Genomic DNA, 121896 nt, shown 5'->3' with positions numbered 1-121896 from the left:
ATTAAGTTGTATATTGATTGCAACTAAGTTTATGGTTATTTGTGGTAGCCATTTGAATAAAAACAAATGAAGTTGACGTCTTACACAATTACTTTCTGCGACTCATTAGCTGCAGTTTTCACTTTCCGTGACTTTCCCTGACCACTAAACATTTGACAAACTCCTTTAGCGCCAGACTGCTAATTATGATGACTTCGAACATTTGGGAAGCCTCCTCCGATTGTGGAAGCCATTAATAAAATACATTGTTTGATTTTCGCATAGTAATAATATGTTTCTTTTATTAGTATTGGTTTGTTTCTCAGCTTACCGCTTACATTCATTTTTATACATTAAAATTTATGCTAAAAGTTGTAAATAAAATCATTTTGAAATGTAATCTTTCGTATATTCTGATTCTGATTGGTATCATTTTGCGGTAGCTTCTATTAACAATTACACAGATTTATTGATTTATTGAAATATTCATGTCACATTCAACGTCGCATTGAGATTGCGTTTCCTATATGCGTATGCTTATTTAAAGTGGGGTGCGAATTTCAATAAATATTTTACCTTGAGCAAATAGATTGCCCGATAATTATGGCGAGCATGGTGAAATTACGCAGGATAAATAGAAATGAGGCACAGGTTATTAAACGGCAATTTGGTGTCTGGCTGAATGGTAAATAAATTCACAATAATTAAAGCCCCAAATTCCGCTTGAAATTAATAATTGAGCTCATCGATTGCCGTCCAGCAAATGTCATTAATATGCAAATGCGTTATGCAATGTGGGAATTATTTCTCTCCCACTCTGAAACAATTTGCGCCATAATTCGTGCCAAACGGATTCACTTTGGGTGCCGCTTAAATGTAGGTTTCTAAAATATATGTACAGTGCTCGGTGTCAGAATTATTTGAGTAACTTAAACTAAAGCTCGTGCTTGTGGGTCAAATGAAAATGTGAAGTGTGAAGTGTGAAATTGTGTCTAAAATCGGGCTTTCCCATGATGCACTTATGCGATACTGAAGATATCCTATGTGTTTAGTTTAGTTGTCACAATCAAATGCAGGAAAAAGCAAGAGAGTTGTGGGCTAGTTTACGTTCATATGGTTTATACATTTATATCGCTATATTTACGGTTAGATTACTGTTTTGTATTTTCCGCTTTAAATGCCGTTTGATTTGCTGAGTTCAATGGCGGAATTTCCATTCGATTAAACATTTGTGGCCGTGGAAAAACAAAATTAAAATTTGACTAGAAATTGAATATGAAAATTTAATTTTGTTTTTGTTGCGACTTATCCCGGATTGGTTTTGTTTGAATTCTGTTAAAACTTAGCTTAAATAACATGAACAATACAATATTTGCTCGTATCTAGGTAATTTATATATTTAGATTGTAATATTAGTGATTTGTTTTCGTTTGAATTTATTATAATTAAATAACTAATTAAATAACATAACATTAGTCGACTAAAACTAAAAACGCAGTCAATTTATATATTTGGAATTTCATTTAGCATACGCATAAAACACACATAATTATTCTGGTTTATTTGTGGATGTTTTACGTTTTATATTGAAACACTTAAGAACAATGCTACAAATACATATGGTTGCATGTGGATTTCTTTCTGTTTAGTAAAACATGCGCAAAAAAGTCTTGTTTCCTTTTGCTAAGATACAGATTTTGTTGCACCTACTTTAAATGGCTCATCGGATGGTATTCCTAATAAATCTACTACACAATCAGCTGATTTACTTAGGCTGGGTCGATTTTTAAAGTAGAAATAATCTGTTTTATGCACTTCTTAGTAAAAATGTGTCCAACTTTATTATTGATTTAGATCTGTAGAAAATACTACTCTTTTCTGCTTGCTGTCGAATGCCTATTTCGTATGTATATAACAACTATTTTGTTGTTATAGACATTACAGATTTGAAGTGCTTTCGGTATTTTAGTACGTTTGCTTCTTGCTAATCGACCCATCGTTTTACTTTCGTATTGTTTTGTATAGGATATGCAACTAAATTCACGTCTCTCGTTTTGCCTTTGCTCTTGTCGGAAGAGAGGATTTTCCCCCTTGTCTGGATTTGAGCTGAGTTTTCCTCAGACCGCATAATACTTTTCCTGGCTTCACGTGCGAAATCCCCCGCTTATGACATGGCATTGTACGATGGTTGTTCGTGTTGCTTGGGACAGCGACCGTGTTTGTCCATGTAGAGTCCAAACTCGCAGGTGGGCGGCTTGCAGCGTCCTTGCTGTATGCACCTGTTTTTTTGTTTTTTTTTTTGGGGGGAAAAGCAGAATGTCAGGATGGGGATGTGGGTAAAAGTGTGGGCTAGCACTCACTTGCGATCGTTCATGGCAAAGTGCTCGTTGCCCCGCTTCAGCCAGTCGCAGTCGTAGTTGCCGGAGCTGCAGTCGCACCTGCACTGCCCGTCGTCCTGCAGGATCTTCTCGAAGCTCTTCGGACAGGTGCAACTCAGTATGGTGGCCCGCACCACCGACTGCCCGTAGTGGGCCATGGCCGTCTCCTCGTTGTAGGTCGATCGCTCGATGCAGTGGCACTCCGTGTGGTTCACAAAGGTCCGCTTCTCGATTACGCTCCGATGCTTGCTGCTCTTCACCTGCGGGAAATCGGAGAACAGATAAATCCTTAATAAGGCGCCACAAGCAACCATCCCATGCCACCACCCCGTTACCACCCCCACATCCGCTTAATTATACCGACCAGCTATTTGCATACGAAGCTTGCATAATTGACCCCCGAAACCCCATACGTACTGCCATGTGGAAAACATATACATATAGCATATACTCGTATATCTTCTTAACTGGCAGCAGGGAGTTGACAGTCTCCTAAGCTGACTGCTCATCAAACTTGTTGTCATTGTTGCCCCGTCTAGTTGTCGGTCGGTTATTGCTATAGCTCTTGTAATTCTTAAATGAGTTGTCAGTTGTTTGCGCAGGGGCTTATGTGATTGTGAATCGTTGTAAGGGGGATTTTTCGGCTTCATATTCAATGCATCTCTGTAGTACAGAACTTAGTAGTAGCTGTGTACAGATGTTTTCTAAGGATAATGCTTTCATTCGATTAGGACTGGGACCAAAAATCACTATATATTCATACAACCTATGAGCATTTATTTATATTATCAGTAATATTAGATCATTACAATTACAGCTGCAATATTATACTACAAATTTAAGTAGTTAGCTAATTTAAATGGTAATTTTGATAGCCCCCCTCCAATTTGGCTGCACGCCACTGACCGAGAGCCATTAACAGACCACAAAACTTCTACAGCTGCTGGAGCTCGAAATTGGATTGGTCTCGTGTCGTCACTTTGGAGGCTGCCCTGTGGTCCACTTTCCACTCCACTCCCCTCCCCACCACTCCCCTCCACCCCTCTCCACTGCTCCCGAACCCGGTGGAAATTGTGGGTCTTGTTGCATGACAAGTGCAAAATGATGAAATGCGTATGAATTGCATAAATTAAGTTGGATTTGTTTAATTAAAATAACAAGTTGGCCATTAATCAAGCCCTGGCCACTCAACTAGCGCATAGATCTTGGTTCGCAAGGAGCAGCATGTGGAAAAGGGGGGAAACAGCAGGGAAAATGTCAGGAAAATGTGCCAAAAAAAAAAACAACAAAGAGTCTGGAGAAATTGGGGAGTGCTGTGAAGCATTTGAATTTTGATTGGACGCATCAGGGCAGAAACAACTAACAATCCCAATAAGTTGACAAAGCATAAAAAGGGAAAATTCACTGGTTCGTTTTAGGTATTTATGAAAATGCTTTAAATTGAGTTTTTAGTTGGGTTCGCTCGCTGCGGTTCGTGTTGTGTGGTTTTTACGGTTTGTGGTGTGGTTTTTGGCTAATAGAAATGCAACTCAACCTGCATCGAATTGAAAAACTTTTCCGCCCCCCTTTTAGCCCCAAAAAGTTTTTTCTCTCGTTTTTGTAGTCAGAGAGGCACAAAATTGCTTGAGAAGTGGGCGCTTTCCCTCACAAAAAGCAACAATAATTGCCGGAAACGGAAGTGCCAAGTGCTGGTGTTGTTACTTTACTTGCCCCAAACCACAATTGTGCAAAAATTGCACTAAAGTGCTGCTGCTGTTTCTTCTGTTTAGTAAATATGCAAATCTCAGCCTATGCATACATGACTAGCAACGGAAGAGTCCCTAGTTTCCCTGTTATTTTTTTTTTCTCTTACCAAAAATGTTATATCTAAAATATTTTCTAACTTGAATTGGAACAATATAGCTTCTAAAATATTTTAGGATTTTTTTTGATAATAGTTAAATAATGTAAAGTGCATTGGGATGCATAACTATATTGTTTAGGAGTGCATGCGGAAGGGTAGTGTTCTTTTCAAGATGGCCTCTGTAATTGAGGTTGGGTCTTTATGCATGAAAATGCATTTGAAGCCCCTTTTTCACTACCCCCCCGCCCCCCATTTCCCAGGGGAGTGTGCGTGTGTGTCCCCTGGTGTGCGTGTGTGTGACCCGAGCAATTAGTCAGTTATGGCTCGGTTTGCCAGGGATTTTCCGAGTAGTGGGCGGTTTGGGCGAGTGGTGGGCTGCGATTAAGTCAGCTCAGTGTCGTGTAAGCATAAAATGTTTTTCCTAAATTCATGCATTTTCTAGAGGCTTCCTGCGCTGGGCCTTCGACTCGATACAATGGCAAAGGACGAGAACTTAATTGAGGCGTAAAGGAGGCCAGGCTGAGTATTTACTGCTACTTGTTGTTTGCCTACTTTTGGGGAGGAATTCGAAATCATTGCCTTGTATATTGACCTGCATTACTTGTTTCTAAGTGTACTGGAATTTATGATATCCAATTAGAGCCCAAGGCTGAAAAATAAAGTTTCGTACTAATTTAATATTAAATCCCTTTTATAGTTTGTTTTTTGCAAATGGCCGTACGCATGCTACCTCAAGAAAATACATTTATTTTTCTAGCTAACTGCAAACTTTGGCAGCCAAATCCATGACTATAAACTTCAGAAAATTAGTAAATAGTTCGTGTAGCTTCACCAAGCCATGGCATTCCCTAATTCAGCTTCACTTCCTCCCAACATGTTGGTTCTACACAAATCCAAGGAATGCACAACTTGCCACTGTCATCAACTGCTGGTAAAGTTTCAGCAACCAAGAAGACATCGGAAGGGGATTTCGATGGTAAACAGAAGGGTATTTCGGAAGAATAATGGATTTAGAGATTGCACGGAGACTAAAGTGTATTCGCTCTGAGTAAAGTTCAAAGTTCAGCAATTTGATTAACTTGTTTAGTGCAAGCACAAAGCCCAACTAATTGAAATATCTTGGGTAATTAGTTATTTGTGTAATATATCGATCATATTAAAATCCACCTGAAGTGGGTATCTGCGTTCGAACCATTTCTCATCCATTTCGTGGCGCCCACATCAGCGTGGCATTAGAGGAGCTTTTCCGAGCTGCAGTGCGGGATGCTGCCGCTTACCTCTTGCACCTGTTTCTGTTTCCACCTGTTTACGTGCTCGCAATTTGCATTTTCCACCGCCTTTTACCCCTTTCCCCCTTTTCCAAAATCTCCCTATGTGCACACGTGGATGTCTCGTGGTGGGGCAAGGGCATTTTAGCGTGGCAAAATTGCATTACGCAGTTCGAAAACTGGCAGAGGCAGTGTCACGAAAAGCGTCCTTTCTCTTTCTCCTCCCCTCTCCCCGCTCCCCGCTCCTCCTCGTGGCTTTCATACCTTTCGGAAATCCGCCTTTTTCGCCCGTTACCAGTTACCAGGCTTTCAACTCATCCCAAGCTTATTATGCACACGCCTTGAGCTGGCCACATTTTGTGGCAAATTAATTAAATCACCGAAGTTCACTTCGACTTCATATATCCATGCAGATGCCTGTGCACAGCGAGAAAACAATGCCATTTACATGAAATGCGGACGTAATAAGTATTATATTAAGTGGATGGCATATATTAATACCTCTATAGTAAAACACTTCTATTATTATGATGAAAACCTTTAAATTTCATGGACACTTTGATAAATGGCCACTTACTTCATTGACCTGTGAATTCGAGGCGCCTCCATTGTGTTGACATATGAATAGAATAGTAGTGAAATTGTCAATGTAGGTGGGAATTTCTCCGAATGGAGCACCTAGATGACGGCTGCATGTGGATGAGGAGTTGGCCATTTGCCTGACAGCCAATTGACTTTTACTTCGGCTTCGGTTTGCTAAACAAGCAAAAGTTTTGCCGGGTGTGTGCGCTGGATTTTATTATTGCTGCTCGTGGGCGTTGGCTTTCACGTTTAGCAGGCCTTTGATTTCTGCCTTGGATTTTCTAGCCCCATCTACCCACCTACCCCCGCTCCCCTTTTCCCCTGCTCTTCTGCCACCCCCTCGCCACCCCGCGCGCCCCTTGCGGACTCGGGTGAAAGTGGAGGGCATTGAACCCGAAAAAGAGAATCCAGGAGGCGAAGAAAGGAGAGGAGACTGCCTCATAAATCTCACAGCGCTTACAACATGTGCCGGAGTTTGTTATGGTGTGTTCGGTTGGCAGTGGGGACAGAGGGGGAAGAGGGGGCAGCGGGGGCAGCGGGGGCGGAGGGGTAGGCCAATGCCCTTTGAAGACTGCCCCAGCATCCTGCACACTCCCCCCACTGCCACCCGGAAACCTGCCACGAAATGCAAAAATTTGCGCAACATAAATTATGTTTTGTTAAAATGTTTACGCTTTTTATCGTGCTGCTGTTGTTGGTTGCATCCTCAGCCTGGTTATCGCTCCTTGGCGCGCTTACCCTCCCACCCACTCGACGCTCTTGCTACACAGAGCGAAATGAGTGGTAGCTACATAGAAAGAGGATGCTCTATAGGTATCCTCAATAATATACATCTGCAGCTTAGGATATCGTTATAAAAATATAACTATTAGTAATAGGATATCCTTATAAAAATATAACTAGTAGTAATAGGATATCCTTATAAAAATATAACTAGTAGTAATAGGATATCCTTATAAAAATATAACATAGTACTGCTACAACTTAATGGAAATGTTATTTCCAAAGGGAAAACAATCATTTATTTTTGACTCCCAATACTGGCACATTTTCTGCCAGTGCAGCACCTCCTTTTTTAGCACTCCAGCTGTGTGAGTCTGCGTGTGTTTGCCTGCCACTTGACACCTCTCAATGACAAACCGCTGAGTTGCTCCCTCCTGGCCAAGTTCTCCTCAGTTCTCCTGCAGCTTCCTCCACTGCAGACTGTCCTGCTTCTTCATCCTGTTGGGCTTCTTTGCTTCTTTAGTGCCTCATATTTTTGTTGTACCATATATGTGTTTTTAAGCTTTAGTGCTGCCAACAGCTTGGGAAGCATAGCTTCAGCTTCAGTTTCCTGGCTAGAAATATTCTTTTTTCTTGTGTCCCCTATGAAGGATGGTCTATGAAGAAAGGAACGGAAAATGGTCTGAAAATGGCATGAGAGAAGGGGGAAGAGGAAAGAAGCCCACAATGATGGCCACTAGAGTTCCCTGGGGCCATACACTTTGCTGCCGCCTGATTCCATCGGGCTTGTCATGGAGTTTGCTCATGCCCAAAAGGAACAAGTTTATTTTGGGGATTTCCCTGAAACTATTTGCATATTTAAACTGACCTTAAAGCTGGCTTACTGCATCCGCAGTTTAGGCAAACATAAAAGCCGTTCTGTTTTTCTAAAACGATTTGTTGAAGAATCTTTATGTCTGCCACATCTTAAGATTACGCATAACTTTAATCTGTTGAATGCATATTTGTAAGTCTTATCTCGACCCTCGTAACTCTTCCATTCATTTAAAATACCTCTCTTTCTGCAGCTATCTATCAGGCGAATCCCAGGGGTTTTTGCTCGAGTGTCGAAAATGTTAAATTGCCCTGCGATAATTTGTGTGGCCTTGCTCGCAAGTTTTATTGGATAATTAAGTGGGGCGAGTTAACTTGACTCCTTGTTCCGCCCCCTGTTTCTATATGATGTGTGGGCGTGTTTGTCTTGTTCTTAAGCATTTTGCGGTCATAGTTGCCCCAGACTTTGGTCTCTCCTCTCAGCGGAGGGTGTGTGAGTATAAATCTTGCAAGTGGCAACTTTTTGCGGCAAGCGCAGCATAAATATTTGAAAATTAAAAGCCATGCTCGCAGGACGGAGTTACTGCCTCGAAGGCCCCTAATAAAAAAGTTGCCACCGCAAGAGTGAAATTTATGAAATTTATGTAAGGAAGGCAAAAATCAGCCAACTACCAAGTCGCATATAATGGAAAACTAAGCAAATGCCGAGGAAACTTACAGGAAATAGATTTTGTTTACTGCCAAAATCCGTGGAAAAACATTGTTTGGAATATGAAAAGTTTTCGGAATGATAACGATGGAAACTGTACTACTCATAATATATTTGATTAATGTAATGCTATAAGATGATTAAATTGTACGTGTGTTTTGTATTTTGATGAGTTTAAGCTTCTTAAATGTAGTTAACCCATTTAAATCAAACGAATGCACAACTCGTTTCCGTTAATTAGCAACCATCCATCACATGGCCAACAATCCAATCTGTAGCATATTAAAATGAAGCAAAAATGGGTTTCCTCACCCAGAGCAAAGCACAAATGCTTAATTACATTCTCGATTTCAACATGTATTGAAAGCTCGTTACGTAACAAAAATACAGCAAGAACAATGAGGGCAGCATCGAGCAACAATAATCATATCATGAGGCATAAATCACCAAACAAATTGAATTATCATTGCGTCATTAAAAAGTCATTTCAGCCGAAAGACCGCGCTGGAAAAAGACGTACTTACTGCGATCAAAAATAAAATGAAAATAATGAAAATAAAGGTGGAACGATATGGTTATGTTGCAACATGGCGCCCTCAAGCATGACCTACGCCCACAACAATAACAATAAAAAGAACAACGGCAACGTCGACGGCCGCCGCTGGTATTTTCACCAGAAAGAGACGCCACCATGTGGCAGGAAAGAGACAGCGCATCGGTACTTAAAGTCGCAAAACGCGAGCAAAGCGCACACGTTTGCTTTCGAAAACCTGAAGCCCAAGTACAATGAATGCGTTCGCGTCAGAATGAAAATCGCTTTTCATTTATTACTGTTGTTGCTTTTGCTTTTACTGCACCCAAGCGCAACGTTTGAATGAAAATGATTTTCAAGGGCGTGGCTCTATAAAGGGAGTCAGTAGAAACTAATTTAATAACACAAATCGGAAACTAATAAACTACTGCTCAAATATTCTCTACGCAGTACTGCAGCTTAGATATACGATTTTCCGATTTTAACTACTGTCTCTTTTTACCTAATATAAATAGTATATCTTAATATTCCATTTAATCTGTACTCACGAAGAAATGCAGCTCAACGTTGTGGGTGCTCTTGGCGGCGCAGATCTGGCTCCTGCTGGGGCAGCAACCACTGTCCTCGCTGCAGCGGTGCAGAATGGTGCAGTGGGGCGTGTAGATCTTGGAAGGATCCTGCTGCACCAGCTGGCAGCGTTTCTGGGGCACGCGGCACGTGGCCTCCTTCAGCACCTGGTTCATGTGGGCGTGGGCTAGGGCTGTCAAAAGGTTGCAAGTGTTAGGTTAAATAGTTCAAATAAATAAGTTAATTTACCTCGCTCACTCTTCTGCTTCTGGGCATGGAGGCGTCTCGCTTTGATCACCGCCTCGGGGGTTCCCAAGTGCTCCTCCTTCTTCTGGCCGACCTTCCCCGCCACATAGTTGCGTGCGTAACTGTTCTCCACATCCTGGAAAGGAAAACAGGGTTGGGCTCATTTTAGTTATGCTAATTGATGGTTTGGTTTTGTGTGTTCGTTTTCATATCTCCCTTGCCATTCCCCTCTCTGTCTGGCCACCATATGATCATCCACATTACGCATACGCCACCGGTGCCGCTGCCGCTGCCATAAAAGTCACTCACATTAATAAAGCCCCCATTTGTGCCGTGTGATGACAATTTGTCACCATTTTTATTGTCCATGGGAGGCAGAAAAAAGGAAAGGGAAGGGAAGGGAAGGCAAACACAGATTGAGGTAACATGCCGGTGTAACATTAACGAGAAGTTGGTGCCCAACAATATGTTGGCTCACCTGAAGTTCATAAACTAAGAATTCATGTGCACGCAGACGGCACAGAAAGCAACAGTAGTTACATGAATGAAGCGGAGGGCAAACGGACTCAAAGAGGACAGATGAATACCCTTACCTAAGCGTAGTCAGTATAAAACTAAAATTTATGAGAAAAAATAGGTCATTAACCAAAAAAATGAGTAACTAATCCCCTTTATTACACGACCGAAATAATAATTCTTACGTGTCCAAGTAATTAAGTTGGCCTAACCGAAAATGTAAGATACAAACTGAGCTACCAAGTCGCTCTACCTTGACCGATAAGTGCAGAACAATGGGCACATGAAACAAATTGGCATTCGAGGCAATAAATACGACTGCGAGAACAATAGAGAAGAAATTGTCGGACATGGACGTATAGCAATGTTGGGGAAAAAGGAAATCAACCTGGTCCATGGCCAAAAGCAGAACCAGCTTCAAAAAACCAGGCCCAGTCGACCAGGAATTGGAAGCGAGACCGAATGAAGTAAAAATGTTGACCAATGCGCACAATTGGCAATTTGTGAAGTTAAGCGAAATTAATGAGCTGACTGCGGCCATAGCTCTTGCACACACACAAAAAAAATATATATAAATGTACAAAGATATATAGGCAGTGCCGGTAGGAGCGAAAAATCGTAAATTGTGCAAATGTGGGTGGGCCGAATGGCTAAATAAAAGGCCAGCGTTCTGGAGTTGGAGCCCCTGTTCATTAGTCACACATTGAGCATACATACATGAATACTCGAATATCCATATATATAAGTAAGTACTATATATGCTTGGTACAAGGTGCTCAAGAGCAATTGGCATAAATCTTCGTCTTTGGCATTTGTGCGTTGTATTGTGTCCAGGCCCATTCTCAGCTTCATTTGTGGGCTTAGCATTTCTGGTCCATTTGCTTTTGGCCGAAAACAATGGCTCTTTGATGTTGGTCAATGATATTTAGCGCTTTAACCTTGAGGCTTATGAATGGTTCCCCCATTGTTGTTGCTGTTTTCCGATGGCTCAAGATGGGCCACAGGGTCACGAGGGGGGGGCAAATCCGCTCAAGAATGTGGCGATAATGCCCATGTCTATGACCACTTGGCCTTTGCTTTACCGCCAAGAAAATTGGCATTCGCATCTGGCCATTGGGCAGCATTAAACGGTAATGCAGCTTGATTGAAATGCCGTGGAGAAATTCCTTTAGATAAGGCTTGGATCAGCCCCTTATGGGAATTGCACCATCTACAAATGTTACTTCTTTTCACAAAGCTATACTGAAGTATTTTATCTTTTCCCTATGTATTTGGTTTAATTCCTTATTAGAATATTTTATTAAAATACATATACAATCGTGTATATAATTTAAGACAACGAAAATGTTTAGAAACAGAATCCAAAGTGCGCTCGCAGAAGCACGAAACACCCGAGCAGCGTCTGAAATGTTATCTCATTTGGCAAATTGCACTTGCCAAAATGATTTCGCTTGACCCGCTTGCTTCCGTTCGCTGCTCCTTCAAAGCCCGGCTCATTGCAATTAAATTTGTGTTTTTCCAGCTTCCATTTTGGACAGATTCTCCCCGTTTTTTCATCCAACTGCTAACGACACTTCAGTCTGCGACGCTGGCTGAGAATTTATCACCTTTCGGGTCGCTTCTCGTTTGTCAACTTTATTCAATTTTGAAAACTGCACTGGCAGCGAGAAGAGATATGGCGAAAGGGGAGACCCGTCAAGCTGCCTTCGCTTTCATCAAACTTCTGGCATTTGACGCCGCACTGGCTGCTTATTAAAAACTCAAACGCCCCTCGAGGAGAGCTCCTACACTTCCTTTTGGCCCGCTCCTCGTTTTTCCCGCCGGCAGACACTTGGCTGTCGAGTCGAGTGCTGAAATATTGCAGCCTCTGTGGGGCTGGGAATCCCCCGATTCCCAGGCCATTCCTGTCTGGATCGCCCCGTCTGCTCCTGTTTGTCATATTCCATTCCATTCCACAGTCGAGTGGCATTTTGACGGAGAGCGTGCAGGCGAAATGGGTGCACGGGAAAAGTCCTGGGAAAAGGAAGCGATAGGAGGGAAACTGCCGATGCGCCCACTTAGCACATTATATAGACTACTATATTCAAGTGATACCTATTGAAAACTAATGGTACGGACTTGACCTTACTCAAAACAACGTTTTTTAATGCTATCTAGTTAGAGTAGTTAATACAAGTTTATAAAAGTTTGGTTTTTAAATACTCAAAAGGAATAAAACTAGTTTTTCAAGTTACATTCTTACATTAAATAACTTTATATTGTGGATCTTTTAAAAAATTATTAAGTTCACAATAAACTTGCTATGCTCGTTGTGTTTTCTTCCAAACCCTAAAAACGGGTCATGCTTTAAATTTTCCTAACACATATACAAATTCTTCTCAGTGCAATATCGTAAATTGGAGCAGAAGGAGCACACTTGATATCATATCAAAGTCGAATGCTTTTATTTATTAGCTGCATGCGAAATCGACTCGGCGAATACTAGAAATACAGGCAAAAAATCTGCCGGTGATATGGAAATTCCAGTTTGAAGAGATTTGAAAATTCGATATGAATTTTCTTCCGCATTCTGCGCTGCATACTTTCGGGCGTGTTCATGTCAAATTGCGCATACGCCTCGTGTGACGAGCGGAATTATTTTGAAATGTATTTGCATAGAAAAGGCAAATAAAAGTTGGCCAGATAAAACGCGATTGGAACTCCAAAGCGGAAAGAAAAGTTTTGCATTGAAAAGTTTTTATGGTGAAAAATGCACATACTCGTACAGTACGCATTCGCATAAGTGTTTTTGGGTTCACTTCGGTAATTGTTGTTTACTCATTGTATGCATCATGCCGTCTCTTACTTTCGCGTAGCAGCCGTCTCTCTCTGCGGATTGTTACCTGCCTTTGGCCTGATGCGTTTTGTTGCATATAAATTGTATTTGTTGAACTTTATAATGGTTATGAAGTTTATGTTTTTACGAAGCAATTTGCAACAACTTCTGTCTGCCTGCGTCTCTCTCTTTCTTTCCTGTCTTGCCTCTCTCTCTATTGTTGTTTCTTGCAGCCAAACTCTTCGCGTACAACTTTTGCCAAGTTTTCTTTTGGGACTGGTCTCATAAATTTTTATTATGAATGCACATATATTTTTCCCGGGTTCAGTGCAATCTCCCATTGTTCTTGTCTCTTTCGCGCCGACTATAGACGTCTCTTTCGCGGTGTGGCATCTGTGGTGCGAATATGTGGCTCAGTTGGTGGCCGAGTTTGGTGCGGTTAATATGCATTTGGCAGCTATTATGGCATTCGACCATAAATATTGCCCCGAACATGATAACTTGTGTGGCATAGTTTAAATGGCCATATAGCAATGACTTCAACTTAATTACATAGATACAGAATTTGTTTAACAATCGAGCATTTATAATTTAATTAAATCATTTCCGCACCTTGTATGCACATACACATCCACGATTAATTTCCTTTACACATGATTTCCACCTTATTTATGTTGTGTGCCTGGCTCAGCATTTACGCAAATTTCCCAGGTGCCTTATTTTTCATTCAACAGCAACAGCAAAAGCAACAGCAACAGCCATACTCGTAAAATCGTAAAACCAAACAAGCCGAGCGTGCCTCGAAAAAGGCAGATTAAAGTCCTTTAAGGCCAACGGCAAATGAATTATAAATGATAAACCGACTGAACGTTCGTTCGGTGGCAACCTTTAACAGTTTCACCTCAGATCTTCGGGGGGCCCTGAATCGCTTGCCTGGCATATGACCCTTGAGGGGGATATATACTTTACTTTACATATGTACATTTAACCGGCTGCATATTCATTCACTCCTTTGGTCACTTCCACTATACCTTTTCCCACAAGCAGAGGGGGATCATCGAAAGCTTTCCATATAGGATTTGCTGAGAGAAAGGTACTTTTTTTAAATTCTTGAAAGAGCCGTAAAGTTCAAAGTAGTTAAAGGAGTTCCCCAAATTACAATATTATTGAATCCAAAAAAAAAATATATGTAAACCTTAAATGGAAACATTTAATTTAATTGTATTATTGCGAATTTCCTTCCTTTCTTTCCCATATGTGACGGCTACCTTTCGGCCATTAAGCATGTTAATGCGGACCACGCCCACCCACATGAGCCGGGGCGGAAGGTCACTGGGCAGTGAGGGGGGAGGGTGCAAGGGGAGGGATCGGGGTGGCCCTACTCGATGCGTCTCTCCGTCAGTTTGCTTGTCAGCTGCAGTATCAGGGAACAACGACGAGGTGGCCCTTTTGTGGAACATCGAAACCTGCATTACAATCGACCTGCTGGGCACCCTGCCTCTACCCCTGCACCTGCCCCTGTGCACTCCCCCTGCCACGCCCCTCATTAGCACCGCCCTCATTTCGGGCCTTGTTCAAATGAAGTTTGGCGCACCTTGCTGCCACTTGGCTGAAACCGAGCTACGGACAGGGATGCACATGCTGACCTCACCTCGTGCAACAATGGGCACGCCCACAATTTAATGCGGCCTTGTGGGCGGCAAAGGGCGATGGGATGAGGGGATGGAGGCCTTCGGTTTGGAATGGGTTCATTTGTGCACTTTCACTTACTGCGAATGTCTATCTGTATCTGTCCGTTTGACGGACAGGATTGTTTGTTTTCGGGGTGGGCACATTGGTGGGCACATTGGGGGGTCCAAGGAAAATCGTGGCAGGATATCTGAACTGAGAATCTGCACAGAAAAGGGCTAAATTACAGGCTTCTGACAGCTGTCAGTCGATGGATTCGTCGGAATTGAACGAAAGATATGTCAGAAACGCAAACGCATGTCGCTTCATTAGCATTTATATGGAAATTCCAACAAAGTTAATTAAAATTAAACAAAAACCAGGTTTTTAAGGTAAAGCGTTAGTACAAAATAGCAAAATTTGCTCAAATATTAAAAAAGCTTCAAATATGGAAGCTAAAGAAAATATGAATAGTAAAAAGACCCCATTAGTAAGTTAGTTTTTAATGTAAAGTATAACTTTGGGAAGCCTACTTGAGCAGATAGCACTTGAAACTCTCATTAATTAGCCGGCTTTTCTGTTGGCCAAAGAAAGCCCCCACAATCCGGGACAACATTAATGCTCCAGGGGGCCACGGAGCACCTTAATACCCCTTTCCCCCCTCCACACAACTATTTTGCAATTCAAAGTTGCGAAAAACCACAGCGGGCGCCAAAAGTTTACTTTGCATGGAGATAAAACCACAGAAATACTTGCCAACAACTGCCTGCGATCTGCACATACCCCCCACCCCCTCCCCCTCGTCCGCTTCTCGGAAAATTTCGACCTGGACGTGTCCATAAGGGCTTGGGGCATGAGCGGAGTCGAGGGGGAAACTCACATGCAGCCAAAAAGTGTCAAATTTATGAACGGCTTGCTAAACAAATTTGAAACTGCAACGCCAAGGATGTCCACCGGTGGGGGTCCTACCAGGATACCAGAAGGGGGTAAAATTGGGGCCAAAGTTTAGAGCCTGCTACTGGGCGGAAAAAATAGGAGAAACCGCAAAAAGTTTCGGCCTGGTCAGCAGTGCCCGGAAAAACCGCAAACTGCGAGCGAAAGGAGTGCAGCCAAAAACCGAAAATGAATTTTCAGTGTTGCCAACTTTCTGCGGGGATGGATGGTGTTTTGGGCGGTGGATGGCGAGTGGGCGTGGCCGAGTTACGCATATTATTTGAGCAACGCAACTCTGGAAACCGTAAACTGAACGCCGGCGCTAAACGCCAGCCATAAATTCATTTAGTAAGGCAACACTGGTCATAAATTTCCAGGCTATCGATTGCATCGTCGACGTCCGATGGCGAGGGGGGTGTAAAAGTGGGTGGGGTCAGGAAAAGCTGCAGCAGGAAAATAAAAAAAAAAGAAAACAAAAGCAGACAAAGCCAAATGCCAGAGGCGATAAAATAGTTTATGCTCGCTGCTTATGTTTCTCGTAGGGATATCTGTGCAAAGGAAAATTCAGTTGTTGGTAGGGAAAAACATAGCAGAGTAAAGTGGAAACTCCATCATACATTTACCTTTAAACGATATCGTTACACGTCCTTGAATGTGTAATAATGCCATAAAAGCTAGCCAGTTACATTTGTTATAAATATATATTTATATAAAGAGCATATTTGCAATATATAAGTTCTGTGTTACATTTTGCTTTGTTTCTGTTATCTAAACCTGCTTTCGTTAATAAATCACAGATATGTTTTTGCTGCCAATTGAGCAAAGCCAAATTGAGTTTTTCAGACTAGGCCAAAAACACAATGCGAAAAATCATAAACAAAACCAGCTGCACAAAAAACAGCGATTTAAGCGGAAACGGAAGTTTCGCAAACATTAAAAAAGCAATAGCTGGTGAAGAGGTGGTGCTGAAACTCATTGAAAATTCCGCGCTTATAATAAATGTGGCAGCAATTAAATGCCAGCGAAATGAAAAAAGAAAAATCATTCAATGTGCGACAGTTGTCTACAATTTAAATTGCGACTTCAGGTCCCAGACTCATTATGACCTTTTTTGGGTTGCTGGCAAAACTTAATATTAATGACTTGCTGCGAAATTAATTTCTTCACTTGACTTTCACTCGTCGTCGTCGGCGGGGAAAAGAGAGATGGTTTCGATGTTGCTCTGGTCTGGCGTCTTCAGTTTCCCGATCCCATTTCCAAGTCCGTCTTTTTTTTTCCTGCACCCCAAGTGGGTCAACATTGATTTCCGTCAGTTGATGGCCAAAGAAGAAGCTGTCCTGGCGATGGACGCAGCTCATAAATATTCCAAGCGGCACGCGCTGCCTGTCGAGCCACCTTCCCGCCCCCTTGTCCAAGCCCCCATTGCTCCAACGCCTCTGCCCCCCTAAGACCCCCTTAAGCCCCCCTTAAAAAGTGGCAAAACGAGGCGACAAAGTTGCTCAGCATCGATATGTTCGATTGAAAAGGCGGGAGGGAAATGGAGCGGCTGCACAACTGCAGAATATGCTGCGCTGATTGAAAATAAATAAATTTCTTCAGTTGATGGTCAAGATGGACAGGGAAAAAAAACAAAAATCGTGAATAAGTTTACGAGGGACCTAGAAAAGGAAATGCAACGCAATCGTTCTCAAGAAATCATCTCAATAAGTTGCTGGTACTTACTACAGAAGTATCTGTATCAATGGAGTAATCTGTATGAAAAAGTAGGAGATCCTTGGGATTTATAAGGGGGATTCAGAGATGTAAGCGACTAGAACTGATTTAACATGATATTTAATTTGCTAAATGCTATACAGTGTCCAGAAAATAGTAAATATGGGTGCTCGTTAAATGAAAAATTATGATGACATTGATTACTTTGTGAGATTCTTAAAAAACATCTTTAGTGAAGTTATGTAGTTACTAATGACTCTTAAAAACGCAAACCAACTGCTTCTTTTGTGTGTGTTCAGTAAGTAACATTTAATTTTGTGTAATTCCTCGAAAATGATGTCCTTTTACGTGGGAACCTTTGCCACCGCGACGTAATTTGGATTCTCTCCTCAGTTTTTCACATCTTACGCATTTTCTCTGAATTTCCCGTTTATGTCCATGCATTTTCCCTAATTTGGAGTTTTTTAGAGCACTTGCGGTTTGTCGCCCGGAATAAATGGCATAAACATTACTCACACTTCGACACTCTCGAAAGATACTCAATCGCAAGTGTTTGCCATGCATATTTAATGCCACATTTGGGAAGTTATCAACTTGGCTTTAAGACGTTGCAATTTATTGATTTCGTTCGTGTTTTATTTAATTTCTTACATTTTCGTTTTCATCATTTTATCGGGCCATGACAGCCTTTTGGCTTGAATAAATGATGATGCTGTCGATGTTAAAGGGCTTAAAATTCACGACTGAGGGAGCATTAACATTTTGAAAGTTTCCCAAGAATTTTGCGGGCTCTTTGGGAATTTCAAATGGAAGGGGTAAGCTACAGTCAAAGTCGATTGTGTTTGATTTTGTATTTTGGGTTCATTGGCTTTGCCTTCCTCGCTCATCCGCTGAACTTTAAATGAAACAATTTTCTCCATTCTTGACTTTCGTCTTGCTTAAGTTTTCGATAATTTTCGGTTAAGTAATTTCATTAACAACGAAAAACTTTCAATTGACAGCTGATAAGAGAATATTTATTGACAAGCTGCCATATTCCCTCTGTTCCTGGTTTTTGCTCCCCCAAATATTGTCCACAGTTTCTCATGACCAAGCTTCTCCAGCAGCTTCTTATCAGAGGGACGCTGTGCTGAGAGGGGGATTTGTTTCATACTCGTATATCCACGGTTTATCGTGCATTAAACCCTGTGAACAAGTGCTATGTATGTTTTTCCTATCTCTTTCCCAGCACCAGCACTTTGAACTCTGTCTGCGGTTTGCGCCGTGAATTTTCTTTGAGTTTTCCCGGCTGGATTACCGCTGATGCTGTTACCCTTTCTTCCTGCTATTCACAGACTCACAATTACATGCTCCTCGTTGAATGCAACTTGCATTCCCCCATCCTCTCACCTCTCCCCACCCCGCTCGCTTTTCCCTTGTAGTTGCCGCTTTTCCCACTCTAATGGGGGCTAATGAACTGTGGTTGCGGATTGGGTGGGGAAACTGTAGCTGGGGGCGGAGCCCAGAACAGGTAGATTTGTGGGTACACTAATGTAATTAGTGAAGTGATGCGGGAGGTGCAGCAATAACAATATTGAATGATTAATATCAAGGGAAAAGGAAAAGGGCGTTTAATAAGTAACACGGAAGATCAGTTTTCGAAACAACATTTCCAAAGCCCTTACAAACACAATATTTATTATACGAACAAATTTATAAATCAAAAATCCTCTTTTATTTATGTTTTGCACTCTTTAACATATGCTCACCTCAGCTAAGTAAGAACTTAGAAAGGCCGTAATGGAAATGGAAATAAAGCAATTAAAATTCCATGCTGGCAGCAATAAAATCTGCCATACCTCCATAAGCATTTAATTATTAATCTTTGTTGCGCAAATGTTTGCATTAAATTAAATTGGCATGCGAATGCATAAAATTTATAGAGGAAAATCTGGAAAATTGAATGCCGTTACGAGCTTTTTGCGGATCGCAAATTCAATTTGATGTTTGGATGGTTTGGATGTTCTGATGTTCGGCCGACATTTAAATATTTGTTTCGAATATTTTCGCTGACATTTAATTATTTTTTTTGGTGCGCATTTATTGCCGGACATATTTTAAGCGCATTTTAGAATACAACCAACAAAATCCGATTGTTTCGCGGGACTTTGGTTTCCTTTTTTTTTGCGGGTCAACCCGAGTGGCATTTACTGCTATCTATGCGTATTTAGGTTCACTGTGGTTTGTTGACGGGTCATTTGGGTCACTCTCTTTGGGAAAAACAAAGCCGCAGCAACACAAACATTGACCCACATTTCAATTTATTTTATTTGCTGCGGGTGTCGTGGTGGCACACTCGTGATTTGTGCGAGAAAAACACAAATGAAAGTCATAAATTTCGGCACAACATGCCAGGGGCTGGTCCCTTTTTCCTTTTGCCCTTTTCCCCCGCCTACCATTTCTACAATTTCCCATTTTCCAACTATTTCCGCCAAATGGATGTGGGTCACAGGGTAAGTAATGTTAGCAGTCGTAGGATATGGCCCAGACCCATAGACATTCGCCAGTCAAATCAGCGTCAAGTTCGCGAGCCAACGTTTCAATTAAACTAAGTTCGCAAATGGCAAATGATTCAGTCCATAAGACGGCATAAGTCGGCAGACGGGAGCCAGACAAGTCACGTTTTCTTTTTCCAGCGCCAAGAGCTATATATGGAAATGAGTTGGTCGGGGACACACGTATACCCTACATGGCGGCGGATTGATCGTGAATTTGCCACTGGCTTTGACTCGGTGTTCAAGAGCGGAAGTTATGTAAAACATCTGACGAACAAAGATGCTAGTAAAGAACGAAATGAGGTATAAAGTCACTTAGATATTACTTTTATATCAAATAACCTTTGCTCAATAAAATGAACTCAATGGTTTTTAGCTTTTACAATAATCAAGCTTCTTTAAATATGATAAGTCCCTGTTTCTTTTTTAAAGACTTTTTAAACCTCTCTTCCATATAGATAATCTAGCTTTCTTAATCTATAAAACTAGACTAAGTTATCCCTAGAGCATACACATTTTAAGCCATTTTGCGATGATTTTGCATGGCAGGCGGCGGCAGTCGACGCCAGTTTTTAATTGAATATTCAATGCACAGACTTTGCATCGGCATGGCGCACATCGAATTGATGGACAGGCCTCCGGTGGGTGCGCTCCACTCGATGACAGCCGGCGATTGGAGCGGTCGAGTGGGTACCGGGGAGCAAATAGAGATCCGTTCTCTATTCAGTGTGTAAATATTTGCGAAACGATTGCAGATGAAGCTGGAGATGGGGATTGGGGATTGGGGATTGTGAGCTGGAGACTGGGAACTGAGGGGACTGGGAATCTTGTTGTTGATCGTTGCTGTTGTTGGTTGACCAACAAATTGGTCACGATCGTTAAGCAAGCCGCCTATTGTAATTGTTCAGAATCGGAATCGTTTGCAGGTCATCCACCCGGGGCTCACCAGATGCATTTACGACTCTGTTCACACAGACGATCGCCGCGATGATGGGGGCGTATGTGGTATATGGCAAGTTCAATGCAACGGAAGTGCCGGCAATTGTCAGGAGTGGTTGCACTGTGGTTTCGCCGTGGTTAGTATTTCAGTTCAATTTGCGTGTCTATATTTTACATGACACACAAGGACAGATCGACATGCTAAGCACTTGTATATGAACGATAGACGCTTTTCATGTAACACACTATACTTAAAATATACAATGCCTTTGTGTTTTAATAACTATTTAAAAATGGTTCAGAAAATCTCTGAACAATAGAAAATGCTTTACAGACTCCAGATGAATCAGTCGTATACCAAATGCTCCGGTATATATGCATGTAAATTGCAGTCAGTTATTGACACCATTAGGAGAAATGTTTACATAAACTAACCATCTCTATATTTAAAGATAGCTGGTGCATCCGCTATTATTTTGACCACAACTGTTTGCCGCGGAAACCGACATGTGGGTGGGTTTCATGTTCGTGGCGGTACTTACATGCCCATCGTTGTCTTCTAATGTCTTTGCAGCACTTACCTGCAACGAAAAGAGGGGGAAATTATTGCAGTTGCACTCGAGTTGGGTTCAGAAGTTTCGCCCGTGGGCGGATCGAAACAAAGTTGCAATTGTCTAAGTCAGAGTTCTGTAGCATTTCTGCCACTTGCTAATGTAAGGCAGCCATTCAACCATTCAGACATTCAGCCATTCAGCCATTCGGGGCTGGCCAAAGTTTCCGCTCTTTTATAGGAGGGTATAAAAATAGTTACTGCCAGTAGTTAAGTCCGCAGACAAAACACTGTTGCTCAACAAGCATTGGGGAATGTTTTGCTAACTTGATGTTTGAATTGGTGGCAGATGGCGTACGGAAATACTTGAAGAACTGCACTCGAGACTGGGCATATTGTCAAGTTCATGTGAGAAGCACTCAAAACGAAGTGGAATCGATTGCAATTTAGTGAAGTGATGAAGGTAGCGAAATAAACTAGGTAGTATATAAGCTTTAAACCAAATTAAATAATATACATTATTGATGCTTTGGGGAAAACATTTAACACTTTCTGCATATAGTAATCATTCTGTCATGAAATTGATTTTCATTACATATCAAATTCCGCACAATAAGCGGATAATCTTTTTTTTACAAAACATTACACTTGCTGAAGGGCTGAATGCAATTATTTTCTCCTTTTGTTGTGCCTTTCCAAACTACCCACAGACATAATCATCTCATATGCAAACATTGCAGAAACCAAACTATAAATCGTGTGTGGGAGTGCCCTGCTAGCCGTCTCTTTCTGCTCCCTGCTAGCCATCTCTTTCTGTTGGTGCGTGTGCGTCGCTTCTGCAACCTGCAACTTGTTGAGTCACTTGGGTGTTTAGTATTCAAGTGCCGGCCTCCAATGGATAACGAGCCATCAATCATGGGTCGAACTACCAGCCAAAGCAGACCATCTAACCAAATCAAATCAAGCGGGACTTGATTGGAGATGATGAATTGCAGGACACTTCAAAATTCGGCTCTGCTCTTGCTTAAATAGTGTACAATTTACTTAGCCATCGAACCAAGCAGCTACATTGTATTTAAAAATGATTTTGAAATGGATATACATCAAATTTAATACCATAGATTATGATTGTCTTCAATCGATTGAGTCTCAGCCGAGCTGTCATCTATGGAGTTCAGTCTTATGACAAGTGAAACGGCTGAACTCGATGTAATGTATAACATTAAATTGGCAAAAATCCCATGGCTATTGGGTGAAATGTATATATTTTCCGAGTTGCATGTTGCTGTGGTGCAACTTTCACGCAAACAATTCGTCGACAAGCACTTAAACTCCTTTTTGCAGGCAAAAAGAGTCAAGTTTTCTGTGGGTGGTCCGCAGCCTTGCCTTAATTTAATTAGTGCAAAGAAAAGATTGCCACAGCGCACAATTGAAATAGTTTTCAATCAACAAAAGTCAATTAATACGCTATAAACGCCACCAACACATGTCGCTCCAATTTTCGCTTGGTTTTTCCGCTAAATGATTTTTAATTGCTCAGACAATCGCGAAGCAGCTGGCAAAAAAATCCTAGACAATTGGCCAACAGCGAAATGAACAAAAAGAGCTGCGTTGGCTAATTGCTCGCTGGATGTGTACCAACTTGATTTATTTTAGTTCAGATAGAACTGCTTTAGACTTCAACAGAAGTTAGTGATTCATGAAAAATAAAATACTAGTATTTTCTGAGCTTATTTTTTATTAGGCGGCCAGATCTTGTCTCGATTATTGACTCAATAGCTGACAATTTTAAACAATTTGTGTCAATTGCTTCTCTTATTCGTTGAATATTTTAGCTGCTGCTTTGGGATTTTCCAGCACGTTGTCCAAATAAATTTAAATTGAATGACTCCATCGTGTTTTCCCAGCTTTGGCAAATTACTCCTTCAATTGAGGAGTCATTGGTGTCAACTGCAGTTGAATAATGCTCGCATAAATTATTCAAAATTCGTTTAGAAAGTGCGTGCCTGGTAACGCCTCCAATTTGGTTTAACTGGCTGCCAAGCCCCAAAAATCACCTTAAATAATTCCCTTCACACCAAGCGAATTATGCAAAAGCGACAGAGCTATTACAACCACTCAACCGAACACCTAATTCTCTATGCTCTGTCCCGCTTTTCTCTAGAGAAACTGTGGCAGGATTCAAATCCCAGGCAGAAAAATGCCCCCTTTCCTCTTTTTTTTCCAAGAGAGATGTGGGCACGCGACAATTAGCACTCCATTGACACATGTGCGACAAATGCGGAGAATTGGGGAATGGGGGGAGAGAAAGAGAGGGGTAGAGAGCCAGCGAAAGAGACGGGGAGATAATCCCACCCTGTTTGCGTGCTGCTCACTGAGAAATGGAGCATTTTACGCTCCAATAAAAATAATTAAGTGGCGTAATTGATAATGACTTTTTTCCTCGGTTTTCTGTTGTTTTCCGTTTTCTGTTTGGTGTGCCTTTTATTTTCCATGTCATAATTTTGTGAATTTATGGCATCATTTTCAAAAGCGTCACCAGTGCGCTTTTTGTTCATTTCTTTATTATTTTTGTGCGGCGTCAGAAGCGTGTCAATTTTATAATCGATTTCGATAAGCGAGTGGCAAGTGAGTTTCGGGTGGAAGTGGATGCAAATGAGCTCTCAGCTAATTACGAATGTTTGTCGCTGGTGTCGAATGAAAGTGCAAGTGATAGGGCAATTCCCAAAGTGCCAACAAAGATCAGAGTGATGCAACTGCATTTTCGAGCGACGAAGTGAGTTTTTATTCAATTCAAATGTGGTTTGGAATGCGTGAATTCAATTGAACCACCTATTTGGCATGCAAATGGTTTATTTTAAAAGGCTACTTAATAATATTCCTAATATTATTAATATCCAAACCAGCTAGAAACGTAATAGCTGCGCGGATTTTATAGGCAAATGTTTGGTCGCTAACTTTTAATGCGAGAATGCAACTCAAGTTTGTTGGCCGTGGAAATCTGTTGCAACGCACTGTGTGCCTTTAATTTATGTTGTGTTGGCCAGAAATCTTTATTTACGCTCTCAATATTGGCAACTTCAACAAGCCCATAGATCACTATAATGGCATTCGGCTGTGCCGTCACGCCGTCTCTTTCTGTGCACCACTCTCCGTCTCTCTCTCTATGGTTCTTGCTTAAAGTGCCCCGTCTCACTCGCTCTTCCTCCCTACCTCCCCGGTTTTAGCCATCTATGAAGGCCGCCTTTTTTTACTTTGGTAGGCAGTCGTGCGGGGGCGGGGGTCGGTGGGCGGTAGGCGTGGCAAAAGTTCAACGGTTCGACGGAGCACTTGATACTTTTTATGTTCCCGTTGTCATTGCACGTTGCACTCTCCGCTTGTCAATGGCAGTGCTTGAACAAGTTTTTTCTTTGCCCAGCATTTTTTATCCATTATTCGATTTTTTCGAACTTGACTAGTCGTTGTGTGCACAACTGTACAACAAACAGGAATCGCGCTGGGAATTGTTGATGCACTCGAGATACTCGAACTTGCAAAAGGAAAAGTGAATCAGGATGCCAGCCGGGCGGAAATCCAACTAAATCAACGTTGAAGTCCGATGATGAAGTCGAGCAGAATTGAGGTAAAAACTACAAGAGGAGCTGAGCTCGAATTGAGAGCAAATTTGGTAGTGAAGAGTTTGTAAATAAATCTGATAGCAAGCAGAAACTAATTCATTTAATTTGTTAAAATTAAATTATAACTGCAAATTGTTCTGCTTCATAACTCAGTGGTAATAAGAGCAAAAATACGTATTTTAAGGGACAGTATTTCAATGTGTATTTATCAAATTAAAATGAATTATTAGATATTTCGTTTGATATTATTTCAACGACAAGAAAAAGAGCCTAAAATTAATTAAAAACCCCATCCTAAATTCGTGAATCTCACTAATCGAATCGATTTAAATACCTATTAACAAAAAAAAGGGGAAACTGCAGCGAAGCCCACAACAAGTATCTTTTGGCTTTGAGCACCGCCGCTTAATTTATTGAATGTTTCCAGTGACTGACAATAAATCTCGCTTCATTTCCCTCCCAAAACGGCAGGTCAAACGGACAAACACTAATTAGCAATGCCCACTTTCGGTTTCGATTGGATCAATGATTTCAAAATGTATCTGGCGAGTGCATAACTTTTCCAGTGCCCACTCACCGTTCGATTTCAGTTTCGTTTCCACTTTTCATTGGTTGTAAATACTTGTGCTCAACTCGGATTTATGACAAGTGCTGCATGTCACACTTTGTTTATTTTATGTATCTTATTGATGCTTTAAGAGCAAATCCCCTTCAATGCCGTGAAATCCACCAGTGTTACAATATAACAAACAAATCATTTAAGGTGGTTTAGGTTTTTAAATGACCTTTGTTTGGGGCTCACAGCTTTAAAAATGTAATAATATCTAAAGAGCGAGAGTACAACCTAATGGAACTACAGCAAATAAACTTCACGATGCCAATAGTAATAGTATTTTCATATTTGATATTCGTTAACCTTTAGAAAAGATCACATCAATGACAGTTGCACGCTATAAGCCCTGATCTCGTTCTTGTTTCATTGCCCATCCTATTATTATCATATCAAAAGTCAATGATATTCCACTCGAAAGAGGTGCATGTCCCACAGCTACTTAGACCACGAGTTCCCATCATCGGAGTTGCTGACCTCCACATATAGACACTCATCTCATCACCATGAGCCGAATCACGAACTCTGAACTCTGTACCCTGTCCCCTCCATTCCACTCCTTTGATCAATTAGAGGGCTTGAGACCTGCACTTGGCTCATGTCATATGCACTCTGCGCACTGCGAGAAATTCTCTTCTACAGTTTATCAAAAAATATCTAAATTTTATATTAATCGGCTGCACACTGCCAAATTAATGAAAAGTATATTTAATAAATCCCAATATTTAATCACAAATTTTAATGACGTTTTACGTTGGATATTTTTTCCAAGTGTGAACCAGAGTGGCGCCTTGAAATCAGAGGGGAAACAGCTAGAGAGCGATAGAAAGGGAATTTCCATTAGAGACACGCAACGGGGAAAAGCGGAAAACTCTTTGCCGGCGCTGAAAGGGAGGAGCGTTTCGAGCGGCGTCTATAATTTGTTTGAAGACACTGTGTGTGACACACTTCAAGTTGTCAGCATTTGATGGCTCACGGTGGCCACTCCCATGCCCCCTCGGATTTCCCCCCTCTCGGACCCAATTAAGCAATTTGTGGTCGACCATCACATGAAACACGCACACTGGCCATTGGCATTCAGCAGACGAAAACCTCTAATCTTGGCCAGCTTTTTATTTGCCTTTAATGGCCAGGAAAAATTATATTCCAATTTAACTGGCGATAATAAACACAATTTTCACTTTGGGTCACAACACTGGTTGACATTTCCCATTATTTGGCATTTTTTTATGCGATCGTTTGACTTCTGTGGCTAAGCATGAAAGTGGGGGTTTTTACTGCCGTTTATTAGATAAGTAATAGTTTTTGGATATAAATGCCTTTTTATGGGTTTGGTTATGGGGTGGGGAAATGGGTCAAAGATCTCGAAAGATATGAAATTTGATAGAGCTGTAAACCGAATTTTAGCTGGATGGATAATTGATTGAATAGGATTATTAAATTGGGTTGGACTTTAAGAGAGAAAGTGGTAGGAAATTAAATATTTATAATTATGAGCTCATAAAATATATTTCTGGCACAAACAAAATAAGTTAAAATTGGTATAGCTTTATCTATGATATTTTTATATATGTCTTAGGTTTACAGTCCATTGAATTTGCACCAATGAATATGATGCAAAACTTTATGCGATTTCCCTGACATTTATGGGTTCTTACTTAACAAAATCCACTCAGGCACTTTGGCGATTCGAGCTGAGAGCTCCAACTTCAACTCAACCTGCTAGTGGCACTCAGAAGTCTGCTCGCAATTTATGGTTGGTTCTACTTAGCACAAGTCTGAAACGAAGCTGTCATAAATTTGGTCGAAATATGACCCACAAATTGCCGCGGGGCGGATAATAATTTATTAGAGAGGACGGTGCGGGGCGGGGAGGGGCGGCTTGGCCAGATGATTTAATTAGGCTGAGAATTAAAAACACGACCTAGGCGCCAAGAGCAAATGTAGAGAAAAATGCACGAGGCATGATAACAAGTTTATCCGACAGAAACGAGACAAGAAGTCAACATGTGGTGCAGAGTTCAGAGCAGGCCACCCATCAACGGCCTGTCAGCCAGTCATCTTGTGGATCATCATCACTATCTGGGTCTGGTTCTGTTTCTGTGTCTTTGCAGCAGACATAAATTCAGTTAGCTGAGCTGCATGCGAAAGTATCTGGCAGATAGTATCTTTCTTGCCCGATTCGTTAGAGGGCAACATTGTGCGGTTGACTAAACGCCCGACAGTCGGCATGAGTGTTGGAATGCCTGAATGAATGACTCAATGCGTGTGCACTTGGCGATTGCCACTTCAGTGCAACTCCAGCTCCCCAGCTATCCGAGTATCCGTGTTTCTGTGTATCTGTGTATCTATCGGATGCAATCTGTGAATCGCCGTTGGCAACTCAAACATTGTCTCCCACTCTCTCCCTTTCTCTTTCTCAATCTCTATCTCTATCTGTATCTCTTCGACCGCCCGCATATTCAATCAGTTTATGTCAGTTGAAAGATTTGACGAGGGCTTCGTGTTTCATTTTTCGTTTTGGTCGCTTTTCGGTAGTCAATTAAATTTTCCCAGAAATTCAATAACCAAATCCGACGGTATTACGAGAGGGGCAACTTGTCACCGAGCAGTTTCGTTAGTCGGGAAACCCAGTGGACAAGAGTTATTCCCAGGCGGGGTGGTGAAAATTAAACTTATATCTTGGGGAATTCCAGGAAATCGATTTTAATTTAATTAATTTTCATTAAACAATTTAGTTTTTCTAAGGAGAACACTAATTGTAATTGGTACAATATTCTTAGTATTACCAGTTGCCAGACAAACTTTATATTCAGTCTAACTTCAGTATTAATACCTTAAATGTAATGAGCTTATTTCGGTTTTCAATTAAATGGTTTCCATTTATTTATCAACCATTATTTACCATTCGAACTTCCTAAGTGTTTGGTCAATAAACACCAAGAAGATGAATTGTTTTCTCCTCTTCCTTTAGAGCATCCCATAATCGGCAACTTTTGCCTCCTTAGCTCATTAATAATATTACTTTCCAGCTCAGCTACCTTTTCTCAAATTTGCATGGGCTGGCTTGGGAAATTGTTTGATTTTTCTCCGGGCTGTGTCTCCTCAACCAGAAGAATTGGAGAACCCTCGTCGATGAGTGATGTCTCGATTCTCGATTGGCTTCATTTGGTTGCTCGACATGCACATTGTTGGGCTTCATTAACTTTTGCTGGGCGATTGAGACATTTGCACTGGATTGGAACAATCGAAGAGCACTCGTCAGCTAGGCATATTTAATGGCTTGCCAAAAGATTTTTCATAGATTTTCTGGGCGAAGTTTTTCCTTTCATTCTTGCTCGACCTTTCGGGTTTTTCACTTTTGGGGTGGGAAAAATTTGATTCTCTTTGCTCTGGGCTTTTCGATTACTGGCTCGGATTTCTGGTAGCTATTGCCCACTCGGTCGAAATTCTTTGTTTACTATTTCCAGAGCCGTACAATTGCTTTTCACCTCGAGTGTTTATTGCAAGTAAAAAGTGGCACTTGCACTTGGAAATAGTTGCTGCAGTAACGTAAATGTGTGGGAATGGAAAAAAGTAAGTTCAGGTGGACAATGGGGCGTTGAACTCAAGTCAATGCAAATGGAACTTTCCTGATTTCAAGGTGGAATTTACACACTAAGATAAACAAGAAAGAATAACAACACAGTTCGAATACTCATATTTATTCCTGTATGTATAAACAAATCCTGATGAAAATTTATTGACGATGCAATAAGCTTAAAGAAGTTTTTGGGATTCCATGTAACAATATAAATAGCAATAACGATCTATCTTTCATTAAAGCAGTGGAAACATTAACATAAAAATGTGTATAATAATATGGGCAAATCACCATGCCCACTGTAAACAACTTTTGATTAATGGTTTGCCCTTTATTATACATTTTATTAGTTAATATATTATATATCATTTCCCAATTTACATGTTTTATTTAGCCTTTTCAAGCTGAACATCCCAATGAATCTTCTTCATTTCTCAATCCCTTTATCTGATGTCACCCCATTGGAGGTCGAACAATGACAGTATTTATACAAAAAATTATACAATTATTTCCACCCTATCCCCCGCTATTGAACAGCATTTTGATGATGTCTTAGATGTGTAAACACAAATCAATTGGTGCGGGGACCGTAACAAATTTGTGTGTGTTCGCTGCCAAAGAAAGCAAAGAAAGGCCTACAAAGCGAGTTGCAAACGTCAAGACCACCAACATTCGAGGCGACTCCAACGTGATTAATGGCCCAGTCCCGCACAGGAGAGTAAAGAAAAGCGAGTATTATTATATCTTTTTGGGGGGAAATTGAAAAGCCAATCGCATTGGGGGAATGTTTCGGTGCTCGCATTGAAATTGCCGGCAAAACAAAACAGCACCAAACAAATGATGTGCCAGTGTGCCGCTCAAATTCGACAAGGCAATCAAAATGAAGTTACCTCCAATTCAGTGGAGTCATCAATCACCTAAAGTCCACGAGGAAAGACGAGGACGAGACGGGTCACCCAGTAATTGGAGTGGAAGAGAGCAGTGTAAAAAACCGAGAACAACGAAAGCGATTTAAAATAAATTAATAGTGGCAAGAACCAAAGGGGTATGAATACATTTGGAGCCATGCGGTTGGGCCACTTCCAATGTTTAATTAGTTTGCAGAACAAAGGCCCGAGGGAGAGATATACTATACATATATAAGTATAACTTCCAGTGTCTGTTGTTGTCTTAACAAAGTGTCGGAAAGTTGAGTTCAGTTCAGTTTAATTAAAGCCACAAGCCGACGAGATACTATGTGAGCAATGCTGACCAGCGCCAACGAGGTACAGTAGTCACTCGGCAATAAAGCTTTATTTACATTTGCCATGCAATCGATCTTGAAAATATAACAATTTTCAGTCGGTAATCGCATTATCACAGGATGCACTGTAGTCTCCATCCAATGACTTTGCATTCTAAACAAAAGCAGTGCAAACATTTCTGCCATCATTGGCTTCTGAACGTGGATGTGAAATGAGGAAAACTAAGTGGGGAAATGCAAAGCGGATGGCAGGGGGAAAACTCCTTCAGGCCAGACTGTTTGAAGCCCTTGCACAATAAATACAAGCAACTCAACTGAACAGGACTTCCCCTTCTCGACTGGCAAATAATTAAAATTGTGAGCAAACCTAAAAAATACACAGAAGCGTGCCGGAAAATAAACCAACAGAATATGGCACAGAAATTGTGAGGAAAACATAAACACAAATTTAATGCAAGGCGGGCGCGGTGCGAGAAATGGTAAAAATAAAAAACGGGGACGCCAAATAAAATAGCGAAAAACAAAAATTTTATTCTGCTCATGCCAAGCACGAAACAAGAAAAATGCAAAATGAAAAATGGAAAATCAAAAAGGAAAAAGGAAGAAGGAAACGCGGAGTCGGAGTCGGAGGCACGTTGGTAAGCTGCTGGGGCCGCGGGCAAATTTTTGTGGCAAAGCGACGGGGCGGAGGGCGTGGCCGTCGCACAAATTTTTAGTTAATTAAAACTAAAAGTGAAAATGCGCAAATTGCGGGTAATAAAAGCGCTTAAAGCGACACAAGGGACACCAGGGGGTAAAAGGAAAATTCAGTGGGGCCAAAAAGAAGCGGGCAATGATGACCAAATACAAATAACGATATACATCCCTAAAGAAATTAGAACCGTGGGAGAAACAAGTAAAATAGGGAATGAAAATCTCAAATGATCTTGATTTAATAGGTTTGTTTAAGCACTACTTAAATTTCCGTAGCCTTTTATTTTCACAGTGCACAGAGAACCGACGTCTACTAAAATAAATAGGGAAATATGCAGGCTGCTGTAGACACAAGATGTAAAAAGCCAAATAATGTAAAATAAAACGGGGACAAAAAACAAATGCAATTTACAATGCTAACACACAAATTGGTTGAGGAACTGTAGGAAAAAATTAAGGAAAGGCGCCTCCGCAAGAGGAAAACAACATTTTTGTACTGAAAAACGGACTGCATAAATGAGAAAGAAGGAGCTGCAGTGGAAAAACCTGTGCGGAACTAATGCCATGCTAGAGGGAAAATGCTGGAAAATGCGTATATATGGTATGGGGGTAGGGAAATGCGGCCTCGCTTTGTTTGGTCGCTGAAAAGCTGGACAGCTGGGCACAACACAATGTTGGGGAAAATGGGGAAAAACAGAGAAAATGTGCGAAATGAGGCGCCGCAAAAAACAAACCGACTATTTAACAAAAGGCAGAATGCAGGCAAAAAACGAAGAGGGTTCTTTGTTGTGCTTAAGGTGACAAAGAATTAGCAGGACTTCAAGGGGATGCTGGTCCACAGAAAGAGGGGAGTAGGCATACTAAAACTTTCCCACTCAAAGGATGATATACGATCTGCTACGATAAACTTGAGAAAGAATGGGGTCTGCTTTATACAGCATTGTATTCTATTCCATAAAGTTATTCCATAAATAAATCTAATGTTACCCATATCAATTTTATGTTGACATAGGATTTCACAAAAGCTTATGAATATTATTTACACTAGACTACATGCACATAAGTTTAATTAGCCCTTCAACATATCCATTTATCATTTTACTAAATCTGCGAGTTGAATGAAAATTTGTTTAGGACCCTCCCGCACATAAATCCTTTCGAGATTTTTCCATCTCGTTACATTACTTTAGAAAATGCAAATACTGTTTCTATCGAAATTCTTTTGGACACTGCGTTTCTCTCTCTCTTTCTTTGTATCTCATACATTTCCATTTCTCTGGGGGAAAATCTTGACACAGGCGTGGAGCCATGCTGAATTTTCATTCATTGCTTTGGCCACGCTTTTCGCTGACCAGCTGAATGAAAATGTGAAAAGCGGGCAATGCCAGACAAAATGCAGATTAAGTCAACAACTTTGGTGTTTAAAAAATTGGTAGGGATTTTGGTGGTTGGATTTTCTTTGGTTTCTGCACAGCAAATGCTATCTTGAAAGGTGTTTTTTTTTTGTAAATTGGTGGCAATTCTCCTGCCGGTGTGGAATTTTATTTTTGTTCTACTTTTCCCAGTTTTCCTTTGCACATTTTTGCTCTCTTTTGCATGACAATTAGGTGCAAATGAGTTAAAACGCATGGCGCTGGGGAATCCATGCCACTTCATCCTAAAAAATTGTTGCAATGGCAAGTGACCTTTTTTATTTTCATCTCCACTCTAAAAATTTCCATCAAACTTCCTAAAAAATAGATCAGATTTTCCCAGCTTTTCGTGTTTTTTTCAACTGCACTTGTCGGCCATAATAAATTTCCTAAAAATAAAATATTACGGAGCGGAAAAATGAAGAGTGGTAGTGGAAATTATGAAAAATGCCAAGTAAAGTGGCTGAACCGAAAAAAATCATCATTAAAAATTAGCTGCACTAATTTGTGTGAAAATTGGGTCACAAAGCGTGGGGGCGGGGACGTGTGGGGGCATGCATTTAGCAAAGGGGGGCGTGGCAGGGGGCGGCCAAGTCAATGAAGCCACAAACGTTTAATTGTTTTAATGCTTTGAATTAATTGAATGTGCAAGAGGCAGTGCCTTCCATTTTCCCCACCGAAGCTGCAGCTGCGTTTGTTTACGCCCGCCAAAATGTTTGAAGTGGCTCCCGAGAAAATCCTCTGGGTGGAGGAGGGCGGGTGGAAAATCCGGGGGGAGGCAGTGGGTCGTGGGTGGGGTGGAGTGTGTGCTGCCAGTGAAGCAGAACGAATTCGAGCTAATAGACTGATTGCAAAAGTTGCAGCACCAACCACACAGGAAAAGCGAGGGGCACAGGGAAAAGTGCCAGGGAAATGGGAGTACGTTGGAGGAGAAGTGAAAGTGTTGGGAATCGATTTGAAAAGCAAATAAAACTGACTGCTGGCTGTTTAAGCCAAAGGCGCCAAATAAAAGTGGGTGGCAAAGCAGGGGGAAGCGAGAAAATATATATGTAGAAGACGAAGGCGGAGTGAAGTATCGACGAGTATATCTAAGCACTTTGGAGAGGCCAAGAAATCGAAAAGTCCGAGATAAAAGAAGTCGCACACTCGCTGTTATAATTAGATGCATTAATTGTTTATGCCCTAAATGTGAGTTAGCACATCGTTAAAACAGCCGAGGAAATCCAGAAAAAGAATCTAATTTAAAGTGGTAAAGCTAAGCGTAGCAACAACCATAAATTATATATAATATGCTGATAATTTCGATTGTAAATCTCTGGGAAAATGTTACTAAATTATGAAAATGCAGTGGTTGTTAATGCAGTTAATAGATTAATCATGAATTTAGTTTCAGATAAGAGAAGTGTATTAGGGGTAAATTTATTAGAACATTAAACCAGCAATTTTTTATAAAACGCTGCATGTATCCTAGAAGCTTAAATTTATGTTTAATTTAGAGTATTGCATAAATCATTTTGCTGTAATAAATGAAAGCGTGGTTGGGTAAACATACGAGTGCTTTGTTTGCTTGGCAGCTTTTTGCTTAAAATAAACTTATTTTGTATGCTGTTTGCTTTTAAGTTAAGTTCTCAAATACTCTAGAATCTTCGCGACTAACAAAGTTATTTCATAAATGTCGCCCTTAAGTCATAAAACATTTCCACTCAATGAACATTTCAACACCTCTTAGATAATCATCATTGAGTCTGTAAGCGAAGGAGAATATGATTTCCAGATCATTGGCATTTTGCAATTAATACGCATTTAATTGGTGAAGCCGCATTGCGTTGCCAGAACATTCGATCGCATAAATCTCAATTGAATCTGAACAATTACCCAGAGCAATTAATAATCACAAAAAAGCTGCCTAATCGGCTCGAAAAGATCTGAAAGGAACGTGCCGAGCACTCGCAATTAAAACAAATTAATTTGTATGCCAAGTGGCAAATTCTGCGGGCACAAGTACAAAGAAAGAAAAGAAAAGAAATGATATGGAATCAAATGAAATGAAATAGAGGGTGAGGAATCCGAAGAGAGGTAATCTAATTGAAATGAAAAGTGCAAACCGCTTGGCAAATTTAAAACTATTCAAAATGCACATATGTAAGTAGAAGTTCTTGTCAGAGCTTTTTAATGTTAATCTGAATCGCCAGCTGTCAGCAAAGCGATTTATTGCATTTATCACTAATCAAATTATACAAAAATAGTTGTTATATTTGCATGGACGTATTGCACAGCGAGGGAAATCAGAGAAGTAATGCCGTAGTTTTGCATTGCCTAATTAGAGTTCTAATTGATTGATCTCGAACGCTGAGTTTGCAAATTAATTTAAATGGAATGTTCGTTGCCAGCAATTAGCTTTAATTTGTTGTTTGTTTGATATTTGTATTATATTTATCCTTTTTACTTTATAGGGAACTTCAATTTGTCTTTCCCTCATTCTAGTTTATGAAGTGGAAGTAAGGGCAGTAAAAGCTTGCTGAGAACTTGAGTTGTGGGGGCAAGAACAAAACATGTTTACGAAAACACAAAAGATTACCGAAATTCCAAGTATGCCAGGCACCCAAGCACACCGAGATTCCCCAGAATCCCACTTTGCTGTCCAAAATACTTCCTGCTCTGCGTCCAACCCATTAAATCGAATCCCCTCGGACTCACTCACATCATTATCCTTCGATTTGGCATCATTGGGTTCCGTTGTTTTCGCTGTTGTTGCCGCTGCCATTGCCATTGCCACTGCCGTTGTCGTTGTCGTTGTCAGCAGTTGTCGCTGCTGTTGTCGCTGCGCCAGCAACTGCAATTGATGTTGCTCCTTCTGCCGCCGATGGGCAATCTCGATTTGCTGCCACTGCCGCGGGGAGAAGGCCCCCTGATCGCCCGTTTCGATGGTGTGCAGCTCGAGATCTTCGTTATCGTACTCGTTGTAGTGTAGTCTGCGCTTCTGCACAGTCTTGGGCTTGTCATCGCCGAAACTTGGTGCCTGTCTAATGGGCTTCTCCTTGGCCAGCTCCTTGGTATGAGATTTATGCTGATGATGACGCACTGGCCGGCTCTGCTGCAACTGCTCCTCCTGCTGCTCCTGCTGCTGGAGCAGATGCTGCTGCAACTGGCGTTGCAACTCCAGCTCCCACGCCATCTGATGTTGCTGCAGGCGCAGATGGTGCTGCTCGTGTCTCAGGCGCAATTCCTCCTGCGGATTCCGGCGCGTTCTGGCTGAACTTTTATCACGTTCTCGTCTGAAGTCATCAGACAACACCTTCTGCCAGCCATTATTCTGCACATTAGCCTGCGCCTCCAGGCGTACGAAGCTCAAGAAAATCAAGGCAAGTTGCAGGGTATTTAAGTGCATTTTGTTCAGACACTGCTCCGTCTCTTTTATTAATTGCCGTAAACTTTTTCAACTATTTTACCCTATTTTATTCCATTCTATTATATTGCACTTTACAAATCGATTTGCTTCTAGTTCAATTTTAATTAATTGCGGGTTCTGTAATTAATTGCCGTACACTTTTTGTAATTTTTCTATGCTTCACTACACAAATCTTTTGAGAAATGTTGAAATATTTCCACGGAATCTCGGAGATTTTCGTGGCTTGTTTAAAACATTTGGCGGTTGTTGTTAATGTGACAAGCGTGGCATAAATCATAAGCTAACCGAAAAGTGTGTCACGCATTTTTTGTGAATGAAAAAAGCCGCTTTGTGAATCATTTGGTTTTAATTGGAGGCCAAGAGAATACTAGCGCACACAGACGCCGAGGAAATCGGCTAGACAAACAATTGATTGCCAAATGCCAAGTAATTTTTTTTGGGAGCAAGTTCAAGAGATTGTTGGGAAAAACTTAGAAACACGCGTGCTGCCTGTTGGCCATTTCACAATCCACAAAGATTCAAAGATACAAAGATTCGGGTACTCGGATACTCGGATAGTCGGATACAGCAGACGCACTCACGGACGTAGATACAGATACATGTGCGGACACACGCAGGCACACAAACGACACTTCAGATGGCGAACGAACCGACGGCCAGAGTGATAGACCGTTGAATGCTGAAAATTTTCGAAAAACGAGAAAATGCTCGCAGCAAATGTTGCGCCGGCAACATTGCCTTTTACATTGGCAACATTTCCCCTCACTGTGCCGTGTGGATTGTAAACAGAGAACAGCTGACCGGCAACACAGTGCGCGTGTGTGCGTGTGTGGTGCAGCAGCACCTGGCAACATGCTGCCGCGGCGTCTGCAACATGCTGCTACGCTCGAAAATTGCACTTTTGATTGTTTGTTCAACTAATTCAGCTGCATCGAACTAGTTCTCTTCGAAAGATTAACATTCTTGAGCAGCGGGATTTAATGGTTTCTGGGGAAATCTTTGATGTGCGTCGGAAAGTCAATTTTACAGCGCTGTAGGTGCAACCATTAAAGTGCAATCAGCCCAACTTGCCACACAAAACACGAAACTAATTATAATTCATTTCTGAAAAGCCCTGCTACAACAATTATGAAGTGTCGATTGATGAGATATTTTATATTAAATATAACAATTTTATGTTACTCCCATGAAAAATGTGATGGAATCGGATTCCACCCACACTTCCTGAAATATTTCGTGGCCCTAAGCACGCTCCATAATTCACAGGAATTAGCTCAGACATGCCATTGTCAGCCAGCACGATGGCTCCTCTCCGGGATCTTGGAACACCCAGAGGACTTGGCTCTGGGCACTTGGCACTCCGGCTCTCGGGGATTTTGGCACCTGCCGCTTTGGCAGATGCCTGGGATTAGGTCTCGGTCACGTTGATGATGACCCACCCATTGTGTGATGCACTTTTCGCAGTTGTTGGTGTCAGCAAGTGGGCCTGCTGGCTGATTGATGGACTCCGCAAGGGCATTCCAGTTGCCGAGCTGCGGGCACGCATTATAATCCTCTGAACTCACCTGCCCAGCTGCCCAACTGTCCACCCTTACCCCTGGAGTATCATGATGATGATGACGACGACGACATGGCCGAGGCAGAGGTGTTGCCCACTTGCACTTAATTGCATGTTTGGTCAGGCGAATCAACGCCCAGGCCAGAAAACCGCCAAAGTCAAAGCCGAAAACGCCCCTGGAATGTGCAGCCCACTATTGCCTCTTCAGATAACTTTCCGCTCATCTGCACTGCACAAAATCCTATTGCATTTGGTCTGGAAACTAAGCAATATTTATTTAACACCATATCCTGATCTTAGGATTATGTCACTTAATTTGTCTTTTGAAACATCAACATATAATTGAATTTCCTCATGGCATCCCAATTTGTTCTCAGTGTGGCGAGGCGCCCCGCTGAGTGGCGTTGGTGGCTGGCGGGGAAATTTATGTGGCCAGTTGGCCACGGCTAGAAGAACTTTGTGTGCACGGGGAAGCGTTTCGGGGGGAAGGGGATGATCAGGGTATTGCTGTTATTGCGCCGCTCCTGCTGTTGCTGCATAATTGATAAATGTTTACAAATTATTATGTTGCACATACAGCAGTGGCAGCAGCAGCACCAGCAGCAGTACCATCGCCATGGAGCCCACCCAGTCGAGGATGCCCCACCCAATCCCCATTTACACAGCGGACCTCGTGTGGTGATTTTCTTGTGCTTGGAACCTGGTGAAAGCCGGCGCATAGTCGTTACACTTTATTAACTTTCAATACCCTAACCAGTTAGCCTGATAATGACTTAAAATTAATGCCAACTTTCCTTAAACATTAATATAAAATATATAAGATTAATCTCTTCCAAATATACTTTAGGCTTGATTAAGATCATATTTCACATTACTCTTTAAATTATTAAAAATATGTGAACTTTGTTCTTTCTTCCTGAAATGTTCAAATTTTATAGAGTATTTCTGACTTCAATGCTGCGCTGTGACTTTCTCCACCTCTGTTCTTTAGCTTTTATTTTGCTCCAGCCCTAGCCGCGTTGCCGTTTTTCTCACGGCGAGGCGCCAACTGCATTTTCATTTAATGTTTGCTGCAGCCGCTAATTAAAATGAATCCACGTAGACAGGCGGGCTGAATATTAAAGCCCATAGGTAAAAGAGGAGTCTGCTCCATTAGCTGCGACGGGCATTGTGTAATGGATCTGGCGCTGTATTTATAGCCAAATCAAATCGCCGGCGAAATCATTTTCCACCGAGGACGGCTCTTCCACATTGCCCTTGGCATTAGCTTTGTTTTACTCCGCCACAATTTTTTTGTATTGCGATTCACATTTACCGCATTCAATTTGCCTAAGTTGCCATTCGGATTGCGAGGGGAATTGCAGGGACAGCAGCTGCCGAAAGAAATGAAATCGAATTCAATACAAAATGCAAATGAGGCATCGGGATGGAGATGGGGATAGGGAAAGGGAACCGCAAACGAGGATTGGCATGAGAAATGAGACGCCATCGAAATCATAAAAATCAAATTTGAAATTGATAGGAAGCCAGCACAGCGGAGGAGAAATAACTCAATTTGAAATCGAAACCAGGTCGAGAACAAAGTCATCCCCTAATTGAGATGAGCTCCTGCGAGGCTGGGTATTGATACGATTGAGATATTCACTATCTGACAGACACTTCCGGGTAATTATTGAAAGCAGTTTGCCCACCAGCAGTGCTGATCTATGACACTTTTCCAGCGTTTTCCGGGGCACAACTTTTCATTGCCCTAAACCGCTTAGCTCGCAAATGATGAGGGGAAAAGCAAATTGACTCGAGATAAAACTGCCACGGCCCAAGGCCAGAAACCCTAACCAAACCCTAACCCCAGTCAGAAAACACAAAAAAGGGTACCTAGCCCCAGTTAAAGAGCAACGCTATTTCCGGTTGCCCCCCGGGGGTCAAAGACAGAGATAGCTGACAACAGAGTGAGACAGATTGCTGGACGGCGAAAGGAAGGGGTCACATCCAGTCAGCATTCAAATATTTGTCATCATCAAATGACATCTGTTTGTCGTTGGCTTTTGTTTTGAAGGCCGTCCAAAAGTTCGTGTAGTCAAAGGTCAGTGCCTGGCATATGGAAACGGTGCGTTTCAGCAGTGTAGGGTGGTTGAACATACACGTTAGAATGTCATGGTATATTTGAGGAACTCATTTGTGACTATGGTGAACTAAGTCTTTACTACACGAATGTTATGCACATTATTTTTAAAAAATTTCTGTTTCGACGTGGTTCCATTACCAACACTACTCATTAGTTTCAATGAAGATGCGTAACCATTACGCAAAAAGAAAAAACAGATACACGCTAATTGTTTTTGTTAAACCATCTTTTTAAATTATAAATAAGTGCTTGATGTTTAAAAATCGCTGTTGCCGATAAGATTTTTGAGCAGTTTAAAATTCAACATGACGAGCAACATTTATGCGAGTTTAAGAGTTCACTCTTGTGTACCAAACGAAGGCAATTCGTTGTCAGCACAACGAAGAATTTGCATAAATCTCACGCTTGATCTGCCACGCCCCTTCCCCTTCTCCTTCTCCTTTTCAGAAGGGGCAAAGTTAGAAAGGTGAAAGGTGAGCGGAGATAAAATGGATATGGGGAGATGCAGACTCTAACGAGTTGCCACGTTCCGCAGAAGCTGCAACAATTTTCAATGGAAAATGCAGCGGCTGAAAATGTAAATAGCTAACAAGAAAATACATTAAAAGCCAACCCGAGCTGAAAGTGCAGCCGCGCACCGAGATTTTCCGATTCCCCAAATAAATACCAGAAGACCCAATGACATAGTTTGCATACTCCACGCAGAAGCAGGAAGCGTTTAAGGAGAAGCCCGATGAGCAGGGGAAATCCCCACAGCGGGGGGAGGCTATTAAAGCGGCATTTGCAGCGTGTTGAAAGGCGTCGAAGCTGCAATTAGCCGAGGAGATTTTCCAGTGGGCGGGGAAAACAAGGCGTTGGGGAGCAGGTTGCGTGTGGATCGCAGAAATAGAAATGCAGCTATCTTTGGGAAAACCGAGAAGGAAAAAGGAAGCTGCTGGAAAAAGTGGGGGGCTTTAGCTTTATTTAAGGCTGTCTGCTGAGTAATAAATCTCGAGGAGAGTGTTGCCATTAATGAAGCGAAATGATGCTTCATAATTATTATTGAAAGGATTGTAATATTGTTTGCTAACCAATTGTAATGAGGTCTCTGCTGTTTCAATAACTTAAGACAATTAAGAAGATTTGAAAATAATCCTTAGTCTAAGCTCAATTTATTATACATCATTGAAATAATGAGTTCCTGCAACCTGCACCAGAATTCGACAGCCTCTTCGCACCAACATAATCCCAAAATGTGTAGTTGATGATCCCTCTGTCTTCACCGGCCAATAATATTATAATAGATGTGGCGCCGAAGGGGGTGAGGCCTTTGTGTTTACGGCTGTAGTGGTCATAAACAATTTGAGCCAATTCCAGTTAATGTCTGCCCTAACGATGCCAACGTGCGCCCTGTTAGTCAAAGCTGAGTTTCAAGAACATTTTCGACATATTCTATAATCAGCCAGCCGACTGCAGACGTGCCAAAGCAGCAGCAATTGACTCCAAAGGGCTCCAAGCCAAAGGCTCCCAGTTGGCCTCAAGTTCCTCATCCTCCGCCCATCTAATTAAGTGCATCAACAAATGGCGGGCGAGATTAGACGTTAGGCTGACGTGGGCGTATTCACAAAATTCGATCCGCACGAGACCCGTGATCCCAATGCCAATACCGAAGACCGTATCCCAAAGGGCATTGTCTAACTAATTGGATTAACGCTGATGCCTGACCTGGTGCGCTGCTGGGTCCGGTTCTCAGGTAGGATTCCAATACCTAGGATTCCTAGCACACAGCACAGGATACAAAGCAACAGGGCAACAAAGGCCACAAATATATGCATTATGTACTGTGGCACTAAAACTCGTTCGTTCTCGCTTTTGTATCTCGGCCAGCAATCAATGTAAACAGCCAAACCCACAAATAACAATGCCATTTCGGCCAAGTCATTTCGGTTTCCACTGGTTTCCGAACCTTTTGGTTACCATTTTGTACTTTTACGATGATTTCACGTCGGCGATAACAGAACACAACGCTCGAGTGCTTGAAGAGAGGTCGAATATATTTTCCTAATCGTTTCGAGTGCATTTAAAATGAAATTAAATGAAACTTAAATGGTGGATCGGTCAATCAGCGTTTGAGTTTTAAAAGTGGCGGAGATTTTACCCCTTGAAATGATTTATAAATATAGTTAGCTGTGTTGTTTTGATTTCTGGGAAGGTTTATGTTCCGCTCTTGCAAGGGGAAACTCAATTGTGATTATTCTTAAACAAAAAGTATTATTCTTTTTTCATATTTTTAAAAATATCACCTTGGAAGTAGGAAATGCATGTTGTAAAAAAAGTTTGTTAACTTTCTGAATGTATGTTAAAAGCACACCTTTAAGCAGCACCTTTAGTGAACTTTACATAAACAATATTAAAACTCACACCACAAACATAAGGACATGAATTTTGGAAAGACAAGTTTTACTTCCATTCTAGTTGATCCCGAACAACGAACGTCAGGAGCAGCTGCTGCAGTAGAATTTTGAGGTCCTTGTGAGGACTTCTTTCAATTTCGGGTTCAGGTCTGCCGCAGCATTTTGCTCAACTTAATTGTGTGAAAAACTTTTCTTCCGCTCAACATGAGCAGACATAAATGGCTGCAAAGTGTTTTCCCTCGGTTGGGGAAAGTGTACGACAGCCGAAAGAAAGTGAAAGTAAAAATTATTTAATACGCTGGCAGTTAAAAGAAGAATAAAAACAAAGTTTGGCTTCAAATAACGCTAACAGGAACAGAAACTTGAGAAATTGGATTTTGGATATAAGTTTTACCAACGAACTGGACAAACCAAATGCAAATACAGTTTGAAAAACGTACAACGCAAAACTAAGTTAGAAATTCATATGTGATTTAGAAGGTTTTGTAACTAAAATACTAACTACTTAAAGGAATTCGTTAGTACACAAAAAAGGGCAATAAGTTCTTAAATCTAAGTGGTAGAATTGCATTTAACATATGCTGAAGACAACTGCAAAGTTTGGCATTCGAATTTTCTTGGTGAAAATAGGGAAATGAAAACAAGACTGGGGTTGAAGAGGAAAATTGTGGGTGACGAAACGTTGCCATGAGACAACGGCTCTTTACGATGACGCTTTCCATTTTGAGCATGCTGATGATGATGAAACCTTGCACAGCAGTCACATGCGAAGAAAAAGCACTAGAAAAAAACACGCACACACTTATACGTGAAAAGAATTGTTCTTGAAAAAGGACTCAATGAGGCGAACGAGTTGAACGAGGAGAAAGGAGGCTAAATTGCAAGGCAAGATAAAAATTGCAAGCTGCATTTCCACAAGAGGCGAAAAAGCGGGAGCTCAAGTGTTTGCTGGGGTATAACAAAATTTGAAAAAATAAAAGATGATCGGGAATGACAGAAAAAAACCCATAACTGAAGTGGCAATAAAGCTTGTTGACGGTTTTCAACGAGACCACGAAGCAATACGGCGAGCGCGGCTGAAATCGCGTGTGCCTTATCTAGCGCGCGTTTTCGTAGCGTTTCCCGAACGTTTTTAATTGGAATCGACCTTAAAGGCTTCCTGCTTCTGACCAGCAGCTGGTTACAGTTTTCCCTAATCACTGACTAAACAATTAATCAACCAAAGACCAAAGTTTCACCAATGGCGGCGAGGCGTTGGTAATTTTCCCGCCCAAGAAAGTGACATTTTCGAGGTGCACGTCAACACGAGCAACTCCCAACGCCAGTTGATTAATGAGCTGTGATGCTAGGAGACCCACCAGTGGGAAAGTTGGGGAAAAGCGGGAGGAAAATGGGGGCGGCGGCGGAGGCGGAGGCAGTGCAACTACACTCCGTAACCGAAGCAGTAAGTTAAGCAGTTTTAAAAGGGGAATGCCAGCTGAAGGATTTGTTACTAGTGACTGGGGAAATGAGCGGCTTGATTACGTGAGTTCAGCTGAGCTGGGAAATGAGGGAAAAAGGAAGGAAAATGCGCATTCATAAGATGTGCCAGAGAGACAGACGAACGAAATGGAGGCGCATCAAGGGATCTGAACTAATTAAAATGGTTTATGAATGGGCTTGGTGGATGTGATTTAAGGAGCAAGCTCTATGAATTCAAATCAACATTTCCCCAAATTTGATAATCTTGCAATAATTGTTTTTAAAAATAACTCTAGGTATGTGGTACATGTTACGCACACGGCTTGTTTGAAATTTCCCGGAATTTCTTCCCGAAAATAGCATCAATCCGAAAGCAAACATTCCCGTCCATGTGGGTGTGGGTATCAATCACACATCAGACATCACCCTTCCCTTCACCAATGGCAACATAATCAAGTCGGGAAATTCAGTTTGCCCCAATGTGGCGTGTGTGTGTGGGATGGGATTTTCTCGCCCAGCATGTCCCTATTTCCGATAAAGCTGCTTCCGACTGAATAACCAATCGAAATGATAACCGGGAATGGCCGAAACCAAAAGCCTGGGAATATTTTTCCACGCTCGGGCAACAAATTGCATAAATCAAGTTACAAATCAACTTGCAATCACAACTGCAGCAACAGTCACTGCATTAAAATCACTTGCGAAATAACAACATTTCAGCTCAATTTTTCGCTCCCTCCGAAAATGTGATTGCGTTTTCAATTGCAATTTAATTTTGATACATATTTCCTAGCTGCGTTTTTCCGCATGCATTTTCCCCCTCGACCCCCAGCGGCCCCCTTGGAAAACGCTTTTCGCACAAATCGGTGCCGTTGCACATACTTTTGAAGAGCGTGTTCTATGTTTTTCATATATCCTGCCACGAGAACCGTGGCTGGATGAGATTGAAATGTAATCAAAAACTGCGAATTCTGCGAAATCCAAACGGCAAAGTGCGACCTGCGGGTTTTTCTTGTGCGCTGTCCTATTTTTTTACGAATGCGTGCATCTGGTAAATTGGTCTGTGGGTTTTTGTGGCCTCCGGATAAATTGCATGTATAAATGTCGGCAGAAGGGCAAGTACCTTAAGTTTCAGAATATTAAAATGGGCACCAAAGCCATTAACAAATCTTAAAAAAATAATTTAAGCACGTTATTCTATTTGGCAGACGTGTATATAATCTAAAATTTCAACGATTATTTCAACTTATTATTGCACAATATTGGCCTCATTAAGTGAATTCCTAAGCTACTAACAATCGAAGATTAACAACGCATGTAAAGGTTAATTTGGAGCACTCTTTGGGGATTTCGCCAGCAAATGGTTTTGGAAATTAATTAAGACAAACTGAATCAAGACACGAACCAGCATTTCCACGCGTGGAAATGCACGAGCACACACACTCGTGCGCAGGGAGGCTGGGAAATCCTCGTACCATTCCTTGGTACTGAAAGGCGAGCACAGCTGCATACTAATAAGCTGCTATGAGGACCATTGTGTGTGGGTGTGTGTACGGCTTCTAGCTCACCTGCTCCCTCCCCCTCCCCTTACCATCTTTACAAGCCTTCTAATGCTTTGGTCAGGCACGTGCCACGCCTACAATTCGGGGCTGGGAAGAGCTGTCAAGCTGACGTCGGTACGAGCATTATGACGGCATTTACACATCAGCTCCGGCTGCCTCGGATGGTCAGCATTCGAGGATTAGATGGTCAGATGGTCGGATGGTCCACCAAGGGCCACCAAGGACCACCAAGGACCGAGGACTGTGAACACGCACTCTCGCAGGACGCAGGAGTCCTGAGCTTATAAGCCGCAGTACACGGCTTACGTTTCAACATTCACGGCTAGAAAATTTCTGCCAAGGATCATGTTTTTAAGTCAGCCAACTAGAAGATAAATGGTCCTCACAATATAGAGTTATGTGGCTATTTCTTATTTACATTGAAAACTAAACAAATAAGACTAAACTAAAATATTTCTGCAAATGTTTGGTGCATTTTCATATGTTTGTTTTATCAAGAAATGTTCACATGTCCCTATTTTCCGCAGTGGCCTGCTCGCAGGACTCACTCAACTGGCGGACTAAACATTCCTGTGGAAGCTTTAAAATGTTTGTGCCTGCTATGCAAATAAATCCAAGTCGTGGCCAAAAACTCAATTTCGGGCATCTAGTGCAGCAGCTGCTACTCGAATGTGGAACTGCAACCCCCCGCAGGAAACCATCCCCCCCCCCTTTGGGGTATGTCAATCCCCCCCAGCAAGCGGAGCATATGGCGACAAACAGCGGGCGCCGCTTTCTATTTGTTTGCCTGCAAACACGCAGAGAAAAGCGAACAGAACTGAACTGAACTGAATGGAACGGAATGGAACAGAGCGGGGTGAAGCCCAACGCCAACGCCAAGGACAAAGGACGAGAAGGACGAAAGCTGCTCAGCATGCACTAGACCCATTTCGTGAATATATGGCAGTTCGCAGTGGCAGTGGTGGCAATGGAGGTGGCTGGTGGCAGTAGAAGTGGAGGCCAGCAGCACGAGAGCTGAATTGCTCTTGGGCAAAAACAAAATCTGAGCCATGAAAATCGCATTTGAGAAAGCATACGAAAATGGGATTCCCTTGAATTGAATGGCATCGAATTTTAGATCTATTAGAAATAAATAAATGTAAAAAGTTCATTGTTAGTTTTTTTGCAAACAGCAATATTAGTAATCTTATTGAGATAAGCAATTTATAAACCGTTTTATTATTTGATATTTAGGATATTTGTATAAGCTGTTTTGGTGACCACATTAGGTATAAAAGAAAGTTGTTATTTCACAAGTATAAATATACATAACTAACAATAAAATATCCCCTAAGAAACATGTAAACAAAAGTTGATGGACACCAGTTCCCACAAGTAAATCACTTCTCTAACTTGAACAGACTTCTCAAACACAAACGATCTGGCGCTGTAGCAAAAAACGCCACATATATACTAGTTTCTTCAGTCCAGTTCCATCAGAACTCAATCCTCTTGATAAAGTCATCATACTCTCGTCCGACAAGGCCACAAAAAATAACGCGCACAGCGCGAGGAAGCTGCGATTCTGAATTTCTAAGAGGTTGAGGGCGAAAAATTCCCCAAAAAATTGGGCAAAACTGCCACCCCACAAGTCTCACCCCCATATCTCTGTTTTTTTTATTTTTTGTTGAGAAGGGGATTCTGGCGGAATATTTGCCTGAAATTCGTTTTTCTGCACTCTGCGCACGCTTTTCTGCATTGGGATAGGTCCAGAAATCGGAAAAAAGGATGGCAGTTCCGGGTTTTCGGTTGGTTTGGCCGGCTGCGTGCCCTAAATGGATTTAGCTTGTTCCGATCCCGAGTTGCGACCGTGGTTTGTTTTTCTGCGACGTCGCAAATGGGAAATGTGCTCGTTTGCATGTGCCACATGTGTCCCGGAGCTGTGTGTGTGTGTGTGTGTGTGTGTGTGTGCATAAGCTGCAATGGAAACGCTCTGCAAAACTGGCGTTAATTCGCAAATTCAATTGTCAAATCAATGGCGAATGGCAATGGCAATGGCTAATAAATTTAATTCCCTTAACGCCCCAGCTGGCAATAAAGAACTAAAGAGTCATCTGATGAATCAGAGGCACATAAAATACGACCTGTCACGTTCCATTACAATATATACGAGTGTATTTGCATCAAGGTGTCGCCACGCAGACGGAATCAACGACGTGGCCCCGGCAGGTGGACACAAAGGTTGGCAGTGCACTGGAAACTAATATTCATTGTTCCTAGAATTCATAAAATAAAACGTTTATCACAGAATATAAATATATATTGTGAACTTCCCTTGTTGTACAGATCTAAAACATAACTTCACCCTAGATTTTTGTTAAGTGTGGACGGACGGACAGAAGGCGAGGAGCCGGAAAACCAGACGGATATTTCTGGTCAAATTTCTGGGCAGTCGCACAGTCGCATAGTGTTGGCAGCATTTGCGGTCACTTGACGGACAGTCTATGCACATTTGGTCTGCTTTTTGCCAACCGCCGCAAAAGTGCCCGAAATGAAGGATGGCGCCGGCAGCAGAGGGTTAAGTGGGTGGGTGGGTGGTTGGTTCGGATAGGGGCGAAAGTGGCCGCAAGTTCGTCAACATGGCCAAATATTTGCAGATATCCAAACGATGTCGCACGTCTGTTGATGTTGCTGCGGCTGCTGTTGCTGCTGCTGCTGTTTCTGCTGCTGTTGCTGCAACTGCTGCTGTGAATGTTGATTGTTGGTCAAGTGACCGAAAGCCAACAATTGGTCACGATCACTTTGCCTTTATTGTTTTCGTTACTACTACTGCCCTGTCCTCCTGTTCTTATTGGTTTTTTCCGGGCGATGTCTCTCCTTTGTTTTCGCACTTGCGGCTGTTCGTGTCGCTGATTTGACGTGACTAATGGGTCGTTAGGCATATGTCCACTCAGCTGAAGGAGCAAACAGGTGGCGGGAGGAAAAGTCATGCTCGAACTGAGTTTTCCCCTTTTTCCACTGCTTAACAAGTTACAAATTGCATAGCTCGCTTCACTGCCACACTAGCAAATGGCAAATGGCAATGGTGCAAGACGCAAGTTGATTACAATGCAAACCTTGAGGGCGGTCAAGGATGTAGGATACACAGGATAGCAAATGGGTATCACATAAGGTGGATACAGGAAGAGCTTATGAGGAGCTCTAATATATTATGACGACAATATTGCATGTAGCAAACCATAAAAGGGGTTTTTAAAATATTTAGCTTTTATACTGTTAAAATAAATATTATTGATGCAAATATTACTAAAACAAAACACTAGAGGTACGAAATTCCCCAGTTTCAACTTGTAAAGGATAGTTTAATATAATTTTTTTTGTGAGGTGGTGAATAATTCACCAAAAATATTTCAATTATATATATCCTCTTTATGGTTAGGTATTTACATTTGCCAATCTCAGCAGCAATCCGTTAATCCGAGATAATCGTTTGTTCACTTGAGCTCACCATATCCACATTCAAATCATTAGACATTCCCAAAAATCAATCCCAAAAGTGTCACTTGGCAGAACTCACCTGCAAAGAGATTCGAAAAGTGCGATAAGAATTAGTCAAATATTTTGCATAAATCGCAGGCAAACACTCGGTGGAGCGGGCAAACAATTCGCAACAACATTCCGATCGCGGGGACATAATCAACAGTCATATCCATCACCATTAGCATCACCTTTGTCATTTCCATGCCCCGGCCGAGATTAGCAACGAAAATTTGGCATCTGTCGGTGGCTTTTCGTTATGGTTTTTTTGCTTTTGTCTTTATTTGCATATGACATCATCAAAGTGGCAACAGCAGCCAACGATTTGTGCAAAGCAAACAAACGCGCCAGCGGAATGCAAAAGCCAACAAAAGCGAAGCCAGAGCGAAAATCTCGTAGCAGCCACCGCCTGTCAAATGATTTGCAACTTTGTGCAAATTCGTTTGCCAGTCGCAGCCCCCCATCGCCCCACCCCCCAGTTACCCCCGGCCTTCGGCAATTATTAGTTGGCAACCGCCGCCTGTCTGCCAACCACGAACCAAACTCGAGCCACGTAGCGCTGAGATTTTAACTAGAAGATGCAGATGCAGATGAAGGCGAACTCGAAGTCGAAGTCGAAGACCACGGTCTTCAGAGCAGACTGGAGTCCACGGAGTGCACACCGGACTGAAGTCTCCAGACTGCCAGGCAGTTGCCACTGCCCCGCGGTGGACACGAAGGCCACGACCAGCGAGTAAAACAGCCAAGAGGAGCTGCTGAGGTATACCGCACTACCCCAATACCCTTTCATGAGAAGCAATCGATATACATAGGAAAATATAATATTTGGAAAATGGAAAGTATGCTACAAAAACTCCAATACCTATGTTTCTATAGAAGAGGCAAATAAAATTCTAATTTAGCTGAAGAACCCAGCGGTTATATTTTTAGTTTTTGGATTCTAAGAATTCGAAAATGCATACACCTACATTTTTTGTATTGCCAAATCATAGACCAGTTCACAGCACCCCCAGTTAGGGTGTATAAAAAATGATTTTGATGACTACGAGATTTGTTTGCCATCGACTCTAGAACCCATTCCCCCGCCTCCCGCTGCACAGCCACCCATTCTGGTTGATTTGCTGGCGATTCGGACGTTGATGAAGTGATTAACCCAGCCAGCAAGCGTTTGGCTTTTTGATAGCGTTTAGTTTATGAGCTGACCTCGAGGGTCTCGGCGCAGTGTTCCATCTATTGGCGATGGCCGATTTGCGGCGGATGAAGCGCTCCACGGTGAGCAGCAGGTGCAGAGCAGCACAGGTGAGTTGCGAAATGGGGGCTGGCAAGTGAGGTAGCTGTGGGATATGCAGTGGGATATGCAGTAGGATGCAGTATGCAAATTGTGCAAATTCGCAAGAGCCAGGCGGGCAGACTTAATGACTGATGAAAGACCCACTGATTTATGGACAGCGGTTCTGGGAACCAAACCTAATCAAACTAAAGCTCATGCCACTGATTTCTTGATTTATTTCTTTATACTCTTTATACTGCTCAGTGAGGAGTGTATTTGGGAAAAACTGGATTAACTAATTATATATGTTAATATGCATATAAATTTAAATTCATGCTACAAAGGTAATCATTTTATTTTCATATTTCAAAAGTATTTAAATACCACGACACCACCATTTTGACGCAATAATTATGAATCATTCATAGTGATTTTCATCTTGCACAACGCAGATATACCAAATGCGTTTAATTATTTTTAGTCCACCCATTAACCTTGACTTTGTTCCGTAGATTTGGCTTCTCAGCCAGAAATAAAAGTCTAGAAATTTATAAAGGCAATAAATTTAAGTTGGATTAGCTGTTGTGGGCTATTTGAAAATACTCAAGTGTTCTGCTTCATGGTATCACAAATCTCCAAAGCCTCTTTGAGACTTCCAAAACAAATCGAAAAGGGGATTTGGTTTTATTGAAAAGCGAAAGTGTTAAAGTGTCTGTCTGTCTGTGTGTCTGTCGGTCCAAAAATAGACCCCACCCATGTGGAAAGCCAGTTATAAGCCCTGATACATAAAACACCTTCCGAGTGCGAAGTTAATGGTCGTGATGCTCGTTTTAAGACCTCACGAGTGCATTGTTCCCAATCGGAATCCAATAAAATCGAAATAAAATTGTGTAATAAAAGGAAATCGCTTATAAATGCCGAAAATGAAATATTGATGAAACGCACTGCAGCAATGAAGCACTGAAGCACTGTCCGCATGTCAAGCGAACTGAAGAAACCGACGATGAACTTCGCTGCCCCGTTTCTCATGCATAATGCAAACGGAGTGCAACTGCAGACGTTGGGAATTTCTATCAACTCCACAGACGAGGAAAAATGAGAGAAATTAATCAGCTATTGGAGATATCAGAGGGGGTCTGCTACTGGGCTTTGCCATATGCCAATCGAAACAATTAGACAATTTATTGACGTCGGCCTGGCATTGGCATTCGATTTACCGTCTTCGATGTCTCTCAACAATTTCGAATGTCATAAATTGTGACGCGCCTGCAAAAGAGATTTACGTGGTGTCAACCGCGCACAATGGGTTAATGTCCAGCCACAAAATGTGAAGAGCCAACGATCAATCGCGTACCGAAATCGACCAGAAATTGAGTCATCAATGACCGCGAACATTAATTAAATGGCATTCAAATGCAGATTTTTGTCAACCCGCCAAATGCCAGAAAAAGAGTGACCCCCCATCATGAATATTACGCCCCATTATTCGATATTCTGAGTGCAGCAGTGGGTCCCATGCTGTCGTGGCCCAAAATTATGCTTATTGATTTAGCTGTCAAAAAGTGCATGACAATTTTCGGTTTCGTTTTCCAAACTTTGGTTACTTTTTATGTGCCACTCGCCGGCGAACAGACAACTTTTGTAATGCCAAATGAGTTGAGATGCACAGTGGTCCCAAATCGTTTTGTATACTTACACATTAATCACATCGACTGTATAAACTCTCATCGGCTTATAAGATAACTAATGTTTAACCACACAGCAAATGAAATTTACATATATTCATATACATTAGGAAAAGTGTAAAGTAATGTATTAGTTTGATCAACTCTTTAAGTCATGTGCATTCTGACTCCAAGGGCATTTCAAACGATCAATTTATCAATGGGACTTATACATTTGCCTCTACTAACAGAAGTGCCTTTGTTACCTATTAGTCCCACTGTGCAGGCCAAGAAAACTCTGTGACACTTGTCATTGACAAGCACACACACACCTCAAGCGCATTTCGGGTGGGTGTGTTCTCGGCCGCCGGAGTTTTTCCCTTGGCTTGGCCTGTAAGCGTGGCTCTTATACTTTATACATGCGGGTAATGGGTTTGCAATTTTCAGCGACTTTCTGACACACATACGTACATACATACTTACAGAGATACTAACGCACACACTCGCACGACTGAAGGGTGCCCCGAGTGGCATGACAGACCCAAAAGATTTATGTTTAATTTTTAATGACCAGCTGGGCAATGCATCAACTTCCACATATACTTCGAATGGAATTTATTTTCCACGCCACCTTTGACCTTTGCGGACTCGATTGGCGACTGTGTGTGTGCGTGGGCGAGATTACATCAAGCAGATGATGCATTTACATCAGGCACAGGTGGACAATGTAGCACAGTGCAGCACAGCAGGTGACAGCTAGGAGGTTTTGATTTATCAAAACCCGAACTTTATTTCCCTTTTAGAGTCCGCTTTGATTTATTCGTGTGCGATTGATGAATCAGAACGCAGAACTCACAACTCACGCCGTTGCTCACATAAATAGGTTTCAGATACATTTTGGTCTCTCTATCGCAGAGTACAGTCAAACCTCTTTAGGGCGAGCCTTCACGGGGTATACAAATAACAAAATTTATTGTTTTTCTTTGAAAACATTTCTTATTTTTTTTGTAGTATTATTTTCTTTATGACCTTTTTCAAACAAAAACAGTGCAGTAATCTTAATACCTATCAAATCATTAATATTTATTTAATTTGACAATAAGAATTGGTGTAGAAATTGTGATCAATCTTTATCTAAAATCGTTTAGTTGAGAATAAAATTGGCAAGATCTGTTTTCATGTTCATCATTAGAGGCCGTATATGTACAGAAAATATTTTTTTTTGCCGTTTTTCTATTTTTCTGGTCAAATTTTTTAGGTGTATTTTAGTTTTCCGTTTGCAGTTCAATAGTTCAGTTTGGTTACAGTTTTTACGTATTTCAATGGACTGTGAATAACAGGCGTGACCGTGACTGTGACTCTTTTCTTTTTTTCCAAAACGCGGCTTACACGACTTTCAATTTGTCTTTTGCGGCTTTTATTTATTTTATTTTTTTGTGGGTTAGAAAAGGGAAACGGGCGGTTACGTGGAGGCGGAAATTGTAGGGCAAGCATTTCGCAATGGACTTGCAACAAACGCGTCAACAAAAATATTTTCGTTTGCTGGTCATGATTTATCGTCAACTCGACTCTTTGACAAGCGTGTTATTTTCAGCATTTTTTATTTTGTCACTTGCAAGTGTTGCGTGAAATAAAATCTAATTTCCCATTCGGGTGCGGTTCTACGTAGCTATAATATTACCAGAATAACATGGCATGATTTAAAGGTGATTCTGGTCAAAAGGAGTAGCATTTCAATAAAATGTGAATACTATAATTTGAAATGACAAAAATCCGGAACATTAATCAACTAGAAACAAAAGCAGTGTCAGCGACAGGATAAATGAAATATAAAACTGTATTTGCCCGGATGTCAACATTTTAAGCAAAGCCATATAATTTTAAAGCAGATTTATGATGGTGAGGATGTTAAATTATGGGGCATTGATTTAATTAAGCACATTAGCGGTAATTAGCTTATATAATAAATCTTTTTAAAATGACACTCATTGTACAGATACCCATTAGGGTTTTTAAGGGTCATAATCAATTGAAATTGATTTCTTAAAGTATTTAAACCCTAATTTATGACAATTTAAATAAGGGCTGTAAATCATCCATATATGTACATATGTATGTATTGAAAATAAACTTTGTATTTTCAAAACTAGATTTTGAAATGCATTTTCTGTTTAGAACATTCATTGCATATTCCACATACGCACTGGGTTCAACGTAATTCCCTCAATTTACCACTTCAATAAAGTCTATTTTTGACACTTCGATTTGGGTCAGACTTATAAAGTTATATGGCAATTGCAGCTGGCACAACTCCATCCATATAAACACTGGCATTAACCATAAACTAAGAGTCCCAAGAACTGTCCACAATTCCTTGTCACGTAATAACGAATTTATGCCTTTTCTCGCCTCTTCTTAAACCATGCCAAACGTGATCGCGGATCGTAATAGGGTTCTGCTCCTAACTGTAAACGCACCAAGCGAATCTGTCCACCTTGACCCCAAAAACAAGCCATGGGTTAAGACGGCGGCCCAGCCTTGCATTTCAATGAACTACAATGAATTCTTCGTCGAGCTCATCATCGGAATCAATCACAAAGTCGGCATCTCATCGCATACATATGTCTTTGGTTAGCAACTAAAAAGCCCACTGACACACACAGAAAGAGAGGGGGCTATGCAGGGAGAAAGAGATGGACATAAAGACCTAACAGAGGCAAACTGCGAATGCATTCAACAGATTCAAAGATACATATCGTTCTGCCACTGACAAACCGTTTTCTGTCAGCTTAACTAACAAACTGCCTTTGTCGCTCCCTAAATTTCCCTTCTCCCCCCCATTCTACATGTATCAATTTTTACAGATGCGGTTGGCATTCTAGCAATTTACATGCATCATATATAATATCATATTATATCATAACTATTGAATGTTGTCTTCATCGTTTGCATATACAAAATGCATTGAATTCCACATCTTTGATGATAAATATTTCTATATAAATTTTAGTTTAGTAGTAGTAAATAAAATGCTTAGTGCATACTAATATTATGTCCCATGTTGTAAGTGTGTGGCGCATGATTTATAAAGTGACGAAGCCGCTGAAAGATTTCGCGGCATTCCAAGAATTTCCAGCGCAGCATGTGTGGCCCAAGGAAACATTCAAACCAGCACGAACATATAAATAGATGGGGAAGTGGAAAAGAAAAGCATAAGGCCCCTCTGCACATATGTAATCTTAACAGTCTAATAAAGTCGTTGAAACTCCCAACTTCGCACAAGCCACCCAGCAAAAAGACACAAGGCACCATTGCCAATTAGTTGGGAGAATTTATATTGCTTTTTTCGGCTGCCGCCGAGAGAGTGGGGAAATAATTTCGTGAAATTTATATTAGAAGCTGCTATAAATTATGGCGAAAGCAGAGCGAGCCAAGACCCTTGCCGGCTTAACAGGCTGGCAAGAGCCACCAAAAATCCAAAAACACTAAGCAATCTGGAGACAATAAGCACAAGTTGTGCAATGGAAAATGTCCAAAGAAGGAACGATACTTCAATGACCGAATGCGGGGAGGGGGAGGGGAAGGGCGGTCAAGTATTTTCTATGTGAAAAGCGAAGAATTCCCACCAAATGATATACTCCCAACTCCTCCTGTGAGAGCGCCACTAATGAATGCCCCTGGCATGAGGAAAAACAGCAGCAGCAGAAGTAGCAGCAAAAGAAGAAAAATTATAAAACATCACAAAATGCGAGAGAGGTGGAAATAAATTGCACTGCCAATAGCAGGCCAAAAAGGAAAATGTATAAAATGTGAGTGGAAAGTAGCTGAAAAATGTCATCAGCAGCAACAGCCAGTGGAAATAAATATACAATCAGAATCAAGAAGTTTCTAATACATCCAGGGAACGCAATTAGTATCGAAAAATAAACAATGTTACATAAAGCCGGTTTATTGTTTTCCATTCTGCAGCAAGCTGAAATTTGACAGCAAAATCTGGCATTTCTGTCAAAATTTTTGTTCTAACTTGCACTAGTAAATATTTTCCCATTGGCCAGGAATTCACTGGCAACAAAGAGTTACGAGCTTAAATTTGACTTCTTCTTTGTCAGCAACTGCTATTCTAGATGGCAATTTGAGTAAGGATTCCTTTGGCCTTATGAGTATAAATATTTCTTGTCCGACTTCAGTTGATATCAAGCCGGGTTTGCATGTAAACTGAACACTATTGAACAAACAAAATAACAATTTTTATAAATATTTTAGTCTACTCTATTATATTCAGAGCTATCTGATATTTTTAATTAGGCTTTCAGTTTGTATTTTTTTTCATGCTTAACAGTATGCGTTTAGAAACTGCCTCGGTTGACTTATCTTCGAATATTTGTTACCACTTTTATGGGCCACAATGGCACCCGCTGCTTTCGAGCTTCAAGGTCGTTGCAACCGCCACACAACAACAACCTTCAGCCAAATCGGCGGGTGGCGTATGTACGTGGGCGATGGGGTTTCACTGTACGTGTGTGGTTTTAGCTGGTTTCAGATGACACTCCTTAACCGCTTCTGACAATTCGCCGCACAAGGGCCAAGCTCACTGTGGGCTCTTCTGCGAAATGCTAAGAGAAAGAGAAAAAAAGGCAGACGGAAGCAGCAGCAACAGGAAGAAAAACAGGCCGGCAATATGGGAAAGAACGCCCACGAAAGGCAGCCAAAAGCTTACAAACAGCAAATGCTACAACGGCAGATGAAAAAGCTGGGAAAGTAGTGACAGCATTTGTGGCTCTGACAGCTTTTCGGAAAGTGGGTGGCCAAATGGAGGGCGGTACAAATGAGGGATGTGCATTTGAGTTTGTTAAAAGTTTTGGGGCAAAAGCCACAAGAAGCAGAGCGAATAGAAAATCTTTCAAGGCCTCTGAAACCTTTATTTTGTTGCAACAACACTGAAAACCTTTCAGCAGCATCAAACAAAGGCCTACGAAAATGGCGTTGCACATTTCGAAATTAAATCTGTTTGGCACAAGCGCATTTTCAACGGCAAAACAAACTGCAAGCCGAAACTGAAAATATAGCATTTTATTTGAAATGGAAATCTTCTACGCTCTACTTTCATTTTGCATTTAAGCCAGAACTGATTTAAAGGATTACAAGGACTTCAGGTTTGAAAAATATTTTTTATTTCTAGCCATATCCAAAATGGTAAAATCCCTTTGACTAGTGGAAAAGAAAATGTAAAATGCATGGCAACTAGAAGTATGAAATACATTTTAATATTGATTTTCCGTTCCTCAGGAAATAAATTCCTTTTGTATTAATGTTAATTAACAATTATTCGAATGCTATCATTGCAGAACTCATTAGTGAGCATCCAGACCGAAAATAAAAAGTGTTTCCAATAAAATAAAAACACCCAAAGCTCCGCCAATTAAGTGGGGTAAGTTGAGTAAATTGTAAATTGGATCGCGTCTGTGGCATGTTAACACGGCAGGTGGACTCCGGGTTTATTGGGTGGCATGGCAGAGAGCTGCCATTTAACATGTCATGGGGCGAAGAAACATAAGTAGGAAGGAAGGAAGGATGCAGTGCATCCGGCGGGGGGCAGAATGCCGAATGCCCCAGGTAAATGGAACACACCAGCCAGAGTGTTGCCGTCGTCATCCGCAGACATGTGTTAATTGTATTGTTCCAAAGAGAGCAGGAAAATTGGGTGGGAAAAGCGGGGCGGTGGCGCCTTGTTATTTTGATGTGATGTGCCAACGCCAATTCACCTGTCTCCACCCTCCCCTCCTCTTACCTGTCGCCCCCCTCAAAAGGAAAACCTCCAGCTCTTGTGTTTTTTGTGTTATTTTACACGCAGCTGCTCATTGTTGTTGTGCCTTGTAATTATTGTTGCTCTTATTAAGCGCGTTGTTTTAGCCAAGTGTTTATTTAGCTGTTAACAATATTTCGAGTGCATTTCGCATTTACATTTTGAGCACACACAATTGTCCACGCAACTTGCGCACTCAATTCATATTTAAATTTTCAATTATGCTTTAAATAAAATTTTATCCGTGGTTGATTAATTTCGACTGAGCTGGCCGGTATTTAACATCGCATTCATTGTGAAAAGGTAAAGAACATAATTTCAGTCGGAAAATTATTTATTTTGCAGTCTTATTTATTATTCTTTGGAAAATAAGCATTGGGGCTTAATTTAATATCTAATTTAAAATTTGTTGTTTTATGAAGTTCCCACCTAGAACTTGAATAAATTCCTTACTGAGTTTGTTTTTCGTGGAATATATTTAAGGACATCGATGCCCCAAGGACCTTTGCATGAATGCTCATCTCAATGGCAACAAAAACCAAATGACCTGCAGTAAAGTCAAAATGCCGGTCCAATAAAAATAAACAGGAAACACTAAAAAAACAAACTAAAGCAGGCGACTTCGGGTATTTTCATTTACCGCGCCAGTTCGACGAACATTATTTGCTTTGGGGCTGATTTAATTGGTTCTTTTTAGAGGTAATTACGCCAAGCTGGGTGGGATGGACACCCAGTGACCTCTGGGTCGGGGGATCAAAGAGACTCATGAAAATGCAATTAAGAGGGGCAATGCTAAAATGTAGAACCTCTGTCAACAACCAACTCAAAGCAAACATAATGGAATGGCATCCGAAAACTGCAAATCAAATGCAACAAATTAATTGTTATTGCTGCTGCATTTTGTTGATTTTCGCTGCGTTCTGACTGGTTTCAATTAGCCAGGCCGCCATGGTGAATGGCGAGCGGTCAGCCAAAAAGTGCCGAATTGGCAAAAGGCAGCTGCTGTCCATTTCCCCCCACTCCTTTCTACCCTCTTCAACACTCCTGCCCCACTCAACCTTTGCCGCATTGTGTAAACATTTGCCATGAGCACCAAAACACAAAGTAAAGCTACATGTCTGTTTTTGTTGTAAGCCAAAATGCAAACGGCATTAGCCATGGTCAGTGCGTTATGTCGAGGTGAGTAATGGCAGTCCACTGCGAGAATTTTCTTAGTTATCTTCGCAATGAGATACAAAGAACCCACAATAAGTTCTCCATTTAACAATTACTTTTAGAGTACATTTCTAACTTGCCCTTTGGTATTTAGAACCCATCTCGGTGGAATAGACACCATTATTTGGCTCAGTGCACTGATGTTCAATCTATTTGTTTACTGACGTATTTTCGGCGTGACTAACCATCAGCATCAGATGAAAATCATACGTGAAACCGAAACCAAAACCCAAACAGACACCAGAATCAGAATCAGAGTCTGTTGGTCATTTGTGGCCACAATCACTATCACTGGCTGTTTATGAGCGGAATCTCTTATCAGGGACTACCCACCGCCCCACAACCCCCCTTGCCAGCAATACCAGCAATGCCACATAATGGAGCAATGTCAGAGCAACAACAATGGCTAATGACATCATGAAATCGGCGGGATGCCGCAGCAGACTTATCAGTGAATATTCAGAACAATGGGCGCAATGCCAGAATGCCAGACTCACCTCATTCTCAATGTTCCTTATGAGTGGGGTATTCCGGCTCTTCTCGCGCAGCGCCAGCAGTTCCTTCTGGTGCTTCTGCTGCCGGAGATGGTGCTCGTGCTCGATTTTGTTCCACTGCTCGTTGGAGAAGCCCTCCTCCTCCGACTTGGAGTCCGAATCCGATTCCTCATTGGAGTAGTCCTCTACGCCAGCGCCGTTCTTCAGATTCGCATCAATTAATTGCAGTTTTGGCCTTTCAGTGCGCATTTGAGAGGGCTTTACGGTTGTGGTGGTGGTTGAGGTTGTTGTGGTCGTTGAAGTGCTGGTGGTGTGTGGCTTCTTGACAGCCTCTTTTTCCCTATCATGTTTGAACAACCAATCGAATATATTGCGCTTGCCAGCGGACTTGTCGTGCGGATTGGCCACGCTGGGATATTTGTTACTATTTCGATTACCACTCGAAACTATATCCAGTTCGTCCGACTGGTCGTAGGCATTGTAATCGGGCTCTTTCAGATCGATGTGCGGCAACTTCTGGGTAAACAGCGAGTATCTGGGCATCTGTCGGGCCAGCTCCTCGTCAACGCCGTTCGAAGTATCTGAGTCCTCATACTCATCGTAGTCATCTTCGTCGTCCTCATCGCTGTCCTCATCGGAAGCACTCGCGTCCACCTCCTGCCGCCAGTTGGGACCTCTGGTGGTTCGGGGCTCAGCCCAGGCGGGAAAGATGCCTTCCCTGTCGAAGTAGCGACTGTGATTGGAGATGAGGGCATGATGCATGGTTGTGGGTGCCTCGGTGGTCATTATGTTCATCGCTCGGTCCGCTGAGTTCGGTCCGATGGACAATCGGTGCTGCTGATGACGCAGCGAGGGAAACACGCGCTGCTCCCAGCTCACATGATGACGGTTGTGGTGGCGCAAGTGGTGCTGCTGCATGGGCAATTGTGGATCGAAGGAGGCCTTCTTCTCGAGCTCCTCGATCGGCGGCTGGTGGTTCCCCTCCAGCTCCGCACGCAGATGCTGTTCGTGCCGCAGGTGGTGGTGGTGCTGCTGATGCGCCTCCAGTTGCTGCGCCTCCTGCAACTGCTGCAGTCGCTGCTGCTGATGGGTACTTCGATGACCCGAAGCGGGAGCTACTGTGGTCATCACAGGTGCGCCCTTTAAATCACTGCTGTTGGCCCAGGCGAGGGGCACTAGTATCAGAAGAAGCCAATGCATTTTGAAGATCATTGCGTTTCGCCGCGGGCAGTTTATTGTTTTATCTTTTCAGCTTTTTCTGCTTTTTCTAGAAGTGCTCTGCTCTTTGTATCGATATTTTTCACACGCGTTTGTTGGCACTTGCCTTTGTCGCTGGTTTTGTTTAAAGCATTTCCTTTTGTCCGACAATCAGCAATTAATATTGCCGCTTTTTGTTTTGACACTTGTTAAAAGATGAAATAATTCGTTAATACCGGCTTAAAATGGAACGTTAATTGTTCAGAGATGGAATTATGTCGTTTATTTTTTGTAAATGGAACTTTAATTGTTCTCGGAGAAATGTTTCACTTGATGTTGACTTTTAAGTGGCATTAAAATATTACTTGGCTTCTTTGTTTATTATGCCACCATTACAGTTATAGCTTTATTTATTGTTGTTTGAGATTCCTTGAAACTTGTATTTTTTTAAGTATTAAGATTTGATATTATTTTAAAATGTATTGTAATTTATCGGTATTCTTTATGTTTTGACGTCTATTTGTAATTTATTTTGTATTGTCGTATTCTTTTTTGTTTCAACACATTAGCACTTTGTAACTTTTAGCACTAATCATTCATATTTAAATACGTGTGATATTCTTTATCTTTTTCCTTTGATCTTTTTGGCAATTTGTTCACACACTCAATGATTAATGGTTATTAAATTCTTTGCTTTAACCAATTATCGCGGCCGTAAATCCGCCGCAGAATCGCGCGCGACTTTTGACGCGGCGCCAGGAGGCAAAAAAAACGCACCCACCAATCCACTCACGCACATCCGAGTATATATCTCCGGAGTATATATCTGTGTATCTGTATGTGCGAGCTGCGTTAGCGCTTGTTTGTGCAATGATTTGTTTGTTTTGATTTCCTCGGCCAGATGGCGGAGTTCCATACGCATAGATGGAGATATGGCACTTCCGTTTGGCTACGGCAAATGGTAGGTTCAGGTCGCGAGGCTCCACGGAGGGGCGGACAAATCCACTGTTCCCGACGTTCAGATAACGACTGACACACGGATTTCGTATGGATTTTAGTTGCGGCAGCGGCGGCGGCAGATGCGCATTGGCAACACATGTTGCAATCCACAAAAGAGCATCTAGTCGCAACATGAGGCCAGCAACATGAGGCGACAGCGGCAGCGGCAGCGGAAAACTGAAGACAACGACAAAATCTATTACCAATCGGGCTGATCAGCCTGGAAATTCGTTAGCCTAACCAGTTTAAGAAGCGGAATATAATTTCAGTTGGACATTGCGCATGTAGCATCATAAAATAAACTGTCAGCAATCTCCCACACAATCTGGAACTTCTGTAAATTGTACACTTCTAGAAAAAGGATTCTGTAGGGATATCGAACACGAAGTTCTTTTTATATCAAGCCTATCACTAAAATGACTAATTAAAACTATACTTTCCTTTAAGTTTAGTTAGAATATATTGACCACATATTTTATTGACCTTGATATAATGTACTATATTTTTCCCTTAGTGCAGCAATCATCTTCATCTGAAGCCGATCAGCAGCTTTGGCTGTACGCCCATGTCTGTTACTTTCCCTGAGTCGTCTGAGAACTTCTTCTGAAGTTGTTTAGTTCTCAAGATGGTTGTGCGTTGGCTGCTGATTTTTGCTGCTCGTGTGGGCAGTTGCACAGACATTCATTACATAATAATAATAATGAGATGGATTTTTATTTCCACCTCCAGCGCAGATCTTCTGTTTGTTTTACCGAACCACAGAATGTGTGATTTCCCAGAATTCTAGACTATAATATCCTTGAGCGTCGGCCAAGTCGCATTGAAGAACAAATTTTCCAACTAATTGCCATTAAACGAAATGTGTATAAAAAACGAAAAGGTTTCCACCCGTGGGTCACCGATTTTAGAACGAGTAAACTTCTTAGCATGATCATAAAAAAGTGGCCCGTCCTAAGACTGATCGATGATAAAAGACTCGGAAGACAGGGAAAACGAAGGGTTGAGGCTTGAAATGAAGACTTAAAGAACATTTTATTATTCTCCTAACCATATTTCCTTGCCGGAAAATTGATTTTCAACGCTGGGCGTGCAAATAGGATTTGTCAGGCGATCAATAAAAGATATGCGAGGTTCCCACTAAATCAAAGATGCTACGATAGCTGATTATAGCGAATTATCGTTGATAGATAGTCGCAGTGAATTACTTCTTTAAGTTCTTGATACATACATACATAGATTCTTTCCCTTTTTCGATCTTTAGATACTTCCCCGCCCAAATCATTTTATTATGGCCTTTCTTGTTTGATTTTTCTAAGCTCCAAGGCAAACAAGTTTCGTTTTCTTTCGTTTGAAGATTGTAAAGATTGTTATATCATTGTTGGTTGGATGTGTGTGCATTGTGTTTGTTTGGGGTGAGTTTCGGTAGGTGATAAGCTATAAAGCTATATGTGCGGTTTGCTCATAAAGGCCTATAGAGTGTGTTGAATTTTACGCCCAATTTGGTTACTTGTGCGTTCACACAAAGAGGCCAAAAAAAGCGAATAAAAATAAATCTAGTCTTATTAAATCGAATTAAACATTTGTTATAATTTAGGTTTTTGTTTTATTCATATATAATCATGCACAAGATTATCAAAAATATAAGGCACCACATATGCACCCACAATCCCTTTCGGGGTTAAGCCCCTAAGCCAAGTTGAGTCAACTAATTTGCAACGTTCTCAACTTTTCAACAAGTTTCCAACGACAACTCCCCGAAAACTAAGTCCGTGCAGCAGTAAGAGGCAATTTAATAATCATGAGGCAATTTACATTGCACTCCACTTCAGTTCAGCGCGTCCCCAGATTTCGAACATTTTCCAACCGTTTTCCCGCACCTAATGAAATCATTTCCAGTGCTCGATAGGGCGGCAGAGAATCATCAAGTCGCTAATTAGGTTGCCTAAAATGCTTCAGCGAACGCGACTCAAACTTTCTGGTGTAACGAAAGCGGGTTAAGCCATTAAAAGCCCCTCCTATCTTTAACCCATGCGAAACTTGTTTATCCTCTGTTTTCCGTGGTACGTGGTTAAATAACAAATCGATCTACAATATTTATTTGATAATGAAATGAATAATTCATTATAAAAATATATAAAATATTGGTTTTATCATGCAAACTAATAACTGTAAAATAGCATCGTCAATTTTTTATCACAGCAAAATTAGGAAAATGTAATCCCTTTTGCCAAAAAGGAAAATTTCATTGCCCTCTGGGGCCAGACAGTAATTAGCATTTCCCGATCGACCTAATCAATCAGGCGGGGGCGGCGGAAAGGGGGCGGGACTGCAGGTTAAATGCCAATAAACTTTCAGGAAAAACAATAACAGAGCAAAAAACACAGCAAAGTCAAGAGCGATAAGCAAAGTGAAGTGAAAGAAGGAGAGGGGAAAAGTGGGAGGAGGTGAGTGGGTGAGTGGGTGTGGCAACTTTTGGCTGAAATTGTTTTGCCCGTTGTTGCTGTGATTGTAATGGGTGAATTTCCTTGGCTTAGCTGCTGGCCAATCTGTAAGATACAGATACAAACCTGTGAGTCGGGCCAAGAAGTACAAGGAGTTATTTTCTTGGGGGCGTGCCTCCGACAATTTTCAAGTTGATATCTTCACCAAGTGGGCCAGTGTGTGCAGGAATCCGGCAAAGGAGAGAGCCATGAACAAACAGACTAAGTAAGCGATTGCCAGGGGAATAAAATGGCCAAGAAACTAAAGGCAACTAAATTGAGGAAAAACCGGGGTGGCAAAGGGGTTACCAGATACTTTGTGCTCCAGCTAACTAGGTAAACTAAAAAGGAATTTGTAAGTTAGATGGCCACTTCAACTTAATAGCATCAATTTGGCAGCAGCACTTTTTCAGGTGTGATGCGTTTTTGCAATCGGTTGAGCAAAGCAGCCAATGTTTTACAGCAAACCAAGTTAAGTACAGCAAGTGCGTGAAGTATAACTAATATCTATCAAATATTTCTCCATAAATTTTGTATTATTTAATATCATCTAAACATATTTCTACCATGTAAACCTGCAATGTCAAAATAGAGGGAAAACTCTCTGTTTAAGACTTAAAGGGTAAGCCTTTGTCTTGTTTTCCCTACCTTCCCTCCAGCTATTTCAGTTGCCTATCAGTCTTCACCTGGCACACTTTGTAGCAATTTTTTATGACAAATATAACCCAAAAGAATACCAGGGCGCACAATGTTGCCCCAATCGCCCAACAGCCACGCCCCCTTCGAACCACCCACATGCGACAAGGAACTGAAATACATACATAGGTGCTTTAAATATATATGTGTGATATCCCTGCTAGAAGAGAACCAGCGCCAGAGACAAATGCCTTTGCCATTGAAGACGAGTTGCCAGCTCTTGTCTCTTTTGGCTCGTTAAAATCTGTGAAAAAATATGTCTGGCTTTCCTGTATAACGGGCGATATCTGTAGGGTTACAATTTCCCTTCTCTTTTTTTAGTGGTGCTGTTGCAATGCCTCTGGTTGTTGCTGTTGTTGGCTTGTTAACAACACCAGGAGACAGACACTTCCTTCGGCTTCCGCAGCTTCTTCTCAGGCACTGAAAACAACTTCTAGTGAAATGTATAGTGCCAATGAACAGTATCTTTTCCTGCTGATTTGCTGACATCTGGTTTTTCTTGCGGCGTAAGTTTAACGCTTTTCCTTTGCCCCATTGTCTTGTCTTGTCCCCTTCTTACCGTATTCTACGACCATTCTTTTTTTTCGCGTTTCTTTCTGGGTTATAGGCCCCTTTTGTTTGCCCAGAAAAGAAGGCGCCGCTTTGTGTCGGCTAAAATGTTTTCCACTCTTTATCCCCCGGCTTGAGCTGAGATGTTTAAGGCGAGTGGAGGCGGATGGCATAGACCATACAATATGCCTCCATTGATGGTGATGATGGCGCAGATGAATGGAGATGGCGATGGCTATGAGGAAGGTGACCCAAACTAAACGGAAGTGCTGCCCACCGAGGCAAACTGTTGTGAACTCCCTGGGCGGATCGAAAGAGGTGCAAATAGCAGGCCTGGGAAACTTGGGGAAAATACTAAATACTATCAGTTTACTGGAGTCTCAAGAAAGGGGAAATGCTTATCACAAGTGAAGAAAAATAAGATGGAAGTATAAGCCAACAAAATCAGGGTTCTTTAAAACATATCCGATAAATATCCCTGAGGTATTGGAGAACGTCTTTCCTAAACTCAAACCTAAGTACCCATATGAACGAAATAATTTAAGCTGCATTAAATAACTAAAAGTCTGTGAGGAAACCTAATTTGCTGACAAATTTTCCACAAATCAGACTTTGTAAGCTTTTAAGCCGAAAACTTTGCGATGGCGGAAAATTGAGCCTTGAAATAAATGCCTAAGTCTTCCCATGGCAACTTTCGAGTTCGGATTTCGACACACTTGTTGCCACAGCAATGTAGTCAACGGACTGGCGAGATTTGGGTGGGAGCTTTGTGAAGATTTTTAGAGAAGGCCTAGTCACGTTGGTGGCAACAAATAACCGCCAGCCATAAACGACCCAAAAAGAACATAATAAAAACCAAAGAAATCGCTCAAATGGGCACACACACAGAACCCCCCAAAGTCTGCCATCTCAAGGAATATTTAAACAGTGAGGCAGAGCAAAGTGCTCCAAAGAGTCAGGATGTCTGGTTGGCTCAGCTGTGTGTGCCGTAGCTCAAGGTCAAAACACACACGCCCGGTGGGTGGTGGGTGGGGAAAGGAAGTGAAAGGTTGGATCCCAAAAAAAAAAAAAAAAAAATTGGGTGGATAACCGAAAGCCGGTTCAGCTTTTCGGGGCCTTTTCGCCTGTTTGTGCATGCAAATAAATATACAATTTTTATGAATGAACACGTATGATGAAACAGCAACGGAGCCCATGGGAACAACACACTCGACCTGCAATGGGCATGATAAACACAGGCAGCCGGTTGTTCGAAAATGTTGTTCCAGAACCAGAGAAATAAATAAACATATGGGATCTGTACAGCAGAACATTTAAGCAACTTCTTAAGTTTTGTAATAAGAAGTGTTTTTTGTGCATTTTTACATATATTTTGTATTTTTACTGCTCCTATTTTCTTACTTAGTGTTTCTAAGCCTTCGCCAAAAGGCTTCCAACTAATTTTTTACAATCTCTCCTATTTGACTTCTTCCACAGTGCTGGGGCTTTTCCGGTGGAGCAGGACTACCCCTGCTACCACCTACCACCCCCTTGACCCACCAACAGCCAACTAGCTCCCTGGAGGCCACCTTAGTACTGACACCGTTTCGTTTAACCAGGCCAAAACAGAAAATCTGTTAAAGGTAGCAGCCAAAACCAAACGAAACCAAGCCGAAACTGAAACTGAAACCCAGCGACACGAAAGCAGAGGAGTCGTTAAAAATAAAGGCGAAAGGGGTAAAAGGACTATTGCAAATACTTGTGCAAGTTGGCGTGTTCCCTACGTGCTCGCGTTTCGCCAGTAAAATGTTTCTATTTTTATCACCATTAGGAGATGGAAACCATAACACCACCCCCAACACCACTCCTCATTGCCCCGCCCCTTTTCACCGCCCACTCCGCCCTTTGACTGCATTTGCATGTGAAACAAGCAGATAAATTCAGACATGCAAACGCCATAAATTTTTGCGAGGCGAGCAGCACAGGAGCAGTAACACTAAAGCGGTAGAGTACTTAGAAAAAATGTTCTCTACTATACTACAAATTTAATGGTTTTATCAAAATGTAAAGTTTGAAAAAGTATTTTTAAAAATAAGTCAATGAGAAGATAATAAACTACTTGAATCCGGCGAGGAATCTTAAAGTACAATTATTTCGCAAGAGCAAATAAAAGTTTTCTATACATATAAAAAAGAAAATATAAAAATTAAAAAAAGATCTTAATTATGTCAAAAGAAGTTTTGTTTGTTAGAAGGGAAAGTTTTAATAGTGTGTTCATTTTATACGGCTCAAATAAAAAATAGTACAACAAAATAGTGAAAACTTCTAATAAAAGATACGTTTTTTAACGGAAAACTTTATATTTTTTCTCCCAGTGTGACAGACGGGAGGAGTAAAGGACCGCAGCAGCAACGTCATTTAAAATCGAAAATTTCACATATTTTTGCATGAAATTTGCATGCAACAGCGCCGGAGGAAACAGGAAGAGGTTGGAGATGCAGCGCCAAAGATGCAATTTCAGATGCATCTCCATTTTTCGTGTCCACATTGCGATACACTAAGAGATACACACACACACACACAGGGCTGGCAATATGTAGATGGCGGCGCCATACATCTTGTTTCTTAAAATGTTGGCTTAAATTTTGCGGACGAGAACTTTTCAACTTTTTGCCGGAAAATTGAAAAAGTTTCGAGACCCGACCCGAAAGGGGCGCATACAAAACCGAAATTCCCGAACTACGAACTAGACATGACAGCATGTGAACAGCAAGGAAGGTGGCCCTGAGGAGCAACTGATGCCTGTGATTAGACCCGAGGCACGTTCCCCGGGAAAACAGAGCTGCAGACCGCCAACGTGGACAAGATTTATGGCCTCCGATTGGGTTCCAGTTATTAGTGGCAGAAGTAGAAGTAGTCCACAGAGTTGCCGTTGCATAAATCAAATTCATTTGCCAACTGTTTTCACTGCAAGCCAAATCTGTCTGGTTCTTGCCAGCGCTCAGAAGCTCCGAAGCCTTGGCAAATGGAGCAGTCAGGTGATTAGCAATCATCATTGGCCAACAGGTAACAGGCGACAGCCACCATCAGCCACAGCAACTGCCTTGATTGAAATGTCCAACTGCCAGTGGTCAGCATGTTGGATCTGTCACTTTTCCGCTTTTCTATTAACCAGACACCCAGTACAGTTGGCTGGCCTTTGGAACTCAGTTCTCGACTCATCAAGAAGTATGCACAGATACCCAGATTCTGAAGCATTTCTGAAAATTGATGCATTTCTCCTTAAATTGGATTTTCAGTCTGATTGAAATGTTAGAGGTAACTCATTAAAGGAGCTATACATAGCGGAGTGTGATCTCTTAATTTTCTTCTCTAAGGATTCATTTCAAGTAAATCTAAACTATGAATTTAGTTGATGTGTGCGATATCTTAGGTCAGTATCTGCATTCAACCGGATTGAGTCATCAAAGCCAAGGCACCAAGCCAAGGAATCACCAAGGCTGTTCGCTGCCAGAAACCCCATTAGCCGCCATTAGAAAAGAGTTTTATGTTACCAGTTGAGAGCTAAAAGCATTTCAATCTGGGGGAAATAGAAAACAGAAGGAGAAACCAACATGAACCTGCCCCAATGCAGTGCTCAAGTGAAATGCAAATGAAACCACAAAGGAAAGAAAATATAAAAAGAAGATGAAATTGAAAATGGAAATGAAAACGAAAAGGAAAATTACGAGAAATAGGACCACGAGAAATCCGACTGAGATGCCACATCTGGGAGGCAGTGGCCTATCGAAATCGGTAGGCATTTGAATAATTGAAGTGTTGGGCAAAGGACAAAGGAGCCCCCAGATACAAAGATACATTGCCAGATACTCAACAAGTTTTTTGCCTCTTGTTTGGAGAATTGCCAATTGTCGATGGGCTTGACATTGCCGGCCCATAAAAAAGAGAGTGACAAATTGCTTTGTTTTTTTTTTATTTAAGAAAGGAAAGAAAAAATAGAACTGAAGTCGCAAACATATACAAATTCCAAAAGGAATCGGTTCGGTAACTTACTCAGTTTTTTTGGTTCTCCTCTTCATTCTTAGGGAAATTTTTCAGCAGCCCTAACAACGAAAATAAACAAGAGGCGGTTGGCAAACAAACAATCGACAAGTATCCAAAAGATGCACCTGAAGCGCATCTCACAGATACAATTCGCTTTCTCATCGCCCGGAACATCCACTTGTTTGCTTATCTAAGGTAGCCTTAAATACTCTCCGGACTGCCAAAAATAAGGTGAGCACTTTGTGGGGCCACAGAATAGTTCCAAGTCGAAACTTTGCTTTCTATCTGCCAGTTGCATCTTACGAGTTGTGCGAAGAGTCGCACATCATTTCCCTTTGCACCAATCGAGGGGTAAGAACCACGCACTGAAAATACCCTTCCCAAAACATTTAAACTACAAAATGTATGTACCTTAACTGCCATTGAAAAGAATTTTGTACATGTCATATTTCTTTGTAATATACCTATTCCAAACTATTTGATGCCCAGTAACTTGAACACCAACTTTATCATCATTTCAACTTACCCCAACGGAAAAGCAACTCCTACAACTCCTAGTATTTCTCTTCATCGATATCACATACAAAAAATGCAATGTTAATAAATCAAGCAAATATTTGGGTCACGCTTCCGCGGCTTTGTGGCATACTGTCTGCCTGCAGAGTGCCCACTGTAATGCGCACTGGATGGGGGAGGTGCAAATGGACATCGATAGTGTCTAGTAAAAAGAAAAATATTTGCTTGAAAATTGCCTGTAAATATTTGAGTCAGTGGTGTGGGGTGCAGATCAATGTGTCTCGACATCGGTATGGTTCTCGTTTTCGGTTGATTTATGCGCGGTCAGCCACACTTGACCCAAACTGGGATGGGATGTGGCCAAAAGGCGGACTTCTCTGGCCCGGACTGATTCCACATGGTTACGCACACATATCTCGGCTATAATTCAATGAATGTGTCAACGGGCCAGCATAAGCTAAACGAATCAGCTCGAACTCAATCAATTCCGGCCAAATAATAATAAACAATTTTCTAAGCCAAGCAAATATCTCGCAAGTTTATCTATTTTCCTTTGCCAGGCCTACGTGACCGCAAAAGAAAGCTCGATGGAAGCTTTTGAAGTAAAACTTTATCAAGGGAAATAAATGCAAAACACTTTCATTTTTCAGTCCGCAAAGAACTGAAAAATGAAAATCGTAAACGGTAATATTTTGTGGAATATATTATAAGTAATACTAAAACGCAGGCCAACTAACATGAAACACTAAATCAGTTCCTTCACAAACTAAAAGGGAAACGTTGCATCCAAGCACAAGATAGCTTGACTTTAAGCAGGCTTTTAAAGTCGCTAAATGTCAACTTGTGGTGATGGCGAAATGGGAAATGCACTTTTCCACACACACAGGCACATTAACACGCACTCACTCACACACACACACAGTGACAGGCAGACAGAGAGGCACACACATCCGGTGGCCATTTGTCGGAATGAACTGGCAGGATTGCGGGCAGGGTCACGACACATGGCGGCCCAAACCGATTTGACCAGGCCAAGACCAAGCCGGCAGACAAACAACTGTGAAATGCATTTCGACATGTCCAAAGCAAGAGAAAAAACATTGGAAAAACAACCTACTATGGGGCACACCAAGGGATCTTTTCTTGCCCTGCACTGCCATAAAAGTAAATGGAACATGTACAAGTGTCTTGCTATACAGCCAAATATATATGCACTCAGCGAAAATATTACATACATGACATCTTAATCAATCGTACTTAATAATAAATAAATATATATTATTTAAAATTTTAATTATCGACTTATTTAATAAATAATATACAATACCTTACAATACATATTCAATATCTTTCTAAAATGTATAATTTGTAAGATTTGAAACCCGATTATGGCTTTCGGTGTATGAATAAGTGTGTATGTTTGGAATTGCCAGCAACTGCTGCAAACTGTCAGCTGCTAACTTTTAAAGCTAAAAATGTTTATAGAAAACTCGTTACACAAATCGAATAGAAATTCTCGTCTCTTCTCTGCAGCAACCCCATTTCATGAGAGGGCGTACGTACAGATGACCCTGGCAACCCTGGGGAAACTCACTAATTTTCCATCGTAAAAACTTCAATTTCCCTTGTCGATGGAGGTGTAATTTCAAATGCAATAGGTGGCTAAAAGGGAGCGAGCAAACGTTGATGATGGACCTGCCACAAAAGGAGGATGCTTAAGTCCACAAGTTGCAATCTGTAATTGCTTAACTTTAATTTCAACACAGGAGAACAGTCGAATGGTGAGCAAGTGCACCAATAAATTTGTTAGCTGTTTCCAAACTGCAGAAATGTTTTATTTTTAATTAAGCAAGTGTAAGGTAATCAATGTTGTTATTTAATGCATTGAGAAGGTATTAAACTTTGCCGTTTAAAAAGATAGATATAAAGATAGATTTCCTTAAATAAAGCGTATTTGAACAATCAGCTAACTTACTTACCGCACAATTTCCTAAAGCCTCTGAACGAAAATCGCTTCAAACCCTAATCATCTACAATTTATCCGCCTCTATCAAGAAGACTTTGTCCAAAGCATTTACCAAAAACCACAAACAATTTACCAGGAAAACAAAATGGGCGACACACTTCGACTTTGACTCCTCTGATCTATTTGTCTAGCAATTAAAAAAGTATAAGACCAGCAAATTAAATGCGCCAACTGTTGGACCAAGTTTTTTCATTTTTTCCAAATTCTATTTTCAGCGCAAATTTTTTCAGCTGCTTTGGCAAACTTTTTGCTGAGCCAAAAACAAAAAAAAAAGACGAACCAACAGGCGTCGCGTCGCCGCACTTAATTAAATTAGAAGGGGCTTTCCCTCCGCCGCACAGTGGCACCAAAACGCTGCGAAAAGTCAACAATAACAAGCCAGAGAACAAGAGGAAAATTGAGAAAATTTTAGCCAAACAGACGGCGACAGTCGCGGGAAATCAGCAAAACTAATGCAGAAAGTTTTTTTTCGGGAGTGAGTAGCGGTTACGCCCACGGAAAAGGGGGTGTGGTGCGTGGGAAAGTGGGTCGTGGGCGGTGGGCGATGGGCGGTGTGTTTCGGGGGCGGTTAGTGGGCGACAGCTGCCTTGGTGTTCGGACAAGTCGGGTGGGCGTGGCACGTCACTGAGCTCAGTGCGCCGTGAAATGGCCGACAAGCTTTATCTGCCAAGTGGAATTTGGTGTTCGGGATCTGTTCCGGTATTTATTTTTCGAAACTATATAGTATTAACATTATACATTTGATTTAAATGGAGGTTACCAGCGAATTTGTGTAACAAAACTGATTTTTAGCTTTTAACTGAAATAAAAATGATTGTTTTTTATAAACCACTATAGGTGCATCACAGACATTTTCCATTATATTTACTTACTAGGTTCTTGATTGCTGTCTATTATAATTTAACATATAATATATTACATATTTTACAATTAAACAACTTAACTCATGTAACAGTCAGTAATAAATGTAATGTAAAATTGGAGGAATACTCAATTGAAACCGGAACTGAGCCCTGACTTTCCTTTTAAGCCCACGCTGTTTTTTTTACGGCTGGGCGGCACAAAGTTTATCAACTTAATTAGAGGCTTGATTACGACGACTGTCGTCCATCTCCACAGGCATTAACATTAAACGCGTTCGGAATGGAAAGGAGGCTATAACGGGGACCGGAGACGGAGCCGGAGCCGGATTTCCGGAGACAAAATCCGGATACGGTGGCAGCACTTTGACATTTTAAAGCCGCCGCCAGACGGCGTGGCTCTTATCGCAGCACCTCTACACCACCACCACCACCACTAAGCCACCCAGCTGCACCCACTTTTTGCCACCCACTTTGTACACAGTCCGTTATCAGCTTATGGCTCCCATTTGGTTAGCAGCCCTTTAACTGCTTGCCATTTATCGTAGATTTGATTTATGGCGCAATTAAAAACTGCCCCAGATGAAAAGTGGGCGGGGTATTTTGGCCTGAAACGATAGTAGCGGGAGTCCACATCTAAGGCATTGCCAACTCACACGTCCTCATGCCTCGACTTTTTGGCCAGCGGCAGCGGCAGCTTCGCAGCGAAGCCAAATTTATGGCAACAAATTTATTGGCAAAGAGTAGCGACAAAAAGGAACTAGGAAATTTAAATAGATTTTCCGCTTCCTTAAAAAGTGACAAACGGTGAAGGAAAAAGCGGAAAAGCGATATGCTAAATCCAGCCAAGCTGCAAAAAGAAGGCAAAGCTGATTTTATCGAGTACATGTGAGTGCATAAGTACAATAAGTCCGTAGTCGGACTTAAAAGGTTTTTATACAAACGTAAACTAAACAAAGCAAAATATTTTACACTTGTTTCTTATTTAAATGTAAGATAAGTGCAAAAAGATTGTTGTGTGCGGGTGTTTGCTCTCCAGACTTTTATTTTAATTGAAATGAATAAAAACATTGATAGTAATATCGATTGATAGTAATATTTAATCTGCAGAAGCACTCTTGCTCCCCTCGCTTCCTTTCATTGTCGTCTTGAGTTCTTCGGCTCCTCCATGGATTTTCTTTTCCATCCTCCGACTTGGTCCCATGGTGTTTGCCACCATCCAGCAGCTGTTTGCCTGCACTTTGAGTTATGCCTTGTCGGCCGTTTTAGCCTTTTTGGACTGGTGTCAAACATATATACCACAACCCTAAATACATATAGCTAGAGCTATGCTGCGGACCAACAGCATAAGCAGAAGTCAGTGCAACATGTTGCCGCAACCATGAAATGTAAATAAATTTCTCATGCGGCCTGGCATGTCGTAAAACACGAGGTTAATGTGGTAAAAGCCGGCTAGACATCTGATACAAGGGGGGTAAGGCGGAGCTCGCAACGTGGGGCAACATATTGTTGCCTAAGCAAACTATTAAGGACAGTAAGTGGCATTTAATGGAGCTTCCTCGTGGATGGGCAATGCAGTCGCATATTTCATTGCCAACTTTGGGGCGCACAGGATGGCTTGTGGGTAAGAAAGGAGAAAGAAGAAAGCTGCGAAGGCCACAAATCTGGAACAATTACACAAGTTAAGGCAGTCAAACTTCTTTAAGTTACGTCTTTGAAGGTCCCACTAAAATTAAGCGAGAAAATAATTAGCAAGAAACTTTTTTTGAAATATTTTGCATGTATTTAGATACAGAGCAGTCTTTAAATCAAGATAAACCGATTTCTTTTATAATATGAGAAAAATATATGTATTTCAGATTAAAAGAAATTGTTGTCTTTATTTTTTATGTTATGTTTTATTATATATGTTATACTATATTTCTATTTTATTAAATGAAATTGTACTCATTTCTTCATTATTATTCCGTTCCAAATTATTATTTTATAAGTTATATGTTATATTACATAAGGTTATGTTATATTACATATGTTATATTATATTTCTGTTTCATTAAAATAAATTGTACTTATTTCTTCATTATTATACCGTACTAACTTCGCCTTAATTTACGAACGAGAATTATTTGCCCTCGAGGCGCCCCAAAGTAGGCAGCGTTTGTTGAGGATTAGCGCGGTCGTGTCTGAGATTCACTTGAGCTCCCTTAACCTCTTGACCTAACCCTTTAAGGGCCCTTTGGCGGAGAGCAAGTCACGCAGTCAATTAAAAACTGACAGAACTGCTAAGGTAACAAATTTTGGCAGCTCAGGCTCATGCTGGAAAGCCGCTGGAATGTCTATTTAATTAACACGCACACACACAGACAAGCCGAAAAAATTGAGTTAAAACTTACTATTTTTTGCGGCTAAGAGGTCGGGCGGCGGTGAAAAATTATTTGGGCGGCTTTTGCCCGCCGCTCTAACTCGCACATAAACTTCTAATTGGCAGCACATTCCGCATACGCCGCGTTGGCCCATGGAAAAACTTTTCCACCCAGCCGGGTGGATGGCGATGAGCCCTAAAAACGGGGGCGAAAACTTTGACGTTTTGTGTGCGCAAAAGTTATAATAGATTTTTAGTTTCACTCATTTAGTCGAAATATTTTCAGAGGGCGGCGGGAGGATCTGCCTGTCGACCAGAAAAACTAATCATTTGTAGTTATGGACTAAGTTGACTTTTCGCCCACAATGCTCACAGATTGAATTGAATTGTTTTGGACAAGAAGGTCACTCAATTTGCCTTCAATGGGAGTTTTAAAAATAATAGTTGTTGAATAGTCTGTGGAATCAAGTATTGAGTAAATGAGAGGAAAGTTCAAGGCACATTAAAAGTTAAATCAAACGTTGGTCTTTGAACTTTGGATGTTGGTTTTTTTTTGGAAATATAAAATATTTTCGGCCATTCACGATAGTATAAAATGCGGTTAAAACAAATATGAATATATTTACTGGAGGAAAATGGGTTTTAAAATTTATTTTCCATCACACAATTGCTTTATCACAAGGCGATTTCCCTCTGTTAGTTCCGTTGGCTAAAACTCAATTATATTTGTTTATTCATTCCCAAAACTAATCCCGCTGCTTAATGTGCTAAACTTGGCCAGCAACCGAATATATCTTGGCCAGAACTCCGCCCAAGAAAACTTCGTTGTTCCTGTCTCTGGTCCTGGATCTTTTGGCTTTTCCCACTTTTCCCGCCTCTCCCGCTTTCCTCGCCTGTCTCGCAAAACTTTCCCCTGGGCGTCATGCTGTCTGAGCTTGTGGCTTTCCGCTGCCAGTTATATGGTCAACATTTTCCCACCCACGCTCCCCAGCCCCCCCACCAGCCGGCCAGCTGCTAGCCAGTTTGGCTTCTTGGTTCATATATCTTTAATTTTTTATGCCCGCCGTTATGTCAGCACATTTGCCAAGGCGCACTTTTCAGCAGCCGCACCACTTGAGTTGCTGTCATTAGCGGGATAGATTCTAAGGATAATGCACTCAGACAAAATATGTCAGCTTAGCTTACCTTTAAAATTCAAACAAGTAGTAACACCTAATCCTAAAACAATCCTAACAATCATTTAAATTTAATGTTAATAAATTAATATAATTATGAACCATATCTTTTCACGATTCTAGCATATTTACTTGGATTGTTTCAAGTGTAGCTCCATAGATTTTATTTGTGTGTGCTGACTGTTTTGTGGCCCATAACTGGGTCAACAATGGGAGCTCTTTGAGGCTGCCTCCCCCCTCTTCGGTTTCCTTTAGCGCCCGCTCCGTTTCCATTCTCTTAGCCCGCCCGTCTGCTTTGTGGTTATCCTGGTTTTGTTGCTTTTGGCCATTGTTGGGGCCATCGCCCGTTTACAAGTCAAGTGGCGCGCGTAACACCAAAAAATTGTGTAACGAAAACAATTTATTCTGCTGTAGAACCTGACGTCTCACTGCTGCTTTCACTGGCTGCTTTCACTGCTGCCTCTACATCCTGTCATTGTCAGCTAGCCAGATTTGACATCCAGATTCCGACAGGCTGCCATTGTTTTTGTGCTCGTTCTATGTTTTACTATACGCATTCTGCCATGGTGTTTCCCCAATTTGTTTGGCCATTGCGGAATTTAAATGTCAGTTCTGATTTCGCTTATTTACACCTTAATTTGATGTTTTAATCAAATTTAATTAAACTTTCAGCTGGAAAAATATAAATTTGTTAATCACATTTTCATTTGCATTGGCATAAGTATGCGTTTAATATTTGACACTCACATCAAGAGCGTTTAAGTATTTGCCATTAAATGTTGGGGTCAAACTGAAAATCAAATATTTACGCCCCACTGCACTTGGAGATTTTCATGTTGCGTTGAATCATGAAAGCACCATTGCGAAAGAGTTTTAAATTTCAATTTAAAATGATAATTTTAATTTGATTATACCCGCTACTTCACATTCATACTTTTAAAGTATCTAGTATACATTTATAATGATTAACAACTTCACTTATCTTTAACTACATTAGCATGTTTTAGACGTATTTAACAAATGTTTGTGATCATTAAACCTGTAGCCAAGTGCATCTGGCAAAGACTCAAGCCCGCTCCATCGACCCACTGACCAAAACGTGACACTTTTGGACAAACACAAAACCCAAACGCAAACGCACACATGGCAGCCACCCAGAATTGGCCAAAAGCACTTGGCCATGTGTGCGGGCCCAGCTGCTCACTGTTCACTTATTGTCAGTCGGTTGGCTTACGGCGGCTGATGCCGCAGCTTAGTATTTGCATACAAATTCGATTTGCTGACATAAAAAAAAGTAAAGTGCCAAAGGGTTGAAACTTACCAAAATAATGCGTCTGCTGTTTAGGTACTTACAAATAATACAACCTGACATAAGCGCAATTTATTTTACATTTGTATAACCTATATATATTACTTTTAAATTTCCAAAAAAATTTAACTAAATGTAATATATTTTTGCTACACTGCACTCGCCAGAAGGCAAAACAATCGATTGCAGCAGACAAATATTATGAATGCACTTAGGGCAATTAAAAACTAAGCGAAATATTCACAAAAAAGGCGGAAATCGCTTGACCGCCTGGTTAGACAAATGAAGCTATGTGAAAAACTTGCCCAAATCAGTGACGACAAAAAAATGAAAGGCCAAATGGACTGAGTGCTGAAGATAAGCCTAATGAAGATTGCAATTGGCCAATTGTTGCCACTGCAGCCGAGATTTGCTTTTTGCCTTTTAGGCAATGCTGAAAATTAGCAGCAATTAAAGGAAATTCGCAACGAAATGCGATAAGTGCGGCCGATATAAATGTGTTTGAAGTTTCGCATTTGGGGGAAGGTGAAGTCAAAGTCGATTTCTACTTCGACTTGGACGCCGTCGTTATGGCCGGTAAAATTGGCCAATGAATGTTCAACCATTGGAAAAAGTGGCCATAAGTGGGTCAAATTGATTCTGATAAATGGCCAAAATGCTTGCGTTTGCTGCTTAAAGAACTTTTTCCAATCTGTTTCCTTATTGAGTTTTCTTTTTAATGCCTTTTATGCATTTATTTATTGGTGAGTTTGACTCTCAGAATGTATTTTGTTTGTGCAACTGTGCTTTTCTTTAAATATTTTCTAGAAACTTGGTGTGAAACTTGTACTTATTAGCTTCAAAGTTAAATAAATGTGTTCTTTTATGTTGCAATGAGTTTAAAAGCACAATGATCAATGCTCAATGAAAATACAATACATGCTTTTAACTAATTACATAGGTAACAATGGTTTATATATCACGCAACATTTTTGAGCATTAATGTCAATAAGCTAGACATGTTTTACACAGTGGTTTCTAAGAAATTGTATTTTACAGAAATAAAGAAACCCCAATTAAAGTGCCATCATTCCCACACTCGCTCTATAAAGTTGTCCGTACATCACGTCAAAATATTTTGACAACTCGCTGTCAGGTCCGAGATAATCATGGCCCTTAATGAGATGCAAGACGAATGGGGGACGCATTTTTTGATAAATTGATAAGGTCTTCGGTTTGTACAAATTACAGGCCCGCAAAGGTTGCCCCCGGTACTTCGGCCATCCAATTAAATCGGCATATGCATAATCAAAATCGGAAAAAATCTGTAAAACACGTAAACTTGTTGTGCATCTTGTGAATGAGCATTGAATGCGGAGCTGAATCGAAGCTGGAAACTCAACAGAAGCAGCCGCATCTTCAAGGGCGTTCAATAAACGCAAAACGGGTTCCGAAACCATCTGGAAAATGGAGGACTGAGGGGCATTGTAGGTGTCAAAGGCATCGGAATCGGCATCGCCATCGGCATCTGCATTTCGATGAGTCAGTTCTTATTTCAGTAGTGGTCTTGCTACTTAATGGTCAAGGTCGATTCGCAGCGCACGATCTGACAAATTGAGTTAATTTAAATATTTGGAGTAAGGGAAGATGTGGTTTGATTTATTATAATGTTAGTCGCCCACAAGAGTTCCAATTCCACTGCCACTTCAATATTGGTGCGGAAGTGAGGCACATTTTACACATAAGGTTAAAAGGCCTTCTATTCATTTTAAAAGCTTTGCGATTTACTTTCAGTAAATATCCTACATATATAAAATGATGCCCTAATAAGTTTTGCTCAATTAAAGACAATGACATTTACTAAATTATGCATTTTCATAAATACAATATTTTTTCGTAGATTATTATTTAATAATTCAAATAGATCTGACAAAAAAATACGTTTTTTTTATCAGTTCCATAATGGATCAGCAGATATAATTCCCCACAAATGCACGTCTGTTCGTTAATATTAAAATAAATATACTATTAAAATACATATGTACGTTCGGCTTTATAAAAAGTAAATACATTAATTGCCATAATATTGCACAAAGGCGCACGCATTGTGTGCAATCTGCAACAATGTTGCAATTGCCATCAATTAAATGAAAAGCCTCAACAATTTGCATGGCCATGCAAATTATGCTCAACAGGCGAGAAAAAAACTGAAAAACAGGCGAGATGGGACAAGGGAACAAAAAATAAAACATGTAAAGTAAAGTAAAATGGAATGAAATGAAAACTTCAGTTGCATAAAAATTGACGTAACTCGCATTTAATTTGCCGGCGAGAGGTTGTATGGAAAACAGACGTCCAGCCACTTTCTAAAAGCGAAATCGAAAGTTGTCAGATGATGAAAAACAAATTACTCCTGGACATTTTAAAAATTGCAATAAAAAAGTAAAACCTACAACTAGATTATTTGGCAAAACTTAAATGCCTATAAAAATATATATATAATATATACTGGATGGCGGAGTAATTAATATTTACACAGGATGCGAAATTGTCCAGCAATCCGGAAAACTTTTTAATTAAGGCTGATAATTTCACATTTGTGAATACCAAAAAACCACTGGATAGTTTAATGAAACCGGATAACAACCAACTACTGGCATCTATAGTTCCCAAGAGGAAAAATATACGAAGGAATCTCGTTTCTGGCACCAACTAGACACAAAAGCCAAGCGACTTCTCCGGGCTTTGTTCGCCGAAGGCAAGTAATCGCTTTCGAAAAAACCCTCTGGCATACTCGTACTCAGTCGCCCAGTTTCGAGTCAATGCGATTCAAGTGCGTTCAATTTCCTTTGGGAGGACACAAGGGTTCAGCTCCAGGACGACCTCATCAATATAAATCACAACAAAGGGCCCTTGGCCAACTGGCTTTTGACATTGTTTACCTCATCAGCTCGGGCTGCTCTGCTGCTCTGCTGCTCTGAAAGCCTGGAACCAGCACATCTTTTTGACTGATGTTCTCTGGATTGTGTGCCTTTGTTTTTGGGCCCGTTGGATGCTTCTGTTCCAGCTTTTTGATGGATGCGATGCAGCAGCTGTTGTTGGCCAACAATCCAGCTGGACGGAGGAATATGGCCAGTGATGCATTATCTAGATGGACACTCAAGTTCATATTTCCGGGCTTCATCAACTTGCCCCGCAAATGGCTTTAAATAGAGTTTTCAAATATACGTTGGACTAGTCAATTGAAATTATGCACGTGGATTTTGGAATTTATATTAATTCATAATTAAAATAATTATCTAAGGTTATAAATTTTGGGAAAATAACATAATTATAAGATTAATATCATACCGTTTAATGGGTCTATTGATTACAAATGCTATAAGTGTCGAGTAGTGGCCTCATGCCACTCCAAAGTTTCCGTGTCACTCTGTGACATTAAGCTCAATTTCTGATACTCACTTATCGTATTGGCCACATCTTGTTCGCAGCTTTGCATCGCGATACTGAAAACTGCATTGAGGTTGGCAATTTGAATTGCAAAACGAATACGAAGCGAAGCTTATCGCACTGCATTTATCTCGACAGTAGCAGAGCATGCAAATATTGTCCAACCTATAAACACTATTTATCTATCAGTTCGTATCTGATTCTGTATCTACTCGTACGTTGCTGCCTTTAGTTCCATTCTCTGGCCAAAATAGCTGTAGGCCAAATATATATTTATATGCAATCTTTGGTGCTGCTACATGCAAATTATTATTGCATTATTACACAGTTTTTGTTGCGAATGGAAAACGTATTTCTTCTTTGCCAAGCATAATTAAGATAAGGTTTAATTAATTGAGTTAATTTCGTTTGAGTTTAATATCACAGGCTTGTATTTTGCAATCGAGTTATGTTTGATATTAAATAAAGCTCTTATTAAAGTATATCAAGAAATGACACAATCAGTCATGTTAAACTGATATGGACGTCTGAAATTCATCTGATATTTCTTATGCATTTTAGTATTTATACCCCCCAGATAAAATAATCTACAGGTAAACTAACCTCCAGAAGACTGCAATAAAACTTAAAATAGCAATGAAAATATGCGAAAGCGCATAATGTTTTGTATATAATTAAAAATACTGAATTAAACATTAAACTGATTACATTGCGGAATAAATAAAATAAAATACAAATCAAGTAAGTAATTAATTTATAATATTTTAATCTGGTAACTCAAAAAAATTATTACACATTTTAAAGTTATTATTTTTCTTGAAACTTTATTATATATTGCCATCAATTATCAAACTTCATTTTTTTCATGGCATAACCAGTAAAAGGACGCTCAACAAAAAACGCAGAGAAATCCAGTACCTCACCATTTTTGAATTTTGTTTGACAGGAACAATGGCGTTCGCACACACATTTCTGTAGTCATCATATAATTTGCAATACCCCCTCCAGTACAGTTAGCCTTTTCCCTGCGTGGAAAACGTTTTGCTTTTATTGTTTTCCGCATTTTCATTTGACTTTTTTCCCATTTTCCAAAGTTCCGTTCGCCGATCCAACAACAATGGATGGGCAATCCAAAAACGAGCATCCATTTTCGATTTTTCATCATCAATGGCGGGGCACTTCTTCCTTTCTGCCTTGACTTATTTCTTTGGCTCTGGGTTTTTTATTGGGAAATTCAGCTCTTTTCGTTATTGTTCAGTGCATTTTTATTGGAACGCTTTCGGTTAATTTCGGGGGGAGAGGGAAACGGTGGTGTCTGTGCCTTTTTGCGCCGGGTCGCTGGCCATTGTTTACTTCCGTTTCCGGTTGAAAAAAGGGCGACCGGCAGCGGAGTTTCGGGGGTTTGGGCGTATGCAAATATTTTCAGCGTGATTGCATATTTCTCTTTTGATTTCTTGCCTTTGTGACGTTTTATTGTAAATCGAATTGATGAAATTAAAAATATATCGGCATTCCTGACCATTGCTAAGTTAAAGATTATAGGTTAACTTGATTTTGTGCGGGACTTTAAATTTTAACCATTACTCTTTAAGACATCTTATCTCATTTTCACGCGCAGGATGCTCTTTTTCTAAGGAAATTAAAGGGAAAGGATACACACATGTGGTCTTATTGTAATGCTTATGTTTATTTTACAAAACTAGCTTGGCACTTTTAACGCGCTCTGGGGCAAATTTGCCGTTTTTTTTTTGTGTGTTTTTTGTGCGGCCTAATTAAGTAAAAATATTTACACAAGCCACCTGTCCCCAAGCCACCTCAACTTTACCATTTTAAACGCACTCAAAATGCTTGGCTCCTGCTCTCGGGTGATTTTCATTTAATGCCCTGTAAAAACAAATTAAAACGCGCTCACTTTTCGCGCAAACATTTTTTGGGAACAACTTTTTAAGCGACTCTTTGTTGCGCGTGTTTAATTTTTAAAGACTTTGGCGAGTGGGTGTATGGCAGCCAGTTTCGCAAGTTAAGAGGTTGACTGTTTTGGTTTACCTAATGAGTAAACCAGTAACAAAGATTTAAAGCTATTAAACCTAATTTAAGTACGATTTTGAGTAGTATTGCAATATGTGTAATTCTAACTAAATAAGGATTTTTCAATAAGTAATAATGCAAACCTGTCAACAAACCTTAAATAATTTAATCAGTTTCACGCGACAATAAAACTACAAATTATCCTTCCCCAGCGATTGAATCAAATGTTGTTCAGCTGTCAAATAAAGTTGGCTTATCAAGTCGCCTAAGTGACAACTACATATCGCTGTGAATGGGACATGAAACGAACTAATAATGTATGCCAATGCAGTATGAGACGAGGAAAAAAGAGCTTCTGGATGGAAAAAGAGCCAATCAATAAATGCATGTGCAGGGAAAATGCAAAAGTTGGAAGCTTATCGGCCAGCAAGGACAAAGCAAATGGGAAGCGAAATGGGGAAGATTGAGGCTAAGACCAACCAAAAGGGACAGCGCACTAAATCAGAAAGAGATCAGACTACAAATTCGAAAGAGATGGCTAGAAGGCATGGCAAGGTAAGTTGACTTACTCCCAATTGGTATTGGCATATTGGCCAACGTTTTCAGACGCCAAAGTGGATTGCCTCTTGATTAATTAAAAGCCCTTTGATGCTCCTCCTTGTGTGCGTGTGCTCACCTTTCACTCCTGGATATTCAGTCCTGCATATATGCCCTTCTACTTGTATATCCTCCATATATCCCCATTCTGCTCCTTTGCAGTTCTGTGCAGGATACACATTGACAAAAGTCTTTGGCTCCAGTCAATAAGGTTCAAAGAGTTGTTTTACAACTGGTACTGATATAAAACAACTTTAATAACAAAAAATATATTTAAAAATAACAAGTTCCCATTAAAAAAACCAACGTAAATCATTAAACTTTAAGGAACTTGTTTCAGTTCAGAAATTCCCTTTTGAAGCACACATGCACATATTGTATTGACCTCAGCTGTAATCCCCTCATAAGGCTGACTAACTCAGCTTCCACAAAGTGTCCTCTAAGTCCCATGCAAAATGTGTGCCAATTTGTGTGTTTGTACTTTGAGTCCTTTGCTAATGGTCTGTCTGCTGTTTCTCCACCCACAGCTCCTCCTCCAGAATTTGCCTAGCAAAGCGTAAATCAATTGCTCGCCAAAAGGAGCAAAGGATGCAGCCAAAGGAACGCGTTCGACACAAGAAAACAACTAAGGCTAATTGCACCGGCGTAAGTTCACCACCTCGAACTTTGAGACATTTAATCGGAGGTTCGCCGGAAAATTTAAGGTCTCATTTAGAACTAATAACAGTCAACTGATAATCAATTGACCGAAAAGAACAGTTTATAAGGAACTGTTATAAACGCAATTGAAATCTCGCACGACAAGTAAATTTCGCAATAAGATGGCGTGACCAATTCTCGCATGAGAATCCATATCAGCACGAACTGAAATGGGAACCAAGTGGGCTTACATCGAACATACATAAACTCGAGCCATGGAATTAACGCTGGAAGTGCTGAAACCTGAGCCAGACCAAGTTTATGAGTTTATTTAAATCAATTTGTTTGGTAACAGCAAAAAGGTACATGAAAGTGGGGTTTATATTGCTTAGTTGATGCTATAAAGAGTATTTACTTATTATATCACTTTTTAGTCACGTTAGCAATAAAACAATCTAACAATAATTGGCATCAGTGTTGTATTAAAATATCACTGATGTCTAACATATTTAGTGACGCACATAAAATCTACTTAAAGGACTAGGAAGAGGCTTCAAATAGCCAACTCACGTAAGCCCCTATCAATTCAAGTCATTTCCCAAACAAAGAGCTCCACACACAGTCCTCAAAAACATTAACATGAGCAAAGCCAACGACTAGATATAAGGACCTGTTGTCCTCTCAAGATGCACTGCAAGAAACATGTTTCAAATATATTAAAATAATACTACAAGTATTTCATAATAATTAAGCTAATACACATAATGACAAAGCGCAGCCAAATCCATTCTTTTAGTATACTTATTTATTGTTAAAAGTTAAATTAAAAGTGCGGAGGTCGCCAATCTTGTATCTCAATCTAGCTTTGAAGTAGCATGAATAAGAATAATATCCAGACACTTTTTGTGCTCAGTGCACGATGCAGAATTGTGGAAGTGCAAAACCGGTTAATTGGCTGGGAGAAGCGACTGTGGCGTGGACAGGCAGATAGATATGGAGGCCTAATGGCGCCAACGACGATTACTGAAAACATAGACATTAAATGCAGAGGAAGTGACATTAATTGCATTGATTTAGCAGGCCCTACAGCCCCACAGGCTAACTGATAAAAGTTGGCCACGTCTGGCTCCATTATGGGGCTGCCCCCAAAGGCCAATCGACAAACAATTTCCGGAGCATGGGAGCTTTAGGAGGAGCCTTGGATCGAGAGCTGGCCATTTGCCTGGATTGGTCATTACGCACTCATTGCGTATGCACCACTTCCAATTATTTAAAATTGTTGCTAATGAGAAATTAATTTGCAAAATGCTAATCAAGCGGTGCCAGTTGCTCGTTGGCCAGATCTCCATTCTAATTCCAACAAATTGCAAATGAAGTATTGCGAACGGATCGAAGTGATTTAATTAAGACGGCCAGCCAGTCGGTCGCTCGAGTTTCGGAATTTTATTGAATCGTGTCTGACTAATGCGTATTTAATTGTTTCAATTCGGACATTCGGCAAATGAAACCGAGTTGTAATGAGAGCAAATCATCGAAACCTGGTCAGCATTTTACGCAATGGGGACGAAAAATGCATCATGTTGAAGGTGCGTTCGTCACTACGCTGGTGCTGCGCCTTCACTGCATAGAGCAGCAAAACGGAAGTGGCTTGCAACATGTTGATACAAACAGTATTATTAGCACTGGTGGCGAGAAAGCGATAAATAAGCATCGCTCAATAAATACGTCAGCGATTCAGACAATTGGGGCGTGTGCAACATTAATCAAAACCTCAGGTGGATGCACTGCCACCTGCAACCAGCCTCCCATTTTCTTCCGCCTTCTATTCTTGTTTCCCCAAAATGGTTTTCATTGGACGCATTTCGAGTTTCGATTGGTACACTACGGGCGGTTGCCAAATGCAACCAAACTCCTTATTTCAGCGAGCGTGCGTGCAATTAAGCTGCCTGATTGATACATTTTGATTGATTAATGGCATTCAAAGTACGTGCGTGCCGGCAATCAGCCGTCACTTTGCTCGGAAAAATTCGGAGCTGCAAATCTATAGGGTAAACATTTCCTTGGAGGCGGTGAAGCTCACAAATTATATTTTAGCCCCTTTCAACAGAAAATTTAGGATATTGCAACGATGCAAAACTTTAGAGTTTGAAAACAAAATAACTATCACAAATTTAAATACAGTGCTTTGGTAACTCTGTTAATAAGACATTTAACTACAACTTTAACTACTACATTTTACTACAAATTAAATATTGTTTTATCATTCCAATACTATTCAACCCAGGGACAATAAGCTTTACACAGACTAGGTTCCACTTCCGATAAATATGAGTTTAAGCGGCACCGTATGTGCGATCGCAGGTGATTTTTGAGACTGGACTTCCAATTATAAGTCCTTTTGCAATTCTTGCAATTGTGGGGCTCTCCATCCGGGTGACTACGAACGTGGGCTACACTTGTGCGGCTTATCCTTGGAGTGAATTTGCATGTGGACTTTCAGGTACGATGCATGGACAAAATCCTTTGGGCATTCGGGGCACTTGAAGATTCGGGGCACTGAAACTCCTGCGAACAGCGGGGACATCTGTGTGGGTTCTTATTCATGCTATTATCCATACCATAACTATAATTTTTCTCAAAATCCTCCTCAATTAGTTCGTTTTTTACTTGCAATTCGAAGCCATTAGATTCACTATCTGAAGCCTGGGCATCTGCTTCTTGGAAATCATCTTCAGTCGGCTCGTTCTTCACCTGAATATGAATGTCATCTTTGTGAGGATCCACTGTTCCTAAATGATCTTCTAGCTCGGGGGTTTGGTTCCGTGGATTCTTTTTCTGTGAATCGTTTGGTTTTACAAGGCATTTTTGTGTATTTCCACTAAAATCATTCTCTGTTGTTTTGCTGATTTATTTTTGCAAAATCCAACTGGGAACTTTTTTTATACTGATAAATCTTCGATTTCCTTTAAATAATGCATTTAAATAGTACGAATTCTTGATGACCTTGTGATTTACTTACTGTTCCATAGTTTCCATCTTATTAGTATCGTGTATGCACAACCATGAGTGGTTTAGGAAACTATGGCGCTTATCACATTTATACAAATACAAATTTGTAAACAAATAAGAAAACAAACTTTGGCTCTTGACAGCTGATTAGACATATGAACAAAAGCTCAACGCTATGCAACGCAAAAATACCATCAATTCGGTATTTCCTGGTTGTTCGCATTGAACAACTATTACTCTTTAACCAAGCAGATCTAACATAATTCGCTACATATTTGTATTTCATAAAATCAGTTTAGCATTTGTTTAGGTTACATTTATTACTATTTTTGTTTGGTTGGAGTGTCGCATGTGTAAAATTGTTTGAAACACCAGACATTAAAAGTAAACACAAGACCGCAAGTTGGTATTATCCAGAGTTAGGAATACTGTAACACTAACGTATTTGCCAAAAAATGCGCATAAATATCGAAGTTGATTTGATAATATAGAAAAACAAAGTTAAATACGATATCGAAAATGTCTGTGCTGCGATTCCTGGTGACGCGCCAGGCCTTGGCTGCCTTAACGAGACCAAGGACCTTCAATATTCTCCAAAAGCCAGCACAAATCGCCTTCGCCTCGACTTTGTGCAACCAAAATAGCAATCGTATTGCCCAGGATCTGACCAAATCGAGTGCCAATTTAAGTCTGATGCAAGTTAGGGGTCACAAACGCTTTGGCCATCAGGAGGAGAAGGTGCCCAATGTGACGAAGTACTTCCACCTGTTCATCCTTAGTTTGTTCCTCATTTCGGTATTGGACTGGGGCAAGTGAGTAAACTAACCAAAAAAACATTTACAGGCAAGTCCAAATTATTAATTTGGAATCTATTTTTAGAGTGAAGCGCCTGTTGTTGCCAAAAGTGGACGCGGATGCTGGACAACGTCCGTCATCAGCGGCTGGTGTTAATGGCGAGGAGAAGACATCCGATTCCGAATCGGAAGATAGCGAGGATGAGGAGGCCGGATCGGATCTGCACCTGCACGAGGGCAAGAAGATCCGCGAGAAAGTTGGTTTCCGCGAGAGGAAGGTATAAATCTGCTTGACGACGCTTCAGTTTTCGGCTTCTATAACTCTGTAAAAAGATCATTTATATTTTGGTCAAATTCCGGTTTTCACAGTCTAATAATTGCTGCCAAATCCGCTCAAGCTTATTACTTCCTTTAAAAAGTTTGTATTTCAATATTTGTTATTCTGGAAAAATTGACACGTTATTTGATAACTTATTTCCACATGACAACTACTATTTGCAAAAGGAGAGTTTTTTCTAGCTCGTAGTCGTGAAGACCGGATAAAACGTAACTTTTCTTTGAATATATTTTAAAATTTCGTATATTATGTTAAACCAAAATCTTTGATTATTTATGTTTCTTTTATGTTTGTAACGTCTTGTTTTTGACCCCCATCAAACACATTAAACACACACCGCGAAGATCATTGAGTATGAGAACCGAATCAGGCAGTTCTCCACCCCCGACAAGATTTTTCGTTATTTTGCCACCGTAAGACTGCAGGATGCCACCCAAACGATTGTGTGCATGACTCCCGAGGATTTCCTTCGCTCCATTTATCCGGGAATCAAGCAGCCAGATGGTAAATCACTCATTGAGATGACCATATATACAATTATATATTTAGTTTTTGGATTAATTTGAGTAAGGAAATTTTCTTTTATATTGCGAGTTGTTTTTGTAACTTTGAGTTAGCATAACCCATAACCTACTTTACATAATTTGAAACGTTCATTAAGTGCAATTCATAATCCCAGCCTTTTCGTAAGCTAAACTCACGTTGTTTGCCTTAGATAATTGAGTATGAGAACCGTATCCGGCAGTTCTCCACGCCGGACAAAGTGTTTCGCTACTTTGCCACCATACAGGTGCCCGTGGCGGATGATCGTCATGAAGTCTACATGACTCCGACCGACTTTTTAACAAGCATGACGCCCGGCATGAAGCAACCAGATGGTATGTGCAAGAAAAACAAGGGGAAAATCTTTAGAAAGCCACTAGTTGTAGAACTTACTAGCTTACAGTATGTTACGAGAATTCCTGCAATAACAGCTATTTCTTTCAGGATTGGGTCTGGACCAATATCGTCGATATGATCCTAAGGTTAGTCTCAAATGCATTTGTATATGCTCTCAGCTATGTTAGTAAATAATATAAACCTTATACTATTAGTCTGTTGGCGAGCAGCTTAATTTGCACCTGGAAAAGAACAGCATTTTCTACAAACTGGGCTCTTACGGACTGATCACATTCTCAGACTACATCTTCCTGCTCACAGTTCTCTCAAGTAAGTGATAAGTATTCCCAATGAATTCATTCCAATAACCACGATTTCTTTCAAGTTTCCCGCCGCCACTTTGAGATTGCCTTCCGCATGTTTGACTTGAATGGGGATGGTGACGTGGACTGCGAGGAATTCGAAATGGTAGCCACCTTGGTGAGGCAGCAAACCAGCATGGGAACGCGACACCGCGATCACGCCAATACTGGAAACACCTTTAAGGTAATAAAACTCAGTTGCCCTAGATCTTAATCAAAAAGAGTACCTCGAGCCGTACTAAATACGATTCCATTTGTATATTTGTATATTCTCTGTCTTTTCGCTTTAAACCTATATATTGAACGCGTGTCTAAACTGTGTACATATCAAATCTTAACTTCCCTCTGTTTTTGACGTATGTACTTACAGTCCTTGAAGGTACTTTGTGTGAAAATGCTTATTGACTTTTTTTGCTTTTTCAAACTAATTTTGAAACACTCAAACACAACCGCACTCAAGTTCAACTAAATCACATTTTTCGTAGTCAATTCCACGATGCACCTGCTCCCATGCACACAAATTTATCCTCTTTATGTCAAAATAGCTTTCTTTTGGAATTTTAATTGCTTTACTTTAAATCGTTTTCGTAGGGTGTGAACTCGGCCTTAATCACATATTTCTTTGGCCCCAATATGGATGAAAAGCTGACGATTGAGAAGTTCCTGGATTTCCAGGAGCAACTCCAAAAGGAGATCTTGTCTCTCGAATTTGAAAGAAAAGAACCCAATGATGAGGGGAACATAACAGAAGCGGATTTTGCAGAACTCCTACTGGCCTATGCTGGATATCCGTTAAAAAAGAAGCAAAAGAAGTTAAAGAGGGTTAAGAGGAGATTTAGGGACCATGGCAAAGGTATCTCCAAACAGGACTATCTGGATTTCTTCCATTTCCTCAACAACATCAACGACGTGGATACTGCCTTGACTTTCTACCATATTGCTGGTGCCTCAATTGATCAACAAACATTGCAGCATGTGGCCAAAACGGTGGCCATGGTCAATCTCTCCGATCATGTGGTGGATGTAGTCTTTACCATCTTTGATGAGAATAGTAAGTTTGATATTTAATTGTGAATCTATAGATATAATACAAATGAATTTGTCAAACTTGTTTTAGATGACAACCAACTCAGCAACAAGGAGTTTATTTCGGTGATGAAGAATCGCGTGCAGCGTGGTTTGGAGAAACCCAAAGACACAGGATTCCTAAAGATGATGCGATCGGTGTTCAAGTGTGCCAAGGAAACCAAGCCTGTGCTGCTGGACATCTAAAGATCGCCACACCGTGGATTCTCCCGCTTCAAGCGTCCCAATCTTAGTCATTTTTGCCTACGCTTAACTTCTTTTTACTATTTATTTTTGTAGTTAACGTTTACTTAAATCGATTTTAGCTCAATCTTTGTAATTGTTCGACTCCCAGGCAGGTTTTATGAAATGATTACTTGCTTTTGTATATTTCACCGACTCTTGTGCACTTAACTTGTTTATTTTTTAATAAAAATATATATCATAATAATTATAGATAAGTACAACTTATAAGTTCTCTTTTGTAGCTCATCATTCAATTCTCAAAGCTTTTAAATCATTAAGGAGTTAACTTATGGCGCGTCGTAACATTTTACAATTCAGAAATATATTATTCTTTAAAAGAATATGAATGATATAAAATACTTTAAAAGATATGAATATAAATATATTAATTGGGAATGCTTTAATGATTAATATGAAATAAGGGATTTTCAATCCATTTCATGCATTAAAAAGACAGGCAGAGAATTTACAATTCCCGCTCAGTTTATATTGATTATCGCTTAGAAACATGTTCTATGCCACATCTACGTCCTCCTGCTCCTCGTCCACCACATCATCAATACTCATTCCGTACAATTCCAAGTCGTGCTTTTTAAGATGGGCCGTATAAGCATCCAACTCCGTGAATCGTTGCTGGCACTCGCAGCATTCTAGACAATCTTCCACGGAACTCTCGCCGTCATCGTCGCTTTCGTAAATGGACGATTTGCGGCTACTCAGCTGATCCAGATGACTGGCCTTGTGATCTGAGTACTCCAGATAGTCCCTGAATTTGGAGGGACACCTCAGGCACTTGTACCAGCGATCCCTGACATGAGTGACCATGTGTTTTTTGAGGGTGGAGCACTCCCTGAAGGGTTTCCGGCATTTTGAGCAGCTAAATGGCTTCTCTCCAGTATGGATCATATAGTGACGTTTAAGATTATGACGAGTTCCGAAGGGACGATGACACAAAGGACAAGGATAAGATCTGCGAGTGCGACTAATGGACTTTCCAGATACATTTCCATCGTTGCTCAAGGAAGATGAGGAGTTGGCACTGCTGCAGCTGCGAGGAAGTGGCGGACGACTTGGCTGCGTATGTGGAGGAACCTTTTCCGGCGGAGATTGAATTGGGGGTATTAAAGTAACCATTAAACTGGGTTGTGACTCTACTTGTGGCTGCTTCTCTTCTTCTAGTTCCCCGCCTTCTGGTTCGTCATCATCCTCTTCCATTTCATCCGAATGTTCCTCCGCTGTTTTATCGCACAGTTCTTCCGGTTGAGGTTTCACCATAAGATTTTTGCTTTCACAGTCCGCACACCTTGTAGAATCCTGCTCCAAAGGTGGTCGCAAGTGACAGATCATGCAAATGAACTGAGGATCATGTGAGTGCCTCCGGCGATGCTTCTTAAGATCGCTAAATTCCCGAAAACGTCGCTCGCATAGATCACACGGGAACGGTCTTTCACCTGGAGCAAATTAAATTGACAGAGATCAGTGGACATAGTGGAATATCTTATTTGAAGTTTAGTACCTGTATGAATCATCATATGACGTCTTAGATTGTAATTAGATTGCACTTTCTTTCCGCAGTCAGGACACTCGTACATATGCCTTCCCCTTCTGTTGGCACCAGGACGCCTCTTCAGTAATCTCCTCGAGCCGGAAGATTTCCTTTTCATGACATTGTCCGCCTTCTCTTCCTCCTCCTGGTCGGAGGGCACGACGATTACCAGTTCCTGGGGATTTTCGTTCTGGATTTCCTCCTGTTTCTGCTCATTCAGGACGCAGCTTACAGCATTTGATGGAAGATTTACATCTTCCTCTTCCTCGCTAGCTTCATCGTGATCACTATCACTTAGTTCGATTTCTGCGACAACCGTGTGCACCTGCCTGGGAATGAGCTCTATATCTGGAGTTATCCTCCTAATGGATGAATTCCAATGCGCTAGACTCCTGGCTGCGCTGATAATCAGACCCCTGGGTGATGGAGCCTCCTCCTCGTCCAATTCGATTACCTCTTCGACTCTTCGCCTTTCGGCCTCCCGCTTTTCCTTCTCTCTTTTCTCCCTTTTCTCTCTTTTCTCCTGTTCCTTGATTCTTTTTATTTCCAACTCCTTTTCCCTCTGTTGCTGACCGATTTGCCACAGGAAACTCTTGATTTTCACATCATCTATGGATATAAAGTTCTCTTCCGGCTCCTGGTACTCATATCTGACCGGATCGGGGGGTAGTAATCCGCAGGCGGCGTCGCAGTTGGCGTCGCAGCAGGCGGAGTCAGAACAGCAGGGCAGCAGAGTGCAGTCCTTGCAACAGTCCACGCAGGACGATGGTTTATTCAAGGCCAGCTCCATCAAATCTGCAATGTTAGAACAATCCATTAAAAAAAATTTAAGAAAGGAAGGTACGATTTTTCACTATCATGAAAAAAACATTGCATATATTTAGGCGTGATTTATATCACAGCTAAATTCATATGTTGAAGTACTCCGAATAACTCGCGTCTTATCAGTAGTTCGAGTTAAAAATGCGAGAAAACTGCAAGAAAATTACTTTCTAATATCGAAAAGCAACATTATAGATTGTCCAACCATATAAGAACAATAGATTACATTATACTACATACTATAAATAGCAACCGTAAGTGGATCACATTGAATACTCGTTGAATAAATCGGTTAATATGAATCCTGACACGTCGCATACGAACCATTGATAACCCAGGAGATTCCGATCGAATGAATTCTGCGATTGCACACCCCTCTCTTGCTCCTCACGAAGCTTCGCTCCTTTCTTTCGTTTTTTATCCGCAATTTGTGCGCTCGGCGATGGCGATTGAGCTGCGTCTGCCGTGCGAAGAAGTGAAGAAGAAACTGGATTCGCGATTCGCGATTTGCGGCTTGCCGAGCAGCAACCTCTCGGCAAAAACAACAAAACGCCGCAAAAGTCGAGCTTCGGTCGACGTTGACGGCGACTGCGCTGCCGCAGCGCTGCTCGGCTTGTGAATCAGCGATGCGAGCAGAGCAGCAGCAACAACAACCATGTGGGCAGCGCTTAAGGCTTTTTTTGTGTGCACGAACGTGAGCCTTAACCCGCCTTTCCCATCAAAACCTCTTTCCCCTTTGGCGTGTTAACTTGATTTTTCTTCGGGCCACGCAAGAGTGAAATACGAAAAACAAAGAAAATGCCCCACAACAACAACAAGGGCAAAAACAAAAACAATTGCAATTACAGACGGAGCAACAGGCGCAGCAGCAACAACAACATCTCACGATTTTTGCTCGCAAGAGCAGGGGCGTAGGCAGGACATGAGAAGGGGGTAAGGTAACTAAAAATAAATACTCTATAAAGGTGTTGCAAGTAAACCAAAAAGTCGTACACGTACGGAACAAAGCCAATCTCTTTTAAGCTATATATACTTGTAGCTTATCAGGTATGATCTAATCTTTAATAAAACGCCAAAAAATATGATATTACTTCCTTTTTATATTTATACTTCGACTTCTTATTGAATAGGTTGGATTAAAGTCGGTGTAAGATTTAAAATGTATGAAAGTGTATATATTTCTTCGTTTGATGGAGGGAGGTCAACTGGACCCCCTTTGACAGAATTGCTTGCGCCCATGCAGAGAGGCGAAAAGAGAGCTGGAGAGTGATATGGAGGGGGAGGTGGGCGGGAGAGTGGGCGAGTGGGAGTACGGAAGCGAGGAGAGAGCGGGGTGGGAGGGGGTAGGTGGAGCAGCGAAAAGGGAGCAGCGTGACCAAAGCGTAAAAACCAACAACAACGGCGACGGTAACGCCAACGCCAACGTCTACGTCGACGTCGAAAAAAAAAAAATTTATTGACGTCCGAGCAGCAGCACTAAAGTAAAACCGTGCGCCTTCAACTTTTTTCATTCGCAGTTGCTTTTCTTCATATTTTTAGCTTTGTTGTTGGTTTCCTTTTTATTTATGTATATATATGTATGTACCTTCGCCCATATATTTTAGTAATTGACTTTAATTATTGGCCGCTATTTGGTTATTTTCCATTTTCAGGGCGATCTTCTGTTAAGTGCTCAATAATTGCCTGAAAATCTCTCGATCGTTTTTTATGAACTGTTAAAAAATGGCATAGAGGTGGAAAGTGGTCAATTTTTCCGTTTTTGTTGCATTAAATTACTTTGCGGTATATAAGCTTATTATTTATTACATTTCTAACTTAAGGATCCGTTCAAACTGTTCGACGTGATTTTCAATTGAGGGATATATCACATAGCAAATCAAGATTTGATTTTCAAGAACTATCGTTTTCCAAGTTTAATTGCTTTGTATATATTTACATGTCTTTCGTCCTGTCACTTAAATGGTTCTACGTTTTATAGAAAGTAATATAACTTTATAGAACTTAAATTTAACCCGATCAATTATCGTTTATAGGTATAATGGGCATACATACACACTCCATATAACTTTATAACTTTAACAATAATTTACAAAGCAAAAGACAAACTCACCTTTATTGTTCCTCGGATCCGACTGATGTACGTATGCATATACATACATACGTAATGTATATAATCAGTTTCGAGTCACCTTCCGAGGGCTAGGATAGCGTGTTTTCTTCTAATTTGTATTCCATTAGCGTGGGTAGTGGGGTTCAGGTTCTGCCCCTGAGATATGGAGCCAGATGCCCAGGTCCGCTTCGAATGCTTGGCTAGGCTCCCGATTGCTGTGGTGTCTCGGTCTCGGCATATTGGCGATCGTGACTGCAGAGCTTAGTTATCTTATATATTTTTTTGTTGTTTTTTTGCTATAAAACTCGTTTGTATCCGATCCACTCACACGTCCAGCCGCTTGGAAGCGAACCACAGACGCCCACTCGACTTGGTCCGTGTGGAATCGGCCTGGTTTATCGGTCTCGGTCTGGGTCCCTGGCTTCTGCCTTCTGGCCTGGGGGATTGGCGTCCGTGTTCGGGGCACGAGCATCTGGCCATGTGCATTGTGTCCTATCTGTGTGGGGAACCAGTATGTCTGTTCGCTGTTTGCGAATGGGGAGCAATGCTCGGCTTCTCACTCCCCAGGTGTTCGAACTTTTCGATGCGTGTGTGTGCACCTCGTATGGCTGGATACTTACTCGAGCTTGTAGGTGCTTCATATGGCTGGCACGATATCACGCTTTTATTCTAGGCATACCCATAAAAGTTATATACATACATATATAGTAATAGATTATATACCTTCTTTAAATATATACAAATAACGTAGATTTGTTCGCTTTGCAGCTCAACCAATGCCTTTCATTATCTTTAGCTACTTACATATGAATAAACCTAAAGAAAAAATATAGTTTACTGCCCGTGAGATACCTTTTACTTAAGCCGCTGTTTTATAATCTAGCTAAAATACTTTTTATGCACGGAACTCACCTCCTTTTAAATTCCTTATACCTTACATTTTCAATGTCACCTAATGCAACCCTTTAAGCCAACCAATAAAAACAAACCATTTGATCAATTGAAAAAATGTGTATTAGGCAATTCTTTCGTTTGGGATCCTTTCTAAGTATAACATTTTCCTGAAACTACGTAAATTCGCTTACGATAATTAGAATCGAATCGTAAATCTATATATTATATGCGTTACTATATCAGTAGGTTTTTGGGGATACGCGCAGATATCCGCGCTAAATTGGATCACATTATAGGAAATATAATGCTGGATTACATATAAGCATAGAGGAAACATATTTGGCAAAATTGGGGTTTTGTTTCTAAGATCTAGGGTAAGGTGGCAACTAAAAACAAAACTAAAGTATAAACTTTTACTTAAATAAGAAAGTGGGTTCAAAAAAAAATGGATTGTTTAATCAAAACATTGGAAATGAAGAACAGGCTATAACACAAAAATCGGGGAAATAAACTCTGGCTATATATAGTAAATCTTAGGCTAACATATTAAAAACGAATGTTTTCTAGGGGTGAAAGGGCGTGTAAGTGTGCTTCGATAAATGATATGCAAGATGGTTTAGAACTTCAGACAAACAACTTAACTATGTACAACAAAGCTACGATCTAATGTTAAGCAAGTCAGAGGATCGTTTGGAACCCCCAACTTAAGCGTGTGTGTAATTGGTTACTTTGGGTCGATTTTCTTAAACAAACATCTAAGTTCCACTAATTTATCTGTTATCTCTTCAGGGAGATTTGCTTTGAACACTCTAGGAAATATATATTTTAAACCATTTTTAACCCTTTACATATTTCTCCAAAGGTTTTCTTAATACTTTTTGTTCTGTAAAAAATATTGCTTGTGGATTTATAAGAAAAACTTGGTTTGACATTCTTGAACTTAAAAATGGTCAAGCTATGCATGCTTATCGGGAAATGGTTTCAATAAACTCTCTGAAGGATTCAAAGCAAACCTTCTAAAGTGTACCAAGGATTAATTTTTGGCGCCTGAGATTATAAGCATTTCTTAGCATTTCTAAAATCGACCCCTAAGCTAAGATAATCTGTGTATGTTTTTAAAGCTTTTGCGGCACATCTTTGCTGGTGGCTCCCGTTCGCTCGTGATTGACAACAAACTTCTTGGCGCCCGACAATCCCTGCTTGTTGATATAGAAGCTCTTTTGGGCCAGCGGCGAACCGCCGCCATCTGAATCCACCACCAGGCGATTCAGGAAAGTGGCAGCTGTCTTGGCACCACTGTCGCAGGAGGATGACTCTATGCTAATGGTGGAGCATCCACCGATCGAGGAGGTCTCGCTTTTGGCATCGTCCATTAGAGTGGCATCATCCACCAGGTCGTTGACCAGCACCTGCGTACTGGACGATGCTGTGGACAGTATGGAAGAGGTGCGACTGCGGCAGGAGTGCGTCTCCGATTCGGGTATGGAAATGCCCTCGTCGATGCTTTGGCTCTGGCTGCCGCCGGAAACGAGGCACATGGCAACCTCCAGATTTGGACCGCTGCCAACTCCTCCGGGCGAAGCGGAAACGGGCGACGGGCATCCCGAGCTGCTGCTGTTGTTATTTATTCCACTTCCGCTCACCGAATTACTTGTGCACAGCTTCGAGATGAACAACTTGGGCGTAAGGCGACCGTCAAAGGTTCCGGAATCGGGACTGGGACACACCGACGATGGCGATTGGCACACCGGTGAGGAGCCGCGACTGAAATGGAAATATAAGGTGATGGATGAGCTTAAAAACATAAGGCCATTTGATAAAAGCAGCTACTTTTACCCTTCGTCTAAATATTCAACAAGTAGCACAATTACTATTGGCTATCTAATATAATTAAATTAATGGTACCCGTACCACAAAGGTATTATTTATAGCCTTCTGAACCACTGCAACTTGGCCGAACATATCTAAATTTATATTTTACAAGAGGCCCAAAGTAATATAATTTTAGACTTCAAGAAACTAGCTGTTCTAATTCGATCTGAAATACTATCAAAACTGATATTTCAAATGCTACAAGGCTCTTTTCATTGAATACATTTTGTTGAGGTGACTACTTTTTTAAAAGACAGTATCCCACTAAGAGCTAGTTATTTAAATTAAGATCCCAATAACGTACCTTTCCGTGAATATTTTCTTCACAGGCGGAGGAGAGTACACGCTCCAGTTGCTGCCCTGAGTGGGAGTATCGTCCAGCTCGAATTTTCGCTTCACGGGTCCCAGCTGAGATGGCCTCATGGCAATGGGAGACATCGACCTCCTGGTGGCAAATGTGCGTCTCGTGGGCGACGGGGAGTATGGTAATCTCATGCCCGCGCGATTGTTAGTGGGACTGGGACTGGAACAGCTGGTGGTGCCGGTGGGTGGCAGGCTGACCTGCAGGGGATTGGAGAACTCGTCCGATTTGCACGACCAGTTCTCGGCCACCAGCGTGAGATCCTCCCAGCTCTGCGAGATTTGTATTTCCCGATGAACTTCCCGCTCATGGTTCACCTCCCGGCTGTTCAGGTCGGCGCATTCCTCCTGCCTCAGCTGGGAAACCCGCGGAGTGAGGCAGAGGGTGGCTCCATTGGCTGCCGTGGTCAGTGGGCTATAGCTGGCCGAATACCGTCTGGCTCGAGGTGTGAATATATTGAAGACGGGAGCCGGGGAAACCTCCCTGGAATTGGGCTGGGATCGTATGTGTATGTTCTTGCCGAAGCAATCGATGGATGGTACATTCGGCATCTGGATATCCACCACCTGTTGGCTCTTCTTGGGCGTCTGTTCGTGCTCCTTGGCCGCCAGTGCAGCCGCTGCGGCTGCGCGTGTGGTCATCGGGGTCTTTCCCGATTTGCCTGCCGGCGGAGTCCGGATTATTGGCACACTGAGACAGCGTTTGAGGGTCTTGGAGCTACCGCTCGGTGGCGGCGGATCCAGCGTGTCCATGGGCACTGTGGAGGGGTTCTCCTGCTGCTTCTCCTCGCCGCTCGCTTTCGTCTCCGATTCCATTGCCGTGTATCTAAAAATAGGAAGTGTTTACTTCTTGGTTCCCAGGGTTATTTTTATACCCTTGCTGAGGGTATGGCTAAATTGGGTAGCAGCTGTAATGCAGTATCAAGTGTTTACTGGGTGCATCTGCAGTTAGATGTCTTTGATCTTTTCCAGCCTTTCGGTTTTGAAACTCTGGATTTGGGTTATCTGCATGATTTGGTGGCTTAAGACTTGAATGGGGCAGGGCTACTTGTATATGTATATAGTTTTTGTACTCCTAATCAAACCAAAATTATATACATTGTTCAACTATACTGTTGTGCGAAATTACAATGTATACCCTCAAAACAATTTGTAATCTTTGATTAATTGATACTATACAATGATAATGCGTAATATACGTAACTGCTGCTCTTATATTCGCTGTGGCGAATTTCGAAATATTAAATTCTATTTTATCGTTTGTGCCACTCAAAGTTATTATACAGAATTCTTACCGGGTTGATTACAAATTGCAGATCTACGATAAGCTGCGCTCATACCAAGTGGCCATCTCTATGTTAAATTTAAAGAAGTATTAAAAAGTTACGGAAAGACTGTAATCGTTTTCCAATGACTTATTCTCCAACTGCAGCCCTGTATCCTTTAGCGAAAAAAGGAAAGATCGGTCATCAAGACAGTTCCAAGATGCGGCTTGCCAAGAAAGCATTCCCTAGCAATTCTCCGCATTTTTCCGCAACCATTTCGATGATACTAAAGGTGGCTAAGAATTTCCCGATTTTCCGCAGGACTTCGGGACGCAGTCACAGCGCAGCCGGCGTCGCTGCCGCCGCGGGCAGTGCGACTGTCTATTTTTTTTCACCCACGAAGTGCGTTTGCAACTTTTGGCAGCCACTTTTCACGCGATAAATGCTACTTGCCCTTTCAAATTACTGCAGATTTAGCTTCGCCAAATCGTGTAGAACACTTGGCACTACCTTAAGTTGGCCAAAAACACGTGCAATTGGCCAAAAATACTTACAAAATTAAGTCCTGTGATTGTAATTTTCAGCTACCCGTTTAGTTTTTTTATAGTGTTGACAAGCGACTAAATGCGAGTGACCGCATACACGATTCGGCAGTATGACAAACCGAGCATGGGCTAAAAAATTGAAATTATTTAAAATTCGACCAGTTCAGCGATTACTTACACATTCACATAAAGTGTATTATTTAAAGACATTCCGTTTTTTAATTTCAATCATAAAGATCACTTGATTTGTTGCTAGTCAGCTGGTGTTTGGCCTGAGGCATTTCTGTTGCCTCATGCGGCGCTCGTCATGCATCTCTGTGTGCCAACGCTGTGCAACACTAGGCGCGCGCAATTCAAATTTACTCGCCGCTGCGGCAGAGTGGAAGTTACGTTTTGATAAATTTCAAAATTAAACATATCTAATTTGAATAAATGAATATCTTGTTTAAGCTTTTGTATTTGTATGATTGTTTTTATTATTTACTTGTGGAGTTCGTCTTTCTGACATAAAATATTAGTATTTAAAAAAAATGTATAAGCAAGAATAAAACAAAATCCACTCTAAAATGTTTCACATGGTAGAATTTAAATATGAAGAGACACCAAGTAAATTGAAATACAACCAAAATCATTGAAAATGCGATAATAGACACGTTACATTTATTTATTATGCATAGCTTAAAATGAAAGTGCGAATTTTGAGGAACACACTCATGTTTACAAGCTGATGTTGTAATTTGGTTTCTTCATGGTTTGTTTAAATTTAACAAAAATCACAACAAATTATAATAACACAGTCGAACCAAGATATCAGACTAATTGATTCTGTAAATCTTTTATAACTAAATAATATGCGCTAGGCGAATGAAATTATTATGGAAAAGGGCTGTTCATCGTACTTGTTTTTCGTTTCTGTTCAACTAATAATACTTAATTATCCATTTTGTATTCGGCGAAACGTCCGATTTACTGATGACTACGAGCTAGAGTTACACTTTAAGCTAATTTGTTGCTTGATGCGCGTTTTTCCTTTGTTTCCTTTGCGTAATTTATTTTTTCTTGTTGTTTGTTCCTTAAAGTTCGTCTTGTTGCTTTGGATGGTTTGCAATTGAAATCGTTCGTTACTTGACAAGTAGATGAAACAAACAGAGAGTATATAGATGGCTAGATGGCTTGATGTATTACTATGATCGAACTTTGCGGGGTGGCTGAATATTAAATTGCATTGGTTTTGTTGGCAAACGCAGAGCATCTGAGCAGAGTTCCCTTGCGGTCCGGAAGCGGCGCTTAACCATCGGACAGGGCGGGCGTCACCCATCCGTATTTCTCGTGCGTCTTCACCAACGAACGGAACGACTCCTCCGCCTGGCGCCTGTGGAGGAATCACATAGTGCAATCACAAATAATATTGACATAAGATCTATTCCCTTACCGAGTGAATTCCTTTGTACTCTTTGGCTTCCGCATGATCCTGCCCTGACCCTTGACCACGCTGGCTGCGAACTGCATGATGACCGCCTCCACCGTATAGGCACTGGCCCATCCGCGAGGCGTTAAGAGCTCCATGCAGATGGCACCACCCTCCATCACGTAACCCTTCTCGATGCGCGGCTCCACTACGCGCATGAATGGCGGAGCAAATGGGAAGTTGTCGGGGAAACTGAGGTGCAACAGGATGGCCGGCACACCCATCTCGACCATATCTCTGGCCAGGGGCGAGTCGGGATCAATCACATGCAGGCGTACGTGCCACTCGAAGAGGCTATCGTTGACGAGTTCCACCTGAACAGATGGTAAGCTGTTAGTAACAGGAGTGTTTCCAAAATCAAATACGAATCCTTACCGTGAAGACAGCATCGTTCTTGGTCTGCAGTCGCTCCATTTCGCGGTATTCCTTCATTAGGCGACGGGATCGAATCGTCTGATCCGGCGCCGCCACCAGTTGGCGTTCCGTCGTCGGCGCCACCCTGTAAGATGGATAGAAAGTCCCGAGATCAGCTCTTTCACATGAATAATGGGGTGATTACTTTCATGGAGCTTGCCGAATACAATTTGATTTTCCTTGTTTTTAGAAACACTCACTTGTGATCTTGTCGTCGCCGCTTGCCTGGGGAGTCCCAAACAGCCTGCTCGGCTGCCATTCGAACTACGGCATTCTTGGAGGCACCGGATCCCGATCCCGATGATCCAACTGCTCCACCGCCCATTGCGACGCCTCCTGCCGCAGAGGGTGCTGCCCCATCGTGATTGTTGTTATTGTTATTGTTGTTTATATTCGGACTGCTGCCAGTGGCGCCATCGACCTTGTCATTGTTGTTGTTATTGTTAATGTTATTATTATGGTTGTTGTTATTATTGTTATTGGTGGACTTGTGGAAGATTTTGCGGAATGCAGTGACTACTCTCTCCTTGGAACGCGACGACATCTTGGCTGGGACTGATTTGGTCTCTTGGCTTCCTTGGTCTCCGACGAGTGGATTTCTTGTGGTTTTGATTGTGCGCTTTTGAGTTACTTGAGCGGTGGCTTTTGATTTGGTAGTTTACAAGTACTTCGTGGGCGTGGTGGTTCAGTCTTCTTCTTTAAATGGTTCCTGGTGCAATGTGGGCGTGGGAATTTGTTCTGAAAGTGCATAACAGCAAAATATTTAGTTGATAGATTAAATACTATCCTATAGTACGTAAAAATATCCACTCGGACTACTTTCCTCGTACTGTTAAACTGAGAATATGGTTAAAAACATTTGTTAGTGTGAACACAATACCCAAATTGTCCACGATTCATGAGTAATGTGTACCCCCATAAGCTTTTGAGGTTTTGCAAACTTGTAAAATGGCATGTGCGCTATAAGAAAAACGTCGACATCAAGATTTTCTTGGGTCGAGCTTATAAAATTAACATACTTGTGCATGCTAAGGATGCCATTACTTGGAATTTGATTCCCTCCGAGCCATTTTCATATTTTAGTAGTCCCTCCCCTCCCCTCCCCACCGCAACCTCCTCTGCAGCACAATTATGCGACCTTGAACTAGCGTCCGCCCGCATTTGTAAGCCACACCACAACAATAACCGGAGATACTTTACCATGTCTGGCAGTCGTAAGCACAAACACACATCCTTGGCAAACTTTTCAAGTGAATAACAAGACCGCCAGCGAAATATGTTGAATACTCCCCTTAGCGAAACAAAACGACTCACAAAGACGGCTTTCCAAAAAAAGGACGAAAACAAAATTTACTTCGTCGCAGCTATGAGTTCGCTTTTCAGATGACGAAGAAACGCCTTAAAGTAGGGATAACCACATTTACTAAAAAAACAGATAAAACAGATATGAACTGAATAATGAGAACTGGCAGGAAAAGCAGATTCAAGAGCATGGAAAACAGACCTTTTATTAAAAAACAATATTTATTCCACAATGTATATAATCTTTACATAAATCCGCCAGAAATGGTTTTCTTTTCATCCCTAATTTCGGTGCCAAAGCACTCGAGGGCTCCCAGTTGTGTACTAAAATTTCACACAGCCTCTGAAGGGATTTTTCTCCGACTAATTTCTTATATTTTCCGAGCTGCAGATGCCGCGCTAAACACCAACTCCTCCTTTGATCACCACCCTGAATTGTCCGAGGTGTTGATGTGGTCTTGCCAAATTGTTTGCCTTTCGCATAATTAGCTTTCACCCCAGTGCTCGAGTCCTCAAAGGGGATTTCTTGGGTCACCTCCGACCTCCTGGACGAAAGCCAAGACCTGAAAATCTGTGACCAAGGACAACAGATGTGGGCGTTACATTTTAATGGTCGTGGCGGGGATAAAGGGAGGCCTATTATTATTATAAGCGCACAGATAAGTGTGAACTGAGCCAAGAACCAAGGGGCAGGATATCAGATAGAATTGCTTCGGGGAAGCACACGAAAAGCTGCCAAGGTGGGCGGAAAATAATTTAATGCATTTGTAGACAGAAAACGAACTACATCGAACAAAAAGGTTATACAATAGTTGTAAAGAGCACAGATCTTATTTTGTTCGGAATTAACTTGAGCCTCTACTGTATTATAAAAATTCTAATATTTTTTCTTCAACCCAAATATCCAAAGTTACCATTAGCATTCGTATTTTATTCAGGTCCACGTCGAAAGAAAGTTTCTTTTGTAACTTTATTTTGAAGTTTTTGTAAGTTTACAAATGATGAATAATTGATTGATTAATGACCCATGACCCCAACATGGGTTGACCCATGAACTCATTAAGAGTTCATCAAAGCCCAAACTATTCGAGACCCCTCCCATATTTTCCGCCCAGTTATGGGCCATTTCCTTTCTGCATCTGTTGGCTGCCCGACTACAAGTATTTTTAGAGAAAACTTTTTGCACTTTTCCTTTCAGCCAGAGCCACTAAAGGGAAAAACAAACACTGACCGAGGCCGAAACAAAGGCGCCGCTAGAGTCTTCACCCATAAGAAAGTCCACAAACATTGGCGAGGGAACAAAGCGCGGTGAAGTCACGTAGGGAATTCTATCTGGTTCCTAGCACACATTTCTGAAGTTTTTTCGACATTTATTTAACCAAATAAATGTCAACAATGTTTGGCGTATTTTTACGTCCTTAAGTGTAGGCAAACTCTATAGAAAGTAGGGTGACTCGGATCGTCTTGATAGAATAGGATTAAATTTATAAATATATATTTCATACATAAATAATATGAATTTACTTTGCCGAGACGAGTTTTAAATAAATGTTTAAATATATTTCGAAATGGTAGTGACACACCCTAATGCAGTTCCATAGATTTGGCGACAAATTGACTGCGTCCGTCGAAAATACTCTAGTCGCACAGATAGACAGTCTTATCTGGCGCCACAAAAATCGATATGAGCAGACCAAAAGCAACACCTCCCCAAATAAAAGCGCTGCCCATATACCCACTTTCCCCATTCGCTCGTTTAACTTAATCTATAACTGACCTACCTCGCACGGATATTTAATAATAGCCTCCGGGACTGGCTGGACTGGTTATCGCAATCAATGATATTTGCAAATCCGAATATAGAATATAGACAGTTGCCAAGTGTCGTTAAATCAAGTGGTAAACACTGTATCTAGTTCGCTTTTGTGCCATGCAGTTAATGGATTTTTGATTGAGTTTCCCGATGGAAACGGAAAAGTTTAGTTGGTTTCTTACCTACAGTATTGTTACAAATTGTTACATATTATCTGCTTATGAGCACCTTACTTTTCATATCGCGACAGATAGCTTCAATTGGAAATGAATTATTTGCTTGAAAAGTAACCTTTAATGTGCGGAATTTAAAGCGTGGGAAAATAAACAAAGGCCAAAAAGTTATCCAAACTACAATCTGCTTTTTTAAAGCCTTATAAAATAAATATATGGGAATCATACATAATCGGTGGGTGTACAAACAACTCGGGTCATGTTTATTGTTGTTTCATTTCATGCTAATTTTCCCGCCTGTCGCATGCACAATTTCAGTATGCAAGCACGAAAGTAAAAGGTAAACCAATAACACGAACTGGGCGAAATTCAAAAAATGTTTAAATGAAGAAAAAAGCAAGATATATAGAACTGTGTCAGCTTTAAATTATTCTGGGGATGCCTTTGGTTGTTACTCTCGTTTCACGCTTATTTATTGATTTTCGTTCCTGACGACATTTTTGGCGTGCAATTCGAAGTGAAATGCATTAAGAAGAGAGGAATACATTTAAATACACCGAAAAAAAAATAGTTTTTATGCTTGTGATAATAACTAAATGTAGATTATTAATTTAGCATGTTATAAGTTAAAACGATCGTTTACTAAAGTATTGATAATATTGGTTGTTAAACAATATCAACACACAACAGCAAAATTAGGTTCATTAATCTGAAATATGCGGTTCTTTTTGAACTCTTTTGAACTATGTTCGGTTGATTTTGTATTTGGACATATTTAACAACAATTTACCGGGACGATTTCTTCAAGTGCTGAAGGCTTGTGAGAGAGGTCGTTAATCAACTGTTTGGTACAGGCAGCAGAACAATGCGGAAATATTTGCACAGGGGAAATGGGGAAGGCATGGAAACCGGCGAGCGGGAGAGAGAGGGAGATGCTGACTAATGGCCCCTGCAACAGTTCTTTGTTCCCAGCCATTAGCGAACACCTACTACGGCACACGCCCACACCCACACCTACACACACATCCACGTCCACCGAGAATTAATCCCCCCGATTCTTGACCATCGAGTGTGGTTGCCATGGCATTCAGCCCCCTCCTCAGGTTTTCTGCCACACCACTTGCACTTATCCTATCGTCAGTGATGGCAAGGCAGCGTGAAAAGTATCTAAATCTCTTACAAGAAAAGTCAGAAAATATTCAACAGCTATCAAATTCGGATCAAAACTGGGGTTAATTAAGTATACATAATGTAAACTGTTATAACAAGATTTCATGGCTGACATCGATATTGCGAAAACCTATGTCGAAACTGTTCTCACTTTTGAAATATATATTATATATAAAGTATTAAAATACTGTCATGATAATATAATATAACAATGACAATATAATACTGGCGTCATTATTTTCAAATAAACATTTGACTTAAAGTAAGTTCCATATTAGTTTTTCATGATACAAATACGGGAAAAACAAGACGAGTTTGAACGAAATTTAAATGAAAGTGTTTGTCAACTGTACGCACAATATGTATGTATTCTATTTATTTGTGCAGTTCAGTTGTTCTCATATTTGCTCATAGCCAACTTGCCAACACCGATGGTCATCCTTTTGCCTCCCACTTTGGCGCCCCTTCTACAGCTGCTCTCGATACTGACGATGGCATTGTTCTAGATGGAAGTCCGAGGGTCACCGCTTGTTATGGCTTTGTTAATTTATTTATAAACAATTCCTCGCTCGGACTCTGGTGCACATGCAAATTGAATTAAGCCCGGATTGCTTTTCTCTTTCCGTTTTTTTCCATCGACATAGGAAGCTTTTAAATGTGCATTCAGCGTTAATCAAGGCCAGGCGTCAGCATCACAGTCGGTCTCCTTTATTTCCTGGTCGTTCATGCTAACCAAATCGAAGGCTTTGTCATCCAATGGGGGTCGATGAACTCTTTCCACATTCCACGCCCAATAATGTCCGTTAACTGACTAACGGACAGTGAGTGATGCGGATGGCTTGACCCCGTTGTTATGGTATCCCCAAAAAGATACATAACGAAGCGGAACTCACCCCATCTGACCTTGGAAATGTCTCTGTTAGTCTGTTTATCAATATCATGTGGCGCCATAACACATGGCACACACGAAGCGAAAATAGCAACAAGAATCTTGGCAATCACAGAACTCGCCAATCTATGGAATACCCTTCATATTATATATATATTATGTGCTTTTACTACTATATTGACTGTGTTCATTCTAGATCTGATAAGCTTCCTTTGCCATTTAAATGTTTGCAGATCTAAGATCTTTGTCAATTCAAAATGCCCTGCTTAAATTACAAATACTCTTTTTGGAAAGGACATACAAACTTTGCCACATTTTGTATGTATTTATTAAGACTCCGACAGGCACAACCAGCACGTACATACAAAAGAGAGGTCTCCTAGACACCCGAGATGAAAAGCCTGGGCTTAAACACTCCTTTTTCCCTACTCCGGAATGGTTTGTGCTCGGTTTACTGATGGCGCGTGTTTCATCCGATCGGAAGCCATTTATGAAATTGATTGCGACAAGAGAGCAACAAAAGGACAAACATCAGAAGCCACAACAATAACCACATCTCACGGGTTAAAAGTAGACTTTGATACGGACACATCGGAAAAGGGATATACGCGTCATTTGATGACGCTAGCGGTTGAGTTGCCAAGGAAATGCACAGATAGAAACCACCACAGTTATGGTTCTAATAAGGAAATAATACTTTCCATTTCCATAGGAAAATGTATGAAATCTTCGGGCTGAAGAATTTGCATTTCCAACGTTACTGCACTGTACGAACTGTAGTTCATAACCGTGCTACAAATATTCTTTTTAAAATCTTGAAAATTGTTTTCAGTGCATTTATGGACGTCTATCTCGATAGTTCGTGTGTGAAGCGACCTGTCAATTTGGCTTTTGTCGGGTGTCAAAGTTAAGCACTTTGGATAGTGGTTATTGCATGCGAGATAAGCTTCAAGTGCTTAATGCTCAGGGTGGCGCGGATAACATTATTCAATTGTTAATAAATGCTCATTCATCATTCGACAAATACGCTGCACCTTATCAAAAACTAGTATAAATTTCAGAGAATTTTCATTACTAAAATAGGTAATTATTTGTTATACAGATACAGATCACATCATTAGTTCCAAAGGAACTCTCAACAGAAAAAGTTAAACCCACTGACGTCAATTGCAGAACTGGGTGCAAACTTAAGTATAGACATGGTTGTAAGAGCCACCTGCCGCATTGTTTATGCTCGGTGAAACTGTTTATCACCTGCCACGGGCACCCCCACTCATGTAAAATGCGTAAATTCATGCGATGGCAGGAAAGTTCATCTAATTGCCGAAGACCCTTTGCTCTTTCGCCCTATTTATAGAGTTCCCGGGCATATCCTTGCGTCCCTTCCTGACTCCGAGTGCCACTTTCATGGGTATGCATAATCAATTTATGCGTGTGCCGGGCTAAATCTATAAATTAATTCAGGCGTAAAAATAAAATGCCTACTCGGCGGGTCCATAAAAAGTTGATGTGCCAAAGTGCACACACACCCAAGCTTGGCTTCGCTGATCAAGTGAGATTTAGATGCACAACAGGATACCAAGTAAAGTGGGCACTCGTTAAAGGGGAAAAAACATGTAATTTTAGTAAATGTAAATAAATAAATAAATGTAAATATAAACGTTGATTGTGATTAATAATTAATTTTTGCTCTGATGATTAAAATCATATTTGATGCAAACTCAAAAATTCAAATTTAGTTATAAAAAAAATAGTAATAAATCAGTTTCTACTGTAACAGGGGATGCAAAGCGCCATGGCGCCTGTCTAACTGTGTTTAGGAAGAAAGTAGAGATAGAGGAATGAGATAAGACAGAGCAAGCAGGGAATACAATCTATCGGCAAAGCTTATCCCTCTCTTTCCCTTTCGCTCGTGTCAGCATGGCGCTCTGATTTCATTCATGAATACCAAATTATGTGGAGAAGCCTTTCCGACTTCTTGGCCCCTACTCCATGTATATGTATGTGTGTATAAACATGTTTGTATGTGAGTGGGCGTGAAATACCATTTGAGCATTTTCTGTTGTGGAGCTTCCATACACTTGCTTAGATTTATATCCACAATCTCTCGTTACCCAGCTTTTCGGCATTTCTTTTCATCTTAGTTGTCCCAGGCAATAAAGGCAGATATGTACGTCAAGAAACAACAAGTACAAAAAAGAAATAAAGTAGACAACAAAATAAGAAAAGTTGTACTTCTTCTTTTTAGCGACCCCTTTTCATCTTCAAGAGGGATTTTTAATACTTTTTAACTTTTTCCCGCTAAAACTTAGTGGGATTTATTTAAAAGCTAAAATTATCCAAATTATCTAAGTAAATGTACCAAGAAACATCTACCGAATTTCGTCAATACTTTAGAATATAGTTTGTAATAATATTATGACTAAATTCAATAGTCATGTATGTACGTACATACGTTAAAAATTACTCAGTAAAATGACAAACATTTTGGGATTCGAGCGGCTCAAAGTACATATAAATTTTTGAAGCATTATTTGAGGGCATCTTAAATTAAGAACTTGACCATGACTGCAGCCTTGGCAAAGATGCTTGCACTGCACGAAAAAAGCGTCGACAAAAGAACTCTTGAAAATGTTCAGTATCAAGTTCAATGAAAAGCTGGCATTGGCGGAGCGAGACAGAGGCAGCATCCCTCCCTTTCGCACTTGTTAAGAGATACCTATTTCAAGCAATGTCAAAAGCTAGAGTGCAATGAATAGGACAAGCACAAACATGTGGACAACCCACCGTTTATTTGACAGGCTTGTTTGTTAGTGTCATGCTTCGATTGAGAATCGAAGGGGAGGAAGAGAGACGGTGAGACAGGGGTAGCATGTGTAAGCCGAAACGTTTTATTTGTAAGAGTGAGAGGTCAAGAGCTTTTAATTGGCAAATTGTTGTGATACACCAAAAACAAAAAGGGATAAGCGATAAGGAGTAGACGAGAATAGGATTATAGAGAGGTAACAAAAGAGGCACACAACACACACTCACTCACTTGCCAAGTGCAAAATGCAATTCGCTGTTCTTCTGTTTTCTTCTCACGATTCGTGCTTATCAGCGTTCCGCTTTATTCCCGATTTTCGTTCTTTCGTTTCCTTTGCCACTCGCACAGACAAACAAATAATAACGATGGGAAAACCTTCCCAACAATTATATTTTTTATTGCGCGCTAGCGAAAAGCAATAACATTCGCCGTTTCGACACGACTTTTGAATTATTTCCTGGTCTGGACACTGGAGCACCAACTTTTCGCTGCACTGCACTTTTTTCGCCCGCGAGAGCGGTAGAGATGTAAAATAACATCTTCGCATCGACCACCGATGTTTCTTGGCGATAGTTGTCGCTTCCCTTCTCGCTATCGATGTTAAGCGATGCATCGGCTTTTATCTACATTCTACACCATCACCAGTTACCTATGTTAGCAAATACACCAACCTCACCCGCGCGGCTTTCAAAACACAAAATATTCAATAAATAATGGGATTTGTGAAAATTCAGTTTATAATATCTAGGGTTGTTGATAATATATCAAAAATACATCGATATATAAAAATATATAAATACATCGATATTTTTTCTCAAAATTATATATTTATATCGTGATATTTTTTTTTGAACAAATATCGATATTGCGATATTGTTAAAATGAACCTAAAACCAAATTACACTGATATAAAAAACGGGACTGCGACCGAATTATTAAAACAACTGGAAACTCTTCAAACTTGTCTTTGCACCTTAAGAAGCCGAATGACAGACACACATAACACAACGAGTCTTCCTAAAATCACTTAATTCTATGTACAGGTAGCATAATAATATGAAATTTATATGAACACAACGTATAATTATCTGCATTATAAATAGAATATCCATGAATTTAAATAAGAATATATCTGTAAAGCCAAAAAAAAGTGTAGCAGTTTCCCATGGCCAGTGTCAGCCAGCTTATCTCGCAATTATTCATACTAATGCGATACTGTTAAAGGGAAAATGCGAAAAGTGGCCTTGAAGGGCAAGTTCTCTTGGGTCAGGTAATGGGCGCCATGGGTACTCCTTGTCAGCCAATATATCATCAAGATTAGGACAGTTTAAAGTGTTTGTTTATGGCAATAACCTTTAGGCGGAATAAGCATAAACCCTCTCATTTCATTGTGAATCAACTGATACAATACTTTTTCCTTCTACTTTCCAGAATGGATTTCAAGATTACAATGCAAGACGGAAGATTTAATGACTACGGACACTGGACATGAGGGATAATTAAACCCAACCATTTAAGTGTGCAACAAACAATAACCCAGACTAACTGGGATGTGCTAGACGCTCCGTTCCTTATAAAAATCCCGATGGCCATCAAGCTTAGCTGGGATCCATGTAGTACTTCCTGAAAGCACCTGCCGTTATTCCTACCTAAGATATACGGCATGGCACTCATACTCCGAAGTTTACGTTGAATTTAATTACGAATTCAACGAGATATGACATTCCATATTTGGACCAATATTTCGAATGTTCTGATCAAAATACTGATATTTAAATCGCAAAAAAACAAAAAATCTATTTTCGGCCAAAATCGAAAAAAATCAAATTTTTTTGGTAAACACAGTTTGATTGGAAATTTTATTACGAATTTAACGAGATATGACATTCCATAGTTGTACCAATATATCGAATGTTCTGATCAAAATACTGATATTTAAATCGCAAAAAAACAAAAAATCAATTTTCGGCCAAAATCCAAAAATCATCATCAAAAATTGGAAAAAAATTCGAAAAAAAACCAATTTTTTTTGGCAAACACAGTTTGATTGGAAATTTTATTACGAATTCAACGAGATATGACATTCCATATTTGGACCAATATTTCGAATGTTCTGATCAAAATACTGATATTTAAATCGCAAAAAAACAAAAATTCAATTTTCGGCCAAAATCCAAAAACATCATCAAAAATTGGAAAAAAAAATCATTTTTTTTTGGTAAACACAGTTTGATTGGAAATTTAATTACGAATTCAACGAGATATAACATACAATATTTCGACCAATATTTCGAATGTTCTGATCAAAATACTGATATTTAAATCGCAAAAAAACAAAACAAATTTTCGGCCAAAATCCAAAAATCATCATCAAAATTGGAAAAAATTAAAAAAAAAATTCATTTTTTTTTTGTAAACACAGTTCGATTGGAAATTTAATTACGAATTCAACGAGATATGATATTCCATATTTGGACCAATATTTCGAATGTTCTGATCAAAATAATGATATTTAAATCGCAAAAAAACAAAAAATCGATTTTCGGACAAAATCCAAAAATCATCATCAAAATTGGAAAAAATTTAAAAAAAAAATCATTTTTTTAGTAAACACAGTTTGATTGGAAATTTAATTACGAATTCAACGAGATATGACATTCCATATTTGGACCCATATTTCAATGGTCTGATCAAAATACTGATATTTAAATCGCAAAAAAACAAAAAATCGATTTTCGGACAAAATCCAAAAATCATCATCAAGAATTGGAAAAAATTAAAAAAAAATCATTTTTTTTTGTAAACACAGTTTGATTGGAAATTTAATTACGAATTCAACGAGATATGACATTCCATATTTGGAACCATATGTCGAATGTTCTGATCAAAATACTGATATTTAAATCGCAAAAAAAAAAAAATCAATTTTCGGCCAAAATCCAAAAATCATCATCAAAAATTGGAAAAAAATAAAAAAAAATCATTTTTTTTGTAAACACAGTTGATTGGAAATTTAATACGAATTCAACAGATATGACATTCATATTTGGAAATATTCGAATGTCTGATCAAAATACGATATTAAATCGCAAAAAAACAAAAAATCGATTTTCGGCCAAAATCCAAAAATCATCATCAAAAATTGGAAAAAAATCGAAAAAAAATCCATTCTTTTTGGTAAACCCAGTTCGATTGGAAATTTAATTACGAATTCAACGACATATGACATTCCATATTTGGACCCATATTTCGAATGTTCTGATCAAAATACTGATATTTAAATCGCAAAAAAACAAAAAATCGATTTTCGGACAAAATCCAAAAATTATCATCAGAAATTGGAAAAAATTAAAAAAAAAAGAATTTTTTTTTGTTAAACACAGTTCGATTGGAAATTTAATTACGAATTCAACGAAATATGACATTCCATATTTGGACCCATATTTCGAATGTTCTGATCAAAATACTGATATTTAAATCGCAAAAAAACAAAAAATCAATTTTCGGCCAAAATCCAAAAATCATCATCAAAAATTGGAAAAAATTAAAAAAAAAATCATTTTTTTTTGGTAAACACAGTTTGATTGGAAATTTAATTACGAATTCAACGAGATATGACATTCCATATTTGGACCAATATTTCGAATGTTCTGATCAAAATACTGATACTTAAATCGCAAAAAAACAAAAAATCAATTTTCCGCCAAAATCCAAAAATCATCATCAAAAATTGGAAAAAAAATCGAAAAAAAATCAATTTTTGTTGGTAAACACAGTTTGATTGGAAATTTAATTACGAATTCAACGAGATATGACATTCCATATTTGGACCAATATTTCGAATGTTCTGATCAAAATACTGATATTTAAATCGCAAAAAAATAAAAAATCAATTTTCGGCCAAAATCCAAAAATCATCATTAAAAATTGGAAAAAAATCGAAAAAAAATCAATTTTTTTTGGTAAACACAGTTTGATTGGAAATTTAATTACGAATTCAACGAGATATGACATTCCATATTTCGAATGTTCTGATCAAAATACTGATATTTAAATCGCAAAAAAACAAAAAATCAATTTTCGGCCAAAATCCAAAAATCATCATCAAAAATTGGAAAAAAAATCGAAAAAAAATCAATTTTTTTTGGTAAACACAGTTTGATTGGAAATTTAATTACGAATTCAACGAGATATGACATTCCATATTTGGACCAATATTTCGAATGTTCTGATCAAAATACTGATATTTAAATCGCAAAAAAAAAAAAATCAATTTTCGGCCAAAATCCAAAATCATCATCAAAAATTGGAAAAAAATCGAAAAAAAATCATTTTTTTTGGTAAACACAGTTTGATTGGAAATTTAATTACGAATTCAACGAGATATGACATTCCATATTTGGACCAATATTTCGAATGTTCTGATCAAAATACTGATATTTAAATCGCAAAAAAAAAAAAATCATTTTCGGCCAAAATCCAAAAATCATCATCAAAAATTGGAAAAAAATCGAAGAAAAATCCATTTTTTTTGGTAAACACAGTTTGATTGGAAATTTAATTACGAATTCAACGAGATATGACATTCCATATTTGGACCAATATTTCGAATGTTCTGATCAAAATACTGATATTTAAATCGCAAAGAAACAGAAAATCAATTTTCGGCCAAAATCCAAAAATCATCATCAAAAATTGGAAAAAATTGAAAAAAAATTATTTTTTTTGGTAAACACAGTTTGATTGGAAATTTAATTACGAATTCAACGAGATATGACATTCCATATTTGGACCAATATTTCGAATGTTCTGATCAAAATACTGATATTTAAATCGCAAAAAAACAAAAAATCGATTTTCGGCCAAAATCCAAAAATCATCATCAAAAATTGGAAAAAATTAAAAAAAAAAATTCATTTTATTTTGTAAACACAGTTTGATTGTAAATTGAATTACGAATTCAACGAGATATGACATTCCATATTGGGACCCATATTTCGAATGTTCTGATCAAAATACTGATATTTAAATCGCAAAAAAACAAAAAATCAATTTTCGGCGAAAATCCAAAAATCATCATCAAAAATTGGAAAAAAATCGAAAAAAAATCAATTTTTTTTGTTGTAAACACAGTTCGATTGGAAATTTAATTACGAATTCAACGAGATATGACATTCCATATTTGGACCCATATTTCGAATGTTCTGATCAAAATACTGATATTTAAATCGCAAAAAAACGGAAAATCAATTTTCGGCCAAAATCCAAAATCATCATCAAAAATTGAAAAAAAATCGAAAAAAAATCAATTTTTTTTGGTAAACACAGTTTGATTGGAAATTTAATTACGAATTCAACGAGATATGACATTCCATATTTGACCATATTTCGAATGTTCTGATCAAAATACTGATATTGAAATCGCAAAAAAACAGAAAATCAATTTTCGGACAAAGTCCAAAAATCATCATCAAAAATTGGAAAAAAATCGAAGAAAAATCAATTTTTTTTGCTAAACACAGTTTGATTGGAAATTTAATTACGAATTCAACGAGATATGACATTCCATATTTGGACCAATATTTCGAATGTTCTGATCAAAATACTGATATTTAAATCGCAAAAAAACAAAAAACCAATTTTCGGCCAAAATCCAAAAATCATCATCAAAAATTGGAAAAAACTAAAAAAAAATCATTTTTTTTTGTAAACACAGTTTGATTGGAAATTTAATTACGAATTCAACGAGATATGACATTCCATATTTGTACCAATATTTCGAATGTTCTGATCAAAATACTGATATTTAAATCGCAAAAAAACAAAAAATCAATTTTCCGACAAAATCCAAAAATTATCATCAAAAATTGGAAAAAAATCGAAAAAAAATGAATTTTTTTGGTAAACACAGTTTGATTGGAAATTTAATTACGAATTCAACGAGATATGACATTCCATATTTGGACCAATATTTCGAATGTTCTGATCAAAATACTGATATTTAAATCGCAAAAAAAAAAAAATCAATTTTCGGCCAAAATCCAAAAATCATCATCAAAAATTGGAAAAAAATCGAAAAAAAATCAATTTTTTTTGGTAAACACAGTTTGATTGGAAATTTAATTACGAATTCAACGAGATATGACATTCCATATTTGGACCAATATTTCGAATGTTCTGATCAAAATACTGATATTTAAATCGCAAAAAAATAAAAAATCAATTTTCGGCCAAAATCCAAAAATCATCATCAAAAATTGGAAAAAAAATCGAAAAAAAATCAATTTTTGTTGGTAAACACAGTTTGATTGGAAATTTAATTACGAATTCAACGAGATATGACATTCCATATTTGGACCAATATTTCGAATGTTCTGATCAAAATACTGATATTTAAATCGAAAAAAAACAAAAAATCAATTTTCGGCCAAAATCCTAAAAACAACATCAAAAATTGGAAAAAAAATCCATTTTTTTGGTAAACACAGTTTGATTGGAAATTTAATTACGAATTCAACGAGATATGACATTCCATATTTGGACCAATATTTCGAATGTTCTGATCAAAATACTGATATTTAAATCGCAAAAAAACAAAAAATCAATTTTCGGCCAAAATCCAAAAATCATCATAAAAAATTGGAAAGAAAATCGAAAAAAAATCAATTTTTTTTGGTAAACACAGTTTGATTGGAAATTTAATTACGAATTCAACGAGATATGACATTCCATATTTGGACCAATATTTCGAATGTTCTGATCAAAATACTGATATTTAAATCGCAAAAAAATAAAAATCAATTTTCCGCCAAAATCCAAAAATTATCATCAAAAATTGGAAAAAAAAATCGAAAAAAAATCAATTTTTTTTGGTAAACACAGTTTGATTGGAAATTTAATTACGAATTCAACGAGATATGACATTCCATATTTGGACCATATTTCGAATGTTCTGATCAAAATACTGATATTTAAATCGCAAAAAAACAAAAAATCAATTTTCGGCCAAAATCCAAAAATCATCATCAAAAATTGGAAAAAAATCGAAAAAAAATCAATTTTTTTTGGTAAACACAGTTTGATTGGAAATTTAATTACGAATTCAACGAGATATGACATTCCATATTTGGACCAATATTTCGAATGTTCTGATCAAAATACTGATATTTAAATCGCAAAAAAACAAAAAATCAATTTTCCGCCAAAATCCAAAAATCATCATCAAAAATTGGAAAAAAAAAAAAAATCAATTTTTTTTGGTAAACACAGTTTGATTGGAAATTTAATTACGAATTCAACGAGATATGACATTCCATATTTGGACCAATATTTCGAATGTTCTGATCAAAATACTGATATTTAAATCGCAAAAAAAAAAAAATCAATTTTCGGCCAAAATCCAAAAATCATCATCAAAAATTGGAAAAAAATCGAAAAAAAATCATTTTTTTTGGTAAACACAGTTTGATTGGAAATTTAATTACGAATTCAACGAGATATGACATTCCATATTTGGACCCATATTTCGAATGTTCTGATCAAAATACTGATATTTAAATCGCAAAAAAACAAAAAATCAATTTTCGGACAAAATCCAAAAATCATCATCAAAAATTGGAAAAAAAAAAAAAATCATTTTTTTTCGTAAACACAGTTTGATTGGAAATTTAATTACGAATTCAACGAGATATGACATTCCATATTTGGACCCATATTTCGAATGTTCTGATCAAAATACTGATATTTAAATCGCAAAAAAACAAAAAATCAATTTTCGGCCAAAATTCATATGATTTTTGCATCAAAAATTGGAAAAAAAAAATCGAAAAAAAATTCATTTTTTTTGGTAAACCCAGTTCGATTGGAAATTTAATTACGAATTCAACGAGATATGACATTCCATATTTGGACCCATATTTCGAATGTTCTGATCAAAATACTGATATTTAAATCGCAAAAAAACAAAAAATCGATTTTCGGCCAAAATCCAAATATCATCATCATCAAAAATTGGAAAAAAAAAATCGAAAAAAAATCCATTTTTTTGGTAAACACAGTTTGATTGGAAATTTAATTACGAATTCAACGAGATATGACATTCCATATTTGGACCAATATTTCGAATGTTCTGATCAAAATACTGATATTTAAATCGCAAAAAAACAAAAAATCAATTTTCGGCCAAAATCCAAAAATCATCATCAAAAATTGGAAAAAAAATCGAAAAAAATCAATTTTTTTTGGTAAACACAGTTTGATTGGAAATTTAATTACGAATTCAACGAGATATGACATTCCATATTTGGACCAATATTTCGAATGTTCTGATCAAAATACTGATATTTAAATCGCAAAAAAACAAAAAATCAATTTTCGGCCAAAATCCAAAAATCATCATCAAAAATTGGAAAAAAATCGAAAAAAAATCAATTTTTTTTGGTAAACACAGTTTGATTGGAAATTTAATTACGAATTCAACGAGATATGACATTCCATATTTGGACCAATATTTCGAATGTTCTGATCAAAATACTGATATTTAAATCGCAAAAAAACAAAAAATCAATTTTCGGCCAAAATCCAAAAATCATCATCAAAAATTGGAAAAAAAAATCGAAAAAAATCAATTTTTTTTGGTAAACACAGTTTGATTGGAAATTTAATTACGAATTCAACGAGATATGACATTCCATATTTGGACCAATATTTCGAATGTTCTGATCAAAATACTGATATTTAAATCGCAAAAAAACAAAAAATCAATTTTCGGCCAAAATCCAAAAATCATCATCAAAAATTGGAAAAAAATCGAAAAAAAATCAATTTTTTTTGGTAAACACAGTTTGATTGGAAATTTAATTACGAATTCAACGAGATATGACATTCCATATTTGGACCAATATTTCGAATGTTCTGATCAAAATACTGATATTTAAATCGCAAAAAAACAAAAAATCAATTTTCGGCCAAAATCCAAAAATCATCATCAAAAATTGGAAAAAAATCGAAAAAAAATCAATTTTTTTTGGTAAACACAGTTTGATTGGAAATTTAATTACGAATTCAACGAGATATGACATTCCATATTTGGACCAATATTTCGAATGTTCTGATCAAAATACTGATATTTAAATCGCAAAAAAACAAAAAATCAATTTTCGGCCAAAATCCAAAAATCATCATCAAAAATTGGAAAAAAAATCGAAAAAAAATCAATTTTTTTTGGTAAACACAGTTTGATTGGAAATTTAATTACGAATTCAACGAGATATGACATTCCATATTTGGACCAATATTTCGAATGTTCTGATCAAAATACTGATATTTAAATCGCAAAAAAACAAAAAATCAATTTTCGGCCAAAATCCAAAAATTATCATCAAAAATTGGAAAAAAAAATCAATTTTTTTTGGTAAACACAGTTTGATTGGAAATTTAATTACGAATTCAACGAGATATGACATTCCATATTTGGACCAATATTTCGAATGTTCTGATCAAAATACTGATATTTAAATCGCAAAAAAACAAAAAATCAATTTTCGGCCAAAATCCAAAAATCATCATCAAAAATTGGAAAGAAAATCGAAAAAAAATCTATTTTTTTTGGTAAACACAGTTTGATTGGAAATTTAATTACGAATTCAACGAGATATGACATTCCATATTTGGACCAATATTTCGAATGTTCTGATCAAAATACTGATATTTAAATCGCAAAAAAACAAAAAATCAATTTTCGGCCAAAATCCAAAAATCATCATCAAAAATTGGAAAAAAATCGAAAAAAAATCAATTTTTTTTGGTAAACACAGTTTGATTGGAAATTTAATTACGAATTCAACGAGATATGACATTCCATATTTGGACCAATATTTCGAATGTTCTGATCAAAATACTGATATTTAAATCGAAAAAAAAAAAAAATCAATTTTCGGCCAAAATCCAAAAATCATCATCAAAAATTGGAAAGAAAATCGAAAAAAAATCTATTTTTTTTGGTAAACACAGTTTGATTGGAAATTTAATTACGAATTCAACGAGATATGACATTCCATATTTGGACCAATATTTCGAATGTTCTGATCAAAATACTGATATTTAAATCGCAAAAAAACAAAAAATCAATTTTCGGCCAAAATCCAAAAATCATCATCAAAAATTGGAAAAAAAATCGAAAAAAAATCAATTTTTTTGGTAAACACAGTTTGATTGGAAATTTAATTACGAATTCAACGAGATATGACATTCCATATTTGGACCAATATTTCGAATGTTCTGATCAAAATACTGATATTTAAATCGCAAAAAAACAAAAAATCAATTTTCGGCCAAAATCCAAAAATCATCATCAAAAATTGGAAAGAAAATCGAAAAAAAATCAATTTTTTTTGGTAAACACAGTTTGATTGGAAATTTAATTACGAATTCAACGAGATATGACATTCCATATTTGGACCAATATTTCGAATGTTCTGATCAAAATACTGATATTTAAATCGCAAAAAAACAAAAAATCAATTTTCGGCCAAAATCCAAAAATCATCATCAAAAATTGGAAAAAAAATCATTTTTTTTTGGTAAACACAGTTTGATTGGAAATTTAATTACGAATTCAACGAGATATGACATTCCATATTTGGACCAATATTTCGAATGTTCTGATCAAAATACTGATATTTAAATCGCAAAAAAACAAAAAATCAATTTTCGGCCAAAATCCAAAAATCATCATCAAAAATTGGAAAGAAAATCGAAAAAAAATCAATTTTTTGGACCAATATTTCGAATGTTCTGATCAAAATACTGATATTTAAATCGAAAAAAAACAAAAAATCAATTTTCGGCCAAAATCCAAAAATCATCATCAAAAATTGGAAAAAAAATCGAAAAAAAAATCAATTTTTTTTGGTAAACACAGTTTGATTGGAAATTTAATTACGAATTCAACGAGATATGACATTCCATATTTGGACCAATATTTCGAATGTTCTGATCAAAATACTGATATTTAAATCGAGAAAAAAACAAAAAATCAATTTTCGGCCAAAATCCAAAAATCATCATCAAAAATTGGAAAAAATAAAAAAATCAATTTTTTTTGGTAAACACAGTTTGATTGGAAATTTAATTACGAATTCAACGAGATATGACATTCCATATTTGGACCAATATTTCGAATGTTCTGATCAAAATACTGATATTTAAATCGCAAAAAAACAAAAATCAATTTTCGGCCAAAATCCAAAAATCATCATCAAAAATTGGAAAAAAATCGAAGAAAAATCAATTTTTTTTGCTAAACACAGTTTGATTGGAAATTTAATTACGAATTCAACGAGATATGACATTCCATATTTGGACCAATATTTCGAATGTTCTGATCAAAATACTGATATTTAAATCGCAAAAAAACAAAAAATCAATTTTCGGCCAAAATCCAAAAATCATCATCAAAAATTGGAAAAAAATCGAAAAAAAATCAATTTTTTTTGGTAAACACAGTTTGATTGGAAATTTAATTACGAATTCAACGAGATATGACATTCCATATTTGGACCAATATTTCGAATGTTCTGATCAAAATACTGATATTTAAATCGCAAAAAAAACAAAAAATCAATTTTCGGCCAAAATCCAAAAATCATCATCAAAAATTGGAAAAAAAATCGAAAAAAAATCCATTTTTTTTGGTAAACACAGTTTGATTGGAAATTTAATTACGAATTCAACGAGATATGACATTCCATATTTGGACCAATATTTCGAATGTTCTGATCAAAATACTGATATTTAAATCGCAAAAAAACAAAAAATCAATTTTCGGCCAAAATCCAAAAATCATCATCAAAAATTGGAAAAAAATTAAAAAAAAAATCATTTTTTTTTGTAAACACAGTTAGATTGGAAATTTAATTACGAATTCAACGAGAT

General features: G+C 39.7%; 5 protein-coding genes and 1 long non-coding RNA gene across 10 annotated transcripts; 1 reads left to right on the top strand and 5 right to left on the bottom strand.

Moving 5' to 3' along the window:
* Nucleotides 1-360: 360 nt before the first annotated feature.
* LOC122618975 (putative mediator of RNA polymerase II transcription subunit 12) lies at nt 361-60395 on the bottom strand. 3 transcript variants are annotated; one of them, XM_043795590.1, is made up of 6 exons: nt 35168-35854; nt 21301-21339; nt 9644-9776; nt 9376-9587; nt 2340-2617; nt 361-2258 (listed from the first exon to the last, which is right to left on the bottom strand). In XM_043795590.1, the coding sequence occupies exons 1-6, from the start codon at nt 35852-35854 to the stop codon at nt 2144-2146; spliced, it is 1464 nt and encodes a 487-aa protein (XP_043651525.1). In that variant the 3' UTR covers nt 361-2143. The 3 variants fall into 3 exon arrangements, with proteins under 3 accessions (XP_043651525.1, XP_043651517.1, XP_043651535.1); XM_043795582.1 differs by lacking the exons at nt 21301-21339; nt 35168-35854 and adding an exon at nt 58940-60395; XM_043795600.1 differs by lacking the exon at nt 21301-21339.
* A 25731-nt stretch (nt 60396-86126) lies between these two features.
* Nucleotides 86127-86981, bottom strand: LOC122625571. Its single transcript, XR_006326618.1, has 3 exons — nt 86841-86981; nt 86440-86784; nt 86127-86386 (listed from the first exon to the last, which is right to left on the bottom strand). It is a non-coding gene; the product is annotated as an uncharacterized LOC122625571 (long non-coding RNA).
* Nucleotides 86982-87243: 262 nt separating this feature from the next.
* LOC122612932 (calcium uptake protein 1 homolog, mitochondrial) lies at nt 87244-90695 on the top strand. Of its 2 annotated transcripts, none has more exons than XM_043786847.1 (8): nt 87244-87642; nt 87710-87902; nt 88677-88839; nt 88949-88986; nt 89056-89170; nt 89226-89386; nt 89794-90253; nt 90320-90695. In XM_043786847.1, exons 1-8 carry the CDS (start codon nt 87350-87352, stop codon nt 90472-90474), a joined length of 1578 nt encoding a protein of 525 aa, XP_043642782.1. In that variant the 5' UTR covers nt 87244-87349; the 3' UTR covers nt 90475-90695. The 2 variants fall into 2 exon arrangements, with proteins under 2 accessions (XP_043642782.1, XP_043642791.1); XM_043786856.1 differs by lacking the exon at nt 88677-88839 and adding an exon at nt 88306-88465 and having other exon boundaries at nt 87247-87642; nt 90320-90693.
* A 114-nt stretch (nt 90696-90809) lies between these two features.
* Nucleotides 90810-93441, bottom strand: LOC122612923 (zinc finger protein 271). The gene is made up of 3 exons (XM_043786836.1): nt 93206-93441; nt 92030-92854; nt 90810-91964 (listed from the first exon to the last, which is right to left on the bottom strand). The coding sequence occupies exons 2-3, from the start codon at nt 92847-92849 to the stop codon at nt 91027-91029; spliced, it is 1758 nt and encodes a 585-aa protein (XP_043642771.1). The 5' UTR covers nt 92850-92854; nt 93206-93441; the 3' UTR covers nt 90810-91026.
* A 2541-nt stretch (nt 93442-95982) lies between these two features.
* On the bottom strand, nt 95983-100124 carry LOC122618255. The gene is made up of 4 exons (XM_043794558.1): nt 100106-100124; nt 99937-100056; nt 98062-98943; nt 95983-97649 (listed from the first exon to the last, which is right to left on the bottom strand). Exons 3-4 carry the CDS (start codon nt 98931-98933, stop codon nt 97001-97003), a joined length of 1521 nt encoding a protein of 506 aa, XP_043650493.1. The 5' UTR covers nt 98934-98943; nt 99937-100056; nt 100106-100124; the 3' UTR covers nt 95983-97000.
* A 441-nt stretch (nt 100125-100565) lies between these two features.
* LOC122617512 (ubiquitin-conjugating enzyme E2Q-like protein CG4502) lies at nt 100566-110491 on the bottom strand. Of its 2 annotated transcripts, none has more exons than XM_043793416.1 (5): nt 110190-110491; nt 102010-102547; nt 101771-101894; nt 101360-101709; nt 100566-101299 (listed from the first exon to the last, which is right to left on the bottom strand). In XM_043793416.1, exons 2-5 carry the CDS (start codon nt 102351-102353, stop codon nt 101215-101217), a joined length of 903 nt encoding a protein of 300 aa, XP_043649351.1. In that variant the 5' UTR covers nt 102354-102547; nt 110190-110491; the 3' UTR covers nt 100566-101214. The 2 variants fall into 2 exon arrangements, with proteins under 2 accessions (XP_043649351.1, XP_043649343.1); XM_043793408.1 differs by having other exon boundaries at nt 110194-110491.
* Nucleotides 110492-121896: the final 11405 nt, after the last annotated feature.

The sequence above is a fragment of the Drosophila teissieri genome, chromosome 2L (genome assembly GCF_016746235.2).
Source record: "Drosophila teissieri strain GT53w chromosome 2L, Prin_Dtei_1.1, whole genome shotgun sequence".
NCBI classification, from domain to species: domain Eukaryota; kingdom Metazoa; phylum Arthropoda; class Insecta; order Diptera; family Drosophilidae; genus Drosophila; species Drosophila teissieri.
Note: the sequence above shows the minus strand (reverse complement) of the source record. Positions and strands in the feature narration are given on the sequence as shown.

Bases quoted from the DNA above. Each gene is read 5' to 3' on its own strand.
- LOC122618975 (XM_043795582.1), bottom strand. From the start codon at position 60,148: ATGATCTTCAAAATGCATTGGCTTCTTCTGATACTAGTGCCCCTCGCC. The intron at 9,777-58,939 runs GTGAGTCTGGCA...TTTCCTTTCCAG, and splicing joins TAAGGAACATTGAGAATGAG to GATGTGGAGAACAGTTACGC. The intron at 2,259-2,339 runs GTGAGTGCTAGC...ACAAAAAAACAG, and splicing joins TTTGCCATGAACGATCGCAA to GTGCATACAGCAAGGACGCT.
- LOC122612923 (XM_043786836.1), bottom strand. From the start codon at position 92,849: ATGGAGCTGGCCTTGAATAAACCATCGTCCTGCGTGGACTGTTGCAAG. The intron at 91,965-92,029 runs GTACTAAACTTC...AATTTGCTCCAG, and splicing joins TCATATGATGATTCATACAG to GTGAAAGACCGTTCCCGTGT.
- LOC122618255 (XM_043794558.1), bottom strand. From the start codon at position 98,933: ATGGAATCGGAGACGAAAGCGAGCGGCGAGGAGAAGCAGCAGGAGAAC. The intron at 97,650-98,061 runs GTACGTTATTGG...TTTCCATTTCAG, and splicing joins AAGAAAATATTCACGGAAAG to TCGCGGCTCCTCACCGGTGT.
- LOC122617512 (XM_043793416.1), bottom strand. From the start codon at position 102,353: ATGTCGTCGCGTTCCAAGGAGAGAGTAGTCACTGCATTCCGCAAAATC. The intron at 101,710-101,770 runs GTAAGGATTCGT...CCATCTGTTCAG, and splicing joins AGAACGATGCTGTCTTCACG to GTGGAACTCGTCAACGATAG. The intron at 101,300-101,359 runs GTAAGGGAATAG...ATTCCTCCACAG, and splicing joins AGTACAAAGGAATTCACTCG to GCGCCAGGCGGAGGAGTCGT.
- LOC122612932 (XM_043786847.1), top strand. From the start codon at position 87,350: ATGTCTGTGCTGCGATTCCTGGTGACGCGCCAGGCCTTGGCTGCCTTA. The intron at 87,643-87,709 runs GTGAGTAAACTA...ATCTATTTTTAG, and splicing joins TCGGTATTGGACTGGGGCAA to AGTGAAGCGCCTGTTGTTGC. The intron at 89,387-89,793 runs GTAATAAAACTC...TCGTTTTCGTAG, and splicing joins ATACTGGAAACACCTTTAAG to GGTGTGAACTCGGCCTTAAT.